This window comes from Astyanax mexicanus, chromosome 11 (genome assembly GCF_023375975.1).
Source record: "Astyanax mexicanus isolate ESR-SI-001 chromosome 11, AstMex3_surface, whole genome shotgun sequence".
Classification (NCBI taxonomy): Eukaryota; Metazoa; Chordata; class Actinopteri; order Characiformes; family Acestrorhamphidae; genus Astyanax; species Astyanax mexicanus.
This window is the reverse complement of record NC_064418.1, coordinates 29626314-29762165: the sequence shown is the minus strand read 5'-3', so window position 1 is coordinate 29762165 and position 135852 is coordinate 29626314. Positions and strand designations below refer to the sequence as shown.

General features: G+C 37.1%; 2 protein-coding genes across 5 annotated transcripts; one reads left to right on the top strand and one right to left on the bottom strand.

The window, feature by feature from the left end:
* Nucleotides 1-21200: 21200 nt before the first annotated feature.
* rprma (reprimo, TP53 dependent G2 arrest mediator candidate a) lies at nt 21201-22325 on the bottom strand. Its single transcript, XM_007253488.3, has one exon. The coding sequence runs from the start codon at nt 21967-21969 to the stop codon at nt 21655-21657; it is 315 nt and encodes a 104-aa protein (XP_007253550.2). The 5' UTR covers nt 21970-22325; the 3' UTR covers nt 21201-21654.
* Nucleotides 22326-31811: 9486 nt separating this feature from the next.
* galnt13 (UDP-N-acetyl-alpha-D-galactosamine:polypeptide N-acetylgalactosaminyltransferase 13) lies at nt 31812-115111 on the top strand. Of its 4 annotated transcripts, XM_022680375.2 has the most exons (14): nt 31812-32446; nt 47567-47817; nt 58737-58905; nt 66691-66857; nt 67091-67298; nt 71560-71730; nt 82157-82274; nt 82568-82748; nt 91301-91440; nt 95237-95335; nt 95457-95591; nt 95861-95890; nt 100990-101198; nt 111862-111977. In XM_022680375.2, exons 2-13 carry the CDS (start codon nt 47676-47678, stop codon nt 101173-101175), a joined length of 1746 nt encoding a protein of 581 aa, XP_022536096.1. In that variant the 5' UTR covers nt 31812-32446; nt 47567-47675; the 3' UTR covers nt 101176-101198; nt 111862-111977. The 4 variants fall into 4 exon arrangements, with proteins under 4 accessions (XP_022536096.1, XP_049340975.1, XP_049340976.1 ...); XM_049485018.1 differs by lacking the exon at nt 95861-95890; XM_049485019.1 differs by lacking the exon at nt 100990-101198 and having other exon boundaries at nt 31813-32446; nt 111862-115111.
* The last annotated feature ends 20741 nt before the right edge of the window (nt 115112-135852 follow it).

Here is a 135852-nt window from a genome sequence, read left to right as displayed (position 1 = left end):
TTTTGAGTGCATTTCCAGGCTTAGTCATGAACTTATATGCATCATGTTTGGGCAATGTAACCTTGATAACTAAAAGTTAGATTTAAAAAAATAAGTTTTTTTTGGCTCCTTTTACCATCTGGTTACAAACTGGGTGTCTTTCACTGCTCACTTACCATTACTGTGTAGTCATTCCCTCTCAGGATACCTTCATCTACAGTGCCCTCCTAAAGTATTTAAACAGTGTGGTTAAGCCTTTTTTTCTGCTGTAGACTGAAAACATTTGAATTTAACATTAAAAGATAAAAATATCTGCTAATATTTTCAGGTGTTATATATATGCATATCTGATACACAGTTCAGAATATAGCACCTCCTGTCTGTTTAATTTTTTTTGTACATTATTTTGTATATTATTTGTATATCTTGTCTCATATTTATCTTTTAATGTCCAACCCAAATCAGTCTAAATTGTCATTAACTTGCATTGCCTCAACGGTAAAGGTGGCTTACTGAGTTTATGTTGGCTGAATGGTAAAAGTGACCAATATATACAGTATATAAATATATCCACGTGTTTCTCCATTATATTTCCTTTAATGCCCTCATTCTTGTGTGCAGAGAAAACCTGAACGATGAGAACATTTTGGAGGAGTCAAGTAAAGTTCAGTAGGTCTGTTATTAATCCTTTATGTGGCCAGTCAGTGCAGGTCATTTCTACCTCAGCACTGGTGCCACTTTGATGGTTCAGCTTGACATCTTGTCATCAAGAAAAAAAGTAGCACTTTTTTTATGACTCGGATGGGCCACTGGCTCAGCAGGTAAAAGGATACTGGCCTTAATCGGCATCAGAGAAGAGAGGGATGAGGACGGAACAATATGGGAACAGGCGCTGACCCTGTCTGCCCTCTTATCACTGTTGCTGTACCACAGAAAAACACATTTATGCCCCGGCGCCTGTACTGCAGCAACACGGTCAGACAAGCTTCCGTCCGTGAGTAAACATACGTTTGAGAGGCTGTGCCGAATGTTTTAGAAGAAACATTACACAGCGTCTAAAGTCAGAACCAGTAAATGGTTTTAGGTAGCATGTAGAGGAGCAGGGTAACCCGTGAGAACCTCTATTACGCTGTCTGAGAGAAAAGAAAGCGCGAGAGCGAGAGGAGGGGAAGGAGAGATTGCTTCAGGCAAACTGACAGGAAAGACAGAACCTTTAAAACGGTTTAATAAAAAATGCATGTCTGTTTCTCTTGAGTGGAAGAGCCAGCTTACACTGCAAAAAAAAAATCACTGGCAAAAACTAGATAAAATATATGTAAATCTATATATTTTGTGTTTATTTTGAGTTTAGATTACTTAAAATAAGGTAAGTCTAAGTAATACCAAGGCAAGGCAAGTTTATTTTCTTTGCTCCTTTCATACACAATGGTCATTTAAAGTGCTTTACAAATTAGAAAATACAGAGAGAGTCACAAACATGTAAGAAAATAACAGTAAAAATGGAAATAAAAAAAAAGAATGAAGCATGAATAAAACATAATTCAAACATGATTAAAACAATATATTTAAAAGAAAGAAATATAATTAGAAAGAAATAATAAGTAGCATACAATTAATAGAATGTAATTAAGATCCTTATTCCTAAAATAAGCAAAACAATCTTTCACTTACAATGCGTAGTAAGACAAAAAATCTCATCAGAAAAAATATATATTTATTAGTCTGAAATTATAGAGTAGAGTTTGAACTGAAATTGAGCTTTAGAAAAAGGATTGGAAAATGTTTGTCTCAAACCAGCAGTTAAAAGAGAAATCGTCCTCCCTGACTGGGTAAAAATATTGCTTTAATTCCACCTTCTGGGAAACACAGGCGAATAAGGCTGGGGAAATGTCTTTATCTGTTATGACAACACACTCAGGCTCACTCTGGAGACATAAGATACAATTCGGCTTCTCCCCAAGTATGAGATAATAAAATGAGAGCAATCTGTTTCTTTTCGCTCCAGCTCGACTCCGTAGGAAAGATTGGCCTATAAACGCCACGAGGTGATGTAGTGTCAGCAACTAGCGGCGTGAACCTTGTTGACCTGAGCTTTGCACGTTGTTGCTGGCGTATTTTTGGCCGTGTTTTGGGACACGTCTCTGAAATGGGTTAATAGGATCCCCGGGGACTAGTTAAACTCTCGACTCTCGAGTGCTATCAGCACCCTTTCACAACTGCAGTTTCCGGATCATGGAAATATCAATTATCCTTTTCTTGGCAGCTATTTAGGGTAAAGAACAAGGAAATACAAGGAAATATGATAATAATTAGAATAATCACTGTTATTATATTTATAGATGAAAAATTTGTGCAGTGCAGGGCATTGAGTTGATGTTGGGTTTCCATAAATAAAATATTTGCTGATATGGCACAGATTAACTCCATTTAGCTTTTAAACGTGAATGCAGAGTGTTTTTTTTAACCCAAATGGGTTTTTTTTCAATACTTTAAGGTACAGTCTGGCATGGCCATGCCTGCAACTAATTTCATTAGCCACTTACAGTTTTGGGATTTTGAGTGCAATTCCAGGTTTAGTGGTGAATTTATGTGCATTTTGTTTGTGCAATGAAACCTTAATAACTTAAACTGACACCTTTTACATTGGCTACTGGCACCACCTATTTGCCAACTACCATTACTGTGTAGTCATTCCCTCCCAGGCTACCTTCATTTTCCCTCCCAGGCCACCTTTGTCTACAGCTCTGGAAAAAAAGATCACTTCAGTTCTCTGATTTAACTATGTGTAGGTATATGTTTGTGTAAAATGAACATTGTTGTTTTATTCTATAAACAGTGGACTACATTTCTCCCAAATTACAAATAAAAATATTGTCATTTAGAGCATGTATTTGCAGTAAATGAGAAATAAAACAAAAAAGGTGCAGAGATTTCAGACCTCAAATAATGCAATGAAAACAAGTTCATATTCATAAAGTTTTAAGTTTTTAAGAAGTCAGAAATCAATATTTGGTGGAATAACTCTGGTTTTTAGTCACAGTTTTCATGCATCTTGGCATGTTTTCCTCCACCAGTCTTACACACTGCTTTTGTATAACTTCATGCCACTCCCGGTGCAAAAATTCAAGCAGTTCATTTTGGTTTGATGGCTTGTGATCATACATCTTTCTCTTGATTATATTCCAGAAGTTTTCAATTTGGTAACATCAAAGAAACCCATCATTTTTTAGTGGTGTCTTATTTTTTTCCAGAGCTGTTTTTTTCATGTTTGCTTTGAATCTAAATTGTAATAAAGTTGAATGATTTAAATGGTAAAAGAATGTATAGTATGTTGGACCAATGCTACAGTGACCAATGTATAAAGTATATAAAGTAGTATGGCCAGAGAGAGCCTAATTTATCTAAAGTTACTTTAAGGTAGTTTTGTTGGTTTAGGTGAACATTTCTAATTTAGCTGTGTATTTGTCACACAGTGGTTTTGTGTATTTCCTTTATGTTTCAGTTGTGTGGAACCACTTTCCATAATTAAATTAAGCTTATTTAAAGAATATTTAAGAATATTTATTTAAAAATGCTTTCATTTAATAAAATATTATGGGTATTGATGAAATAGACTTAGACCATTACATAGATTAAATAAAAATAAGGGTTTTAAAGTTTGTAGATGATGTTTTTTTTTACTTATCGTAAATAAACGACTATGTAAAAAGCTGTCGTATTAATATTCAGTCTATGTTTTTTTTACTGGCAGTAAATGAAAGCCTTCATGCTGATACATTATAGAGACCACTGTATGTTTTGCCAAACCTGAAACTGATGGTTTCTCAAAACCTCTGAGGATTACTGTTGAATATCAGTCATCAGACACCCAAAATCGGCAGGCCTGCAGTTATTGGCGATCAGTGCCTGGTTCATTTTTACCAGTACCATGGTTGCTGAGTTGCCATGACGATGCATCAGGTCACTTACCGAGCACACACCTTCCCGTGTGTACTTCATAGTGCAGACTCTCTTGAGAATACCTTTAATCTCCGAAGCCATCAGCTGTGTCAGTCCCCATAGGCCCAGGTGCGACACATTCAGCAGGGCTATTATGTCTGAACTAGGCCTCCCAGCCAGCAAAGGTGCTGTGCTACAAAGGTGCGGTGAAAAATAGATGAACTAGAGCATAAACAGGCCACAGACAAAGGCCACGTACACCGAGACAAGCAATGACTAAATAATGCAAACTTCAGTTAAACACCTTAGTGTATGATGAAGCCTCTTCTCAGATATATCATACATAATTCAAGTCGTGACTACTGAGAAAGCGAATATCTCCACAACAGATAACAGATTTTAGTGTTTTATCAGGCATTTTCTTTCAATAAAGCTGCCTATATACAATATTTTACACAGATAAAATGAATAAAAAAATAATAATACAGCTCTATAGTAAAAATGTTCAGTATAAGATTAGATGACCAGCATTGCAATATCTCTGCCTTCAAAGGCACATCCAAAATCCTCTTCCGAACTCTAATCTAAAGTCTAGCAGTGAACCCGTCCCTTCATAAAATAGTGGCAGCATTTCTTTTCCCTTTCAAGAGGACTCAAGACAGGACTCTGAAAGTATGAGTCCAATATGAGATATACTTTATTTGCAAAGAAAAAAGTTACAGGCAAAGCAATGCTATTGTCCGCTGCATCTGTGAAGATCATGCACCAGCATCCCTATAACCTTATTACACAAAAGTTGTGACAAAATGAAAAATCTACTTCATTTCATTTGTTAATATACATCTACTGTTTCAACACAAGAAAAAGACGAAACTGTAAAACAATTACCCCTTTGTAATATCACCATTCCATTCTCATAACACCTAAAAACAGGATTTGGCACAGAGAATATCAAGTGATGAAGTGTTTCAAGTGTTATTTTGTTCAATTCTTCCTGTGAGCACATTTTTGCTTCAAAATTCTCTTTCACACACTCTCTATTGGGGACCGGTCAGGACTGCACACAGTGCCAGGCTGTAGTGTGTGCAGCATGTGCTCAGACCCGTTGCAACAGGAAAGGCAAACCAAGCAATTGCCTGGGACCCTGAACTGGCCTGGGACCCCCAGACGATGACTGGTTTTGAATTGAACACAATGCCAAATTGTAAGGCGTTTAAATTCTGTGACGGTTAATTCAGGAAAGAACAACACAGTTATCAGAATCCACTTTAAGGGGTTCCCTCCCACTGGTTGTTGACAGTAGCATATAACCAGACTGGAACATGTTCAGCAGTATCCATGTTCACTGTCTTTAACACTGGAACGGATAAACCTATCCTTTATATTTGACAATATTTGTCTGTCTGACTGAACTGAATTTTAAATGGTTATATTTGTAGCTGCGCTCTGTCTGAACTGTGAAAGAGACGAGGCTCAGCGCATTTTGCCTCAATCTTGGTCAAACAACAATATAACACTCCAGTAAAGATGGTGGTTATAGTGTGTTTTATAGCCTACCAAGACAAAAGTTCAATGCCACACTCTCCGCCGTGCTCACACCTCTCCAGCAGTGAGCAACATTTTAGAGCACTGGCCAAAACTAGTAATGAATTAATATATTTTACATTCTCAAAATGTTACCTGGTGATGCAAAATGAATGCTAACATATAGCTTTACAGATCAGTGTATTTTACTGCTGCTTTCAGCAGGAAGTTGTATTAGAGGACTGACAGGCAGCACAGCCAGAGAAAAGGCACGAGAGCTAGAGCTTAGATTCTCTGCCTGAACCCAACCCACCCCGAGGCCCAACCTGAACTCGGGCCTGGTCAGTCCGAGATTTCTTTTCTCTCGGGCCGGGTTGGGTCGGACTCAAGAAAATAGTCTGTTTTGAGATGATATTTTCATTTTATATAAAGCTATGGTATGATGATTACAATACAGAAAAATAACAAATGAAACTGTTTTTTAAATAAAAGTTGCACAAGATAGAATTTTATAATCACGCAGCTCTGGGGTGCACTCGTAAGCTCCTCCACTTGTCCGCATTAAGCACTTGACTTGCAGCGCTGTGTGTAGCTGTTCTAAATAAATATATATTTTTAAATAATAGGTCTATGCTTCTTTAGTGTTACAATGTTAATTAACATAATTCTGAACAGATTTCCCTCATTCAAATAGCCTGAAAATGTTTTAAAAAAATGTTTCCTAGAATTTCCCTCTGGGCTTAATAAAGTATCTATCTATCTATCTATCTATCTATCTATCTATCTATCTATCTATCTATCTATCTATCTATCTATCTATCTATCTATCTGTCTGTCTGTCTGTCTGTCTAAAAAGCTCAGTTTTAACTTGGTATTTATTAAAAAAATGTGGGGTTTATTCAGGCTCGGGCTCATAATGACAGTATATGGGTGGGGTTGGGTCGCGCTCGGGCAGGACGTGCATAGGCTCGGGCTGGGTCGGGTCAGATTTTTTGGGCCCGATCTAAACCCTAACGAGAGCATGGTGGCATTGTGCTTTGGTGTTTTTCAATAGAACAATTATAAAAGTGAATTACAGTTAAATAATAGTGAAGTGAAATTTAAAACAATATTGTGTTCAGTCGAAGTGCTTTTATCTTTTATCATTTTTGTGAGAATGAGCATCAGATGCATCTGTTGAATATTTCGCAAACAGGTATGTGGTGGGGTCCATTTTGCCCCAAAATACTCTGAAACTGCTCTACATGTGGTTTTGTAGTGTCTCGTTGAAAAATGCATGGAATTTCCTGTTGAAAAGATATGGGTATGAAAGCCGCACAAGTTGCTCTAAAAAAATCAATATAATTTTCTGCATTAATGCTTCATCACAGAAGTGTATTGACCACATAGCTCCATACCATGGCAGACCACGGCTTTTGGACTGATTGTTAATAACAGACTGAATGGTCTTTATTTTGGTCTGGAGAACATAGTGTCCATTTCCTCCACAAAAGATCTTGGATAGTGATTCGTCTGACCCTAATACATGTTTCCATTGTGTGATTGTCCATCCCAGATAACTTGAAGAATTCAACACAGCTTCTGGACATGGTTAACATAAGGCTCCTCTTTAGCACTGTGAAGCTTTAGGTGTAAGCATTTCTGAATGTTAATCAGTATTGTAGTGTGTGTAGTGTAATGTAGTGTAGGCTTGTCAAAGTAATACCTCACCCATGTGGTTGTATCAGCTATTATTAAATGATGTTTCTTGATGCAGTGCTGTCTGAGGGATCAGAGATCACCGGTGTTCAGCTTGCTCTTTATGCACTGATATTTCTTCTGTTTCTATAAACTGTTTAATTAACAATACACTATAGAGGAAGAACTATTTAATTACCTTCTCATCTTTTATTAAGCATTATTATTTTTTTTTTTACTATTTTTTATCATTTTCTCATGCATTTGTTGACAAACCATATTTAATCCTTAAAGCCTCAAAGACTGTATGGACAATGCTTTTTTTCACCAAATTATGATTACACTCACCTGTTGACATTTCCTGTTTTTCATCATTATAAAGTTTTTTATCCTCATTACTACATACCTGTCAAGTCTCCCGTTTTGGCCGGGAAACTACCGTATTTACTCCTTTTTCCCGCCGTCCTCCCGTATTATTATTTTCCCGTAAATGTCCCGTATTATATTAAAATAAAAAAAAACATATATTATTGAGGAGACAGGGCACTGACCGCGCTGTGTCTCTTAACCAATCGTGGAGCCGGTTCAAGGAGAAAGTCCCGCCTTTCAGGAGAAACAGCCAATCAGCTTGCAAAGGAGGGCCAGTGTAGGTAAGCCCCCCGTCGCTGTGAGTTCAGGCAGCTAGTCGGAGCAGCTGATGTTAAAACATATCTGGATATACAGCGATTTGTCTAAAAGAAATGTAACGGTAGGCTAATGGAAACTATGATGAGATTTTTCTGATAGCTGCTTAAAAATACTCGGCTCCGAAATAAAACACACAGATTAAACCTTTTAAAATAAAAAAATAATAAAGTTTGTGACTCAGTTTAACTAGAAATGTGTAGAGGACCGAAATGAACTGAACTGATCAGGAGTGATCAAAAGAAGGAAGTATTAATTAAAAATTATTAATTTAGTAGGCCCATTAGGACTAATTTTTACTGATAGAATATATCTGGTCCATGTCCTTTTAGTAAAAGCTCATGATACTATTTTTAGGTCACCAACAGTCATTTTGCAGAATTTGTGCACCTTTTGTTCAATTTTAAATCCATTAAATAAAAAAATATATATCATATAAAAGAGTGCATTATGCCAAAAAAGACATGAAATCTTAACCTTTTTTTAAATATCTAGAAAAGGGGTTTTAATTTGGCTGTATTAAAAGAATGACATATGTAGGAATGTCCACAGCATTTCAGATTCTGATAATCTAATTGTAGTCTGTAAGTGGTTCACATGTGGTTATTTTAGATTTTTTTTAAACCTGTCTTAAAATGTAAGGGATACTGAACCTTCGTTGGGCTGGTGGGAGTGGACAGAGGAAAATGTCCCTTATTTTTAAATCTAAAACTTGACAGGTATGCATTACTAGCTTATGCAGATAACATATATTAACAAATAAAATGAAATTGATCAGACAAACCATGAAATAACTCATGCTGTAAAAGTAACACTGTATATATTTTATTAGCATTTTCTGTACTGTCCCAAAGTTTGCATTTGAGGTTGTGTATTATACAGTGGCGTGCAGTGAATATAGTGGGTACCCCTTCTTCAACCACCCTCTCATTTGCAGTCGCAATTCCATGATAGTTCGCTAACTATTGAACTAATCCAGCATGAGCGCTGTTTATGACTAAGCAACGCGTACCCCTTCAACACGGCGCTGAGAAGGGGTTAGACAGCCATGGCCCCACCCCTGGAGTAAAAAACATGATCCTGATTGGTTAGATTGTCCTGCGACTTTGCTAATAGACTCATTACTACACCCTTCTCAAAATCAGGAGAAGGGGCATGCAGACACGTGAGCAGAAGCCATTTCAAAAAGTTTTGATTGGTTAAAACCGCTGTCAGTCAGATAAGAGTCCCATAGCAACTAAAAAACACAGACTAATGCTTTAAATTATTTGTTGTTTTTTATTTTAGTTAATTTATAAAATAAAATAAAATTCTTACACTTACAATAGCTATGATATATATTTCCTTATTAAAAATTATGTAATTATTTACATGCATTTATTGTCACCCCTTCTCTGAAGGGTTAGATGGGCCTCACTGCACACCACTGGTATTATAACTGCATATAATAAGCAGAGCTTTTGGCAGAGTCTATTCAGTCTTGATTAAAATCAACATAACAAGAAAGGTGTTTCTCCTCATTTACACTATATTCTCAGGAAATTCCCAAGAAATGCTAAAAGGAGGTTCAGTTTTGATGAAAGATTTTCAGTTCAAAATGGAAATATATCTGCAGAATTAGGGTTAAAATGATATGAAGCAACTGTGCAACACTGTTCAGTCAGTCAGCCAAACTCTCTCCATATTCTTCCCACCAGACTGAAATAGATTTCATGATCAATACTGCAGTGCTGCTTCCATTTCTGCACGATTAATCAGGACAACATCAGCAAAGCCGTTGTTCTGAAAACACTCTGCAAGATGAATGAACTTTAACTGATGTATTGACAGTAATGAAAGTGAAAACAAATGAAGAGGGAACTTTCAAGAATCACTCTGTAATTAGGGAACCACTCGACATTTGTCTCAGATGAACCAAACTTGCAAAGCGCTGTTCCTATTGATTGAGTATCATCAAACATGCACAGTGTTTTCATTAGCCCTTTAATATATGGATTCTTTCACGTACAGATATTTATTATCCGTAACTAATCATCCAACATCAGTTTCTGACCGCACATTCGCTCATGTGACTGGAAATATTTAAAGTAATCAAACTTTTGTATCAACGTGCTCTTAATAATCTAATCATTACATTTATGCAGTTATCTGATAATTCAAGCGGTCTTCTTAACAGCATATTGTGATTTCTTGGATTGGATTAAGGACCTAATTAAGAAATTTGATTAAGAAATCTGCTGAATAGAGCTGGATTTTAGATAAGTAATCAGATTTCTCGGCACATGTACAGTATATGCTTACACTGATTTCTTTCAGCTTTCTTACTGTGCATGCAAATATACCATGTTAAGAAAGATACTCATTTAAAAAAATAAGCTTATTTTTGCCTTTGCAGTAACATGGAGAAAACTGTTAAGAAGGGCTGCACTGGGAATTATTAGAAAAATTAAGATCTAGTTTTGTAATAAGTTAATTTACATCACATGCATCTGTGAGATTATTGGCTGATTGCAAAGTAGAATTATTCCGATTATTGCCTGTAAACGAATGTTAACCAAGAGTTTTCCCATTATCTATAAGCATATAAATGAGTTGAACAGATAACAGAAAAAATCTGATTTTCTGAGGATGAATTGCATATAAGTACATTTAAATGTTTCAACATTTAGAGTAAAGCTTCCTCAGGGTTCCCGCGGGTCCTTAAAAAGTCTTAAAATGTCTTTAATTAAAATCCGGATAATTAAGGTCTTATATTGTCTTAAATTTACTGTAAATTTGCTGTAGGTACTAAATTTTCAGACCGTGCATTTAATGCCAGTCAGAAGGCACAGTGACCCCATGTAAACATCTAATCCAGGAAGAAACTAAGGTCAGCAGAGAGCTAACTAACATTAGCATCAAGCTAGCTAACATACTAATGTTAGCAGAAAGTTAGCTAATGTTTCCAGGGAGAGAACTAAGTTTAACAGAGAGCCAGCTAACATTAGCAGCAAGCTAGCTAACCTACTAAAGTTAGCGGCAAGTTAGCTAATGTTTTCAGGGAAATAACTAAGTTTAACAGAGAGCTAGCTAACATTAGCAGCAAGCTAGCTAGCCTACTAAAGTTAGCGGCGAGTTAGCTAATATTCCGGCTAACTGGAAGGTCAAAATAAGCCTTGACTAAGACTATAATAATTAAATAATTTTAGGCTGCATTTTATAAATGTGGTTCTCAAATTTTTCAGTCGGAGAACCTTTTTGTGCATTCCTGGGGTGAAAACCAAAATCTGCATGCTTTACAAAAGATTAAGTTTTGGTTTCCAATACAATAAATTATTTTCTACCAAATAAATTATGACTACATTTCTTTATATTTATTGAGGTCTTAAAAAGGTCTAAAAAAGCATTAAATTAGATTTTTAAAATTGTGCAAGAACCCTGTTCCTAGAAGAGCAGAGGATGTTAATGCTGTTATAGATGAACAAATTCCCTAATAACATCCTTATTATTAATACTTAACATTTCAAAGGACTTCTGGATTAGCAGGCATTTAAAGTCTGTATGCAGAGTATTTTTCTAATAAAATAAAAAAAGAAACAGAAGAATGTTGTGCATCTCCAAAACTCCAGCCCAAAGCCAGGCAGACATTAAATAGAACTGACACTGGTGAGGGATTAGAGTCTTGGTATCTACATTGACAGAAAATGACCAGCAGCCAATATGTCTGGGAGAAAATTCCTGTTTTTCAATCTCAGGCGCCGAAGAACATGAAACCGAGAAGTGTGGAGATGATCGGCTCTATCATGATGCAATCTGGAGCTGTCAGTCATTTTCCCACTCATTGACCACCACCGCTGAGCTGCCAAGCTATTCGGCCAATCATGCATGAGATGGGCCTGAGCCCAGGGGGTCTTTTCAGCCACATCCAACACCCATGGGAACAGCCTCTGCTGTCCTGGATATAAGCACCTCATCCTGTGCAGTAACGACCACAGACTCATATATATCATTTATAATACAACTGCATTAATAGATTTCTATTAGGACTGATGTATTACTGTCTTAATTTAGTCCCTTTTATAATGATGTGTAGTTCATCTAAAGGGTTCATCTCAAACCACTAATCTAATTCTATATCCCAAAATGCTTAGTTTTACTTTTACTTTTGGTTTACTGTCGGTATTATGGTAGGTTTAGGCTCAGTATTAGTTAAGGTTGAAACCAAGTTTAGGTTTAGGTTTATATATTATTTATGCAATATGTATATATTGTAATCTACTGTATTACTCTTCGTAGGCCTGTCACAAAAAAAAAGGTTTTGATTTATCGTTCAATATATGGACATGGCATCAACTTTTGCTGACATCAGTGTCATTAATTGTGTCTCCATTGTGTTTAAATTTACATAAGAATTAACTTTACAAAACTGTAGCCTGTTACACAATGGTCAATGCATTCTTAAGTGTTTCTTAAAAAAATTGTCAGGCAGTAAATATTTTTGTTGATTTTATGTACATTCCTCTTTTTAAGGATGTAATTTTCTTTTTTTTTTTTTACATTGCTTAAATAAAAATATTCTGTTTACATTCCAAAGCCACTATATTGCACATTAAACCACAAATAGTATTTTAATTGTTGGTATGTTGTTATGCGTCGCTGCTTGTTTATAGTATTAGAACTTTCTTTACTACCGTCGTTTGTATCTAGGTTAGTGGATTCTAAGTATTTGTAAATATAATTTTCTCTGTTGTTAAATTCATTTAATTTAAGTTGATGGAAAGTGGCTATGTAAGTTATGTAAGTTATGTTAATTTTGAAGAAAGGGGTGGGTTTAAATAAGTTGTCTTCTTCCCACTCCTTTTTGAGTAGCTGTATTGTATATCTTCTGCTCAAAATAATTAATTTGTAGCTCCGCCCCCTTGTTACCTGTCCACAGGTGTTTCCTGTTTCCTGTTAGTCCTTGTGTTTAAATAGTCTTCCTGTTCCTGTCTTCCTCGTCCAGTGTTGTATGTTTATCGTCTGTTAAGGTTGCGTGTGTTTTTCTATGTACTCTGTGTTCTTTTGTTTATTTAGTTCTTTGTTTGTTTATTTTTGTATTTTGTTATTTATTATAATAAATACTTCACATTTGCGTCCGCTCTCCGTGTCCTCTCCTTGCTTCTGCATTCCTGACAACAACAGAATGAACAATTAAACAACAAGAACAAGAACAGTTTGGAGAGATTGAAAAAAACACACATTAACATTATCTATATAGTTACATGTATACATACACCTATGCACATATACACACATGTACACGTATCCACCTGTCTGCACACAATGTAACTGCATTTAACATTATAACACTATCACTATATACATAAAATGGTCTAAGATATACAAGATCACACTACGAAATTGCAAAATCTTTTTTTCTGGTAAAATAGTGTTCTTGGATTCTCCTTTAGCAACTTTCCTCAGATTACTAATTCACTAAGCAGATAACTGTATTAATAAAAAAACAAATAAAAAAACAACAAAACTCATCTTCCACCGTTTACTTATTTTTATCACAGTGCCTGAAAGGAGTTAATGTACTGGAGACTCTCAAAAAAAGTGTGACCCAAGATAATCATACTTGGCAGCTATTTATAGCACAAGACAGGCTCTAATACTATAGTAATCAAAAAAGTACTATTATCTTGTCCAGGCAATTTAATCACAGCATAAGATGAGATGTATGATAGGGCTCTTCTCTTGTTGTAAAAATAAGTCAGAGGTCAGAACTATTACCCCATTTCAAGTGGTTATAATAATACTTAACCCTACCACTGGCTGTAATTCAAAAAGCCCACACACAACTAGAACAAATTTAGCCCAGCATAACATAAAAGACTCAGACACTGTATTTAGAACATCTGTAGAAATGCAAAGAGTTTGTCCTAAAATCTAACAATCTACTGGAAAATATACACTAGTGGGTTTTCTGACCTGCTGAGCTACAGAATTTAAGAAAACTCTGGCACTGAGTAGGGATGCACAATGATTTTTGAATTATATCGGAATCAGCTGATAATTGTTTTTTTTTGTAATCGGGCATCTGATGATTTGACAGATGTTTTAAACGAACCAATTTTTTCTGACATATTTATTGTATGCTGGAAAAGGACCAAAAATCGACGGCTCTGCTACTACAATTGGCCGACACTGGCTGCACTACTTTTTAATTTGTTGATTGAAGTTATTAGTTTCAATAGATCTACTGTTTTATCTAACCTGTCCATTAAAAAGTGTGTTTAAAGCTGTGCATTTCCTACTGCTAGTTAGCTTAATAAATGTGAAACAAAAAAAACTAACAAGCAAACAAAAAAATAATTTAAATGTTTGAATGAAGCTTGTTAAAAACTAAACTGTAAGGCAAATAAATGTTACATTTGTTTTTGAACTGGGGTGTGTAGTCTCTCTTTTAGTTATAAATGTCACAGACAGAAGTGAGATGCTTGCAGTAAAAATTAGGAGTAGCTTTAATCATCTGAGCTAAACCAACAAACTTGATCTGAGTACAAGCAGCAGTGCACACCAGAAACAAGACTGACCAAAACATTAGATCCAAATCTCAGTCTAAAAGGGATGAACAACAGACGATAAATAAGGGTCAAAAACAGATCAAAAGTCAAAAAATTGGTCATACACAGAAATCGATAAACAAAGAAACAATGCTTGTTATGCAGCTGAAAAACAGGGACAATACATGGAAAATATATACATGGAAAAACATCAGAAAATAATCAGAACACAGGTGAGGCTGATCTAACAATCAGGTGCTGATTGACTGGCTGACACACATGACTGAGAGGTGCATTTTGAGTTGGTGAGTGTGAAGGTGTACAAGTATGTAGAGGCACTGGAAGGTGTGACAATTGGTGGATGTGTACATATGTGTGTAATGTCATGTGTAACAGCATTGGCCCAGAATTCCCACATCGGTGCATCAGTAATGTTTTTTTCTTTTCTTTACATTATACACTAGAAATATGCTTGAAAATGCTACTGCTAAAGGATTTTTTGACTTTGTCAATAGTGTCAATACTGATTTTTTTTTTGTGTGTGTTTTTAAACCATTTTTTAAAAAGGTTGTATGAGAACATATACAAAAGTTTCCTTTAACCAAGCAAAAAATTATTTGTTGTGATTCTCTATATACCTACTTCCTTCACTAATAAACCCTTAAAATACCCTTTTCATGCAAGCAATTTCCCTGTTAGGAGAACTTTTTTTCTGACATGACATTTTAACTTCTCCACTTCTTTTCATTTACTATGCCGAGGCACAAGCATAATCAGCTAATGTTTCTTGTAAACAAATTCAGACAGTAATGCATCAAGCGACTGTAGGGTACATGGACTTTCTGATTACAGCTGACAGGTCTCCCTCTCCCTCTCGCTCGCTCAAGGTAAGGTTCAGCCTAATCTGGATCTGTAGCCTGCATTAGCTCTTTAAATATGAATAGAGGCTGCATTAAGCATGGGTAAGAACAGCCCATTTGAGGTTCTGAAAGCCTTTTACTGTGTTAAATAAAGTGGCCCCACACTCGGCTGCGTGAGCCATTTCTAAACAGTCTGTCAACACTGGGGCTGTGAATAGCCCACCTAAGGTCCTTAATGTGATGTGTTTTTCAGTTTGAACTGTACTGGAAGTAGCACTTTATAGCTAAATGTGCAAACAAATTCTAAATCAGTGTTTGTGTACAGGGAATTTAAATTTCCAAAACAGCCTGTACTGCAGCAGAGCCTCGGGAGTCACATAATGCACATAATGAATGGGGATATTTGTTTAATTACATCTGTATAGACACAACGTACTGTATTTTGTTGGATCATTTCAGAGTCAGGATAATGCACAGTGCATGCAGAACACTATGTGTTCAGGTTATATCTATATTTCACCTCATATGTCCAAAATAATTACTTTATAGAAAAAAAGGAAAATATAATTCTATGTAATTTGGACAATTTCTCTTGGTCCATCCATCATTAATGTTTCACGATGAAAAGTACATATATCTAAGGTTTGTATAGCTTTCAATCTGACAGCAAAGATGCATTTAACTTTAGATTTTTTTTGTTTTGTTGGGAATGGTTCAACCCTTTACAAACACTGAAACGTGCTTTCCTCAGAAACATTAATAAAACATAAATACAGTTATGATTACTACATCTACTCAGCCGAACTTTTCCTGTTGTGTGTGTACCATTGTTGCAGAGTTACTCTCAACTTAAAATAGACCTGATGTCACTTCGCCACAGCTAGATCTATATAAATGTGCCTGGACCGTAATTATTCACTGTGAAGTTAACAAGCTCACAGCTCTCTCACACTCTTATAAATAGGTCTGCCTCACAACTGGCATGCCTCTTTAATCACTGCCATTCTGCCAAGTCTCGTAAACACATTCCAAAAAGATTTGCACGCATTTGTGTTTAGTTTGGAAATTATTATCAAATGATTTATATAGTCTAGTTTTAAAATACACTTCAATGACCACAAGTAAGGAGGTGTCTGTTAATTAGTCTGCAGAACACATACATCTGATGTCTTACTCAACAGACTTTTTATTTTTTCCCCATTTTCTCCCCAATTTACACAGCCAATTACCCAACCCACTCATTAGGACTCCCCCTATCACTAGTGATGCCCCCACTTCTTTTCGAACTGCTGCTGATGTAGCATTGCCGAGTAGCATCACAGCACTAATGCTCGGAGGAAAGCTTGGTTCTGATACATCAGCTCACAGACGCCTTGTGCTGAGCGACATCACCATTTGGAGTGATATGAGAGGAGAGCGCCATGTACCCACCCAAAGAAAGCAAAGCCAATTGTGCTCTCTCAGGGCTCCGGCAGCTGATGGCAAAAGTATCAGCTGTTTTAAACCCTATCCAGATCAGAATCTTTACTATAACCAGTATTTAGCATATGCCATCTTCTATGTGCTTTTAACATACATTACTGACCAGCCACGGGGGCTCTGGGTGGTCCAGCGGACTAAGGCGTTGCCACTATATGATCAGAAGATCGCTGGTTTGAATCCTGATCATGCAGCTTGCCATTAACTTCCAGAGCCCTGAGAGAACACAATTGGCCTTGTTCTCTCTGGGTAGGAAGATATCACTTTCTCCTCACATCACTCCAAAGGGTGATGTCAATCAGCACAAAGCATCTGTGAGCTGATGTATCAGAACTGAGTCGCTGCATCTTCCTCCGAGTGTGCTGTGATGCTACTTGGTAATGCTACATCAGCAGCAGTTTGAAAAGGGCCGGTGATTGTCTTCACATGTGTCCTAGGAGGCGTATGCTAGTCTTAACCCTCCTTGTTTTACGGCATTACTCCTGATGGGGGACATACATCTGGTTAGCAGCTGGTTGGGTGAAACAATTAGCCGGATAAATTGGGAGAAAAATAGGAGGAAATTAGAAAAAAAAAGTTATTGCCCAGCCAGCAGCACCAAGAAGAGTTTAAGCAAAGTTGGTGTAATATCTGAATCTACTTATGTAAAACTATTGTGAAAACACTCTGTTTTACCGGCAGAAGAACCAACTATAGAACACTATAGAAACCCGATTCATAATGCATTCAGCTCACATAAAAAAATTATTTTACATCAGTTGTCAACAAACTACAACAGATATTAGCTCAGAGTGTTTACCACTACACACACATACACATAGGTTTAGTTTTGGCATATCTACATTGTATCCAGATTGGACAGAGACAAAAACCACATTAACCATATTGGATCTGATTTTGCAGATCACCACCAACATTTGAATGTGGTTTGAAATGTGATTGCGATTCAATTTGCACAGATGCGTCTCAGTCACTGTGTGTAAATCAGATTTCAGCATGTCTTTTGTCTTATTCACAATGCGATAAATATCTACCATATCAAAGTAAGGGAAGTAAGGGTCTAAGATGAGTGCCAAAGGTTAACCTAATAACCACAGCAATCCAGCCAGGTACGTTTTTGTAATATCTGTACACACAAATCCAATTTGATCACTTTCAATTCCAATTTGAACAGTGTGGAGAGATCAGATTTTGGAAATAATATTTGATTTGCCTGTAATCTGAACACAACAAAAGACACCTGTCTGCAGGGTTTTAAGGGAACAGGAAGCTAAATGGTCAGAGCGGAGGGTAAGACTGGATTATAACATATTAAGCACACTATAAAACAGTAATGTTTATATGAAAAAAATCACTTCTAAATAAATCAATCCAGAATGTTGCATTGTATAAGGTCGCTATCTGATTATAAACAAGTTTCTCCAAAACAACAACTTTAAAGGTGAGAGATAAAATCTTCCTAACTTTCAATGGAAGACAATGTAAAACAGGTTAATTCATTTTAATTAGCAGAATTTCTTTTGGTCCATTCCAGAAATCTTGACACAGTATAAGGAACAGCTTGATTGTAGTCTGTTATGTTGTTATGTTGTCTTCGCTATAATGAACTAAACTGAACAAAATGATCAAACTAAATGGAGCTAGTTTACACCTGGACTGGTCCTATGACTTATTCATAGTAATCCAATCATGCGGATCAGGAAAACAAAAAGGTTTACTCAAGCATGTGTGGCACCTCTCTAGAATGCCAGGTTTCATTAGTGGAAAGGCTGTGTAGATTAACAAAGTCGTCAGTTTTATTTTTCATTAAAAAATTGATCAGAACACTAATGGTGTTGCTTTACATTCCTGGACACGCTGTGAACGTGCAACATGATGATACACACAGTGTCCCAGGGCTGATGATTCCCACAGGTACCACTACATTTGTTGGAAAGCTTTTTCATGGAATGCCACTACAGGAAAACAGCAATATGTTCTAGAAATCTCTAATAACATTTGTAAACTGTATTGGTACTGCAGTGGGTAATGACAAAGGCAAAAGATCAGGTGATGTAAAAATATTTTCAGGATGTAAATATTCTAAATAGCGCATGTTAACACTTAGGGTTGGTTTCCCAAACAGGGAATAATCTTAGCCGTTATATTTTGCTTTAAATTAAACATCTACATTTAAAATGCTGTGCAGTCCAAGGCTAGGACTAATCCTTGAGTGGGAATTTGGAAAACAGCCCTTAAACGTCTCCACAGAGCTCAGATAGAAGAGAGTGATCTACACACTGATATAATGGCTAGTGTATGCCTGTAAAGACGCTAATAAGAAATAGCTATGAAAGAGAGACATAGAGAGGCAATTTAGATATAACCTGTATGTAAGGAGCTTATTATGCCAATTCATCATTTTGAGGGACCATCATTTGTCTATTATTATTACCATAATTTCTAAATTCTGAATTTCTGGGGGCCAGAGCATTTTGTTACAGTCACACAAAAACCACACATATACAAAAATGCAACTCCACAACCTTCAAAGGAATTCAATGTAAAAAATATTTTATTCCAAGAGATTTTGGAGCATTTCTATAGGTGAAATTGCCAGATTCACATTAAGACACAAAGTAAAAATGAATATACAAGTTTTTTGTCAGACATTTTGAAATAAACTTTTAAAAAATGAACAATTAGTTTTGCTAAAATACCACAGCAACTGCTATTACTCAGTAAAATTAATTTCAACACATGCATACTGTGGTGGTAAAGACTACTACTATCTTTCCACTATCATGGCACAAACAAATACAACGGAAAAACATTTTCTTACATCCAATACTCAGTTTATTACAGCAAACATGATACAATATAGATGTGAAACAAAACATCCTGTCCGACCAGCAGGTGTGATTTCACACACAGTCCAGCAATCGAGAGTCCAGAGCTGAAACACATGGAGAACATTCACAGCGTCCACCACAGTTTCATTCAGCTTCATTTCAATTTGTTAAGAGAACATTCAGTACATGATTGACTTCTGCAGCTTTACACTACATCAGTCCCGTGATTGGTTTTATAAAACCTCTTAAGTTTCCCTTAAGAAAGGCATTAAGAGATTGGAAGTGGAGTGAGGAGTAAACAGATCCATTAAGCTCCCCTTGAGCATCGTTTCCTTCAGCTCCTCTCACAGCTTAGCCTGAGAGCCATACACTCCCTCAAGTCTAGTATCAAACAATCTGTACTCGGGTATCTGTACTCTTTCCAGTGTACAGAGACAGATAGATAGATAGAGCTGTGAGGAAGAACTGTAAACCTCACACTAATCAAATAAAAAAAATCTAAATTATTGCACACAAACTGTTTTTTTAAATATATATAAGGCATGCACAATTGTGTTGTTTCAGTATCGCCATTGCAAAATGTGCATGTGTAATAGCATATATTGTGTGAGGCAAATTTAATTGCTGTTTAGTACAAAAGAAGAGTTTGCACAGTTCTCACTTAAACCATGACATATTTATCCATTATTTATATTTATTTTACTCAGTTTTTGGATACCAATATATTATTTTGTTTTATTAATATAATGGCAGGTTGGCTTATTGAAATCTGTTGAAAAGGTCTGTATTCTAAAATACTGCAATACAAATTGCAGACAAACATTTTGGACTATCTTTTAAAGTATTCTTATTGGTCTATATAGAACATGAAATTCTGATATAATGTGTAGAACAATAGGCAGATTTACAATGTGACAAAAAGCAATGTATAATTTGTTAATAAAAAACATTTAGGAAATAAACTTGCACAGCCAAATTTATACCAAAAAGAATCTCAACTAATATTATTCAGTTAAATCAGTTATACCAATGGAATAATGTATACTTTATATTTAATATATATTTAGAATATACTTATATATTGTATATTTTAGCTATAACTAAAAATAATCTCTTCATACTGGATTTTTTTCCCCAAATATTGTTTTTTTAGCTTGCATTTTGTTAGCTAAGCTAGCTAGTTAACCATTTTAGCATAAAAGCCGTTGGCTAACTAGTTAGTTAGTAGGTTTATCTTTAGGTGTGGTTGGTAACAAAAGGTTTGGTATATAAATAGCCTATACTGTTGTTACTAGCATATACTGCAATACAAATTGCAGACAAAATATTGAAAAAAACTGTTAAAATATTTAATTTTGTATTTCTTTTGGTCCATTTAAACCATGATATTTAGATATAATGTGTGTAGAACAATAGGCAGATTTACAATGTGACAAAAAAGCAACCGTATAAGTTGCTAATAAAAAAGGTTTTAGGAAATAAAATTGCACAACCAAATTTGTACAAACAAATCTCAGAAATACTGGATTTTTTCCCCCCCGATATTGTATTTTCGTTAGCTAAACTAGCTAGTTAACCATTTTAGCATAAAATCCGTTGGCTAGCAAGTTAGTTAGCAGGTTTATCATTTAACTTCATGTTAACAAAATAAGGTTTGGTGTATATATATATATATATATATATATATATATATATATATATATATATATAGCCTATAAACTGTTGATAAGAGAAACAGAACTACTGAAATACCTTTTTAAAAAGTTTCCCTCTAGTGGGAAAACGACCTATTTGTGAAATATTTATTAGGCTTCATTAGCTAAAAGTTAATTTAGCTAACCTCCATAGGGGAAGTGTTGCTGGCTAACCCGTAAGGGGCTTTTATTGTTCAGCCGGGAGGACGCTGTACCAGAGGGGCTGTGGACAGTCCGCTTCGCGTCCGATGGAGGCAAACATTAAGAAACAGCAGCGCGTTCAGTTCCCCTCCACTTCATCTGTACAGACAGACGGCGAACCCCGGACCTCCCTCCTCTTCACACGGACGAACGGACGGACGGGCGGGCGGAGCGTGGGGGCGAGCCGCGGGGCAGAACCAAGTGTTCCCTGCCCTCGTGCCCGTGCGTAACGGCCCCATGCTGCAGAGCACCCATGGTGCTAATAGGCGCCCACTATAACCGCCTCCACTTCTTTAGACGGCCTGCGGTCCGTCACCAGAAAGTTGATCATGCCCTCTGACTTGATGAGCAGATTACAGCCGAGGAAGAAGATGCCGAAGACCACGGTGAGGGACAGCACGCACATGACGGCGATCTGCACCACGCGCATGATGAACAGAGTCCGCTCGTCCGGCACCGTGGCGGAGAAGCCCTCGTCCGTCACCACCGAGGAGAAATTACAGCAGGCGAACACATCCGCGCTCCGGTTCTGGAAAGCCCCGCCGTCCGTCTGGTTCAGCGCCGAGGCGTTCATGATGATGAAGAAGAAGTCCCCAGCACCAGCTTCTCAAACCGCGCAGATCACCACTGCTTCAGCCTCAGCTTCACAGCGCTCCTCTGGAGTTCCTCACCGGGTGAGAAAAGCTTGGAAAGTGGAGTAAAGTGCGGTAAGATCAGCAGCAGCGCGCGCTGGAGTGGTTCTTTTGCGCACAGCTCTCCATGACGCGCGGAGACAGGTGTCAGTAATAAAGCCAGCAGCACTGGGATATTATACGAGCTGGATTTTCCGCACCTGTTTCTTTCCCAAGCTCCGCCCACTCGGGTCTGATTGGCTGCGCTTAGATTGGTTGTGTGAACTACCTGCCAATCTGTGTGCAGAAGAGGTGGAGTTTGACCCACTACTGATGTAAGAAAAAGTGTGTCCTTTTATAACTGAAGATCTTTCACAATGTACGATTTGTCGATTTATCCAGATATTACATATCTACATTTGACATAAAATGCATTTATTAAGTACTTTCAGTAGCTTTTTGTTAATTATTATGAATTAATATGAGCAATTTGTTTTGGTGAAAATAGCTCAGATATGTTTTTAGGTGCCCGTTAAAAAACACAGTATTTTGCCTCAGTGGAAGAGCACCAGCATTCCAATGCCTAAGCTGCAGTTGACATAGAAGATACTTATCCAGAGGTTGTGGCTAGATCTGATCCAACTGATCCTCCAATGTGTTTTCATCGGTCTGAAGCAGATCAGACAGTAACCCTATTCCTTACCCTTGTACTTATGGGAGGAGTTGGATTATATCCAGCCCCAACCGCTGCACGTGTGGTTCTACCAGGAAGACCCCAGAGGCAAGGGTGCAATAATAACAGCTTTAATTGCGATAGTTTTATTAACAATGTATTAGATAATGAAACAGCATCTAGACCCTAGCAGATCCTGCTGTATGTAGGAGACCGGGGCGGAGCCAACCACCGGGCAGCTGGCAGGACCAAACTGGAGACGGTGGGGAGAGAGGTAGGGAAAATGAAACAGCACCTGGAAGCAGAGAAGGGCGTGTAAAGGGAGGTCTTATAAAGACAGGTGGAAGCTGGTGATTGGTTGAGGTACGAGGGACGAGCCCAGGAGTTTCCTGCTCGAACTAGTGCTGAAGCTTATAGTTTTGCAGCAAGTGGTTTGTGGGCCTGGCTAGGACTTTGGACCTGTTAAGGCCATTTATCAGTATATGCGTCCAATTTTCCTGACTGGCGCCATCTTCCACTGCCTAGATTGCATTTTAATAGTCTAGAACGTATGTACCAAGAACCAGATACGCATCGTTTTGTGATTCACAGAGAAAAAAGCATAACGCCCAGCATTCTTTGTGAATTCAACACTGACACAAAGGCAAAAGACTTTGTTCAGATACATATTTATTAGTTTTACATACTTTAAATAAACAGTATACCTAATTCTGCTTTCACAGATGAAGATAGAAATGGATACTAAAGACGTCAAATCAAATTTTATTTGATACAATCAATGAAAGTTTAAACTGTTATGTCGTGAGGCTTGAAAAAGTTGAACTAATGGAATGTAGGTAGTGTTAGTTTGAAAAATAGTGCCTTATTCACTTAAAAGGTGGATTTTACCATTACAGTCAACAGTGCTATCATTTAATATAGCTAATAAATTCACAAGTACATTGCATCTCTAGGTTTATAGGTCCTCAATGCTTGTGTTCTTGTGAGGTCGCTCTTGCAAGACAAATTTGTCACGAATGTTCTTGATAAACACCTGAATACTCTTTTTTTATCATTACTCACAGCGAATTGTACATATTCTGAGAACTGTGGGTAACCGAGGGCCAGATAAAGATCATCATTAGTTGTGTCCCTGAACTCGTACCTAACATTGGCTCTGTTTCTCAGTTGTATATAAAATGTCCTTCACTTTGGAAAAGGCTGGGATACTTCTACTGATTATTCCTTTATGTCGAGCACAATCTGCTTTTACTGGATAGTTAATTACACTGTAACCCCTTACAGGAAACACACAGCCCACTGAAATTCTGTAGCTATTTTGTACTGTGCCATGTTTTTATGCCTATATTCTCTATTCCAGGTCTAACCATGGTTTTCTGTACTAGAAATAAATGATGTTCTAGAAAAAAAAAATCTTTATCACATTCTGGTGTAAATAAGTATGTTCAGAACCCTATATGTTTTGTTCTGTATGCATTGTTTCCCTGTATATTACAGGGTCCTTTATAATTGTAATAGAGATCATAGCAGAGTCGTCATAATACTGATATAGCTACATGTAAGCTAATGCTAGTGGGCATCAGTTACACCAAATTAAAGCAGGTTGTAGCAGTCGGCCATCCCTCCCGAAAAAGATATTCCAGCCAGCTTAACTTGTTCAATTTGTTAATCAGAAATGGATTATAAGAAGTGTCAGTCTGGTCAGGTTGAGCAATGAAGCCTTAGTGCGGGTCAACTTGTAATGCTAGTCGAAGCAAGCTAAGAGGGTAATACTCACTATCAAGTTTCAGTGAGTATTAAATGAGACAGATAACTGCTCTTTAACTAAGATCACTTATAATCCCAAGCACAGCATATGATTTTATTTGAGGTTAATGGTTTATCTTGTCTATCTTGTCAGTATGGCCAAGGTGGTTGACCAATTTGGTTATCTGGACATATGGATAAACTAGTGTGCTTCTCAGACTTAAATTTATTAACTAATCCCACTTGACTACACTGGTGAAGTTAGGTGGTTTGTGTGGTTGTTGAAGATGCATTGCTGCATTGCTATAAAATCAATTCTATGTGCATCGGCACTATCATATATGTAGCAATTTTTAAAATTTGACTTTTAAAACTCACAATTCAGAGGATCCAGTTATGTATAAGAGAAACCTATACACAGGCCAATCTGTATAATGTTCTGAACATGCTTATTTATTCAGAAGGCATTATATAAAGGCATTTTCCTGTAGAAAAACATTTTTTCTGCTATAGGAAATTGAAAACTACAGAATGACCCAGAGTCTTACCTGATGCTGTGCCCTCTGTTCTTCTAGCTCAGTAACTGCCATCTTCTCTGGCTGGTGATTTCTGGCTCACTGAAATGAGCTGCTTGTCTGCAGAGACTGGCACAAGCAAAGCTGCAGTCATGCCAGTTAGTAGAGTCTGAAGCGATGTGCATGTGGGGAAATATAGACAGTAAACTGATGCAAACTGTCTGCAAGTAATAAAAACATATCCTCACATCCCAAATGGACTGGTGCCCTTTTTGTGTTGCATGGTTTTCATAGTAACCTTTATATGTAAACATTGAGGATGCAAATAATATTAAACAAAACCTGTACAAAAAAAATGTATATAGTTTTTTCTTTTAAACAGGCCTGTATTGTCACAAAAAAAATAACAAAAAAGCCACAAAAAACAATGGCAAGTTAAATACAGTTTTTTTTCTTTCTAAAGGGCAACTTCAAGCCGAAACATAAGCCATAGCCAAATTGTGCCACCTAGACAGAAATAGCATGCCTGTGCAGTAAAAAAAAAACGAATTCATTTCGTCAATCAGATTTGTTTGTTTTAAACATTTTTAACCTGAAGTTGTTGCAAAGTAGTTTCACTGACTTCTACTAATAAAACAAAATATCAGTACACATACAACATACATTTTTTTTATTTTTTTTTTTATTCTTTAGAGTTTCAGGTTAATACAAGAAACAACGATAGAAGACAGCATTAAAAAAAAATACAAACTAGACAAGGGAAAATAGGAAGAAAGAAAAAATATATATATATATGTGTTAACCAGAGGCAAGTGAGAGTTCATCACAAATTATTACAGTTCTTTTACATTTCTCGTTTTTAGCTATTCTAACTGATTTCAAAAATAAGGTAAAGTCCAGCAAAAAAACATCAAATTTTGGTATTGAGGACAAGCATTTGCATCGGTGAATGTAGTGTTTACTTAACAAAATGAACATATTAATGATATACTCTATATCTAGCTCGACGTGTGAAAAAAAACAAATTATATCTCCAAGGTTAAGTTTCATAGATATGTTGGCTTTCTTCAAAAAGAAAGAAGCAAAGTCTCGCCAGAACTTAGAAACGATGGAACAATAGAAGAAAAGATGTGATACTGATTCACAATCCGAATGACAGAATGAACATTCAACATCTATAGCTTTAAATTTTGCAATTCTCTCATTCGTAGGATATATATTGTGAAGTATTTTCAAATGTACTTCTCTAGCTTTATTGGGGATACAAAATTTATAAGGTAAAAGCCATGCTTTTTTCCAATTTATATCTGGGATCATAGTATTCCAAAAAAATTTCCCTCTAGGTGTAATATATTTCCTTGAATGAAATATACTCCTTATTGATTTATTAGTGCATTTTAGGTCAAAAATACAGACATTGCCTACTAAAAACTGATGTTCCTCTTTCCTGACCTTTTCATATGAGATGTGACTTTTCATAAGATGAACAAGACCGTTTGGGATCGCTTTTATAACCGAATTGAATTCTTTATAAACTACAGGGAAACAGTATTTATCCATAAAATTACAGTAAGTATAAAGGTTCCCCTTTTCATCAAATAAATCGAGCAAATACTCAATTCCTTTTCTGTGCCAGTTCTCAAGGTAAAGTGATTTACATCTTGTCAGGATTGATTCATTATTCCATAACTTTGCTTTGTGAGGGGAGAAATTGTGTACAAAGCAAAGCTTCCATGTTAAAAGAGCCTGCTCATGAAACTTTGAGAGTTTTACAGGAATTTTGGTGGGAGAGAAATTGCAAGAAAGAAGCAATTCTAAACCCCCTACATTTTTAAATATATTGCGAGGGATAAAAAACCATATTGAATCAGGTGACTCAATACATCTTTTAACCCAGTTGACTTTAAAGGTATTATTCACATCAAGAAAATCTAGCATGTCCAATCCTCCACTAGCTTTCCCTGCGCATACTACAGCCTTTTTTAAGTGATGATGCCCATTTTTCCAAAAAAAATTAAAAATTAATTTGTTTATCTGTTTACAGGTGGAATCCTGTATAAACAATGACAATGCTGGGTAAACAAAACGAGACAAGCCTTCTGCTTTTGCTAAAAGGACTCTTCCTAGAAATGAGAGGTCTCTCTGAAGCCAGTTATTAAGCATTAAATTTGTGTTCTTTAGTCTGTTTGCAAAATTCTTTTCCTGTCTGACCTGAATCGCTTTGGATATGTAGATTCCTAAATATTTAACTTCATCTTTGACAGGAACATTCTCAAATGATTTTTCAGCGTTATCATACAAGCAGAGAATTTCACACTTGGGTATACTTAACTTTAACCCTGATGCCTTTGAAAACAAATCAATAATCTTCAAGGCATTGGCAATATAATCTTTACTATGCAAAAAAATTGTTGTATCATCTGCAAGTTGAGATGCGTAACTCCTTTCCAAATATTGATAATCCTTTAAGTTCCAGACTGTTTTTAATAGCTAGGGAAAGTAGTTCAACTACTGTCAGGAAAAGAAAGGGCGATATTCCACAACCTTGTCGAACCCCTCGATTAATATTAAATCTAGGGGAAGTATTGGGTACTAAAATAATTGAACTATTAATATCCGTATAAAACATTTTAACAATATTAATAATTTTTTCCCCGAAACCAAATTGTTTTAAGGTTGAAAATAAAAAATCATGTTCGATAGTGTCAAACGCTTTGTAGAAATCTAAAAACAGAATGATAGCCTCTGAATCAATCAAGTGTGCATAGTCTATAAGATCCAAAACAAGTCTTATACACATACAACATACATCCTTCAGGTAAGCAAATCAAAGGTGACAATAGCAATAAAAAAACTCCATCAAAGCTGCAGGAAGAAAACCCAAGGGGACCCATCCTCCTGTAATCAAAACATTATTGATTAAAATACTCTGTATACTAGAGATCCATCAAAATGCCACTTTTTACCACTAAATAAATTAAATAACCTAAATGTATCTTTAATTTTAATGTTTTTTTAATGAAAACAAAATAAAAATCTAAAATTTAAAATATTTATTAAACACTTAACCATTTTAATATCCAAGCATACAAAACAACAAATGATTATACCCATTTACTTCAGCAGTACATGTTTAGTCAAATATTTGCCTCAGTAGTGCTCTCCTAATCATGTATTTGTTTCAGTCATAAATTTACTTCAGCAGTGCAATCTGACATAAAATAATTTTTTTTGCTGTAAATTAATCAGATTTCAGACATATTTGTTCAAATACCAAAAGCGCTTTTTTATTTATTTTCTTTTCTTGTGCAATTATGTTTTTCTAATCATTTCTACAATTAGAAAGGCGTTTTGAATTAGCAGTTACCCAATTTATCACTTGAGACTTAGGCTCAAAGATATAATTAGGCTTCACACATTCTTACAAAATGGCAGTTTAATTACACAACTCACACATCTGTTCACACATAGCAAAAACTTTTTCTTTGTTCATTTTCAAAGACTGTAAAAAGTTATGTCCTATTTTTCTGACCTGAAATACAAACTAATCAAACTCATGAATATGTGTCTTCAGTTAATTTTAAGTTCTACTTATTTACAGAAACTCAGTAAAAAGGAATGAGCTGGGACCAGCAGGGGGCAGTGTTGTTAAAAGATGAATGAATAAATTTCAACAGCAGATGGCACTATGTGGCCACATTACTAGACTATGAACTTAGGATATAGACCTCAAACCCTCCACAGTTTCTACTTTCCAATAAGTTTAAAATCTAAACCTACACTATATGGACAAAAGTATTGGGACACCTGCTCATTCATTGCTTCACTGGTCTGAAGGATATTTAAATTATATAAAGGTTTATCTTGCTTTTGGTGTTTTTGGTTTGTTTTTTACTGTCCAGACATGGTCGTCTTAAGCCCATTAAGATCAAGAAATACCATCCAGAACTGGCATAAATGTGACTAACACTACACAGTATAAAGAAAAGTAAATGACTGAATGTCAGTATTTTAGTGAAGCTTGTTTAATTCCTTGATTTTAGACAAATATCAAGAAAATATGAATAGTGAAGTTGAAATTTACAGTATTTTCCCTGTGTGGCATATTCAGAAAAAAAATCTTCTTCAGTCTTCTTTAAAATGGGTCCACTGAGACTCATGAAGTTGCTTAAATAAACACCAAGACTGCTAAGCTGTATTTACATAGATACAAAAGGGCATAGAATGAATTATCACAATACGTTTGGTTTGTTTAAAACTTTTTAATCACTACATTAAATTGTGCAATTATTTCCTAGCTTTGTCATCTTAATTTATTTATATATGTATATATGAATAATAATTCTGCTTTAGGGATGCACTGAAGTAGGAATTCTGGGCCAATGCAGCTATCCAATAATACACAAGTATATATATCAGCCAATGGTGGTAATGATTTACACATTTATAATTTACAGAGAGATCAGACACCTTGATTATAACTTTAGAAATAAATGTAACATTTATATACCTTACATTTTAGCTTTTAACCTACTGTATGCAAACAATAAAATTAAATGTTTATATTGGGAAACTTAATTCACTTTTTTGTTTTAGGTGTGTTTAGCTAACTGGTTCTTACATAGACTATTCACTGCTTAAACCCTTTTTTTAATTAACATAAAATAATAAATCTACTGAAACTATTAAAAACAATTAAAATCAATTAATTGTAAAGTAGTACTGCCACCCTGTTGTAGTAGCACAGCCAGCGTTGCTTGGTCTTTTTCAGGCATACTATAAATGTCAGCAAATATTGGTTTGAAATATTTAGACATTGGCCGATGCCAATGATACTGAAAAAAGCAATTATCGGCCAATACAGATATAATTCCAAAATCATTGTGCATCCAGAAAGTGTACAAATATCTGTAAGGAAATATAAAACTATAGAAGTCATGCTCTTTTTATCTTCAGCTTTTTACAGATGTTGTGATATTTGCATCTAGAATTTACTGGAACATAATTAAATCAGTTCTTGGGGTTTACACAATATTACCTCTGTCATTGTATGATATATTCAGAACCATATACATTTTGTTCTGTAAACATTTTAGTTGTTTGAATTTCTGCATCCACTGAATCAATTCATTTGAATAACAGTGTTTAAACACAGTGCTTTAAAGTCCATGGCTGTTTCTCAGTCTGTGTTATTGTCTGTATGTTTTTTTCTTTTTGTGGACTTGGGAAACGTCATCATTCGCAGCTCAAGTACTGTTCCATTTAAAAGTTCGTTGTTAGTTCACAGTTACTATATGAAAATGTGCTTCTTCAATTTCTGAGAAGGGTAGCCCCATTAACAGGAAACAAGAGGGTGATGTCATGAAGTATGCAGCTGTTTCAGTTACAGAATAACCGAACAGCATCCTCCCGTTCTCAGGAGTATGCACTTGAGTCGAACTTACCAAGTCCACAATTATGTACTCCGTGAAATGGCCCATATCAAAATGAAAAAACAAACAAACAAGTGACTGTTCTAGAACAGATTTTATTACATGACATTTTTTAACAGGTTTAGAATATTTTTGATTGTTTTGGCTGTCTTGGTCACGTGACATCGTATTCAGGAGCTCCTCCATTTTCACTGCTGTTGTGTTTACGTTGATCTCTGTAGAAACACGTGCTCAAAGTGTAACTATGGTGCATAGCAGTGGACAAATAGCTATTTTATCTAACGCGAGGTGACGAAAAGATGTGACTCCGGACGGTAATAAAAGAACCGGAGGACCACAGAGTTCAGTGAAAAACAGTAGGAAATTCAGCCAGCAACAACCACCAGAGGGCAGGATTAAGGTGTCACAATCTACTTTTTTCAGAAGACTTCATGAACAAAAGGACTGAGGCTTTCCCAGATAAATCCACTATTAGTGAAGTGAATAGGAAAACCAGGCTGGAATTTACCAAGAAGTACAGAGACCAGCCTGTGGACTGATTATGGACTGATGAGGCTAAAGTTTAGAAAAAGAAAGGATCCGCTCATGATTCCAAATACAAGCTCATCCGTGAAACAGAGTGAAAGTAGTGTCATAATTTGGGCTTGCATGGCTTCTTCTGAGATGGGAATCTTCATTGATGTACAACCCAGATGTCTACAACCTTACTGTTTCAATACTTTTTGATAGGACTGTATATTACCCATAATATGGTTAATTAAAATGCTATTGTCTATAAAAGGATATAAATGCTTTGTTGTTATGCTATTATATTATCGTTATATTATCATTACCATTAAATATTGATTTTTAAAAATCAAAAAACTTTTAAAACTTTATAAATATGAACTTGTTTTCTTTGCATTATTTAAGCTCTGACAAGCTCTGCATCTTTTTCTTATTTCAGCCATTTTCTGCAAATAAATGCTCTAAATGACAATATTTTTATTTGGAATTTGGGAGAAATGTTGTCCGACGTTATAGAATAAGATTTTAAGTTTACTCAAACATATACCTATAAATAGCAAAATCAGATAAACTGATTCAGGAAACTGAAGTGGTCTCTTAAAATAAAATTTTCTCCAGAGCTGTTTATATACGACAATAGTATCATTTATCACAATAATTTCTGGTACGATATATTGATCACAATTATTATTATTTTTAATCGTTACAGGCCTACCAGAAATATAGTGAAATATATAATCTAATTTTGCCATATCACCCCTAATTGTGGCATATTTAGCTAGTCTCCGCTCACTCCAGTCCACCCAGTGCTGTCTGTGTACATGTGGATAATCAGGTCTAAAACAAGCTGCCAGCGTCTGGCGTGCTCTGGCGCCCGCCTGACGTCATGACGGGCGCACCTATTGGCCAATGGGAGAGCGGGGCCGGTGCGCGAGCCAGTTTGTAAGCGTTTCTCCTCCGTCTCCATCCATTAGGGTTAGCTGCTCCTCCTGCGCCGCTTTACTGGCCCGGAACAGGAGCGTGTCCTGCGGGTCGGTGCTGCATATCAGCCCTGGGGGAGACGGGGGTCTGCGCGGCTGCTCTGCGACCCCTCACCGCAGGAAGGTGCTCGGCTGGGAGGAGGAGGAGGAGTCGCCGCGCTTTCAGAGCTGCAGGGGAAGCATGTAGCTCAGCAGCTCGAGCATCCGCGAGCCCGGCCACGGTAGCGCTGTATTAGCAGCAGCCAGTTAGATGAAGCTGGTTCTCTGCGCTAGCGAGACATTTTAGCTTCAGAGACAGAGGGGTTATCAGCACGCGACCTGCCTGCCTGCTGCAGCCTGCATGTGATGCATGTGCTGCTGCTATGTGTGGTAGTGGCTCTGGAAGCTGTGGAAGCTACGTGACCTGCGCTTCTGAGCTATGCTTTCCTCCTCTGGGATTATCGCGATGATAGCAGGGCATCCACAACCATCACAGAGCGATTTCTAATTAGGAGAAGCCAACCAGATGCAACACGTTGCTGCTGCTGCTGGCTGACGAGCAGGACCACCAGAACCTCGGGGTGTCTTTCAGCCGCAGACTTTATTCAGTAAGTGTGTGGTGATGGTGATGATGGTTGTTTGACTAATTGCTGGCTATTCTAAAGCTGGGCTGTCTGTTTTGTCTGCCTGTCTGCAGTAATAGCTAAAAAACATGGACATGCACACAGTATATACACATATATGAAAAACTGGGATGTCAGTGTAGTGGTATTAGAAATAGCTGGGTATTTAATGATGATGTCATGCATAAAAACCTGCATTTCAGAGAGGGGTATAAGAGCTATGAGGACCACTTGACTGGTGCTTGATTACCCATGGACTGAGACTGGTACTGACCTTACACTGACTGAGAATGAAGAAGATGCCCTGTTCTCTCCTCAGATGCCCCCCTGTTCTCTCCTCAGAAAGCACTCTGCCTGATTGTAGCTGTGTAATCTATAGACATATGATTGTGGACCTGTACTGTCTCATATACAGAGTGGTCAGATATGCAGTGTTTATTATTATGCTCAAAAATCAGTTCAAGCATGTTCTGTGTTTACTAGCTATATTCTTTAGAATTAAACACACAGCAATTGTTTTTTGTTGAGAAATATTTAAACGTAAGGAAAAATAAATGTTATATGGGTTAAAGTAGGATTGGGCAATATGACTAAAAACTATAAAATAGAAGAGGAATCAGATTCACTTCTTTTATTTACCAAGTATGTTATACATCCCCACAATTTGTCTTGACGTGTAAGCACTGTTAATTGTGACCCTAATTGTAAGTGTGAAGTGTTACCAAAGAGATTACAAACAATCAATTATCTTGTAATACCTAAAATGGTAAGATGGTATATACACATAGTATATTTTAAAGACTAGGTATCAGTGTAGTGGTTTTAGAAATGACTGGGTATTTAATGATTATGTCATGCATAAAAACCTGCATTTCATACAGTTATAAGAAAGCTATGAGGGCCACTTGACTTGTGCTTGATTGCCCATGGACTGAGACTGCGACTGAGACTGGTACTGAGCTTATACTGACTGAGAATGATGAAGATGCCCTGTTCTCTCCTCAGCAAGCACACTGCCAGGAGTGCTTTATTACACACACACACACACACACAGACATCAAAGATTTTAGCTGTATAATCTGTAGGCATGTGGACCTACACAAGCACACTGTATGATGGTACTGTACTGTCTCATATACAGAGTGGTCAGACATGCAGTGCCTATTATTATTATGGTCACATAATATCAGCTCAAGCATGTTCTGTGTTTACTAGCTATGTCCTTTGGGATTGAACATAGGGCACCTGTTTTTGTGGAGAAACATTTAAACAAGTAGGAAACAAGTAGGAAAAATCAGACAGATGCTATTTGGGTGAAAGTAGGGCTGGGTAATGTGACTAAAAACTATAAAATAGAAGAGAAATCAGCTTCACTTTTATTCACCAAGAATGTTATACATGCACAGAATTTGTCTTGATGTGTCATGGCCATTTAGTAATGCTTGTTACTGCCATGAGTACTGTTAACTGTGACCCTTATTATACCAAGTATTACCAAAGAGTACAATCAATCAACAATCAATTCTCTTGTAATAGCTGAATGCAGATGGGATATGTATGCAGTATTTATAAAGACTGGGTGTCAGCGTAGTGGTTTTAGAAATTACTGGGTATTTAAAAATGATGTCTTGCATAAAAAACTGCATTTCATACAGGTATATGAGAGCTATTGGGGCCACTTGATTTGTGCTTGATTACCTATGGACTGAGAATGAGACTGAGAATGACCTTATACTGACTGAGAATGATGAAGATGCCCTGTTCTCTCCTCAGCAAGCACACTGCTAAGTGTACTATTCACACACATATCAAATCAATGATCAATGATTTTAGATGCATAATCCATTGGCATATGATTAAGGACAAGCACACTGTATGATGTTTCTGTACTGTCAGATAACCTGAGTTGTCAGTCATGCAGTGCTTTGTCTTGATGTCTCATGGCCATTTATTAATGTTCATTTCTCTCATAAGTACTGTTAATTGTGACCCTTATAGTAAAGTGTTACCAAAGAGTATTACCATAATTTACTTGTAATTACTAGAATCAGACATGATATACATGCAGTATTTCTAAAAGGCATTTTAGACAGGTGTTTGAGAGCTATGAGGTGCTACGAGGGACTTGTACTCGGTTGTCCACGGACATAGACTAGGACTGACCTTAAACTGACTGAGAATGAAGAAAGCACACTCCCCAGAAAGCCCAATGCCAAGTGTGCTTCACACACACACACACACACACACACACACACACACACACACACACACATCAAATATGATTGTAGCTGCATAATCTGAAGAAATGTGCTTGTGGACCTACACTTCAGTGTATGATGGTTCTGTACTGTCTCATATACAGAGTGTTCAGACATGCTTGGCCTGATCTTATGAGCATAATAATAAGCACTGCATGTCTGATAGGGGTGTCACGATTCTCTAAATCCTCGATTCGATTCTCGATTTTCTTTTTTCTTTTTTTTACAGCAGAGAGGCCTATGTCAGTTTTAGAGTAGTCTATGGTCAGTCATTGGTTTGATTTATCAAATTTACAATATCTAATTTCAAAAGGTGGGCTTGATATAAGTGATGCAAAGTGATACAAGTGATCTGTAATACACCACATTAGGTAGCTTAGAGGGAGGGATCGTCAATCCTCTTTTTGACTTCGAGGCTTGAGACCATGACATTATTTTGATCGATTTCGATGAGATATCGAAATTGTGACACCCCTAATGTCTGACCACTCCTTATATGAGACAGTACAGTACTATTAAATACTGAAGTGTAGGTCCAAAAGCACATGCTTGTAGATTATGTGTGCTTTCTGAGGAGAGAACAAGGCATCTTCATCCTCAGTCTGTATGTTCATTACTGTTGTAAGTACTGTTAATTGTGACCCGAATTGTAAAGTGTTACCAAAGAGTTTAACAATCAATTGACTTGTAATAGATAACAACAGATAGGATATGCATGCAGTATGTATAAAAACAGGGATGTTAGTATTATTAATTTTGAAATTACTGGATATTTAATGATTGTTGAGTAAAAAAACTGCATTTCAGACAGGTGTATTAAAGCTATGAAGGCCACTTGATTTGTGCTTGACTTGAACCGTTCATGGACTGAGGCAGAGACCATGACTGAGACTGGTACTGACCTTCTAATGACTGAGAATGAAGATGTCCTGTTCTCTCTTTAGAAAGCACACTGTCACGTGTGTTTAACAGCTGTGTTCTTTAGGGTTTAACATGCAGAACTTGATGTGTTTGGGGAGAAATATTTAAACAAGTAAAGAAAAAGTAGACAGAAATGCCACGTGGGTTAATGTAGGGCTGGGCAATATGACTAAAACTATAAAAAATAGAAGAATAGAAAGAATTACGCTGCCTGGCCAAACAAATCACCTGGATCTATATAAGGAAATGATCTGGAGTTGTTGCAGTGGGTGGATGGATGGATGGATGGATCCCTTTGGAAGGTTTCCCTCAGGGACCTCAGGGTTTCCAGCAGCATCATAACAGGGTACAAGAAATACACACAAGTAACAGAGGGAAATAAATAAATAAAATACAATATGCTAGTAAAAATACAATATACAAGTATCCAACTCTAGTCCAGCAGAGGAGTTAGCACAATATTATTGCACAAATGCTAGTCCTATTTCTGTTTTAATCAGTTTTTTATAAATTGTTGAACATAGTCTGGTTTATGTTTGAGTCTCTGTCCTCCTGTGACCCCTCTTCCCCTGTTGAGAGGAGTTGTACAGTCTGATGGCATGAAGGACAAAGGAGTTTTTAAACCTGTTGGTTCTGCAGTTGGGAAGATGGCAATGCCAGGATTCATGGGGCTGGAATTTTGAAAGAGTGATTCAGGAAGCATGAGATCATCATTTTCACACATGGATTGTTCACCACAGAGTCCAGACCTTAACCCCATTGAGAATCTTTGAGATGTGCTGGAGAAGGCTTTGTGCAGTTGTCAGACTCTACCATCATCAATGCTATAAGATCTTGGTGAAAAATTAATGAAAACCTGGATTTAAATAAATCTCTTGACATTGCAGAAGCTTATCGAAACAATGCCACAAACAGTGCTGCAATCAAAGCTAAAGGCGGACCTTTTTTTGGTCTGACAGTGTATTTGTCTTGATGTCTCATGGCCTGATATGTAACACGTATGTATGTAACAAGAGACCAGGCACATAATTATTAAAGTATTAAACTGAGAGAGAGAGAGAGAGATAAAAATATATAATATAATGAATGGAAGAATTTAGTAATATATGACCTGAGAATATAGTCTGCTAAAGTCTGTGTTTGCACTGTAGCCCAAAATAGTACAGGCTGATCAATAATGAATAGTTATTGAGCATTTATAGAGAAATAAATAATATTAAAATTTGATAAGAAACATTATTTACAGTATGCCCTCGGATAAAGTGAAGATTGTAACATTGACAGCAGTGCATTGCTTCTAGGGATACACTGTAACAGTAAGGATACTGTTCAGTTTATTCAAAGTGAGAGGTGGCCACTGTGGATGAGTGGTGCATTATGCTGCTGCTTTAATTGTGATGTTTTAGTGATATATTAATATGCGCAAGACTCTTTTGAGTGCCATCCTTTCAAAAAGCAATGTTTTTTTTTACACAGATAACTAATATAAATTATTTTTTGGAATTAAATCACACATAGGTGGTGACCTTTGTTGCAAGTGTGATATTTTGGGATGGTCATTTTTTTTGTGTAAACAGTATTCAGAAGGTTTTTCAAATCATGTCAATAGAAGACCCATGTTTTAATTCCATTAAAAGCAATTTTATAGTAGAGAAGTAATCCGAAGAACCTTTTAAATTGGTAAAGGCCTTACTCAAAGAAGCTGATCTAGTAAACGCTAACCACATGTCCCACACAGGGGGGCATCAAGTTAGAACATGAACCCGGATCTTCTCCAATTAACATTTATTTAATCCAGCCTAAAGACCTAAGGAAGTCTAGACAAGTCTAGCCTTTGCCCTAAAGCACCATTGCGCTGCCATATTGTGCTTTTTCTTGCTTGTCAAGCAAAAACTGTCAGCTCATTATGAGATTCAACCAGGTATGATAGAACTAGCACCAAAGTTTAAAAGCTTTTATTGTTTTTTGTTGTTGTTGTTGTTGTTGTGTACATGCAGTCAACCATCTTCCTAATATGGAAGGACAGATTGTGAAATTCTTAATTGCTAAACGAAATTGTGTGTCACAGTATATTACTAAAAGAGCAGCTCATTGCGGAGTTGCATTGCTTGCAAATTAAAAAGGTCTTGTTGACTCCTCAGCAGTGAATCGTGCACACGCCGGACTCCAGTGTTCACTGGAGTGCCCTCTTAATTAATATGCAGTCAATGCAGTTTTCAGGTTTTGAGTTACCAATGATAAGGGCTTCAGGGTCTCAGAAACAAGGTAACGGTACACCAACAGTATGTAAATGAAGTGATTCCCATTTAAGATTAGAAGGATAAGGCCTTTGGGCTAGTTTGCACCTTAATGAAACTCTGAGGTCTAAAAAAAACACACTAGTGGATTATTACAACGGAAACTGATTAGAATAGAAAAAAATGAACAGAATACAATTTTTTCCCTCTGTTTTCAAGTTCATAGGCATAATTGGTTTTCCATCTGCTGGTGGCTGTGCTGACTGCATAACAGCGTCGGGCTGAAACCAAACAAAAGGGGGACTGTTGCGAGCATAATGTTGGAAAATCAAGAAGTATGTTAATTGCCACTCTTGGGTACTCATCCTGCTCCACCAAAGCCCACAGTGATATACATATTGGTTCCAAACCTGTGTTTACAGTTCCTGATAGTATTAATTAGGTCGGCTTTTTTGTTAAGGTGGAGAGCTCATTAGTGGAATTTTGCGGGGTTGAAACAAATTCATGTAGACAGTGCTCTCTTCAGTCCAGGGCAGGTATTAATGCCAGGTTCTCATCACACAATTTAAGCTGTGATTTTCAAGTTGCCGACTGTTTTTGGAGAACGCCGACAAAAGCCTCAGGTCAGAGGCAATTCGGCATGTGCTCAGTGCTGGCTCAGTCACTTCGTGTGAAAGGCTGGGATGCATCAAAATGGAAAAGATTTGGCAGAGGATGAAACGAAATTAAACTTTTGGCTAAATTCTGAATACCAAACATGGCTTCTTTGCGCAGGTTTTTTTTTTTCTTCACATTCTGGATGAGTTCAATGTATTTTTGTTATGCTTTTCAAAACCTTGGTATGTATGAATTATTTGGTTCAGTTTTCATCAAACTTGTAGCATTTTCGTACAAATATTTCTGGTTGTCAAATATTTAAAGGTCTCTTTCTGCAAAAATTCCAGTTTTTCTTGCTCTTTGTGAAATACAATAGGTCTTTCTGAGTTATATATGCATGCTGCACATCAAACTCTTCCTCAGCCTCCATTGACTTCAGTAGCTAGTAAAAGAAAATACTCACAAAAACAAGTTATATACATGTCTTTTACATTTTCTCATTTATAACAGTTTCTGTTTCTTCTGTGTGTTCATTGTAAATTAGCACACAAACCGCCTATGTTTTGTGTTTCTTACCTATATTCATTTTATCCGAAAAAATGTCTTGTGCGTGAAATGACCTCAGTTCTTTTGTGTGTTTTCTGTAATCCTGCATGCCTGTACAGTGTGTAGCATTTTCTTGTTCTAAAACACTAGACCAACAGTATGCTGACATATAGAATGGCTACTGTGGTTCAGATACAAAACACTGCTGAGTAGCTTATGCAGGTTTCTAGGTTAAAGACTCTGAACCTACACAAATAAACGCATAACAAGTACAAAACCATTTGTAACTGCAACATATAATCAAAATTACCTACCTATTTAGCTAGATTGGCATCTGTCTTGTAGTCCGTCTGGTCTTTAAGCTGTCTCCATCTATAAAGTACATTGTTTTACTTCATATCTGGTCATGGAACATTTTAGAAGGATAACTAGGCTGCAGAACGCTACGCTTGCCAGTTATTAGTTTCATACCTGGCAGCCGGGGGTGTGGAAATAGGACTAGGAAATAGGCAGTAGGTGCTGGAAAAATATGCTAATTTTCGCTCTGTATCAGACTATTTATAGAAGAACATAATGTTTCAAACTCTGCTGTCAAGAGATGCCAGTGCTTTGCTTGATCTATGCATGTAATGTCTAATATCTTAATATCGAATATCTGATTACACGTCATTTTATAATTTTATGAATTAGTACAGAAAATATAATGCATGGTGACCTACAAAGGCTAATGACGTGGATGTAAAATATGTGTTAGAAACTGCTAACTGTGTGGCCCAAAAGGACTGCAGTTTGACACACACATGCTCTGGATCATAGGCGTAGGAACCGGGGGGGGGGGATGGGTGGGACATGTCCCACCCAATATTAGAAACAGGTGGATTTGTCCCCCCCAAAAATGATATCAGTTCGCTCAGGTCAGCTGTACTATTAATGAGGAGACAGACCGGACCAATCACGGAGCCGGTTCAGGTATTAAGTCACGCCTCTCAGTAGAAACAGCCAATCAGCTTGCTGGTTTTGCGGCGCACGGAGCAGAGGCAGTTTGCTGTTGGGGAAGCCCCGCCCCCTCGCTGTGAGATTTAGCAGCGGGATCGGGCTGTAGCAGCTTCAGCTGATTTTAAAACAGATCTGGATATACGGAGATTTTTCTAAAAGAAAGGTAACGATAGGCTAACCACTTCAACTGTGATGATATGTTTCTGATAGCTGGTTAAAAATACACGTCTCTGAATCAGCACACAGTTTAAACCCACTGTGATTAATAAACTGCAGCTGTGTTAGTGTGTAAGCTTATCTTTGGAATTAGCTAGATTGGGAGTCAGGGTTAAAGGAAAAAATAAAATATACCGGTATATGTAATGTTTCCCTGTACCTGATCAGCTAATCACTTTAATTTTCAAACTGTTTATTCATTTAGGATTACATGACTTACTGTGAGCTATAATGAACGAGAATTGATTTAACTAACTAGTTATAGAAGCTGGATGTAGATGATCGCCAGAATTTCGTACAGTACTTTAAGTTGGTAGTTTAAAGCAGTTACTTAACCCCGATCACTGCCCTAAACTAGTGTTTTCCACCTGATCAGCTAATAAACATTTACTGTCATTTACTGAGTTTACCTGTTAAAATCCTTTAGCCCCCTATGGAGCCTAAATTAATCATGTATATCCACCAGAGGAAGCTCTAGAATATGCAGAACAGTTTTAATATGCAGTAGAATATATAAGAACTGGGTTGAGAAACACTGCTGTAACGTGACTTCTGTTCATTTGTAGTTCACAGTAAGACCACATATCCTGACGTTTATAAAAGTCTCTATGAAACGTAAAGTTACATTCTTTTACATAAAAGGACACCATCTTAAGAAGAGCGCTCAGTAGAAAAAAATAAAAGTGCAGGAGAAAATGTAAATATACAACAGAATTGACATGCCAATACATAATAATAATAATAATAATAATAATAATAATAATAATAATAATAATAATAATAATAATAATAATAACAATAATAATAATCTGTTATATTATTTTAAATATTAGGTGATAACTCAGACATTGCATGCATAATTTTTCTAACAACAGTAGCTGTAATGTGGAGTAACATGTTTAGGTTGTAAAATCACCTTATAATAATAATTTACTTTTAATTAAAAGTAATTTCCACAAATGTTGTTCTAGGAAACTATTGGGTGGGCTTGGGTTCATATTGGCAAATGTGTCCCCCCCAATATCAAGCCCGCTCCTACGCCCTTGCTCTGGATAATCAGTTGTGTGATGTGAAGATCAAGCACACCCCCCTTGAGCTTTACAGTGCAAGTGCAGAGTAGTCAGAAAACACTTATATGTGACATTAGTGACTAAAATTATCCAGCTACTGTATATCGTATCTAAATAACCAACCTAACAATCTCTAATAGAAATGCTGAGACCTTTCAATAACGTTTGCTATTCACTATTTCTTTTTCCAATTTCACTGTCAATTAAGTACTTATACTTAGGGCTGCACGATTTGGGCAAAATATCTAATTGCGATTTTTCCACAGAATATTGCGATTGCGATTTAAATTGCGATTATTTTTAATCCATCAAAAACCTAAACCTGTATTAGTGGTTACCATACCTATCAAATAAATTTATAAACTTCTTCCACATAAAATATTCACAGGTATCTCAGATTAAATGCAGTTTTCAGTTTTATTTTTAAATTGCAAGTAACAACAAAATAAATAACAAGGTTTAACTGCAACATCAGTAACTGTAAAGTCTGAGTTTTGAGATGCATTTTTACAATATAAATTAACTTAAAAGTAAATCAGTTTTTTTGCACATTAAATGCAAAAGTAGCATCATTAATGCTTGCATGCACAAAAGGTATAACTGCAACATCAGTAACTGACTGGTCCGCTGTGGACAGTAATGCCTTAGCAGAAAAGCTAAAAAAAAAGCAAAATATCGGTTTTATCCTAAACTCTTTGAGTTTTGAGATGCATTTTTACAAATAAATGAACTTAAAAGTAAATCAGTTTTTAGCTGTTAGCTTCATACTGGTAGCTACCAGTGTTGGGCACGTTACTTTGAAAAAGTAATTAGTTATAGTTATTCATTACTTCTCCAAAAAAGTAACTGAGTTACTAACAGAGTTACTCCACTATAAAAGTAATTAGTTACCAGTAAAAGTAACTAATCGCGTTACTTTTTAATATTCGCCCATCAAAAAAGGAAATCAATTATACATTTACTATTAGAAAAATAACAAACGAAAATAAACCCAAAATGTTGACAAAAATATAATCTAACGAATTTAAAAAAAATAAAACGAAATTCTCCACACAACCAAAGAAAATTACTAAAACTTGTAATACTGAAAAAAACGGAAAAAACGGAAAAACGCGTCTGGGGATGAAATTAAACATACCAAGCCACCCTCAAAGGAAATATGTATATATAAACAAAAAAAATAATGGACAAAAACAACAATCTAATGACCGTTAAAATGGTATTAATATAACAACAGCCTTGCCAAAAGAGAATAGAGCTTAGATCAGGCCCAAAACGTGCACGTTTTGCAAGAGAGAAAGAAAGAGAGAGAGAGATTTCTGGTGTGAGTTACTACTCACAGGTAAATATTCTCACGCTGTATCTGCTGTTTCTCTTTCATCTGCCTGGCGCTCATATTGTAATCCCATAGATAGTTCTGCAGTTTCTCAGTGTTTTCTGTCGTATTTTGCGGCTAGCGCGAGCGCTTTACACAAGAACTAACGCCACGGACCAGGTGCCACGCGCTCGGCACAACACCGCCCGCTGTACAACTCCGCTGTACAACAGCGCTTTTAAATTAATTTAACACGAAAATGAGGGTATTCTATCAGTAATTTCAGTTAGTTGTAGTTAGTTTTATAAACACAAAATACAGTTCGAGATAGTTATGTTATTTTCTTTTAATTACCGTTTTTATTAGATTCAGTTAACACAAATGTTTTTCACTTTCAGTTTTCGCTATTTCGTTCGCTTTAGTGAACAATAATAATTGGTTACTTAGCAACATTATGATTAGCACACCAAAGCTTTATATAAAATAAAAATAGGAGCCCGATTTCGGGTCGGTCCTCGGGTCAGGTCAGGTTCGGGCAGAAAATCTAAGCTCTAAAAGAGAAAGCAGCAGCACCACAAACATCGGAGCAGCTAAAAAGAGCTTAACGTCCTTAATTCGGAACTTGGCTTGTCCACGGCAATCACTGAATTGATTAGAGCAGCAAATCGTCACAATTGTGCCTCACTTCACCACGCCAAACCACAGGCACAGCGGCCAGAAGCTGTTTTAACGCCGTTACTCCCAACACTGGTACAAACTGATATTTATTTATACTGTTTATATATTACTTTTATATTTTATTTAATAATCCCCAAATACTAATAAAATTACAATATAACGAATTCCAAAAGATATAAACGAAAAACGGCACGCAATAGCAGAAATAAAATAAAGAAATATTATTTCTGCCCCAAAAAGACGCGTCGTCACCCCGGCGATGTGTGCGGCGCAAACCGATTAACCCACGCGCGGAGCTTTAAACAGGCAGAGCTGCAGCTGCTGACACGCGTGCAGCACTGTGTGATTATAACAGTGTAACTTGTGGTACATCATAAAGATCATAGTGTGATTTGTTGTATTAAAACAGATCTACCTCACAGACCATTTTCTGGAGCACCATCTGACAGAGCGCAAAGGAAAGCGGAGGGAATTCTCTGCTGACCCGGCGCGAGTTCGGGCATCAAGTCAGGTTCGGGTTCGCAGACAATCTGAACTCTACAACGCATTTAAACAATTGCACAGTGTCCGCCTGGCTTTAAATTATTTTATCCAAGTCTTCCACTCATGTCCAAGCGCCACTTTAAATTTAATTCACCCTGATGTAGCTGCAATGGAGAGAGCGGCAGTGCATGCTGGCTTCGTTGCGTTGAACGCAGCCCCGCCCTCCAGTGAAAAAAATATTCAAATGAATCCAGCCCCTGCTGCATCAGGCCAATCGGAGAAGAGCAGGCGGTGTGCTCACACACACACACAAGCCTCTCAGACACAGAACAGGCGCTTTTAACCACATAAGTTGGAAACACTTGCAGGCTATTGGCTAATTCAAATCGCAGCTCCTGCGATTGAAAAATCGCGTCCATTCAAATCGCGATTTCGATTAAAAAACGATTAATCGTTCAGCCCTACTTATACTTATAGAGAATCATTTCTGCTGTGAAATACTTCAGTACATTATGAGTTAAGGATTTTATTAGCAGCCTTGTGGAAAATGTGAGACACTCATCTTTATGGTACCCTGAGCAAGCATTCATGTTCATCGGCACAGCACAGATAATCCCAAGGACGGCCGTCCATAGTCGAGCCGTTTGAAAAGCTCGGTAGATGAAATCTTTAGTGTGATTTGTGATCGCAGTGCAGGTCAGTGCTGTTGTGCGCAAGAGTGTTCAGCAGACAGTGAAAGCCCATCCGTGCAGATGGCTGCTCTAATAACCCTGCATTTTTTTCGGCAGGGACTCAGGAGTACAGCCCCAGCCTATGGCATGGCTGGTGGCACTACAGCCGTACACGGTGCTGGGCAGCCAAACAGATGGCCAGAGAAACAAGCAGGATCAGATTTGAAGTCTCAGTCAGTCAGTGTGTGTTTGTGTGTGAGAGACAGAGAGTGTACATACGTGTTTGTGTGAGAGATATAATTGTCTGAGGTGTGCTGGTTCAGTGCTGTGCTTATTTTGAAAGTTTTCAGATTGCCACAGGAGATCTGCTGCATTTAAAATGCAATTCTTCAAATAACCATGTCCATCTCTTTTAATTAGAGCAGAAGCACAGGAGGAGAGAGCTGAGGGAGCACATGGAGAGACAGCGAGACAGATAGAAGGAAATGAGATTATTAGATTTCCCTCCTGGTGGACCTGGGGGGTGGGGCTTAAAATGACCAGAGCAGACTGACCTCTCTGTTCTCTTATTACTGTTTCAGAAGTTTAGGTGTTTGTGATAACTTGGTCAATATGGCTCTGCCAAGATAAAACTGAAACCATATGAGATTTTAACCCTTCAGTTACGGCTGTGCAGTTAATCAGAAATGAATCAAAAATGACTTCAATGTAATCTTGCCCATTTAAAAATAAAAAAAGTTCATGTTCATGTTTATTTTCATAAAGTGGCAGTCTGTATTATTTAGTTTCTAAACTGAAAGCAGAAGCATTTCTGAGTGGAGAAGGAATAAAATATTGTGTTTAATGGTACCAGTGTGCTGGAATGACCATCCCTGCTAAGCCTGATGTATTCATTCTAAAAACTGGGTTCAGAGTTCTTTTGCGTCTTTACGTACTTACGTCACATGTACAGCCTCTAAAAGAGGATCCGGCTCAATTTTACTGAATGCGAGCGGCTGGTGAAACAATGGAGACTTCAGAAGGGGAAACCCAGAGCTCAGTAACTCATTTACTCATAGTAAAACCAAAGTGTGTAGTTAAAGTGAAGTTTCTGACTAAGTACGTTCCTTTCTCTCTCTCTCCTCTCTCTGACTGAACATAACCTGGAATCTGATTATTCTGCTTTATAAGGAGGCCACATCACACCCACACAGTTTAAAAAGATTATTACGCATGCTCTGTGCAATTACCCATTCTCACCAGAGAGGGCCCTAAATCCCAAAAATTAACCGAGACGTTTTCATCAAAACTAAACTTTTATTGTTCTTCTGACTTCTGAGGGAGGACTAAGGGAGTGCTATAGCTAGTGATGTGTGTTGAATTGTGCAGCCCACAGCTGAGCTAGCGCTTAGCTTTAACATAATGCTAGCAGGTCTAGCACTTGTGAGGGAAAAATGGTAAACCGTTTACATAGTACTTTTTAAACTGTAGTTGGAGATATTCTGGCAAGGGGAAGTAAAATGCTAATTATACCCGTATAAGATTGAAAAGGGAGCCAAAAAGATTTTAAGGCAAGGTTGATCTATTTTATAATTTCTGAATTGATAGGCACTTTAAAAGGCAAATTGTAAAAGTTGACAGTTTGGTGCAAATTTTTTTGTTATATAAAAATACAAACAAATCAGTACAAAAAAAAAAAAAACAAGTTCTATATTGATGAATAAAGATCACTTTATAGCTTACAGTCAGAGAGATTTGGGCCTTATTCACATACAGAATGTACAGATTTTTACTTTGGGTTATATATATTTTACATAATTTTTAATGATTGTTATAGATTTATAAGAACAGTGGAATCCATCATGATAAAAGTGTAGAACTGTTCTGTGGTTCAAAAGTACATTATAAATCTGAAGTAGTAATTTTAGATGCTTAAACACATTGTAGTGTTATTTATTTAAAAAAAGGCACTGCTTTATTTCATAAGTCATATGCGATATGTTTTTTCTTTTTGGCAATGTTGATCTATTTTATAATTTCTGTATTCATGGACACTAAAAGCTCTAAAAAAAAGTTTATCATAATATATCCTTTATAAGATGTAACGGTTTGTGCAAACATGTTTTGTTATATAAAAATGCAAACAAGGGCGCCGAGTGGTCCAGCGGTCTAAAGCGCTGCCACTATGAGCGGGAGGTCGCAGGTTCGAACACCAGCTCATGCAGCTTTGCCATCAAGCTGCCGGCGTCAGAGGGAGCAAAATTGGCCCTGCTCCCTCTGGGTGGGTAGATGGCGCTCTCTCCCCACATCACTCCTAGGGTGATGTCTGCAGCACAAGGCGTCTGTGTGCTGATGTACCGGAGCCGAACCGCTGTGCTTTCCTCCAAGCGCGCTGGCTGCTCGGTAATGCTGCATCAGCAGCAGCTCGAAAAGAAGCGGTGGCTGACTTCACATGTATCGGAAGAAGCATGTGTTAGTCTTCACCCTCCTGGTGTGTTGCGGCATCACTAGTGATAGGGGGAGTCCTAATGAGTGGGTTGGGTAATTGGCCGTGTAAATTGGGGAAAAATTAGAAAAAAAAAAAAATGCAAACAAATCAGTAAAAAGGTGCGCAAACTTTACTATTTAATCCAATGCTGTCATATGGGCAAACATCTTAACCAGCAAGAATTACCTGCTGAAAAATAACTCAGTGCTGTTTTTTTTTTTTGGTTTTCAGAAGTTCTACATACGTCTTTTGGTGGTAGTTAAATAGCTGGTCATCTAGATAAAACCATTCCCTATGCTTGTAATCTCACTGGTAAACCAGTTCTTGATCAGCACATTGTATGTTGTATTTAGTTTTGTTTTGTTCATGCTTGGTCATGCTGGTCGATCGGTGTGGAGATGCTGGTTGACCATCATGGGTTTGCTCAACTTCAGATTTTATAAATATGATGATGTTTTTTTATATAATAAGTTTTTATGATTTGTTTAAACCGCACAATATAAGGCTTTTTTTTTACAGTATTGCAATATACAGTATTGCGATATATTGAATCATAACCCCTATATCATGATACATGTTCTATTGCCAATACGCCCATGTCAGGTCTAATACCTGATCGTTGTGTTTTTCTTCTTCTTCTTCTTCTTCAGTGGGATGAGGGCCTCCTCTGTGTGCTGCTTTATCGCCCCTGCACTGCCCGTCCTCTCCTCTCTCCCCCTCTTCTCTCTGACTCTGGGCTCCTGACGCCTCTGAGGGCTCATGCGGCGCTTCGTCTACTGTAAGGTGGTGCTGACCACCTCGCTGGTCTGGGTGCTGGTGGACGTCTTCCTGCTGCTCTACTTCAGCGAATGTAACAAATGCGACGACAGGAAGGACCGCTCCCTCCTGCCTGCTCTCAGAGGTCAGTCCAACCTTACTGTGCTGGTCATTCTCTCTAAGCACTTCATATTTTAGGTTCTGTTTTTCTGGACAGCTGATGAAATTTGGGCCAAGTAAAAATAAAGCCAAGGTGCGCAAAGGGACTGAGTGAAAAGCCTTAAAATAAAGGCCCGATTTCATTCCTAAAAGAGATGTCGTCTTTAGAGAGCAGAGTGGGTCCATTAGAGCTTTGTTAAGGGATGAGGTCACCTTATTTTACATTTATTCCATTTTAAGCATTTATTAAGAGATTACTAGGCACTTTCAAGTTCTTAATTAATTTGTTACACGCATACACTAACGCAGATGGTCCTTATCATGTGTTTGTGAACAAGGTATAAATTGTATTTATCTGCTGTGTCTCCAGTAGTCATACACTGACATGCCACTTGTTATGGGACATGAACTAATATAAAAAATGATAAAGCAGGTAATAACCTAATTTTTTTATGTTTATATTTTTATATTTTGTATATAAGTTACAAATAACACTTTTTAAAATATTTTAAGCATGATTACTTGTCTGTTTCCATTTATAATTTATTTATAAAATATTTAAGAGAGTAAAAGGGCTCAAAGCAGATGTTTAAGCACCCTGCATGGTCAGTATTTTGTATTACTGGTCGCAATGAACATTCTACACATCTTTTTCCAGTCAATGCTGTTAATCCCTTACTTCCTAGATGTAGCCTTGCCTTCTTTTTTTTTCTGTGGGAAAATATGAAATATTTCAGTATAAACACATCTAACGGTTGGAAAACTAACGGTTGGAAATAGAAACTGAAGATAAAAAAGACAGTTCAAAGAAAAATGGGATGGAAATGGGCTGTTTTGGCACTGATTCATAACCTGGCCTGGTTGCCTTACTTCTGAGAAACACTGTGCTGTTGATGTTTTTATACAGTCATTGACTTACAATAATGTAAGATTTCCTTGGCTCCTAACTTCCCTATTTTATACACTTGTTCAAGGGAGATTCACTGGACCAAAAATGGCATAGCCTGTCTCACCAGTGCATGGAAATATCAAAACACAGACTTATGACAGACCTATGAAATCTCTTTTAGGTCTATATTGGGTATTTTCAGTTGGAACTCACTCTGGATCAGAGCTTCTGTTAAATACCATGAATGTATGCCTCCCTTTCTCTTGTAGTAATAGTGTATTGTATTTTATATTTACTCCATGCCCGGCAAACTGACCCACAGTATATGTTTACAGTAACACAATACGCTTCTGTTATAGTATTACTTCTACAGTATGTGCTGACCGTCCCTTAGTCTCATGGAAACTTGTTGTGAATTGTGAACCAGCCAGTGTTGCAAAGCTCTGCTTTGTTGTATAATAAATACATATTTATAGGCTGTACTCCATCTCACATTAGCAGTGTGTCCTGAAAAGTGTAGTTTGGGAATACACAGTGAGCTAGCAAGATGTTCTTTTAGACTTTTAGTAAAAAAGACATTTACAAATAGTGCCGTCAACCTCTCCTGTGTTTACTTTCAAGTTGTAAGCAAGTTCTCCTCTTCTTCCTCTCCCAACTGTTAAATCTCTTCCAGCGCTTCCCTGGCCATGTGGCTTGATGTCTTTGCTAATGCACTTTGCTGTGATGAATGACTGCCTGCCCGCCTGCTGCCATTTTCTTGCCGTATAATCCCCAACATGACTGGTTCCTTCACTTTACTTAGATGCTCTCCCTAGTAAATAGGTTTACGACTCGCGCGATAAGCAGCTTTTCGGTTTCGAGTGAGGGACAGGCACAGCTGCCGACTGGAAAGAGCCTTCAGCTCATCTAGGTCCAGGAATATTAAATGTCCGTTCTGTTCTCTCTCCTAATTACTTGATGATAGTTCGCTGTCCGCAGAATGAAGTTGTCAGAAAGGGATGTTTGTGTATGTCTGCTTCAGGATTTCAAATGATTAGAAAAGCTATTAGGGAATTAAGTAGGCAAATGAGGTCTGAGCAGCCATTGTGCCAAGAAAAGCAGGGCTTAGAGCTGTGACAGTCTGTTACCCATTCACTGTTTTCCTTTGTTAAACTTTGTGCCAGGTGGAAGATTCTCTGCTATTTAGGTCATGACTTCGGTTACAGTCAGTGAGTTGACAAAGATAGAAAAGCGAAGCTCATGCTTTACACATTAAATAGACAAAAATGTAGGGACATATTTTTATTATTTCTTTCTTAAGGGCATTTTTTTCCTATGCAACATGGATAATATGGACGGAATCATGGAATTAAAGGGAATACAATCAGAGTTCAGATATAAACACAATACACACAGAAATACACAAAATAAGAAAATAAATAATTGTTTCATTTGTTTCACTTTCATTTGATTTTGCTATTAAACTACATCAGTTTCACTATAAACTATGTTGGCATTTGCTCAATTGTTTTTTAAATTGCATTTATTTTCTTTAAAACATAAAAATTAAACAGAATTTGCCAAAATATAAAGGAGTTTTTCCTGCATTTGTGGGGTAACTGTTTCTCTTGCCCAGTAGAGTCTTTGTACTACCTTTCAAATCTTTGTTGTGATAAACTGTTTGATGATCTCTGCCTCAACTCATCACATTCCTAACTTCCCTAGCAATGGGTGCAGCCTGGGACATTTCCTTACATTTGTCCCAAATACATCAGTACAAACCATGGGTCGAGTAAGCAATGTTGACTGGCACTTTTATGTTCTCATTTTTGCAAAATAAAAATGCTTTTCATTTTGTTTCTTGGATATGACCACTTACACTTGAGCCATGGCATTTTGCATTGTTGGACATCATTGGCCACACTCAGTTAATGCAAACCAAAGTACACGGACACATCATCCTTGCCTATAGCACAGTTGAACCTGCGAGTGTGCTGCAGAGGCGGAAATTACCACAGTAAAATAGAAAATGTTTATAAAGAATTTTAAGCAGGGCTGGTTTGTTTTACTAATTCAAAGGGACAAATTTCAGTTATTAATGTACAAAATATGGTTGAAGTGCCTCTTTAAGGTAGATCAGTGCTTTCATTAGAAGGGGTGTCCACAGACAGTTGGAAATAATGTATTAAAATACCCAGCATAATTTATCATATCAGATTTTTTTTATAAGCTATTAGCACATAATAACATGGTTTGTATGTGATCATGAAATAGTATAGAACTAGTAACCATCTAGTAACCGCTAGTGTCACACTAGAGTTATAAAATATATCCCAGCTTTTCTGGTATCGGCTGATACCGAGTACTGATACCGATACCAACTGTCTTATCCTGAATAAGATATAATAATCTGATTGGCAGTTTCCACCTGTTTTTGAAAGATCTGTTAAGGTGATTGGCTGCAGTAGATAACGATTGACAAGGAGCTCCTGCAGGCATCTTCACAGGCATCTTCACACATTGGCTATAATAGGAAAAACAAACTAAAGTTATTAGTAGTCAGTCCACAGGACATGTAGCTTATCTCAGTTAAACAGTTTTGTTCCCTCACTTTCTCACAAAATCAGGAGCCTATGGTCATGGCAGCTTATGCCTCATGCAGGTTCATTTTTGATGTCAGGCCATGCACAGCTCTTCATTCAAGGTCGATTTAAGAGGAAAAAAAGAATTGCTCAGGGAAAAATATATTTTACTCCAGAAATCAATAACACACAAGCAGTTTCAAGAGTGTTGATCTATACCAGTGACTGTATACACATTCTTTGGTTCCATTCACTTCACATTTATAGAAATGAAGCTGAGGCAGAGACCAAAGGCAGAGCTTGATGTGCCTACTCTGGCTATTTTAGCAAATGATCAAGAAGATCAAAGAGTTTATTGACATTTGAAAGGAAACAAGTCATTTTTTTTTTTGTTCCTCACCAAGGATTAAAGATTAAAAAAGATTAAAAGAAAAATAGAATACATCAATATATAATAAACTAAGTAAGTCTAAAAAATACACTACTGAAATGCTGTAAAATTTACAGCAAGATCACTTTAAAATGTACAAAATTACAGTACTATATGATATGGATATAAGAACAAAACTGATCTACCGCAAAAAAATAGGGAAAAAATGCAAAACGTATTTAAGTACTGTTAAAAACAGGCTTTAAGGACGGCAAATAACTCATTTCTAAAGAGAGTTAGTTATTTGTGACCAACAGAACAAAACCAAAGATTTAATAATGATACGATTAACTAAGTAGGTGCCTGATATGTGGATTGTTTTATTATTGTTAGTAAAGCGTATGGGCATAGATGGAACAACACGTTATACTGCAACCAGCCAGCAGGGGCACTAGAGCAATGTTTGGTTCACGTTTGAAACATTGCTCTGTTCATGCTTTCTGCAATCATTGGTCTAAACTGTTATTTTTTTCTGTCTACCATTTTACTGTAAGTAGTATAAAATATGGTCCCTTTTTTTTTTAAATAAATAAGTAGGCATGCATTGAAATACATTGTTTTGGCCAAAAGCCAAAGCAAAAGTGTAAAGATCAAATACTAGGGTTATTGTATTGTACTTCATTTCATGACCATTCAAATTATACGTTTTCTTGATTTTCAAAGAAGAAAAATTAATTTTAAAGCTATAACTCCAAAATATTTTAAACATTTTAACATCCGAGTGGTTAACCCCACACTTTTCACACAGATTTTTACAGCATAGCGTGAGCTGTAAATTCTAATTCTGACTAAATGGAGAAATTTTATAAAACAAGCTTACATTTGCCCTCAGTTATAAATCATGTATAGGTTAAACCTGATTAATGAGACAGGCTCCCTTGTGTTGACCTCTTACTCAATTGTATGATCTATGAATTTGTCCACTTCATAGTTGGGTTGTCATGATTCTAGAATTTTGACTTTGGTACCAACTGTAATATCACGATTCTCGATACCAAACCGATACTTGGAAGAAGAATAAAACAGCAATAAAATTGTAATTTCTGCCAGGCATGTCATCATTTCTGTCTACCTGCTGTATCAGATTTCTGAACTTTGGTTTTCTCAACCATATATACATGCAGATGTATTGAGCTAGAGATTTATCATATTTTCTGTGTCTGTGTAGCACAGATGTAATGGTAGTCTGACTGTATGAACTTAAAGGGGAGGCAGAAGTTAAGTTAAGAATAAGGAAAATAAAGAGCGAGAAGAACATTTAGTAATGTAATGTTATTTTTAACACTCATTGCTCATTTTTATTCATCAATATTTCACAGTTTTAAATAAGCCCACGCTCAATGTAACGATAAAGCAATGTAACGATAAAGTGCCTGACATCCAGTTTGCGATGGAAACGCACAAACGTCGACATCTCAAGTTCACACAGCAAGACGGTTGTCTAGCTTATCCCTGAGACTTGAACAGTTGGATTAGCATTCGCTAGTAAATCTAAGTCAAGCTACAGAGTGTATCTTTACTAACTCCACTAACCTCTCCACTTCTCAGCTCTTTTCAGAGATGCTTAGTCAAGTTGCTTGTTTTTGCTCCTTTGCTCTGGAAAGATTTGTAACATCGTTTGTAATCTGGGTTTGTGTTGTTGGTTGGGTTCCCGTCTTCATAAGCGATATAAGAGAAATATGCCCACACTTCACTCCACTAGCCCGTTTTGTCCACAAGTCGCAGATAAGAGAGGACACGTTTTATCTTAGCCGTTGCAATTCTACACTCACTGCGGCTCTCTCGCTGCTGCTGGCTTGCATGTGCGTGTGTCGCTCAACTGAGTCAAATTAGTAAATGCAAGTTGAACCAATTGTTCAGAATAATAGATTTACCTTAAACCTGCCACACTGGCCGCGATGTGAATCGGTTTTCTTATGAAGTGAATCAAATTGCGCTAATTTGACTCTTTTGAAGCTAGTAACTGGACTATACAGCTACAGTATTAAAAGCATCAAACATTAATGAACCGAATCATTTGTGATGACGTAGTATTGAAAAAGCATTGAACATTCGTTGCATAGTGCAACTCTACTTTATATTAAATGAACATGAATTTGTGGCATGTTTTCTTGGTCCCGGTCAGAATGCCGCTCGCTGAAGTTTTAGATTTCATGAGGTCTGTTGAGATGCAGCGTGTGTCTGAATGATACATGAATATCATATCAAATGTCTGAAACCTCATCGACTTGTTTTCTACCAGAGCCAGGGCTTATCTATGAGTCATTTTTGCAGATGCACCACCCCAACTTCCATTCAAGAGAAACACATTCTCAGAGTAGCTTCAGCTAATGGTCTTATGTTTATTTTTGCATGATTGAATCCTGACATACTTGTAGTCTGGAAAGAAGCTAACGCTGCCTACGATTTTCATAAAAAATAAAGATTATATTTACATCCCTGCTTCTTAATCAGCTAACACATTTCTGTCTCCTTTGACATTGTGACTCATCCATACACTCATGATGATGGAAAGTTTGTTGTTTGAAGCTTATCTTATGTCTTGCTTATAGTTTTCTAAAGTAAAGTGAGTGGGCTGCATTACAGAGAGTTTCCAGAGAGTTTGGCTAATAATAAACGTGAGCTGTATTATAACATAATATAAACTGGGCGCCCTCTTTGTTCTCAAATATGTTCTATTTTTGGATGTGGCTGCTACACAAGATGACAGCAGTGTGTACAGTATGTGTGTGTGGTGGGATATCAGATCTCTCTGCATCCCACATTGAAATGATTTGACACTTGGTTAGCCTCAAAAGAGAAATAAAGGGCATCAGTTAGTGAAGCACAGCATGCAGAAGTTTTTTAGTTTTTTAGTTTTGTTTTGTTTTTTTCCTAAAATATCAATTTTATTTGATTTTAATCCCGTCTGGAACGACCATGTATGTGTTTTTCTCAGACATTCCCTGAATTCCGTGGTTTTAAGAAAAATATAAACCCATTTGGAATCAAATCTTTGAGTTTAGTCACCTCATGTTTAATAAAATTGCTATTTGTCAGCTGCCACGCACCGTAATTACACTTTAGGCACGTGTTTCCATGGAGATCCACGTAAACACAACAGCGAGTGGAAATGAAGATGCTACTGAACGTGAATGATGTCAGGTGACAGAGAAAGCCAAAAAAACTCACTGGTCCTCCTGTTTTTTTCAATTGCAATCCGGACGCAAGATTTTTATCACCGAGTAGAAGTGTGAAATATTTTACACAGACGTCCCCCTGAAAAACTAATTCTGTCCAGATAGGGCTAAAGAGCCTATTAAACAGCAGGATTCATTATGAATCACTACAAAAACTTTACTTTAACAGTACCTGGATAGAAGAAAAGATGCATCATGATTCATCTATAATTGTTTAATTATTATTGCATGGCAGACCTCTGAATCGTAATCAAATTGAATCAAATCGTAAGGTGGCTAGAGAGTCCCACTCCTATAGTACTGTATGCCTTTCTTATTGATCATACAGACATACAATATTTTCTCTTGAAATTTCTGCCATATACTATGAAGATCAGAGTATAGATACCGAGCCACCCGAGCCCGTGTTTGTTCTGCGGTTTGTGGAGTACCGTAATCCTATCCAACTTTACCCTGATCACCAGCAGATTCATCTCACCCCTCTTAACAGAGGAGGCCATCAAATCAGCCGAGCCCTCAGTCAGAACGTGCTGCTCATTTATCCTGCCTTCCTGCTGAATCCTCTTAACAGACCTGCTGCAGATGAGCCTGGTGGTCCCTGCAGACCTGAAGCCTTCCAGTGAAAGGTTATTAAAAAGATGGAGTGATAAACCTATAGGATGATGTTGTCTCTAGCCTTGAGGGTTCTTTTAATGACGCAGGTTCATTAATGAAAATCGAAGGAATTTAACACTGGTAGATGATTTTTTTTAAAGGTTCATGCCATTATTCTGCCTCTAGATATTGGCACTGTATTATCAGGAGCAGTGAGTTGCATTGTTACATTGTTTTCATGTCATTTATACTAGAAGTAGAAACCTAGCACCTTACCTAGCACTTAGCACTATATCTTTATAACTAAGGCTGTATCTCTAAAAACATTTTGTTGTTTGAGTTTTAGAGCTGTAAAATTGACTGTGGGGGGAGGCTGGTAGGCGTTCTCTGCTGCAGTGCTGTTAGCCAATCAGAGGTGATATATTTGCTTGTATGAATATTCATGAACAAGAGCCAAAACCTGTCTTTCTTCAGGGATCACTAATTCAGTGATCTAAAGCAGGGCTAAATAGAAACACCAAAGCACTTTTTCCTACTAAAAACAGCTCACATGGCATTCTTTATACTAGAGACCATAATTAGACATTTTAAAATGAATGAAAAAACAATGGTATGAGACCTTTAACCAACATGCATTGACCAAGGTGCTGTACATGGAAGATAAGAGCAAATAAAACATGAAAAACATAAATAAAATGATACAAGATAAAACAAAAAGGGTTCATACGGGTGCTTGAAATCCTGGAAAATGCTTGAATTTTAACGTTCTGTTTTCAAGGCCTGGAAAGTGCTGGGATTTTGAAAGTGCTTGAAAATGCTTAAAATTCTAACTACATTTACTTTACAATAAATAATTATCTGACTAAATAAATTCACTTTAAGAAAAAAGTGCAGAGTGTAAAATAAAAAAGGCTTTAATTTAATCTGACACAAATTAATCCATAATCCCTGTTTATTATTTTTGAATTTACCTTGTAAAAGGTGTATAAACCCTGAACAAAATAAAACCAATAAGCTCAATAGCAAGAAATAAAAAACATACATTAAAAACATCTAATACTACCACAGTCTACCGCTATTTAAATGCCAGTTTGTACAAGTACGTTTTTAGACCTGATTCAAAAAACGAGATTGAAGTGGCTTGGCGAGTTTTGGCGTTTTCATATTCTTGGGGCATAAACCGCAAACGTACAATGAGCTTTAAGTTTAATTCAAGCTAATTCTGGGATGATGATCTTAGAGAACGCTCCAAGGCTGAGAGTGTAATCTGACTGGAAAAGTAGAAGCAGGATAGACCATTCAGTGTTTAAACACAAATCAAAAATAAAATCACTTTGAACAGCATCTTATACTGGACTAGTAGCCAGTGTAGAGAAGTGGGCTCTGGTGTAATGTGCTCTTTTTCTTTGTACTAGTCAAGATCCTGGCAGCAGCATTCTGGACCATCTGCAATTGTTGCACAAGAGACCGGTTAATACCAATGTAAAACAAATTACACAAGTAATTTCTTAAAGACATTTATGCGTGAATGACTTTCTCCAGGTTAGAAAAACAGAGAAATGGCTTAAGCTTTGCTGTGTTTCTGAGCTGCAACAGGCTAAGTCTTACCATAAAGTTGATTTAATCAAATATGAGGTCTAAGCTGTTTTAAGCACATTGAGGCACATGCAGATTCATCAAGGTTCGGTTGACTAAGGAAACGCTTGTTAAACTTACCAGCACCATGGGCTGGAATGAACACATTATAGGAAATAATAAATGCTTTGGAATGTGTGTCATGTATAATGTACTTATAGGGCTCTATCTTACACCCTGCACAAAGTGTGTTGCGTGGCTCGTTGCTCACTTACACATCGCCAACAATCTATTTTCACACCTTGTGCTCGCGCTGTCAAAATGGTGTCCGAGTTTAGGAATATATCTACACTGACTGGTGTGGTGGTCTGGAAGTAAGGTGTGTTCAGGTAAATTTCTGCTGTGTTTGGCAGCGGAAAAAAACATGTGCATCACTGACTGATTAAAACCCTGACAACAGTCCATAGTTACTCGTCATTACCTACTTAGCTACACAAGTGCACACGTGCACTTATATGGACATGCTGCAGTGTGCAAATCCAGTTTGATTTGCATGAAGGCGCAGGTTAGTATCCAGTAGAGAGAGGGCGATCGATCGGCAGTGTATCGGTATCGGCTGATTTTCAGCCAAAACACGGTATCGGCGATCTGCCGATATTCCTCTGATTTTAGCTGATCTGATTTAGGAGTTTAGGGTTAAGCAGTTAATCAGAGCTGTGTGTGGATGGCTGGTGAAACTGCTTACTTACAAGAAGCTGCAGTTCCTCATCCAACCACTAGTAAGAGATAAGCCCGCTCTCTTCACTCAGTCAGTGCTACAGCCCAGCCACGGGGTACAGAGGCAGCTCGGCCAGTCTGAAGCGTTTTTCAGTTTTCTTAAGTTCATCTGTGTAGGATCAATCCCCTAGAATTATAACTACGCGGTTTAGATCGGTATCGGCAATCGGCCCATCGAGATGAAAGGCGATCAGCGATCGAAATCGGCCCCAAAAAACACTGATAGGTCCATCTCTAGTATCCAGTATTCTTGCTGAGACACGCAAAGTGCTGCACTGTTAAGATACAAACACACAAAAGTCAGAGTGCACCCCGTTACGCCCAAAACACACCCATGATTAATTAAGAGAATTAGTACATGCCTTTTGCACATTTTGAGCTGCACAAGGCGTGCTTTTTGCATCCTCACGATACCAAAGACACACAGACTCGCCCTAAATGCTGCTGCGCGATGTGTGGTTGATGGCTCGCCTATAGATCGCTAAAATAGGGCCCAGAGTGTCTAAACTTGATAACAAATAGTGATAACAGTGATTTTGCTCATAACCATACCATACCGCACCCTGCCAGTGTATGAAGTATTTGGAGAGGATTGCAGTGTAATGCTGCTGTATAGCCAAGTAGTAAGTTATAGTCCAAGGACAGCCTGACACTCTCTATAACATGGATCAGTGAGTCAGAAAACTGGTCACCACTCACACTCTTCTGCCAAAGCATAGTGCATTCTGTGTGCTGCAGTACACTCCATTTCTGCGCCTCAGTGATTCTAGTCTACAGTATCGAGGCTTGTTTCATTAGATGATTATGATGATAGTAATAAGCTGCTTCTTTGTTTAGTTAATGAAGTCGACGAAAAAATGTTGTTAGAATTATTTAAACATTTGTATTTTTGTCCTCCAGCGGTGATGTCACGTACTCATGAGGGACCAGGAGAGATGGGGAAAGCTGTGATCATCCCTAAAGACGACCAGGAGAAGATGAAGGAACTCTTTAAAATCAACCAGTTCAACCTGATGGCTAGTGACATGATTGCACTCAACCGGAGTCTGCCTGATGTTCGATTGGACGGGTAAGAATTTCAGAAGGCTGAACCAGCTGCCATTTAACATTTACAGCAGTTCAAAGGTTTAGAATTACTTGTCAGATTAGTAAATAAATAAAAAACATAACAAACATTGTAGATTAACTAGGCCTGTCACAATAATTGCAATATCGATTTATCATACAACAAATAAACATAACTTCAATAATTATTGAGAATCGTGATATCATCTATTGTGTTTATTTGTATGTTTGTGAACAGTATTTTAGCCTATAATGCTTTAATAACTGTGACTCCATAAACACAGTGTGGACTAAAGTAAGTGAAGAAATAAGTATATAATTCCCTAAGTAATTATATTAAATGATGAATTCAATTTTCGCTATCTTTAATAGATTTTTTTATGCTATTCTATTACCATTATATCAGTGGCATTTAATAGTTTTAAAATGACAAAATATCGTGTATCGCAATAATTTCTGTGACAATAATTTGTCCACAAAAAATTCTTATCGTGACAGGCCTAAGATTAACATATGAACAAATAGATACAAATATTTATTAAAAGAAATTATTAGAAAATGAGAAAGAGCAAGTGAAATCACTACAGCAGTCCTATTTTAAAACACCTGAGTCTGTTCGCCCACCCCTCCACAGATCTCACCCAAAGCTCACTCAGGTTGCCAAGCTGAGGAAACTGTACCTGCAAGAACAAGTGCAGGACAAGTTTAATAACTTCTATCAAAGCTCCATCTGTCAAACTCACTGCCAATATTTACTCTTCTTATTTTATTCTGTCTTTGGTCATCAAGCTTTTACAACAAATGACAAGGCTTTTTACGATGTGTAGCAGCTAAGGTTTGCTTGCTAGCTTTCTTGGCAACCTCGGGGGTGGAATTAAGGGGTGGTATTAAGGAAAGAGCAGCAGGCAGAGTCAGCTGCCAACACCAAAACAGATGTCCTTGACCTACCATACAGGTTCTAGTAAGAAAATACTGTTTTTTATTTTAACATTCATATGTTTAATGTTGAAGTTCTTTGAGAACAAAAATGAGAATTGGTCAAAATAATGCAGAGAAAACAAGTCCTTTAGAAACAACAATAATTATGTTTTAATTGTTCAGAAATCAACCCTAATTTTTTCATCACAGCTTATCATGTGGTTCAGGTCTAAACAACCGAGTGTGGTCTCTGGTTTCCAAGTGAAGATGGACAGATTTTTGTTTCTGGGGCCAATTTTAGAATGTTCGGTTGATCAATGATACAGATACAGGGAGACGCTGAATTCCACATTGAACATTGTAATGTATCATCATGCAGTTCTTCCGTCTGTTCAACATACTTTTTGAAATCAGCCTCAACGCTGTGGAGCACCAGATGCCAGAATCTGTGATCTCAGAATGAAAAAAAAAAAACAACCAAAAGGTTTTGCTTATATAGCACTAAAAACTCCATCACTTTGGACATTACCCCTTTAGTTTTCCGTGCTCCTGTACTTTTGGCTGTTAAATTTGGTCTGCATCATTGGCTGTTTGTGTGGTTACTAGCCTTTTGTGAGCTAACTGTGCTGAGCTGAGTAAGGTACTCTGAAGAGGTCTACCGGTTAGTGGTGTTAAAGGCTTTTACTCTGCATCTCCTTTGAGATATTTTAGTTTTACAAGTACAATCATTTTTTAGTTGGATTCAGAAACAATTAAGGGGACGAGTGTCTGCAGTCGTTTGCAATGTTTGCAGCATACTGTGACAGAGCTGCCTCACTGCTGTAGTCTTTAACTTGCAGAAATGATCTGATTGTCTTTTAAAATTAACTAATAGGAGAAATATACTTTGATCTTCTATTTTTTTTTATATTTTTTCTGTCTCTAATAAAAAAAGTCCAAACTATTGTAAAACTTTGTTTTTTTTTTAAATAAGAGGAATATAGAGTTATTTTAGAAAGTAAAATACACTACAAACATTGTCTGCTTATTTTAAGTGTTATTCTTTTTTTAATTCACTTTTTTTTTCAATTCAACTATATAATATAGTTTTGCTTTACATTTGATGGACAACTAATTTAATCTACAACAAAAGAAAAAAACTAAGATATTTATATACGTAAAGAAGAGCTGCTGCCCTCTTCTTAAAACTGACAAACTGTGAGTGTTTTCTCTCCTGCCAGTGACAGCTAGATGAGAAAGGTTTTTGTTTGCTGAATCCCAAGGCCCATTTGTGGAGCATAATGAAATCCCGCAGAGCTGTTAGGGCGAAACATTACTGCATTCATCTTGGATTGCTGATTTACTCGGCTGCTCGCCTCACTGAGAGAGGCATCGCTCTTATTCATGCTGATGCTCTCTCTTGCAGGCATTTGTTAACATCTGTTTCTCTGCTAATGTTCTTTTTCCCCCCCTAGTTTCCCAATGAGATGGGTACTTTTTTCCCCCTCAATTTCTTTCAGTTTCACTGGGCATAATATTTCATTTCTGGAACCCGGTGAGAAACCTGGAGCTAGCGTTAGAATTAAATGCTTTAGAAGTAAAAGAAATAAGCAACTGAACGTGGTTTGCATTACAGTACATTTGTGCTGTTCAGCAAATGTATTCAATCAATTGACTGTTTTATTGTAATTCTCTTTATAAAATAGATTGTATTTTTTCATATAGCACCTTTCCAGCCTGAAACACTAAATAGATTTGTGCTTGTTTCATAACCTTTAAAAAAATTAAATGTGTATTCTACGAACATTTCTCCCAAATTCCAAATAAAAATATTCTCATTTAGAGCATTTATTTGCAGAAAATGAGAAATGGCTGAAATAACAAAAAATGCAAGAGGTGACAGACCTTAAATAATGCAAAAAAAAACAAATTCATATTCATAAAGTTTTAAGAGTTCAGAAATCAATATTTGGTGGAATAACCCTGGTTTATAATCACAGTTTTAATGCCTCTTGGCATGTTCTCCTCCACCAGTCTTATACACTGCTTTTGCGAGCTGCGGGTGAGCGTGCCTTGGTTGGGTGCTAGCCTGTGCTAAGCTAATGCTGCTGCTGGGGTTGGTGGAGGCGATCATACAAAAAAGTCTTATGTGTATATGGCGTTACTTGGCAACGTGTCCGCTGAGTGATTCAGATTTAGTGTAAAAACATTTCTTAACCAATCAAACTGTGAGGTCGGAATTAACTATTGTATAAATTGTATTTTAAAAATTATTTAGTATTGTCCCATGAAAAGATATAATGAGTACACTCATATTCTTGTAAATATTTTAAGTTTGTCAATACATAATTTTTTTCAATGATGCCCAGCTTTACAGAAAATATAAAAAAACACATACAAAGTGCAAAAGTAAGTAAAGAGAAAGTTGTAATATAAAAAATTGGAAAACTCACTTCAGTGAGAGGTGGTGTCAGGGTCTCTCTGTAATAATAAAGCAGCGTGACTGCGATGTTTGCCACTCAAATCAATAATACACCAAACAGAGATCATTGGGAATACATGAGGGTGTTACATGCTAGCTTTTAACAAACCACAGGCTCTCACAGTGGGCGGCCGCATGCAGTTTAACGCCATCCTGTGCCCTCTTACCCTCATTCTGTCATGCTGTTGAAAGAAGAGAGAGGAGGATCCCCCGCTTTCCTTCCTCCTCATGTCCCCTCTTTTTCACTCTGCACTCATCCTCCGTCACTCTCCCTCCATTATTGAGCCGCCTCCACCTCTAATGCAGCCTCATGCCTTATTTAAGATCAGAAAGGGACACATCGCCTGATTCGCCTCCCCAGCCCGTCCCCCACTCCACCAGATCCTGTGTCTGTGCAGACCGAGGTGTCCCATGGAGCCGAGGAGACTGTGTCCTTGCTGTCAGCGGTTTGGGTTTGGGGAGGGAAGGACGCACTTCTTAGCCTGAGTTAGTGAGCACTGTCCTTTTTTGAAGTTTTTAATAGGTGCCCTGTAGAAGGGCAATGTATGCGTTTTATTCAAGTTTTGGTTTCATGCCCTTATTAATGCGCATGATTCAGCTAATCACTGTCCTAAAGGGGTTCACGTCTGCAGAAGCAGGTCTGTTATATATTACATAGAAAAAAAGAAAGAAAAACGATGCTTAGCTTCTCTGTGAGGGGCTTTGCTCAGTCAGCTGGGCTGCAAGGCTGATAAGAGGTTGTGCATCTTCAGCATTAAACTTTAATCTACTTAATTTGGATATCCTACTCTTATTACTTTAATGTTGAATCACATTACGATGAATAGGAATGTGAGTTAATAATAATAGTAATAATAATAATAATAATAAGTTCAACTTATATAGTGTCCAAACCTAAGGATGCTTTACAAAAACAGGGAGAGGGAAAAAACAGCATAGAAGGAAAAAGCTACTGGTCGGAAAATATGGAATGTCTTTACCATTGATTTAAAGGAAGTTAAAGTTGAGCAACTGCAAAAAGGTGGAGTAGGAAGAGAGTTTCAGAGTTTAGAGACACCCAAGGTAGAACGTTTGGTTGAGGGGACAGTAAGAAGACCAAAGAGCAAAGACAGTGGGAATTACAATACAGAGAAATGAGTTCAGACAGATATGAAGAACACAGACCATGGAGAGCTTTGAAGGTGAAGAGAAGGATTTTATATTTAATCCTAAACTCAACAGGAAGCCAGAGCAGCTGCTGGAGAACAGGAGTAATGTGTCCTGTACGCTTCCTAGCTGCAGAATTCTGGATGTATTGGAGACGATTTAGTAGTTTAACTGGGAGACTATATAACAATAAGTTGCAGGAATCAATGCGTGAAAGAATAATTAAGGCGTTTACTAACATTTTAGCATCGTCATCACTAAGCATGGGATGTAATTAAGCAATACTGCATAAATAATAAAGCTTTCATGCTAGCTTTCATGACTAGCTTAATATAAGAGTCAAAGGTGAGAACAGAGTTAAGGATTAGGCAGCCAAGGTTCTTAACAGAGCGGGCACGTCTGATATCAACACCATCAATATTGACCTAAAAATTTGATAAACAGGAAATCAATGTCTTTGTTCCAACCAGCAAAACTTCCAGCAAAATGTCTGAATTTGATTTAAGGAAGTTTTGCTGCAACCAGGTGTTTAACTCCGCAATGCATGCACTTAAAGAGTTGAGGTCCATTGACACCCCAGTAACTAATATACAATATATGCAAAAAATTATTAGATTTTATCTATGGTTAGTGGTCAGAATCTGTGAGAATTTATTTTTTATTTTTTGTAAAACAGGCAAGCGAAACAGGCAGAAACAGGCAGACTGACAGACTGACTGTCAGTCTGCCTGTTTCGCTACAGTGTTCCCACTCACCAAGCTACTGATTGCTCACACCTGTTTTCCCCTGTATACATACCCCTCATTTCCTTCCTGTCCTTGCTGAGTATTACACCTAGTTTACTAGCTTTCATACAAAGTGTTTCTTGTTTTGTTTATCGTTACCAATCTGTTTTGATTTTGGCCATCCCTTCCCCTTGCCTATGTTCTATTTATTGCCTTGTTATCGACCCATTTTGTTTATCACCTCGCCTTTTTTCCTTAACTCTTATATTGGATTTTCTGTGTATAACCCTGGACTGCCTCACTATCCTTTTTGGTATGTTGTTTATTTATGCTGCTCTTTTGTTATTGACCCTACCTGTCCATCTAAATAGCTTAGCCCCATTCAAAGCTTAACCTTAGCCCCATTAATAAATATCAAATTATAAAAGGTGGCCCCGAAGCCAATGAAACAGCAGTGCTTTATAAATCTAGTTGAAGACTGTATAATTTTTCATATTGATGCCACTGTAAACTAATTTGAAATTACTCTTTTTATTAGATGTAGCTCATTGAAACAAGCGTTAAAGGTCTCACTTAATAATTTTTCATATTAACAGAAAGCATAAGAAGGACATATTCTTAAGGCTAAATATATAATCTATTAAGAGATTAAAAAGAATTACATACTGGTGTAATTAATTACATAGTTGAGAATGGAATGACAACTTCTATTCCTTCCACCAACACCTTGTCCTAACAGCAAATGGCACTAGAGAGTGTGTGTGAGAGAATCATAATGTTTTGTCAGTTAGATTTAATGAAGCTGTACATAAAGCCATTAGTGACAGAGCAGGATGTCGTGCGGTGCTATACACCATATGTGACAAATCCTCTTTCTGACATATGTCACAATTCTATTTTTAACACTCGGTGTTGCATCATACTGATGTTCCTTCAACAAACACTGGGTTAAACCAGCTGTCTTTAGATCTTTAGATAATGTAGATAACAGGAATATGCGATTGATTCTCTATGGGTTTCTATCTAATGTTTAAAATTTATATTAACTAATTTGTGGATAAAATTGTTGAATTAGTAATAAAGGTTTATGTGTGGCAGTGATGAGATATATATTTGTTTATTTTAACCGTGGTACTGTGGTATGCAACAGAAAGTGCTAAGATAATGTTGAGAAACTTAAGACATTTTAGAGTAAAAAAAATCAACTTAAGCTGTCCATAAAATTCCATTATTTTTTCAAAAGAATTTTGCATATTTATTGTTAGTTTTTTTTCTATTTTGCAAATAATAAATATTTGATATATACTTTAGTATGTAAGTATATGTATTGTAGTAAGCCATTGTTTACCTGTAAAATATGCTTACTCTTTATAATGGGCTAAAAGCCAATTTAATAATCAGTTTTCAAAGTCTGTTTTAAAAATTGTTAAACTCATGAATGTATTCTGTGCAACAGAGGTAACTCTTGTTTGTTCTTTTCTGGGATGGTCCTGCTGAGAGCCAGTTTCATTATAACTTTTTTCATGGTCTTTGCAACTACACGTCAGTATTTTCAAAGTGACCCTGATTTATGTTCTTTTCTTTACTTAGTTGGGTAGTTCTTGACATAATATGGATTAAAACATTACTCAAATAGAATTTACTTAAGAAATTCGAGTAATTAACTCTTGACCAGGCACAGCTGTTAACTGAAAGCCATTACAGGTGATTAACTCAAAGCTGACTAAATTATAAGGGGTGCAACACTTTTTTTTCTTGTTTACTAAATAATTCAATATGTTTTTGTTCATAGTTCGAATGACTTGAGTATTAATCTACAATGCAGTACATCCTAAAACAATAAAATAGCACGGAAGTTAAGGTGTGTCCAATCTTTTGTCTGGTACTGTATGTTAAAAAGTAAAATAAGACGAAAACTTCTAAATACCCTGCCTAAATACAAAAATAAATTAATACTATGATATACTACTAAATTTTAAATACCCTGATATAAAGGCTCTGGAAAAAATAAGAGACCACTTAAAAATGATTGAGTTTCTTTGATTTTATCAAATTGAAAACCTCTGGAATATAATCAAGAGGAAGATGGATGATCACAAGCCATCAATCCAAGCTGAACTGCTTGAATTTTTGCACCAGGAGTGGCATAAAGTTATCCAAAAGCAGTGTGTAAGACTGGTGGAGGAGAACATGACAAGATGCATGAAAATGAACTCTAAAACGTTATAAATATGAACTTGTTTTCTTTGCATTATTTGAGGTCTAAAAGCTCTGCATCTTTTTCGTTTTTTCAGACATTTCTCATTTTCTCCAAATACATTTGGAAGAAATTTATTTGGAGAAAATGAGAAATTTGGGAGAAATGTTGTCCATAGTTTATAGTATAAAACAGCAATGTTCATTTTATTTAAACATATACCTATAAACTGATTTAGAGGTCTCTTAATGTATTTTCAGAGCTGTAGATTTCGTCATGCTGCCCTGCTTCTCCTGCTGCTGTGTAAAAGGCTAAAAATCTTACTTTTATTTTTTCTTCTAGCTGTAAGACGAAGGTGTACCCGGACGACCTTCCCAATACTAGCATTGTGATAGTTTTCCACAATGAGGCGTGGAGCACTCTGCTGCGCACTGTGCACAGTGTCATCAATCGCTCTCCAAGACATCTGCTGGTGGAGATTCTACTGGTGGACGATGCCAGTGAGAGAGGTAGGGCTCTCTGAAATAATAAGCTGAGCTTAACTGTGTATTTATTTCTGCAAGAGGAACTGTATGAAACATAAATACTCAGAGGCCATCCCAGCTCTTTCCCAGCTTTCTCACATTGCTGTGGTTTTGAGGTGAAAGCACAGAGAGTAGAAGTGAAAGCTTGGTTTTGAGGTGAAAGTACAGAGAGTAGAAGTGAAAGCTTGGCTTACCACACATTCTCTTCTCTTTGGCAGATTTCCTGAAGAAGAAGCTGGAGGATTATGTGAAGACCTTGGAGGTGCCGGTGCGGATCTTGCGGATGGAGCAGCGCTCCGGTCTGATCCGGGCCAGGCTAAGAGGTGCTGCTGCTACAAGAGGCCAGGTCATCACCTTCCTGGACGCGCACTGCGAGTGCACGGTGGGCTGGCTGGAACCTCTGCTGTCACGGATCAAAGAAGACAGGTGGGTTTGTCCGCTTCGGCCAAAAGAGAGCTTAGAAAGACTACAGTAGTAATGCCAGTAGAGTGTTCAGTGCTTTTACTGAATGATCAGTAGCAAATTATAGTTGTTTTTATTGTTGTTTTTGGAAGTGCTGGGCCTTTCCACTGCTGTGTAAAACAATGAATATAAATAGAGAAATCAAACAGAGAAGAGCTTTGTGTTTGTGCTCTGTTTAGTCGCACACAGCGAGATGAATGCATTATTAATAGATGCTCAGATGGCCAGTGTCGCTGCTGTTGACAGGGTGAATGTCTGATTTATTTATTCTTTTAGTTTCTGTTGTCATGTAGTAATTCAAAGTGTATAATTTATAGCTTTAGGCCTTTCTCATGCTCCTGAATCTAAGTAGAACATGACTACTCTGTACGCTGGTTCAGTTTGGCATGGCACATCATCACAGATGATCCTAACGTCTGAGGGAGTGTCTGGACCAGAGGTTCAGTGAAGCAAGGCTCATGTGTTTGTTAACCTGTATTTAGTCTATTTAGTTTTATTTTCACACTCCAGTTTAGTGAGTGCACTAAAGAACTTTGCTACATTCTGTCATTTTCGCCTACATGAGCTACAACTCTCTATACTTCATACACTAAAACACTAGGGATGCACAATGATATCAGAATTATAGCAGTATTATATCCGTTTTTTTTTTTTTAAGAATAATCGGTGTCGGCTATGGCCACTATTTTAGTGGTACGGTACGGTATGTAAAAAATTGTATAAGATGAAAACGTCTAGATGTCCCAGTCTAAAATGAATAAATGAATACTATGATATACTATTAAACCTTAAATACCCTGATATACAGCTCAGGAAAAAATAAGTGACCACTTAAAAATTATGAGTTTCTTTGATTTTACTAAAATGAAAACCTCTGGAATATAATCAAGAAGAAGACGATAGATCACAAGCCATCAAACCAAACTGAACTGCTTGAATTTTTGCACCAGGAGTGGCATAAAGTTATCCAAAAGCAGTGTGTAAGACTGCGTTAATCTAACACTCCAGCTAGAGCTTAGATTGGGCAAAAATCTTCAAACTGTAATTAAGAGCGCGGACCTGATTTAAACGCCATATTTTTATAGTAAGTAAAGTTACAGCAATAAAACAGAGATATAAAAGTTTCACCGCAGCAAGGGACGAGGACGTGAATCACTTATCTAACCAGCCTTTACTGATTTCTGCTCCAATAACCCTTTCAATAACCTCCAATAGCCTTTAATAGTCTTCAGTAGCCTTCAACAGTCTAACCTTGCAGCCGTGGTGTGTCCACTAAACTCCGTAGTTATAAACATCCTGAGGTTAGCAGCGCGCTAACTGACCTGTTTATAATGTAATCCCAGCAGTGACTCCGTGACGCCCAACCAGCTCCATGTCTCACTGGTTGGGCTGAAAGATGAACTGTAGAGAGCTGTATTATCCAGTTAGTTGGGTTAAAACCTTTATTTCATACACAAATGAACTGCAGAAACTGTAAAAACGCTCCAGACTGGCTGAGCTGAGCCCTGTAGCCCGTGGCTGGGCTGTAGCTCTGACTGGGTAAAGACAGCGGGGCTTGTTTTGCTGCTGCTGCAGCTCCTGCTAGTGGTTGGATGAGGAACTGCAGCTTCCTGTAAGCGAGCCCTTTCACCGCCCATCCACAAACAGCACTGCTTAACTGCTTAACCCTAAACTCCGGATCATCTAAAATCAAAGGAACATTGGCCGATCGCCGAGACCGTATTTTGGCTGAAAAATTGGCCGATACCGATACACTGCCGATTGATCGTCCCATCTCTAACCTCAATCATTTTTGCTGATCCCAGTATTTTCAGTTATGTTTATCTTAGCAAGAAGAGTCAATTAATGTGTTTTAAAAACAGGATTTTTAGTTTACTTAGGTTTGATTTATTTGGGATTTAAAAAAATGTTTTTATTCCAAAGTTAAAATTATAATGATATAAGAGTTCACTGTTTTTTAAGGAGTATTTGCATTACTGTGCTATTTATTTTAATACTTTATAATTGGCATAATAGTGTCCTAACATAACAATATTATTGTTTATCACAATTTTTTTGGGACAGAATATAATCCGAACAAATATAGTTATTGTGACAAGCAGAATCTACAGTCACAGTAGATACAGGGGTAGTTAAGGGGAATCGTTTGTGGCTGTACTGCTATGTGATTTTCATTTCATTTCACATTTTTTCTTCTGGTGCTGAATGGTTGATAACAGCCTGTTCCAACTTCCTATAATTAGCTCAGAAAGTCTGACCTGTCTGGAAAAGAGTTTTAACACCTCAGACATACCATAGAAAACACCATGCTTCCACCTCTACTGTTTTTTCTTATTCAGAACTAATGTTGGTCTTTTAAAAGCTCATTTAGACTGCCTATTTAACAGTTTAGTTTTTTTTTTTTAAAGAGTACTATGCCTCTTTTGGTCTCTGAATGCTTTACCATTTTAGTGCCTCTGAATTCTCTTCTCTGGCTTTCTCTGGTTTAGTCTGCTTCTCCATTAGAAGATGTGATTCACTCTCTTTATATAAGTGCTGTGCGTCTGTCTGACCTCCCTCTATATTCCATTTACATCTCACTGAGGAGAAGCTTAAGGTGCTGTGGAATTACATTTAGCGTGAATATCGTGTTACACACACCCACAAGCTTTTACATGGGTCCTTTATGGGTTATTTAAGTCAGCACTTAGATAGACATATTAGAAACTCTTTAGACACTTGTTATACAGAAGAAATCACGACTGAAAAAGCATACTGGGGCTCTTTAATGTCTGCTTGGTATAACTGTGTCGTTATATAGTTTAAATTTTTATATTCTGATCCTTACTTTTTGGCATTGGCCCGAGTGTCACAAACACGGATTCTCAGCTGCTGCAGAGGCAAACTATTCAAGAAACATGCATAAATGTATGTAACACAGGCTCTGTGATTCTTGGGCATCTGTAAACTGTTTGTCTAGTTTCTACTGTATTTGTCCAAAACCCCTCAATTCGGTTGTAAAAAAAATAAGGGACCTCTTAAAAATGATCGGTTTCTTTAATTTTACCAAATTGAAAATCTCTGGAGTATAATCAAGAGGAAGATGGATGATCACAAGCCATCAAACCAAACTGAACTGCTTGAATTTTTGCACCTGGAGTAGCATAAAGTTATCCAAAAGCAGTGTGTAAGCCTGGTGGAGGAGGACATGCCAAGATGCATGAAAACTGTGATTAAAAACCAGGGTTATTCCACCAAATATTGATTTCTGAAATCTTAAAACTTTATGAATATCAACTTGTTTCCTTTGCGTTATTTGAGGTCTGAAAGCTTTTCATCTTTTTGTTATTTCTGCCATTTCTCATTGTCTGCAAATGAATGCTTTATGACAATATTTTATTTGAAATTTGAGAGAAATCTTGTCCGTAGTTTATGGAATAAAACAACAATGTTGATTTTACTCAAACATATACATATAAATAGCAAAATCAGAGAAACTGATTCAGAAACTGAAGTGGTCTCTTATTTTTTTCCAGAGCTGTATACATTATAGTGAACACTATTCCAGACATTAGTGCAATGACAATTTTTACAGCACTAGTCTTGAGTTATAAAAGAGAATTCCAAGCGTTAACCAAGTCTTGTTTGTTCTTTAGATTAATTAGCTCAGAAAGTATTACCTACTTTCTTAAAAATGAGAAATTGATGATTTATGTTTATCTGCACCTGTTCTACTGAGATTTGGAGTTTGTACAAGTTTTTTACAAGTTTTTACAAGCTCAACTCTTTTTGCTGAGATAAATGGTTGTGAATAATGTGCTTAGGTGCCCAAAATGCCTCCTGGATCTTGTTAGAACTTAATAATAAATCAGTTTTGGGCCAAAGGTATGACAAGGACTCTGCACTGTGAGAACTTTCCTTAAGAACAAAATTAAGTCCAATTCTAGAGCTACATTCATATGAAACATTTATTCTGGGGAAGATATGACTAAGTGCATGAGTTCCTGCCAAGAAAGCAGTTTTTTTCCCAACCACCTGAAATTTGGAATGCTCTTTATGAGCTTTTACGCAGCTTGATGGTGGGTAGAGTAAGGTCAGCTGAGTCATTTGTATAAAGCGTTTCAAACTGAAATTGCTTATTACCATCTCAGTTAGACCAATTTCTGTGGCTTCAGTGACCCCATCTGTTTTTAAGGGATTTGATTAAAATTCTGTTTGTAATGTAAGTTTTTTGTTGCTGTTCTAGGAAAGCTGTGGTCTGCCCAATCATTGACGTCATCAGTGACGAGACTTTTGAGTACATGGCGGGCTCAGACATGACTTATGGAGGATTCAACTGGAAGCTGAACTTCCGATGGTATCCAGTTCCTCAGCGAGAGATGGACAGGCGCAAAGGAGATCGCACCTTACCTGTCAGGTGAGAACTGATAACTTTGAGTGATCATCTTCACAAGAATCACAGGTGCTATCGAGGAGTTTCATTGGCTGACAGATAGGATTATCACTGAGAATGCATTTAGACTCACTGTAAAAAATGTTTTTTGGCAGTGGCCACTTCTTTGGCTTTTGTGTTTTTCAGCTCAGACCCGGTCAGAGAGCTTTATTTCTTTCTCTCTCTCTCTCTCTCTCTCTCTCTCTCTCTCTCTCTCTTTCTTTCTTTCTCTCTCTCTCTCTCTTTCTCTCTTTTTCTCGCTCTCTATCTCTCTATCTCTATCTCTCCCTCTCTCTACCATCATGCATTCTTTATTCCAGCACCCTACATTGATCTACCCTCAAACATTCAAATATATACTATTATTTTAATTGACACCACTAATATACATATAATTGCATTTTACATTTCCTACATTAATTTCCCACATTTTATTTACATTTAAATATCCACTTTAAAAATTAGCGTCTGAAGAAAAACAAATGCGATTAATCGCAGTTAATCACAGAATTTTGTTGTTTAATCGATTGACACCACTACTTTTCATATGTTTTTTTTATGCTACTGTAGCCAGGTTTAGCCATTTCTTTAGAAACACAAAGCAATTGCAATATGTGTTTGTCTGATTCCAACCACTGAAAACCTCCCTTACTGCTGTTGTCCATTTTTATCTTTTCCTTTACTTAAAAATCACATGAATTCTGATCTGGCTGTTCAGATGGAGTCACATTTCTGCAGATATCAATACGACAAATGAAATCGGGCCAAATCTTAACTGAACTCTCACATTTAGTGTGTTTTATGCTGTTCACATATCCATAGTAATAGTAATAACACATCAGTGACATATCTGACGGATTTCGACCCTTTTTGCCTGCTGTATGAACAGAGTCTAAGTGTATTATTGTATTATTAGTAATATTAGAATAAACACAAATAACAGTAATTATATGACTTGTGAAGTGTTCAGCTGGAGATCACACCTTCACTGTCAGCTGAGAAATAATGATTTTTTGTTTAATCATATAATAAAATTGGAATGGAAATGGTTTTCCTCTTGACATATGCAATGATAAGTAGGTAAAGTCAAGCAACCTTTCCCACAGGTCAGGGTCACATGACGTGGCCCGAAGGTCTTACACATTAGGTTAAGCCCATTATAGACACCGTAAGAAGAAACCTCTGACTGTGAGGTTTTCCTGTTACACTGACACACTCAGCTTAATTTAGAAGCTCTATCTCTTCCCGGCTCGGCTTTTTCAGGTAATTTACACGTTTCAGACTGACTCTTTAATGATGGTGGAGCACAGCTGGGAGGAAGTAGTGAGTCATTGATGATTTTCTATCAGAGCTGTCCGGTGCTGCAGGAGATTTCAGTTGCATTTTTTTTGTATGCTTATCTCTTTTAAACCCACTGTGCAAGTCCTGTGTTTATGTCTGTTTACAATACCATCAAACTCTGGGTTATTTTTAATGCAAAGTCCAGTTTGATTACAGACAAAGGGAACACTGCACACACTGTTTAAGTCAGTCATACAGTAAATAATTAACCATCAGTCTGACGAAAAATAATAATGTTTAGCAGATCTAGTCAGAAGGCTTCACCTTGCTAGCCTGATTGCTAACATTCGGTTCATCACAGATAACACTCTGAGGCTATTCAGTTTATTTGCATCTGTTAAATATATGGTTTGAGAGTCTATCACAATGTCAGATTTTAAAAATATATTTATTTATATATAATACAGGAATATATACAAATACAGGACATTTCTGACAAACATAAATTACCCAACATGATTATCTTGATGATGCTCCTATTGTATTTTTGACTGGAGTAAAATATATTGTAAAAGTAATCTGGCACTGAGGCATATACATATTATTATACTCATACATATATGATTCACTTAAACATTATAGTAAAAAATATATATTGGGCTGATATAAGAAAAAAAATAAGAACATTTCAGCTGAATTTTCTATAAAATTTTGCTGAATTTCAAGGAGCAAAAATGTTGTAACATTTTTATTTCATTTGCCTTATTATATTTCACCTCCTGTAATGCTGAAACCATAGATTGTACAGTTTACTTCTATTTTAATGGCATAAAATACCAATATTCAGATTTTTTTAAATATCTGGGTATGTGTGGATTGATCTTAGACTTATCTAATAATAAATTGCTAACATAATCAAATACAACGTAAATTTTACCAAGCTTAAAATGTAACTGCAAATGCAAATTTAATCAACAATGTATGTGTGTTCTAAGTACCTTAGTAACTTGCATCAGAACCCAATGCCAAGTTCACAATTGTCAACATATTAAAATATATTATATGTCTTTACAAAGTATGTGAATCATTTTTTTTCTTGTATCTTACAGTTCTGTACAGAACACTTCTGGTAAAAGATCTAGTGATACATAATTGAGAAACAATAACGGAGCTCATGCAATCATGGAAGCAATTTGTGTTGATCTGCAACTGATTCCAGAACAAGGCAGCTAATTGAATTTGATGTAATTAGGTTTGTTAACAGTGACTCCAGCTCTCTGTCTCATATGTCTAGACTGAAGTACTGTTTCTTTTGTCTGATAGTTTTTCTAACCAAGGCTAAGTGTATCAAATACATAATATCTTTGATTTATTCACAATGGATTTTTTTTGTCATCTTTTATGGAGAAACTAAATTAGGCATATTGTGAATATTGATGAGATTTTAATGCACCTCTTTATGCAGCACTGTTTGCTGAAAATTGTCACGGTCATACATAGTGAATAACACCTTTGCCCATGTGGGAGAGTAGTGCTCATTTCATTGTTCAAGCTGAATATATATACAATTAAACTCTTGATGCTGCATTTGCCTATAATGTCAAGTTGTTATAGATATGAACACTAAGCACAGTCTCTGACTCAAACAGCACAACAGAAGAATACAATTAGTGTTGTAGTTAGCATTTTCTTGCATAATCTTAGTGGTAACAAGTTTACCTCGAGGTCTCAGTGATTTAGTGACTTAAATAAAAACAGTTTGCCACAAATGATGGGTTAAAATATTCTGTATGTGGTTAATCTGTCACGTCCTTTCCTTGTTCCCTGTCTGTTTCTGTGTCTATGTGCTCTTTTTGTGTTTATTTGTAGCTCCGCCCCAGTCTCGTGTTCCTCCACATGCTCCTGTCTGTGTGCTTACCTGTTCATTTGTAGCTCCGCCCCCCTCGTTACCTGCCTTCAGGTGTTTCTTTTTCCTGTCCCCTTCTGTGTGTTTAAATATAGTTCCCTTTGTTTCTGTCTCACTTGTCCATGGTTGTACATTCTCACGTCAGTGAGGTTATATGTTCCGTTGTTTTTTCTTGTCTCCATATATTCAGTGTTTATTTGTTTCTTGAGTTATTTGTTTATTTTGTGTTTTTCAATAAATTCTCGCACTTGCGTCTCGTTCCTGCTCCCTATCTGACATTATCAAAAAAAGGATAAACAAAAATAATAAAATCATATACACCTAGCTGTACTTCTAACAAGTTTGGTATTTCTGTTGCTTAGTGCAAAAAAAAAAAAGTAGAGATTCTGAGTGGTCCAGCAGTCTAAAGCGCTGCTACTATGAAGATCGCCAGTTCGAATCAGGTTCATGTAGCTTGCTATCAGCCACCGAAGCCCTGAGAAAGCACAGTTGGACTTGCTCTCTCTGGGTGGGTAGATGCGTTCTCTCTTCCCACATCACTTCAAAGGGTGATGTCGATCAGCACAGGCGTCTGTGAGCTGATGAATCAAAACCGAGTTGCTGCGCTTTCCTCCCAGTGCGCTGTGATGCTACTCAGCAATTCTACATCTGCAGCAGTTAGAAAAGAGAGGCGGTGGCTGACTTTACATGTATTGGAGGAAGCATGTGCTAGTCTTCACCCTCCTTGTGTTGGGGCACCGCTAGTGATAGGGGGAGTCCTAATAAGTAGGTTGGGTAATTGACAGTTTAAATTGGGAACCACACATGAGTGGAAGTACTAAAGTATTTAATATTTTTGTACTAAAATATTTCAAGTTGTCTTTTCTAAAATTAAAAGTGAAGTACTGAAAGTAAAAGTACAGTAGTGTATTGTGTAGTTATTACAGAAAGCAGTGGAAAGTTCTCAGCAATAAAGGCAGAATGAGAGCAGTAACGTATTCTTATAGGATCAGCTCGATCAATTGATTCACTGAATCATGGGGAATTTCATCAAACCCGGTGACAGTGCAGAGAATCTACCACTCTGACTTTAGTGATAAAAGTGATAAAATGATTCCTAACATAAAAGTATTAAACTTATCCAACATATGTAGTGAAGTAAAAGTGGAAGGAGGAGAATTAGAAAATAATACTCCGGTAGACACAGATACAGTATTTTAGTACCTACATACAGTAGTGAAGTACTTCTACTTTACTAAACATTTCTGTTAAAAACACATACAGATAAAGATCGCATGGCATTAGGTTTGTAACGATAATTACACAATAATCCTATAGTTATGATATCGCCCATTGTGTGTATTTATGTGTTTGTTTTTGTAAGAATGAGCACAATGACTAATGTATCAATAATGGCACCCTGCATTTACACAGAGTGGACTGCGATGGACAGTGCTATTCTAGATTTTTTACAGGCAGTACAAATGTCCCAAAATATAATTTTGCCAAACTATAATTAATAGTTAAAAGTAAAAAAAATCATTATTTTTCTATTATTGTACCAGCGGCATAAAAAAAGTCATAACATAATAAATAATAAAATAATATTTTTTTACTAAAATTACTTGTGCATCATTATATAATCCAAATAAACATATTTGTTGGGACAGACAAAATGTTTTCCTCTCAAATACAAATATGAACCTCAGACTCTGCTCTCTGGAACTCCCTGCTGAAGATTTAAGATTGGTTAGTTAGTTCATAGTATGAGCAGTTAAAACCTCTAGCAGAGGAAGTCTGTTACTGTGAGGTTCTACTGTTACGTGGTAATATACTCAGCCTAATTCAGTACCTCAAGCGCTCAGTGTGAGCTCACTCTTCAGGTAATTTGCATGTCTCAGAGTGAGTCTTTTTGAAAATGCAGGAGAGCTGGGAGGAAGTCGTGAGTCATTGTCTTCAGGAAGGCTGAGAGTGTATCACTGCTGTTGGAGCTACTGGAGCTGTCCAGTGCTGCTGGAACTTTGAGCTCTTGAGCTTCTGACAGAGCACTAAGGTTCTCATTCTAACATGCTATTTATTTAGCTATAAATGCTATAAATTGTTTTTTTTTTCTGCTTTTTAATCCCTAAAAAGCATATTATAGATCTAAATAAGTTGATAAAAAGGAATTTCACCTCTTAAAATGTATGGTATTGCTTTTAAACATTGGTGTGGAATTACTTGTGTCTTATATTTATGCTGTAATAGGAGTATTAATTACTTTCACTTTTTTACAGATGTTAGCCTGAAGCTGTGGCACCATGCTATTAATATACCGTATTTTTCACTCTATAAGGCGCACTGTATTATAAGGCACACCATCAGTGAATGTCTATTTTTTTTGGTCTATTTTTATACATAATGCGCACTGGATTATAAGGCACATTTTAAGAGACACTATAAGGTACTTCTAACTCAGCAGGTCTCACCGCTGTGATGGGGGGATAGCTTACTAAGTTAAGTAAAGCGAAGCTAAGTAAACAAATCTGTATTAAAAAAGTCTTTCTTTCGAAGTCAAACGAGTGCTGCATGTTAATCTACACAGATTTCTCTCCTGAAAACTGTTTATTTGGGTGAGTAAAGTGCTTTTGTTTATTTACAGTTACAAGCTTAGATTCTCAAATTTCTCCAGCACCAAGGCTGGAGTAGCATTAGCATTAGCGGCTAACCGCTCCAGCAGTGCTTACCGGGGTATAGGAGCAGGCTACAGGCTGATAATAGTCCACTCTTAATGTGGAAACAGCGTTTAGCAGCTAATGCTAATGCTACTCCTCCTAGATGCTGGAGAACTAAACTGAAATTTCTGTATTACTCTGTACTTCAGTGGAGTGGATTTACTGCTCGCACTGGATGGAGGCACACTGTTGATTTTTGGGAAAATTAAAGGATTTTAAGTGCGCCTTATAAATACGGTAAAAAATACGGTATATGGTACACTTAGGGTATTTTCACACCTATCTTCTTTGGTACTTTTCTAGATTATTCAGAATTGCAGATCAATCAGGAAGTTGAGCCAGTCTTTAAACAGAGAAACAGTAGAAAAAAGAATTTGTGGTTTGTCGAAATCCGACTTTTTTTGTCATTCAGTATCATTTTTCAGCCGGTATAGACATGAACGCTTAGACTGTGATTAACCCTTATTTATAAACAGAAATGAAAGTAATCCAGGGATAATCTTTACACTCGCTCTGCTGTGGGGCCGCATGTATGTGAGGCGAGCCAGATTCTGACAGAGAGCTAGAGTTTCTACAAACCAATTAATATAAAGTAGAGAGACGCATAGTGTAGCTGATGACAACAGCATGAAATTACATTTTTTAGTCCGCTCACTAAACTGTTGTATAAAACCAAAACTTACCAGACTTAATTAATACAATGTAACAAAGGCTAAGTTCACATTACTAGGCTGAAGTGACTCAAATCAGATTTTTTTTTGCCCAATGTGGCTCAGATCTGATTTTTTTTTATAGGTGTGTGAACGTGACAAAATCGATTTTTTTCAAATCAGATTTAAGTCACTTTCATATGTGGTCCTAAATCGGATATCTCTTAGTACAGCGGTGCAGCTATGGCTGCAAAAACAGCAAAAGCAAGCCGCCTGATCTTTTTTCACCTCCTCGACCTGAGCAAGTACTTCAAACCACTCCATCAAAAGATGCTCCACATATGAGCTGCTAAATCATCCATTTTTTTTTCTTTATAGAGCTATGAGTCATCCCTTAAATATGACGTTTTTTTGTTGGTGGTGAAAAAGGCGACGTTTATACACGTATCAATGTGTGCATGTGAGGTGTTTCAGGGACAGATTTATTTACATCATACACAGATACAGATCATTTACATCTGTGAATGTAAATCGTCAAGATGGCCCAACCTGATCTGAGCAAAAAATCTGATTTAAGCAATCTGAACTTTTTACCACACCTCCCCAGGTAAGACTAATGCCATTCAAATATTATGCTTAAGAAACAAAGTCAGAAATCAAAATAGAATGGAGAATAATGTAAAAGTGAAGAAGTGTTCCCCCAGTTCTGTATACTTTTTAGAGCTACATAGTTAATTACACTAATAGCAGTAAAATAAAATGCCACATCCATTTAAAACACTCTCAAATCATTAAACAGATTAGATGCGTTTTCAGAGCTGCACCCTTATCCATTTAGTTTAGCTGTTTAGCAGAAGGTGAGATCAACAGCACGTCATTATGATTTAGCCCTTTAGATCTTCATGCTTTTTAGCTCTTATCCAGTCTGGCACCTGAGGGAGCTGCTCTCTCTTGGCAGCCATCTGTAATCACTGCCAACCATCTCCAGCTCGGATGAAGCACCTGCACCCCGAAAATGGAGAGAAAATGCAGTGCTGAACCTGAGGGAGAGGTTCTCCTCTGAGAAATTACTCATACCACACTGATGGGTTTTAAATGGGACGAGTTAGAAAAGCCAGGCATGATCAGTGAGCTGTCTGCAGTGGAATTAGCATCTTCTATCTGTCAGAGAGACAGCGGGTTAAGATGCTGAAAATAGTAGTGGTAGAATTTAAAGTACACGCATTTATATCTTTTGCAATGTGTGATCATTGCTAATCAGTAGACTTTTTAGGTTTGTATTTTATTATATACACAGTTCTGAAAAAAATTAAGAGACCAGATTTTGCTATTTATAGGTATAGTGCCCTCCATAATTATTGGCACCCCTGGTTAAGATGTGTTCTTTAGCTTCTCATAAATTGAGTTTTGTTCAAAATAATATAGGACCACGATGGGAAAAAAAAGTAAAGTCCAACCTTTAACTCAAGTAAATTTTAAGGGGGAAATAAAATCCCTGACTAAGAAATAATTATTCTTCATAAAATCACCTGTTCCACAATTATTGGCACCCCTAACAATTCTTAGGAAATAAATTTAATAAAAGTATTTCTGTCACTTCTACAGTAGTTTACGAAGTTGATCAGAGTATGTAGGAACATTTAATTAGTAATTCACAATTTCCTGTTTCCCTGGGGTATAAATATGACGTGACAGAGGCCATTTATCTTCAACATGGGAAAGACAAAGGAACATACCATTCAAGTGAGGCAGATGTGTGTTGACCTTCACAAGTCAGGCAATGGCTACAAGAAAATCGCTACTCGCCTACACCTGTCCATATCTACTGTCAGAGGAATTATTAAGAAGTTTAAAACAACTGGAACAGTGGTAAACAAGCCTGGACGAGGATGCAAGTTTATTTTGCCACCACGCACAGTGAGGAGGATGATAAGAGAAATAAAAAGTTCTCCAAAGCTCACTGTTACAGAATTGCAACAAATGGTAGCTTCTTGGGGTCACAAAGTCTGCAAAACAACCATCAGGCGCTATCTACATGCCAACAAGCTGTTTGGGAGGCATGCACGGAAGAAACCATTTCTCACTCACAATCATAAACGCAAACGTTTGGAGTTTGCTAAGCGGTACTGGGACTTCAACTGGGACCGTGTGCTTTGGTCAGAGGAAACAAAGATAGAGCTTTTTGGCAACAAATGCTCTAAGTGGGTCTGGCGTAACACAAGAGCTGAGTATGCAGAAAAGCACCTCATGCCCACTGTGAAATACGGCGGGGGATCAGTGATGCTGTGGGCCTGTTTCTCTTCTAAAGGCCCTGGGAACCTTGTTAGGGTGCATGGCATCAGGAATGCTCTAAAATACCAGGACATTTTAAAACAAAATCTGGTGGCTTCTGCCCGAAAGCTGAAGATGGGTCGTCACTGGGTCTTTCAGCAAGATAATGACCCTAAACATGTGGCCAAATCTACACAGAAATGGTTCACCGCACACAGAATCAAGCTCCTCCCATGGCCATCTCAGTCCCCAGACCTCAACCCCATTGAAAACCTGTGGGGTGAGCTGAAGAGGAGAGTGCAGAGGAGAGGACCCAGGTCGTTGGATGATTTAGAGAGAATGTGCAAAGAGGAATGGTCAAAGATCCCTCTTTCTGCATTCTCCCATCTTGTGAAACATTACAGGAGAAGATTAGGTGCTGTTTTGTTGGCAAAAGGGGGTTGTACAAAGTATTAACATCAGGGGTGCTAATAATTGTGGCACACATGATTTGATGTTAAATAATTATTTCTTAATGTGGGATTTTTTTCCTACTGAATAAATTCACTTGAGTTAAAGGTTGTATTTTACTCTTTTTTTTTTCATCGTGGTCCTATATTATTTTGAACAAAACTCAATTTATGAGAAGCTAAAGAACACATCTTAACCAGGGGTGCCAATAATTATGGAGGGCACTGTATATGTTATAGGTATAAGTAAAATGAGCATTGTTGTTTTATTCTATAATTTACTCTTAATAAAGAATATTGTCAGTTAGAGCATTTATTAGCGGACAATGAAAAATGGCTGAAATAACGAAAATTATGCATCTTGGCATGTCCTCCCCCACCAGTCTTAAACAGCTGATTACACACTACACATAACTTTATGCCACTCCTGGTGCATGAAATCAAGCAGTTCAGCTTGGTTTGATGGCTTGTGATCATCCATCTTCCTCTTGATTATATTCCAGAGGTTTTCAATTTGGTAAACTCAAAGAAACTAATCATTTTAAGTGGTCTCTTGTTTTTTTCAGTGTTGTACATACAGGCCCAAATCCAATGTTTTTTTAGCTTTATGTGACATGTTTTCTGTATGGCAGTGCAAACAACAAAATACACACTGTTTTGTGGGAAATAGTGTGTGGGAAGGACATGTGGAGGTGAAATAATTATAATTAAATAGAATTAAATAGAATTATTCACCTTAAATAAACATATGAATAGAGTGTCCTCTCAGCTGCTTGTCCACATAGACCTGTTTTTGTTACATTGAGATTAAGGCTATATGCAATTCGTTAAGTTTCTTATCAAGATTTCCTAGATTTCTGCTAGGTTTGACAATTGCTGTTGCAAGGCGGCTGCCCAAACCCCTCCCCATCCCCTGGTAACAAACAAAAACGGTAAATCACCATCATTGGAAAACCCTGGCAGTATGTTAATTAATAGTGAAGTGTGAAGTGATCTGTTGTTAAAGCGCTGCCTTATGCATTTCCCACAAGTTTAATGCAAGGTTCTTCAGCTTTCAGTGAACATGGCAAAAGTACACACAAGACTAGCTCCTGTTCCATGACATGTAGCATTTGATCAGCTTTCTCCGATTTGTTAAATCTGTGTACACTTTTGCTGCAGAACTCCCACCATGGCCGGCGGCCTGTTTTCTATCGACCGGAGCTATTTTGAGGAGATTGGCACCTACGATCCTGGAATGGACATATGGGGAGGAGAGAACTTGGAAATGTCTTTCAGGGTAAGTTCACGACTTGATATGCGATGGCAGCCAACAATGAAATTACTGCTAATAGTGACCGTGATTGGCAGCTCATGATGGTGAAATTGACTGGAACAGCCAAACCCAATTAAACTGCCACGGCACTGATGAAGCCGCACGTTTGCTGCATCGCTTGTCGGCTATAATTCACAACAAGTTGGGTTGAACGTGAATTTGAGTTATTTTGATAGTGGGGCTTTAAAATGATGATGGTAATTACCAGGAGCTGTGGTATAAATCTGATAAATATATTTGGAGCGCTTTGTGTCTAGATTTGGCAGTGCGGCGGCTCTCTGGAGATCGTCACGTGTTCTCACGTGGGCCACGTGTTCCGGAAAGCGACACCGTACAGCTTCCCTGGTGGAACGGGTCAGGTGATCAACAAGAACAACAGGCGATTGGCTGAGGTCTGGATGGATGAATTCAAAGACTTCTTCTACATCATATCACCAGGTAACACTTTATTTTTCTGTTGTGTTCTAAAATATATGAATAAAGCATAACAATATGGTCCGCCTCCTTGTTTGTACAGCTTTTATATTTTTGTAACTCCACTAGTGCTGGGCGGTATGACCAAAAATGTATATCATGTTATGTTTCAATATTCTGATTGTTTCACACTATATCACTGTATTTTTTAGTTGACTGGGCTTTAATATAGGGTTAATATAGGGTTGTGACTGTACTATTAGAAGTGCATATGATATAAAACAACTATATACAAAAAAAGCTTTAAATGAAGGCTTTGGTTACTATAGGGTTTACTTTGTACCAGATAATTTTACAATATATGAAGAAATCAGACTTCGTTATCAGAAAAACAGCTGAAGCATTTAAACAATTGACCTTTAAAAGAGATACAACAGCAAATAAATATTTTAAATAGTTCCATAAACACTATACATGGTCCTAAAATACTCAAAATGTAAGTATTCAAAGAAATATTTCTCAAAAGCTCAAGTAAAACATAAGTGTAATATCAATTTGTTATTAATAAAGCCATTAGAGGCATTACAGTATTAAAACCAACCGCAATTCCCTTCTTTTTCCAGCTAACATATCAATTCAATTCAGTGTGCATTAATACTGTATTATCCTTTAAGCTACAATATCAATATATTTAAAAGGACTATAGTTACTTCTCTTGAAGTTTATTTGCACCTCATATCCAGAGTTTTAGGGATTTTTTTTTTATTTATGCTGAATAAATGATTCTGTATCCAGGATCGATTCTGGGCTTGTCTCGGGAAAGAGAGGAACTTTTTTCTAGGCTGTGAATCGGTTGCGCAGTTCTATTCATCTCTTTTCTGAGTGAATGAACGCTGTTTGCTCTTGTTTTTCTATGGTACTTGGCTAAAAATACTGATACATTGAGGAACAACAGCAGGAGTTCCTCAGATAAAGTTCTCTTCTCATTTTTCTTCAGGAAGGACAGAGTGTTTGACTCCACAGAGCTGAGCTACCAATACTATATATATACTACTGTATTAGCTTGTTTTGCTAATTGGCTAGCATTAGCTAGCAAGCTGTATCTGCTTCTTTATTGGTGCTGTTCTATTCATCTTAAGTTCCTATATGATCAGTGGAGCTGAATAAATGGATAATGGGTGTAGAAACAAGGAGGATGTTCATAATGCTATTCTTGATCGGTGTATTTTTGAATGCAAAAGTCATTTCTGTAGTTCAGAGTCCAGTTTTACATTCAAAAGTCTACAAAAGTGCTTCACTTTTCTATTGCAGTTTCTGAAATATTACTTGGACATGAGCTGATTTACTCAGCGTGAACCTGCACATGACTAAGACCTGTTGCTTCTCGTTCGTGAGCCTTGCTCTCGGAGTAATTACGTGTCTCTTGCCGTCTGCTTGATTATATTCGAGCAATGCCTTGTGTTGTCTATAAATAGCATGGCTGGATGATTTGCATCCATGGCAGTGCTCTTGCGGAAGAGAGTAATTATGTTAGTGCTTAAACTCCTGGACCAGTGCTGAGCTCCCTGCATGCGACTCCACTCAGAAAACACACTGCGTGGTACTACAGATAAAAAGAGCCTCAGAATTACTCTATAGTAGCTTGACTATTACAGATGGTTATTTTTGACTGTCATTAGATCTGCTCTAGGAAAAAATATTTTCTGTGTTTTAAATGTCAGTGTGAAGGGCATCTGGTTGCTTGGTTTAGGTTTTAAGATGGATATCCCCCCCAAAAAAGATTGATGTCTGTGCCTGTCTCACATTTAAACTCCCAACTCTGTATTAAACCTAAATAGTACGTTTGTGCATCAGAAACCAGATTTGATTACATCTGATACTTTATCACACCTATTAATCTGGTTGTGGAATTAGAAACCACAATTTTAAATTCCAGAAAAAAAAGATTTATGAGATTGTGATGCGATGTTGAGCACTGCAGTCAAATCCATAAGCCCTCTGTTATTAGCTTTATCAAATTTTATATTATATCCCCCCATTCTTTGGAAACAAATACACTACCCATAATCCTAAATTGAGGTCCACCAGTCAGAGATGTTTGTCTTTAAATGTTTCACATTTTAACTGTTATTTCACTGGTAGTTGTGTTGTATGTGTGTCTTGGAGAACAAAAACTAATCTAATATGATGACTAATTGACTTGGTCAGATAAAATACAACTTAATATTTGATTAGATAGTTGACTATAAACTGTAAATTCATTGTCAAAGTGTAACCATGGCAGTGTGGAATACAGTTTTACTTTTGCTGTAACATTTTACAGTAATAATCTGCTTGAATTTTTTGCACAAGGAGTGGCATAAAGTTGTCCAAAAGCAATGTGTAAGACTGGTGGAGGAGAATACCTCCATATACCTATAAATAGCAAAATCAGAGAAACTGATTCAGAAACTGAAGTGGTGTTTTAGTGTGAGGTGTGGGAGTCTCAAATGGAAATGAGTGCAGTGTAATAAAAAAAAAATAGTCCACTCAACCGTTACATTACAAGCCATGTCAAAATATGCCATAAATGTAGCAGAAACACAAGCTATTTTATAGTAAATGCTAAAAATGACTCCTTCACAATTTGTCTCTTTATTTTTTCCTTCTAATTCATAAAATTGTGGGAAAATTAGTTTTGTTATATTTTATACCTGCAACTGGGGTGGACGATATGGTCCTAAAATAATAGGACAACATTTCAGGATATTTTTGTGATAACAATATTCTTGGGGATATGACGAAACATTGAATTAATAAAACAAGTATTAGGAGATTAAACTACTACAACAAAATGAATGAACATAACAATTTATTTGGTAATATGATTGCATTGCACACCACTAATAAAAAAAATGATTTACAGTAACAGTAAAAAATTAATGATCCAGCATGTCATGATACTAATTATGCATTCCATATATGCAGGATTTAATTAAAATATGAAACGCAAAAATGTACCCTGATGGCCCATATGCCTCTAAAATAATGATATTTCAGGGGTTATTTTCCAAAATTTTAGCAACCTCTACCTGCCACTTTGCATTCTTGGTGTTACATTTCGACAGGAAAATATATTGGAATTTATTTATCTTCTATATGTGGGGGGTTGTCATTTAAACTGTGGATAATTTAGTAAGGCACTTTATCTTTATAGTCTTTTTGCTAGATAGCAAATGAAGTTTCTAAGCTTTGTTACTTTTGATTAGTTGATAAAATGAATAATTGATTATATATTTTAGTAATCCACAGATTATTCAACATAAAACCCTAAAAAGACATGATGGCAAAATATATATTTTTTCATATACTACATATTGTCTCTGTCCAATGAACAGCAAGTATCTCCAAAACAGCAACTTTACAGGAGGAAGTCAATGTAAAAAGTGTTTTACAGGTCATTTTGAAGAGTTTCTATTGGTCCATTCATCAATAAAGTTTGACACAGTTTGTGTGTTTAAATTATGTAGTAAAGAGATAAGAGAGTTACTTGTTTTTTATTGGACAGTGACAATATATAGTCTCATAGAATTATTTTCAAAGCTGAAAATGTTGATCACTAAAAACATATTACAAAAAGCATAGACCTATTCAAGTTCTACTCTCTGAATTATAATTCAGTACATACGCTTAATAAAAAAAAAAGTCAAATTAATTGCAACATATGTTTCATTTAGACTTCTAGACGCTGTGTGCCTCTTGCTTCATTATCCAGAAGCAATAGCTTTTATTTTCACAGCAGTTAAAACTGTCACTGACTGACGTGTGCTGTTGTCTGTTGCGTTTGTATTCAGCTCGGATGTTAATTCTGAGCGCGCTCAGTCAGCTCAGACCTCCCACAGTGTCACTCACTGGAGTTTCTCTGTTACTCAGCATGTTACTGTAGCACATCAGCCTAAACATTTTCACTTAAATATCACACCCATCAATCTCGCTCTTTTCTGCTGAAGTCGGCCTTTCACACACGTCTGCACACAGTCCAGATTTCTCCGTGTTCAGCAGGGATCAGCGGGACCTGTGTCTCACTCTGCTGCTGAATCTGCCATCTTTTATTCATGCCTGGCTTTGTACTAAGTGTCATTCAACATGCAGTGAATCACTCAGTTCAGCTCTGCTGCTCTCGTATTCATGAGCCGCTCACTTCCTGCTCCCACAGGAGATGTGGGTAACGTAGTTCAGCTGTAGCGCGGTCCTGCAGCGGGGTGAGAACTCTGCAGCATCTCTGTACCAGCGAGTGATATGATTTATTCCTGATTGCTGCTGCTTCTGCTGCAGGTATCTGCAGTCGGCTGGAAATGATCTCGGGTGCTGCCGGTGGTATAAGAGGAGTAGTTGACTGGAGTGTGGAGGTGGGGGACCAGAGGTGGAGGGATTCCTGGAGAGCTGTCCCAGTGGAGGGAGGGCTCTGTGCACATGATAAATGATCTTGTAATGGGGGTACAGAAAGCAGCAGGATAACCCTGGGTGGTCTGGGCATTTTGGGGCTGCATCTGTTGCAGAGAAATGGCTAGACAGAAAGTAGTGTGCTTTGAATTTAGTCCTAATGTTTGAAGAGAACCATTACATGCCATATATGTATAGTTATGTATGGATATAAAAATGTAGGCTGAAATTGACTCTTTATAGTTAATCTGCAAAATAGCATCTAAGCCAGAACATCCGGACCAAAAAGGCAGAAAGGACAGAAAAAGAAAAAATTGTATAGAGAAAGAGAAAGAGAGAGAGAGAGAGAGAGAAAGCGGGAGGGAGGAAGAAATTGATACTTAATGGAGACAGATAAATGGATATAGGCCTGAATGAAAGGACAAGATGAAAGGCAGTATGGAAGGACAGAGACAGCATACAGTCTGTTATACGCAGAAAGAAAGCTTCAGCTGAGGTTTTCTACCAGAACGTGAAACGTGCTAATCATCCTTCTTATTTTTAAATATATTAAACTTGCTTTACTTCATGATATTCCATGGTGTTTATGAAGTAAATATAAAATATTAGAAAATCATCTAAAAAGTTAATTTATTTACATTTAGATGTCCGCTTTTACTCTTTCTACCAAATCTTTACCATCATTACCTGCACATCTATAAATACACCAATCACAGTTGATAAACTTAATAAAGAAGATAATAAAGATAATAAAAGCAATACAAAATGGTCAAGCTTTAGAATTAGGGCTAAATTTTGATTGCAAGACCGTTTGTAATCACCTGTAAGCTGGCAACAGGATCATGAGCACCTAAGGGTTTTTGATGTGTTCCATGAAAACCCATGCCTTAAATGCTATGTCTGGCCTGATGTGAGAGCACAAGGGGGACTTATCCAATATTATGGAGGTGGTATTAATGCTGTGGGTGTTTGGTGTTTTTTTTTTTTTTTTTAAGCCAAGAATAAATAAAACTAGTGAAGATCATTTTTCCAAAATTGTTCCTGTCTGTTCCATGATTCCCATAAAGAGTGAGAGAGTTTGAGCTATTGAGCCTGTTCATTTTCTATGAATGCTCCAGTATTGTGGATTAATTTCTTTTTTTTTTTATCTCATTAGGTCCATAATTATGATGAAATTCTGGTTAAAGATTTTTTTTCTCTTAATGTTTTTTTTTATAAACGTAGCTTCATATTTTACACTTTGTTTTATTTTTTTTATTGCACTGTACTACCTGTTGTTGAACAGCTGTTATTTATTTGCTTATTTATTTATTTATGTATTTATATGCTTCATTAATAAATTGAACATAACATCAAATATTTGGAAACTGCTGATGAACATAGCGAATTATGATTGATGACATTTGAGTTACTTTTCTGTTCATCCCATATTTTCTCTTGTGTTAATTTATCATATTGGCTTTTTGTGTAGGTAGAAGTATTTTCTGTATGGTTTTAGACCATGTATGTATATTGTATTCTTTATTTTAAGAATGTGACTCAGGACTACTTGTATTTTATATTACAAAATGGAAAAACAGTTATATTTGGTATGTAATGATTCAGCCTCTTTAAAGGAACCTTTAAAATTACCGTAATGCACTTTTTAAACTCAGTTGGGACAGTGAAGAGGAAGTATGATATGGAAGCCCCCTCTAGTGTTCAAGACTGAGTCATGCATTGTGGTTCACTTTCACTGTGGAGTCTAATTAGCTGTGCCTATTTTCAGCAAGTATCTCAAAGATTTATATCAGACGTTTTTTGTCTATATTGTTATGTTTATTACGATGTAAAGGCAAACACTAATAACTCTGATTGCAGGTCAGCTGACTTACTCTTCCAGAAATAGACCATTGATTTAGAAGCTCCACTGAATCACAGCCAGCAGAGTGTGTGCAGTTCATCCAGGGGACACGGGCTCTACACTGGGAATGTTGTGGTCCAACTGCTGCCAGGCTCTATTAGCTTTTAGTGACCAGTTTAATTATTGAATTGTGAGGGGACATTGTTATCCCCAAATCACAAAACTCATACTTCCCCTAATGTTGGCGAACACACACTGTACAGACAAAAGTATTGGAGCACCTGCTCATTTGCTGTTTCTTCCTAAATCATAATGAATAGTATTAAAAAGGTTGAAGAGTTTATTTTGCTTTAATTGCAGTAACAAAATTCTCCAGTGTTCAGGGTAGGTGTGGGTATCATCACTGATTTACCAGTTTAGATTTTGATTCACAAGGTCCTAATTTGATTCAAAATCGATTAATTTAGAAAATTATAAGTCATTAAGTTATAATAAAAAATGCAGTTTTAATATATGTATGTAATTTTACAAGGAACATTCAAACTTCCATTATTAAAATATTAGTGTTCATATTTTATAGACTTAACAGAACAATTATATTAGTTTTTTAATATCAATTAATTTAGCTTAGTTAATTGTGACCTCGTGCTTCACATCTTTATACATGTTTGGAATGGCCACTTTACTCAAATGTTTACGTGTGGGTAAAACATAACGTGCTTCCAGAACATTAATGAGGCTTCGGACATTGCATGCTTCATAAACGTATTTATTTGCAAATAAAAGTGTGAAATGTACTCATACCCACAAGTTCAGATGTGATACTGGGGGTAGTTTAGCGCGCCAGTAGTGCTTGGAAAACCGGCTAAAGGGGGATTAGCTTAACCAGTGATTTGGCTAAACCGCTAGCTAACAGTGGATTCAGCCGGTCAGGTCTTACCTTAAATAAAGCACAGAGAAAACAACACTGGACAACAACCTAAAATGTTTTAAATGTACTAGTTTGATAAACACAGGCAGCAGTGAGTGGAAATACAGGAGAAAATTACTTACATTTTACAGAAACTCCCCGCACTCCTGGGCACCGTCCCTCGTGCTCCAGCTCACCCCAGGCAGAGGGCGGTGCTCGCGAGTTAAAACGCGAGACATTAAAATTGTACCCGAATACGTATTCTGGCCTAATTCTAAAGACTGATTCGGGTTTATATGAACCGATATTGGCGTATTCAAACGAAGATCTATTTAAATCTAAGAAACTAATCTTTTTTAAACACACTCCTAGTTCTGGGAAATCTTTATAATGAACTTTAATGCATTATAGTGAGTATCTCCAACTTCCCAAACATCCCAAAAGTACAGGAGAGATCACAATCATTCCAGTAAGAACACAGTTCTAATGCTCCACAGCTTTATACTTTATATATTTGAGGGCTTTATACTCTCTAGTTCATGCCTTACACATGCCTGCCTTTTCATGCATACACACTCCTGTGCATTATTCCAACAGGAGTGTTGTGCTTTTCCACAAACTGCTTCCATCTCAAGCGCTTAATTCAAAAGAAAAAATTCCAAACACTGGATAGACTTTTGTACCCCACCCTCACCTCTCTAGATGCGATGTTTACACAGATTGCCAGACAAGTCTTACTCTGTACTGTAGCTGATCAATGAATATAATCATTTGCAATGTCCAAAATGCCCATCTCTACTACACTAGTTGTGGTGGTAAATTATGAAGCTATTGTTAGCAACCGTAATAAAGCTCAGTGTTTACTTGTTATGAAAATTAGCCAGTTCTCCCTTTTCATGGTTGTAGCATACTTTTTGTATCCTGTAGAGTCCTATACCTGACAACCAAGTGTGTGGAAATGAGACTGGGGGAATGTCTGTTGGTGTTTTAACATGCTTTATCTCTTAGCATGTTTTCTTAATATTTAATGATACGTCCTGATCATGTTATGAATTACTACAGAAAATATGCTCTTTAATGGTCCTTTAAAAGTGCAGATGCTGTGCCATGGCAAGCAGCTTTGCTGTGCAGATGTATCCCTGATTGAAATTGTGTGAGAAATTGTGTGATATAGTTCTTTATGTGTAGCTCAATATATATTGCACACATCTTCTTTGCGAATAGCATTGCAGACTGAAAGACCATTTATTTTTTGATGGTAGGTGTATGTACAGAGAAAAAGACACATCTATATCCTACATAGATCCTTACACACACACACACACACACTGCATGCTATAATGTATGTTGAATTGATTTGTATGCTGTCCACAGTGAAGAATGTGTTGTGTATTTATGCAGGTGTGGTGCGAGTGGACTACGGAGACGTGTCTGCCCGCAAGGCTCTGAGAGAAGCTCTGCAGTGTAAGCCTTTCTCCTGGTACCTAGAGAACATCTACCCCGACTCTCAGATTCCACGCAGATATTTCTCACTCGGAGAGGTACGCTCAGTCTGTTTTATTCCCTGATCGTTTAAAGAAACGATTCTCGTTCAGTGAGGCATAGCAGATCAGTGGTTAAGAAACAATAATTGATGCGACACTGTTATTCATGCCTATTCATGTGTTCCTTGTTAAATTTAATTGCATTCTAGGGTGAAGTGTTTTTTTGCACTTGGACGTTTTATTAATGTTCTCATTTAGAGAAGAGCTCATTTCTTTGAAAAGCAAAGTTGGAAATTTCTCTGTTAAAGATTCATACTAACTTATTTTTTATGAGACTTGAGACTTTTTTCACATGTACACTGTACCATTCAGAGGTTGAAGGCCCCTTTAGCAAATAATGTGGCCTCTTAAAAGAACACACAGTACAGTGCATGTTTTTTTTCCCGTTTCATCACCTGCTCCCCTGATTTAAAGTCATTAAGCACTGATTTACCAAGCCAGGTGTTGGATGATGAATATACATAACTCTAGACTCCTTGAGGAGACCTATGGAATGTTTAATTAATTAAGTGATAATTGTAAAACTTGGTATTAATTATTATTATATTAATTGTAATGTTATTATTTTACTAATAAACTATTAACTAATAAACACTCTTTTAACAGGAGTGTTTTTAAATCAGTTTTTCTCAAGACATTTGCAAAGGACTGTATATACACTATCCAGGCAAGAGTATTCGGTCACCCATCCAAATCAAATTCCAATCATTTTTATGGCCACACGTGTATAAAACGAAACACCTAGGCAAGCAGACTGTTTCTACAACCAGAATTGGTGAAAGAATAGATCGCTTTCGGGAGCTCAGTGAATAAATCATTTACATGTTTACTGGACAGACACACAAAAAAACAAATAGAAAATTTTAAACAATTTACACACTGTTGCCTTTTAAACAATTAAATGTTCCATCCATCTGGCACCCACTACCAGGTTTCTCTCGAACTTTGATCATTTATGTCACCTTGCCATGAGCATGCTGACCAGTGTTCAACTTCACTCACTAGATAACACCTTACATCTTATACAGGTGTTGGTGTTCCCAACCCATTGCCTGATGTAAATGTCATCATTTCACATACTGCTGTCCCATAATTTTTGGCACATCTGTTTTTGTTTTGTGCATGTTTTAGAGCACAGTTCCAATAAGATATTCTGAGTTTAACATATAAAAGAAAACATTATTTAATGTGCCATTAGTTTTGCAATGTTTCTGGAAGCATTAATTTAGCAAATAAACAGTAGAGGAACTTATTTACACTTAGAAGTTTAGCGACTCATGTATATGACAACGGTGTGCATTTTTTCCCTATGACTGTGTCATGAATATAATAATAATAATAATAATAATAATAATAAAATAATTAAGCAATGATACACAAGAGAGAGTGCAATAATGAGTGCAATAAAGCATGAACCAAGAGTGCATTATTGCAATTTTACCACAGTTCCATTATCACTGTTTATTGAAAGATTTTGATGAGAAAATATGATCTGTTTGCTTACAAAAACGCCATGAGTTAAAATAGTTCCATTGCTGCTCTGTTTGTAGCTGCGCTGTTTGGCTTGTAAGCGCTGCATCATTGCTAGGTTACCTGTATGTGGCGCAGTAATTCATGGAGAGCTTCGGTTACAGTGCATTACTGGCTGATAATGGCACTTATAGAACGCCTCTCAGCCAATCACATTGCGGGGTCGGGACTAACTGTCGTATAATATAATATATAAAGAAAAGAGCATTACTATATAGAATGCCATTTGTTTGTGCAATTTCATGCTCTGTTGATAGAGCTTAATATTACAAATACATATTTGCTACATAACGTAATGCATATTACATATTGTGATAACTTATTAACCTGGCAACTTTTCAATGTTTTAGTACTCCTCAGCTCAAACAGAGGCAGTGAGGGAGTCTGTCTGTGGGCTGGCCATTCAGCTTGGCTAAGCTAATAAAATCACTGCCAATCCACAGTGTATAATGGACTAGCGGATCGCTGCCAACAGGGGCTGATGGCCTTGATTAATAATTGTCTGCTGAGCCGGTGTGAGAGGTGCCTGAGTGTTTGTAGAGCGAGAGAGACAGACTTATATTTTATAACTCTGCGGTAAACCTCGTCTGTGTGTCTACAGCTGCTGCAGGATTGACAGTGCTGTCTGCCCTCTCTCTGCTTTCCACGGCTTCCCACCACACAACACTGCACCACACCACACCGCACCCGTTTCACTACAGACTCCATTAGGTTTTATGTTATTTCATTATAAACCTCACTGATGAGTTTAAGTAATAAGTGGGACATTAAATATAGATTGTGTCCATATCAACTCAGCTGACTGATTTTATATATATATATATATATATAGCGGTCAGTGAGGAGAAAATTGAGGAGAGCTTCAAACAATCCATGATGTTCAATTTGGGCTACCCAGCCAGGGTCCTAATTAATGAGCTGGAATGACTTGTTTCACTGTTGCTCTAATAATGTTGCAACACACGAGTAGGCTAATCAAGGCCTTGTATTATTAATTACATGGAGGAAAGTGATTGCCTCAGACCTAAGCCACCTGGAGAGTGAGTGACTTCATCGCATGCAGTGATAATATAGCCATTGAGGTTCCCAGCTTCTGCAGAGAGCCTGTGGGCTTATTTGGAGTGACATTCAAGTTCTTTCTCAGTTTATATGTTCTGTGTAAAGGGGCAGTTACCCATAGGATTACTTGTTTTTTGTTTTTTTACAACTTTATTGTCTCGTAATATTATGACTTTAATATTGTTATATTACACCTTTATTCTCAAAGAGAACTCTTCTTATTATAAAACAGTCAATTCCAGTCTGTTCACAGTAAGCATTTAATGTGGAATGGAAATCTGAATAATATGCTGGTGAAAAATCTTAATCAAGTTCAGACTCTAATACCTTTTTTCCCCCTATTTTTGTTTGGTCATCAAATGAAAAACAGAAAATACAAGTTGTTATTTATTTATGGTTTGAATCCCGGTCATGCAGCTTGCCATCAAATGCCGGAACCCTGAGAGAGCACAGTTGGCCTTGCTCTCTCTGAATGGGTAGATGGAACTCTTTTCCCTCATCACTCCTGGGGTGATGTCGATCAGATATGATTTATCTGAAACAAATTGCATAGTGATCTTAGATTCCTAAACGACTGCTTCAGTGCATCCTGCTCTGTTGGCACTGCTTTCATGGTGGTGATCAAAAATGTGTTTGAAATTGGTGGTGGGCAATATGGCCCTAAAATAATATTGCAATATTTTAGGGTATTTTTCTAATAAAATATTATTTTTGGCAGTATGACAAAAAAAATAGAATTTCCAGAATATACTACTGCAACAAAATAAATATAAATATTTTTTTGAGTAAATATTGCAGTTCAAAACATTAAATTGAAACCAAAGAACTTTAAACTTTTGTCAATTTCATAAACAAGTAACTAACCCAGAATTTTCAATTAACATTTTGTAATAAATAATAATAATGTAACAAAATAAATAATTTAATCCAAAAATTTAGACACAGTAAAAAAACTCCCTATTGTGATGTTTGCGATATTCGAGTTAGTTCCCAGCAAAATGTATTATACTTAGACAAAGAATCTACAAAGTGACGTAACTGTACAATGGATGTGTTTGTTTTATTGTTTTAACAAATTATAATGATATTAATGTATATGATATGGCACAATAAACATTAATTAGACGAAATGTCTTCAAAAACATTTTAATGATCAGATTTATAGCATGATCAATAACTGCTTTTCGCTGTGTCTCATTCACAGATCAGAAATGTGGAGACCAACCAGTGTGTGGACAACATGGGAAGAAAAGAGAATGAGAAAGTTGGCTTCTTTAACTGTCACGGCATGGGTGGGAACCAGGTGAGAAGATACTGAGACCAACCTGGACAACCTTCTGAGCGAATCTCCAGAATCTGTGTGGACCTCCTTTATAAAGAGCGGGTTTCAGAAGCATAAGTTTGTTTGTTTGTGTGTTGTGCAGGTGTTTTCATACACAGCAGATAAGGAGATCAGGACTGATGACCTGTGTCTGGACGTGTCTCGCCTGAATGGACCCGTGGTCATGCTCAAGTGCCACCACATGAAGGGCAACCAGATGTTTGAATATGATGCTGAGGTATGTATGGTGTTAAAAATGAGACTCTAAGATTTTTGATCTATAATATTACTATCATAAGATGTGGTGAACATGGATATGAATGGGTATTATTATCTAGTTTAAAGCTGTCCTGTTTTAAGAGGTGTTAAGAGAACAGTTTTAACCACCAGGTGGAGCTGTAACCATTGATTTCACTCAGCATGTGGACTGGATTACTGTGTGTTCTAATCTCTGAAGCCTCATTAGAGATGCTCTAAAATGAAATGTCCTTTTTTCCCCTTGCTTAGTATGTTGGCAAGTGGGAATATGATTTTAAGGTAAGATGAGTGTTGTGTTAGTTTTATTGAGAATTTACAATATTCCCATCCACTTTATTAGAAACATCTACTTTCTACTTCTACTCATTTACCACAATGAGGTTCACTTAACAATCTGCTTTACTATACTGTATTGTACATAATAATTCATCCTTCTTTTACATTTTGTGATAATTAGATATTATATAGACAGTGAAATCTTTACACAGCAGTAGCCCTGGCATGGTAGTGGAGAAGGTATAGCTAATGTAGGTTATGTTATATATATTTAGATATTGCGATAAAGACGACACAAAGCATTTTTTTAAACAAATAATTTTATAGAAGCACTGTCAGTGTTGAAAAATCAGTATTATATGCAATAATAAATAAATCTGTAAAATTAATCTTTATGCACTCAAAACAGAGGAATCAAAAGACAGAATCTAAATAGTGCATTATAGCTATCTAGCAGTCAGAGTTAAACATAAAATAGGCAAAATATTCAAAATTGCATTATGGACTTTTTTTACATTAAAGAATATAGTATAAAATTATTTTGCTGACCTCAATAATACATGTCAACATGAAGACCCAGAGTGTTAACTGTTTTTTTTATTCACGTTTTAATTATTATGAACATTTCAACAAATCTGTATATCGTATTTCTTGCATTATAAGGCGCACTATCAATAACTGTCTATTTTCTGCTCTATTTTTATACATAAAGCACACCAGATTAAAAGACGCATATGGCAACACTAGTAATGAACAGGACTGTTGCTGTGTTTCCTTCTAATTCAGCAGCCAGCGGCGAGACCTGTAAAACTAAGCTAAGTTAAATAAACAAAACTATACTTCTTAAAATATATATATTTTAAGTCAACCGAGCGCTGGATGTTAATCTACACAGATTTTTCTCCTGAAAACGGTTTATTTGGGTGAGTAAAGCGCTTCTGTTTATTTATAGCAAGCTTAGATTTGCAGATTTCCACTAAGGCTAGCCGCGGTTAGCCGCTAATGCTGCCCGACAGCTCTGCACTGAGAAACCCTGAGTGTTTCAGTAAGCCAGGGTGATTTAAGCTAGCGGTTTGTCCTACATATCAGGTTTTAACACTGTAAACACGCAGGCTATAGGCTATAAAACTTACCTCTGAACAGAAAAAGACCTAGCACTGTTAGCGGCTAATGCTAATACTGCTCCAGTCTCGAGTCTCGATGCTGGAGAACTAAACTGAATCTCCTGTATAAAGCTGTACTTCAGCAGAAAGGCTTTACTGCTCTTTACAACTCGACTGGTAAAATTCATACGTAAGGTACACTGGATTATAAGGCACACTGACAAATTTTGAAAAAATAAAAGGATTTTAAGTGCGCCTTATAGTGCAAGAAATACGGTATTCAAATTCCAATGTGTACATCTTTTAATAATTAAAAGTACATTGCTCATTAAATATTAATATGTAATTGCTAATGCAACGGTATATTTATGTCATATTTTCATTGGCTTAAAATTGTTTATCCAAAAATGTATAAAAATCATTTTATATTTCACTTGTAGTATCCAGATGATGCGTATGAGTATTTCTAATGAAGTGGCTGGTTATGGTACAGTGGCGTGAAAAAGGATCTGCCCCCTACAGATTCATTTCATTTTTGCTTTTTTGTCATACTAATATTTTTCAGATTATTAAACAAACTAATATCAGACATATTATCTGTAATACATGAGGTCATATAAAAAACACTTTTAAAATGATAATTTTATTTATAAAAGGAAAAAATGATTAAACCAATCTAGCCTTGTGTGAAAACTTTAGTTGGGGGCATACAGTAGTATAAAACTGGGCTTATAATCACTGTGCTCATATTGTCATAGCTGTGATAGCTTTATATGTGGCTGACATAGCACTTTTATTAGCCTAAACACCCTGTAAATAGCTTATGTCAACACAAATTAAAAGTTTGTGTTAATAGTCTATCAGTATCACTAACGATTCCATCCACCTTCCTACAGTATATTTCACTTTTAATATGATCATTTTAGTTATAAAATGAAAAATGCCCCTTACCGGCAGTGACTCTTTCACATCTCTGTGGAGGAATTTTGGTCCACTCTTCTGCAGAACTGTTTTAATTCAGACATATTGGAGTGTTTTTGAGCATAACCGTTCTGTTTAAGATCATACCACAGCATCTCAATCAGACTTTGACTGGGCCACTCAAAAACCTGATAACATGATAATCTGATAATCTGAAAAATGTAAGTATGACAAAAATGCAAAATCTGAATCTAAAGAAATCTGTAAGGGGGCATATACTTTTTCATGGCAGTGTATCTTCAGTGTGTCTATATTTCTGGTGTTGTGGTGTGTATTAGCAGTGTATTTAGCAGAATAGACGTTGCTCTGTGTTCTGGAATTCCTTGTGTGTTAGCGTTTTACAGCTGAACGGCTAGCTGTTAAATATATGACAGACTAGACACACCTCATAGATCAGAATGTGTCCTGGTGCCCTAAGCTACGCAGGATCTGTTTACTGTGGAACTACTGCAGTCTTCTGGCATTTCCCAATCTTGTTCCACATTGATTTTCTGCTACTGTCCCATAACTTATACCCATGTTCCGTGAAGATGGCTTGATGTCTTCGTTGTCCTCTTTTTAAGCGCTCCTAGCCCTGGGCTACAGAGAAAAAACCCTGGAAAATAGATCAAAGCTGTAGAGCCAGAGTTCCTCCCATATCAATAATGTCTCAATATGAGTGTGATAACCCCGTTCATCGGGTGGCCTAGTTGGGAATATATTTTTGGACTGATTGGCCGTGGGATATGAACAGGGACATCACCATCAGAGACTTTTGAGAGAAAGTTGAGAAAAGAAGGCTTATTTTAGACACAGACCTCCACGCCTGTTGAGGATTTGGTCGTGCCATTGGGACCCATCCTTGTGTGAAAACTGTGTTTTCACCTCCAAATGATTGAGTCCTCTTGTGGCAGGTCACTGAAAGCCCCTGCGGACTAGTTTATTTATACTTTGGCCGAGAGAACACAAATTTCAGACCTTTTTAATTAGTAATTTATTCTGCATTAAATATTAACCGGTTTGGGTTTTCAGAAATGTCACAGGCTGTGAACACTATCAGTCTTTAAACTATTTATAAAAGCTTCTATATAACACTGTCGCTGACTCCAGGACTTCTTCCCATTAAATTTTTATTGCTTTCTTGTGAAACATCTCACAGTCAATAAACCAGCTCTTTGCTTATGCCACATGACAACCAAGGGAGCTGATGGAAAGTTAAAAAATAGCTGTAGATATTCACATCTTTCGCATGAATGTTCGAATGCCGGCACCGCTGCCAACATCTCTTCTAATTTTAGAACAAATGGTAGACGCTTCAGCAGAGATACAGAAGCTGGACTAGCCCAGGCCTCCTCTTCAGTCTGTTCCCTGCTGCCATTCATGTACCGCCCCGTCATCCCATCACTCATCACGTTTAGTGCATCCATCTTGCTTCTGTCACTTTTAACAGCATCATCTGTTCATTCATACCAATCAGAATGAAATGTCAGGAACTGCTACTGTCAAACTCTTTTAAGATAAAAATATAATACAGTTAATTATGCAGCCCATAATCATCACAATATGAGTTCCCACAATAAACTCAACAAGTTGACATTAGTGTTTGGTTATTTCTTTCTAGTTTTATAATAATTAATGGATCTTTTGTATTGGCCAGCATTTTAGACCTATGCACTTTGTATTGTGCAACCATAAATTAAATAAATTATAATAGAAGTGTCTTAGCTGGCCTGTATTTTTGTGCATGCTTAAAAAAAATAATCCATACTTTTAAGGCTCATTTATACCTTTTACATACAAAAAGTAAATATGTCAGTTTCAAACAATGTAGCTGTCACTGCCTATTTAATATTTTTATGCCTCATTAACATTGGCCTGAATGTTAAGCAGTATATCCATTAGAGATTTTGGAAGTGGGACTTATGGTACATTCACACTGCAGCAACGCAACAATAAAGGAAATCGTCTCTTCTGATGTATCACTAATGATTCCTTCCACTATTCTTTATGCTGCATTTTTAAAAATGCGGGAAAAAAGCGTAAAAGACAGAACGACAATTGCATCACATCACTGCAGTGTGAATGTACCATTAGACTGGCTATGCAGACACAAGACACTAACGCTATGGCCCAGTCCATTGAACTTGCAATCGACTACTTGGCGCCATTGTTGTACATTTTTCACTAAACAGTGTTTAAGAGGTTTGCCGGTTCACATCTTGATCATGTTGTTTGCCATTAGCACGCAGAGGCTCAGAGAGCACAATTGGCAATGCGTTGGCAATATCAGCAGTGCTTACAAAGTCTGCTTTAAATTTTTTTTTTTTCTGACAGAGAGTCTTCTTTCCAAAATGTAAACCCCATCATAGGTGGGCTGCGTTTCTCAGCAGCCATGTCATTGAAGGTACTCCAAAGTAAAGGATCCTTCATATAGAGCCAGGAAATACAACCATGGTTTATAGAAAGGGCGCAGCTGATGTATCCTTCAACAACACCATGGAAATTGGGCAAAAATGTTTTGAAATAAAGTTTCTGGTTTGCTTGATTACCTCGACTGCAGCCTAAACGTTTATGTTTCCCTTGAACTCTTGGCTGCACTGCCCCTATAATTTTCAGTGGTACTGCTTCATTGTGTTCGTATCCTTAAGGAAGAATGTGCACTTATATGGGTAAAATGAGTGCAGAGTACAGACAGAAGACTTCATCTGTATCCATATCTGTATTTAACAATAAGCATAAATGAGCCTTTATTTGGTTTTTATTTGTGCTCTGAGCAAAAAACTAATTAAAGTGTGTCACTAAGCGTTTTTTCCGGAGCTGATTTAATAATATTTAACTGGATTAAATCTAAAAAATGGTCTACAAGGAGCCCAAACATCACTTAAACTCCAAGTCCAGGTGGTTTTCCAGTAGCGTTCCTGTAGTAATGTGATTCCTATGTTCTAGAGTAGACGAGTTTGTTGTGTGGTGTGTCCACAATGTTCAACTATGTCATCTTCATCTATCTTTATCCATGCTTTGTCTCATGGTGACCATCAGAAGGGCACGTTCATGCACATTATCACCCAGTCATGCCTTACCATCAGTCGGCTGGAGGATGGAACTTACGGGCCCACGGTGGAGTACTGTGATGACAGTCCACTTCAGACGTGGGTGCTCAGGAACTACACCAGGCTGGAGGTCTTTAGGAGGCTCTACTACAGCCCCACCGATTATTTCCTGTAGCGCCTGAGCTCAGGGATCAGCAGGTTAGTGCTGGAGAGGTTAGTGGTCCCGTGCAGAATCAACCAATTTTCTGTTCTCAATCTCTTTTGAGGTTTTCCACTGAATGGTACCTACACTACTTAACTTCACTTAAATCTACTGGCTTTTTGATTCCTGGTACCTGGTAGGTTTTTCACTACCATAGTACCCTACTGATCTGAAGCCTGGTGCTGTTGCAAAACACTGTTGCCATATCATCTTTTGTGATGACAAAGCAATAATGAAGGCTCCTGAAAGGACTGTGTTAGTGTTGAAGTCAGGACAGCAAGAGAGCAAGACTCTTAGTAGTTGATTCCAAATCAAGATGTAGCCGAAACTGAGATAAAACCAAAACCAGATTAAGTTCAAGTAAAAGAAGAAAAAATGTCTATATATTTTATATTAACTGTACAATTATTAAACATTCTTTATATAAATCATATTACATTTTATATAGATATAACTGTATTGCTCCACCAGATTGATAAACCCTGTCAATCGACTACAAGTCTTACTCTGTAGCTGATCAGTGAATATATATGTTTCAATTTCCAGAATGCCCGTCTTTGCTATCCAAGTGGTGGTGGAAATATACCTAGCTATGATTAGCTACCTTACTGAAGCTAAGTGATTACATGTTCAGCAAAAAAAATAGCCAGCTCGCCTGTTTCCATGGCTGCAGCAAGCTGTTTTTTTGTGCCGTTGTCTATACCTGGTAACCCTGAGTGTGGAAATGGGACAAGGGGAACGGTGGTGGGTAGATTCAGAGGCCATAACTCACACAGATTACTGTGATGTACTACACACAGTTTTACTAAGAAAGTACTGGCTTGTTTGCTTTACTCAGCATGTTTCCTTAATATCTGCTGATACACCCTGTTTATGTTATGAGTTACTACAGAAAATCCTTTTAAGTAGAATAAAGATAAATGAAAAAATACAGCATGAGTAGTATATAATATATATAGTATAAAAGTAAAAGTATAGTATAAAATATGAGTAGTATATTAGCATATTTACATAGGCACAGACAATTTTGTATGAGGTAGTTTAAACAGAATTACAGTTTAAAGTGCTGTGTTATATTGCACAGTGTGTAATTACAAAATGTGAGTATCCTGTGTATTTAAAAAAATGACAAAAATGTATCTAAATTAATAATAAAAGGTTAGCTAAGTAAATAAAAAAATAAAACGTTACAGTCATACTGTTAATGTTATAGCAACAGTTACAGAGTTCACTCCACCCTGAAACCAAGACTCAAGGATTTAAAATCAAGGACTGTTCCGAATGAACATGAGACAGAGACTAGGTAGAGAAAGCTTATTTATGTTTTTAAGTATTACTATTACAAAAATGTGATGTTCCAGATTGTGGCTTTTTGCATCGCACCAGGTTTTTAGGTATCAGGCACCAAGTTTGCCTGTTGGAAAATAAAAAAAAGCAGTATAGAGTTAAAAAGTTGTAGTGTAGTGTAGTGTGGGTACCATACAGTGGAAAAGCACCATTTATTGAAGCACAAGATTCTTACTTATTTCAGATTCTAACCATATACCTCATCTTTTTGTGCAGTTTTGTCAGTCTGATGCTGAGCGTAGAGCATATGTTTTAAATTCTGTGGTTATTTTGGAAATTATAATGTGTTTGCAGTAATTATCTTTTGTAAGATTGACCTTTAGTGGGTAAAGGTGATTGGATAATGAGATAATAAATACGGAAAATTATGAAAAGATACTAATTTGGCTAATCAAGGTCCTGTGGAGTAGTGGGACCGAGTCTATTACTCCGGATTTAATCAGGCTCCCTAAAAAAAGCTAAACTGCCTAAAATGCAGTTCTTTAATTAAAGGGATGCATGTTCCTTTACGTAAAACCACACCATTTGAAATATAGAGGTACACAGGAGAAGGACTAAGGGGCTGTTTGAGGACTGGGACCATTCACTGAGATCATTAAATAGTTACAGTAGATCAGTTTGATATTGGTATGAGTTCTTATAGGACGTGTTTGGATGTGGTTAGTAGTTTTAGTGAGTGTTTTTTTGTGCCATGTTTTTTTTTTGGGAACTGTTGTTTCTGAACCTCTTAAGTTGTGACTTTCTCAGAGTCTGCACTGTCTGGAATGGATTGTTCACCAATTATTTATGATGGCCAAGAGGGGCTGGAAGCAAACACAAAAAGAGCATTGCTGTATACATACCACTGTTTCAAGAACCTTTCCATCACCTCTGCACCAAATTAAATCTCATTTGACATCTATGCTCCTTACATAAATATTTCATTTTGATATGAAAATTTGGTAGCCGCTGGTCAGCCCCACACATGCCAGCTCTCATTGAGCGTGAGCAGAGGAGGCGGCTTTATTCCGAGCTGATTATCTATGCGCAGAGCACTGAAATGGGTTTGTCTTTGTTTACGAGCTCTTTTGAAGTGATCTCTCATTGTGAAAGGCCTCTTTCATGGCTGTGGCCTCTCTGAGAGCATGGCTGCGTCTGAACACTCTCTCACACCGCCACGCAACATCTGTGCTCCCCACAAACAGGGGGATTTATTTATTTATTTATTTATATTGTCAGAACCCTGAATTTTAATGGCCTCACTGCTTTTTTTATTTTTACCGGTTCAGGCTTTTGCTGGAAATGCTGTGTTGCATTTCAGACTATTAGTCATCTGCAGGCTTTATTATTCTGCTTTCCAGAGTTTGGCCCCGCGTTCATTCTCATCACTCAGTCTCGTACTGTTAGTCCCTCTTCACTTTGAACACGCTCTAGATGGAGACGCTTAATGAGATGTTCCACCTGAAGAAGCTGCTTGTGACAATTCACTCCTGGTAGCCACTTGGGCCTGATGCAAAAATGTAGCTTTTTCAAGTCAATAATTTAATTTCACAGCACAGCATTATGTTGATATGCAGTGAGCGTGATTTACAAAGCTGGAAATTCAGCAATTCTTATAGAGTTTCCGTCAAAGCCTTCTGCTGTGGAAAATACAAGAAATGTCATTGCATCAAAATCGCACTACATCATTACTCTGATTTAAAGGAACATAAATAATTGTTTAGAAGAAACTGTTTGTGAATATCTTTTCCATATTTAGCATCATGCTGTTGAGTGGTGCTAAACTTGGGAAAGGAAAGAAATGTTAATAAAAATAGAAACATCAAAGAGTAGAAACTAGGAACCTCTGGCTATGCTCATTGTCAATGACTGGTCCAAAGAATGTGTTGGAGCCAACCTGTCCGTATGAACGCACAGAAAGAAGTTCACTGGCCAACCAAAAAAGATGCTTAATAAGTGGTAACTCGTCCAGAATGCTGCAACCAGGGTGTTAACAGCAACAAAAAAATAGATCTCACCTGTATCAAAGACTGTACAGACATCTCTGTAAGATCAAGCACCGCATGCCTGCCTTAAAGTACCAAAAGTCATTAAGAAGAGAAGTCGGGAAGCAGCTTTTTGTTTTTGTGCACCAAAAAAAATGGAACAGCTTACCAATTGAGATCAGACGAGCATCATCAATAATTGAATAGTATTATCATATTATTATTATTATTATTTTTTTTTTTACTTTTCCTAGTTTTACTTCTTTAATTATTAATTCCACTTTGTTATTCTATTGCTACAACCGGTTGTAATTTTACCATATTTATTATTTACTTTTATATTGCAATTCTATATTATGTTTTTATTTATTTATTTATTTATTTATTTTTTTCCTCCTTTGTACCTTATTTTAAATCTTAATTTTACGGGTTATGTTTTTTTTTATGTTTTGTTTTTTTTTCGGGCTTGGCTGATGAAGACAAAAATAAGACACTGCACTTTATTATGGGCTTGGTACCGGATCTGTTGGGTACCGAGTCACAGTGAGTTAAGACGTAAGAGTGATATAAAAAAAGATTTGAATATTGTCTTATAGCTCTCATTTTACTTTGTACAGTTCAGCAGTGCAACATGCTGTTATGCGTCTTGATATAATTAAGCAATAATACACGAGAGGGAGTGCTATAACGTGTTGTATTGGCACTGCACTGTAGATCAGCACAGCAGGCCCAATATTACACGTTACAGCACAAACATTGAGTGTATTATTGCGACTATACCACAGTTAGATTATCACTGTTTATAAAAAGATTTTGAGTTATAGAGGACGAGAAAATATGATCTGTTAGGTTATAAACACTTTTCGAGTAAAAATAGTTCTATTGCTGCTCTGTTTGTAGCTGCGCTGTTTGGCTTTTTAAGCGCTGCATCGTTGCTAGGTTACCTGTATGTGGCGGAGTAATACATGGAGAGCTTCGGTTACAGTGCATTACCGGCTGATAACGGCACTCACAGAACACCTCTCAGCCAATCACATTGCAGAGTCAGAACTAACTGTGGTATCATTTTTTTTAACTCTGTTTTGCTTTAACTGACACAATAGGTTTGTTCTGTTTGTATAACATTTAATAATTCTAATTAGAAACAAAACATAAATTGCAACGGACTGTACAAAGGTAACAGCTGAATAAAAGCAAATAATAATTTATGTTGCAAAAAACAGCTGAATTTAAATTGAACAATATTGGCCCAATATTAAAATACATGTATATTAATATTACCACAATATTCAGTACATATTATAAAATCTCATCCCAAGGCTACTCTTTAGTACATAGACACACATTATGATGTATTCAGATTTGCTGTGCTCTACTAAATTAAAATAAGTAAAATAATATTACAGCATGATACTTGCATAAAATGCATAAGAATATTTCAAAGTGCAGTTTATGTAGCTTTTATTTCTTGGTTGTCAAATCTATAAATGGTCAAAGCACAGTGTACACAGATGTTTGCAGATATTAAGTGTTTCACACATGCTGCTGCCAGTGATTACACATGCCCCATGTCTTACTGCCCACTCCCACTTTACTAGAGTGTTATACTCAGTGACATACTGCAGCACTGGCCATTACACATCTGGGCTTCAGATACATTCTTCTGGCAGAATGAGGTTTGAGAAGGCATGTGTGGTGCATGTAGCGTTCCCCGGGGTGGTGTAAGCATGGGTATGATTGTTGTTGATTTTGTGGTGTGTAAGGGCCGGTGTGGCCCAAAGCACTTAGTCATTAGGGGAGCAGGAAATGTGTGTGTTGAAATTCCCTGTGCTCTGCTGCTGTGACAAAAACCAATGTGTGTTCTTCACCCAGGACCAGACCATTACAGACTATTCTGATTCAATTACCCCGTCTCAAAGCCGTGCGCGGAAACACACGCTGCCTGCGCTACAGTGACCTTCTACTCCGCTCTCTGTGAATATAAGGCTTAATTGCTGCTTTATTGGTCCCACACATGTAGCGCTTTTCTTTAATGAGAACTGATTTCGCTCTGCCTTATTTTGACACTGACACTAATCTAAACAGTTGTGCTTTGCCTGTGACCTGTGTGCATGAGCAGATGCCCCAGTTCATTATCTCATTAAAACACTGTGGTATGGCATACATCATTATTAGAGCTTAGCCTTTTTCCCAGTTTATGTTTGTATTAACTGGGCTTGTTTTAATAATGAGGAATAAATGAGAATTTATTGTTTGTGGTCACAACAACATTGCAAGACCTTCATTTACACTCATCATCAAAAAAAATAAAAACAGGGTATCTAGAAGGAATCAAGCAACAGAAATGACAGTGTGTGTGTGAAGTCATAATGACACAGTGTAATAGTTTGTGTTCAAATTTAGTTGCAAACAAAAAATCAAGAGAAATTGTTTATTGGTGGACAGCGATGATATTCAGTTCAAGCATTACATGTGAAGTCAATCTCCGCTTCTTTTTTCGAACTGCTTCAGATGCAGCATTGCAGAGTAGCATCACAGCGCACTCTGAGGAAAGTGCAGCGACTCGATTCTGATACATCAGCTCACAGACACCTTGTGCTGATCATCAACACCCTTTATAGTGTTGAGGGGAAAAAGCGCCATCTACCCACCCAGAGAGAGCAAGGCCAATTGTGCTCTCCTGGGGCTCTGGCAGCTGATGGCGAGCTTCATGGATTCGAACCAGCGATCTCCTGATCATAGTGGCAGCTAGGGCTGCAACAATTAGTCGATATAACCGACATAGTTGATTTTAAATATTTTTGTCAACTCCAAATGTTTATTGTTGACTAATCATTAACCCTCTGGGGTGTACTAACTCGCCAACATGTCAAATTATGTATCCTGATGTTTATGATAATATCTTTGCAATGATGCAGCACAGAGAATTAATCTTCTACCTCTCACCTTATCTAACTGCTGAAATTCAATTCAATTCAATTTTATTTATATAGCGCTTTTTACAACAAAGGTTGTCACAAAGCCGCTTTACAGGAAAAACAGGTCCACGCCTCTTATGAGCAGCACCACAAAGATGCCAATTTTATGAATATAAGAATGTGATGGGCACAAATTATAGAGCTATGGCTAATACAGAAACAGATACTGAGTGTGTTAATGTTAATCAGTGCAGGGTTGCAGAGCCGGAGAACAAAACAGCGGGCAGTGGAGAGCCAGGCTGGGAACATCAGGAACAGGGCATCTCCATACATGTAAAAGAGATAGATAGAGAAAACAGAAAGGAAAGGAAGAGAAACAAAAAGCAGAAGTTAGAAGGGCTGTGTAATAATTCTGATGAGTAGAAGGACAGGGCTGATTCCTGAAAGCTGGAACCACAGACGGACACATCCAGGAAGACCGGCCGGACAGGCATCTCAGCACATGTGAGAAAGATAGAGAGAGAGAACAGAGAGGGGAGGGAAGAAAAAGGGGTTAGAATGGTTTTATAAAACTCTGCTGGAGTGGGATGGGCACTGGTAGCAGCAGCTCGGGACATGGGGAGAGAAAGAGAAAGCAGATGATTAGGACAGGGTTTATATTTGCTGGATAAGCTGTAAAAGGAAGAAAATTGTAATGAGACATTACTCAAAAGCTTGAGCAAATAGAAATGTTTTGAGTCTAGATTTAAAGATTGAGAGTGTGTCAGAGTCCGGGAGCTTTATAAAAGAACGCTCTTCCTCCTGCATAGTTTTTCCTAATACGCGGGACTAATAACAGGCCATCGTCTTGGGAGCGGAGTGAACGCGGCGGATTGTAAGGAGTAAGGAGTTCCTGTAGATAATGCGGGGCCAGACCATTGAGGGATTTATACGTCAGGAGAAGTATTTTATAATCTATACGAAATTTAACAGCTAGCCAGTGTAGGGATGAAAGAATAGGTGTAATGTGATCGGGTACTTGTTTGAGATTTCTGTTGTGCGGTCCAGAAATTTCTGTTATTTCTGGACCCTATCACTCCTCTCCACTCCACTTAAACAAAGCTGTGCTCTGCATTTTCACATGCTCCCTTTGTTCCTCCATTAGCTAGCAGCTGTTTGATAGGACAGTGTTTAATTATGAAGCCCACTGAGCTGTTTGTGATTAGCGCTGAACCTGAAACCAGAGGCCAGTCGCACTCATTAGTTTCGCGTGCTGCTGCTTGAACAGTGCAAATAGAGCCGAACCCCGAGTCCAACACATTCCCCGTTCTTCTTCTCGTGCACAGACACTGACTGATGGCACTCGTTCAGGCCGGGTGTTTGGAGGCTGGGGTTTTGGAAGGGTGCCCTCCCTCAGTGCGGCTGGCTTTTTTCCCCCTCTACGCTTTGGGTTTGCTGTGGATGATGAATGGTTTAGACTGGTTTAGAGAATGCCATGGCAAGTAGTGTGTGGAGAATATGCTCTTTAAATTTATAATTAAACTAACCTTCCCTACCTCACACCCTAAAATATGTCTCTATTTATCACACTTGGTTCTGATAATGATCTCAGAATTTGATCTTTTGATATTGATTAATTTAGTCTCAAACAGCTAAAGGTTTGTGGGAAAAAGAGCAGCACAAAAAGAAATTTGTGTTTGGTAGATTATTTCTTTATCTTAACAGTGCTTCTTGGCAATGAATCTTATATCATTGGAAAGTCTGGAAATTTCCCTTGGAGCCACATTTGTAAGGAGCATGCGTCAGTAGGGCTTAGCAAAACAACAGTAATTGGCCCTTTAATCAGGCATTTATATGGCTTTTTAAAAGGAAAATAAGAGCATGTTTCTGTGATTAAAAGTGTGAATTCAGCTGTAACTGGAAATATCTGCACAAAACTGCTGGACTGAGGTGCACAACTTGCGACACATGCATTCGTTTGCAAGCACATGCCCAACTATGTGGAATGGAGGCAATGCAGTTACCTCTTGTTGCCCCCCCTCATCCTCACGCTTCTCAGGCAGCAGCAGCCTGTCACTCACACAGACACAGAGACACATAGTGCTGTGAACCTACTGCTTGTGTCAAGAATCAAAACATTGCAAAATTGACGTGTTTGATTTAATTCCCTTAAGTGACAACTCACGTCCTGTGATGTGACTATTGCGCAGGTGCACATCACGATGACTATGTTTAAACAATATCGTCCAGCCCTTACCAGAATCTCCAAATTGAAGGCCAAGTTCCCTAGCCCACATACTCAGCGCTGCTGCTCATTCTGCAAATGCATGTTCCTTACAAATGTGGCTCCATTTAAAAAAGTTAATTAATAGACTTTCCAGCAGTAAAAGATTTATTGCAAAGATGCATTCTTACAATAAAGAAATAATCTACCAAACACAAATTGTCTTACTTTTTGGGCTATTTTTAGTTTTCAAAAAATTCTGTAAGACTAATGCCAGATTCACTTTATTTGATTTTTAGAGTCATCAGATCATTCTACTCGTCACACTACACAACCTGTTGTAATGAGGAATCTTTTAGTGGTTGTGGTTTACACATTGTCAACTAATCAGTAACACAGGGCTACAAATTAATAGATCTTTCACCAGGAGGAACCCACAACAAATCTGCCTACACTCCAAAAACACATTTTGTCACAAATGTGCCATGCACAAGTTTTTTTTTCTTCCAAAATGGATGTCTGCAAGAAAAAAATGATACAGATTATATACTGCACTGATTTACAGCGAAACACAGAAGAAAAAGAAGCTTTCTCCTCTTGCGCTCTCATTGGCTGTAGCTAGTCACAACACTTTTTACACTACTGGATTTAGAGTTGCTGACAGGTCCGGATGTGAAACCTGCTAGATATTTGTTGGAGGATTGCAAGGCATCAGCAGTCATTCAGTCAGCAAGTTTCAAAGTGCATTTTTCAGCAACTCACACGTGGTAACCAAGCTACCGCTATGATTTGCCTACAAACAAGGTTTTTGTTGACAAGCTCTGACAAATTATGTAGTGTAAACCTGGCAGGAAAAAAATGGTTTGCTTCTAGTAATTTAGGCTGCACTGTAAAGTCTGAGAATGGTTTTTCAACTGTTCTTGGCCTGGGACCCACAGTTTTTTCATGATTATTAAGTTGCGACCCACTTTTAAAGAATACAGTCCAACTTTCTGGCCGAGAGGGTCTTTACCACAGGTGGTAATATTATAGTACTGCACTAATGAGGATTTATTGTGTCTTTCTTTATTTTGCTTTGGAGCATAAGCTGAGTAAAATTGAGTGAATTTTACGTTCTATTTTGGAAAGTTGTTTGAAGATTTAGTTTTAAAAAGAATTTATTGTATATGATTTGGAACTGACCAAAGAATTTAGTTTTCTGTTTAATTTGTTATTCTGTAACATGTAACATCTTTAAATATACAGGATTTTAACGTTTTATTTTAACTAAAATCTTTGATAACTCCCTTATTCTCTCACTTATGAGTAAAAACAAAACCTTGAAGTGTGAAAGAAAGTGATTTAAATCTGATGATACATAACAATATCGACTGATATGGAAAACTAGATCTTGATAAGATTTTTTTTTCCATATCGTCCAGCCCTATGTTGAACAATTTTGGCTTGATCTCTGTAAAACAAAAAAGGGAATGTAACCATCATGTCCATGCTTTCTACAGTCATTGGTTTTTGATCACTGCATATTGACTAAACTGCTTTCAAAGAGTCAAGCTGTTGAGGAAAAACCTGCATTACAGCAGTTCTTTTCCAGGAAGGGAAGGAAAATAACATACTCTGGCCCAAACTCCACTCCCGCTATTGGATTTTTCACGGCAGACTGTTCTCAAGAAGTGTTTGATATGTGCTGAAGGCTGAGCGAGGCAGATGCAGGACAGCTGAAGTGCATCGACTCTCACAAAGTGGCCATGAGTGCTTACTCAAAAGCTCTAAGACTCTCTGACTCTTTCTTTCTCTCTGTATCTCTCTCTCTCTCTCTTTTTATTTCTTACTTTCTCACTTTCTCTCTCTAAATGCACTTTTTTGGCTGATTGGCTGTTTCTACGTTTTAAACTGGTTGAAGTGAACAGTCCATACTGCTATACTGAATTTGAATTCTCTAAAGATTATAAACCTTTCAGTGGCTGGAGGTTTTGAGCATTAAATAACAGCAGGGAAAATTCACTGTTTTTGAATTGCTGGGTGTCCCTGTCTAATTTATATGGATCACACTGCCCCCACAGCCAGCCCACTTTCCAAACAGAATCTCATTTAAATGCCTGTGATAAGCACATGCTCTCTCTGTAACCTTGTTGACATGCCAGGCTGTGCTCCTGGACCTCTTTGCTGTTTCTGTTGTTGCCGTTCTCATTGTTATTTTTTATTATGTTCTTATTATTGTCCTCTCCAGCGCCTGACCTTGCTTCACGTGAACAGTAACCAGTGTTTGGACATGCCCTCGGAGGAAGACAAGATGGTTCCCACTCTGAGAGACTGCAACGGCAGCCGATCGCAACAGTGGCTCCTGAGAAACATGACCTTAAGTATCTGAACCGGGTCTGCTCTGACCCGGGCTGAGGGCACGGTGGGAATTCGCTCCAGTGTAATAATCTGGAGTGTGGGTTGCTTCAGAACTCAGAAGTCTGCTTTGACCTGACCCATTAAGAGCATGTGTCCCAGAACTCAGTCCAATACAGATTTAGATGCAGAGTGTTTGAAAGTCAGTCTGCTCAATCTCTGGTCATTTTCTCTGGCTGTCTTTCGTCTTGCATTTCCCCTCAGCTCTCAACTCTCAAATGCTGCTGGAACTCTTGCTTCGGGAACAGGCCACTCTACCAGTGACTGGAGCCCTACCCTACTTTCCACTCGTCCCTAGCGTAGCCTGGGGTTTGTTTTAAAAGAGCTAAAGCCAGAAGCCATAATACAGTAGCATCTGTTCTGGTCACTTTGGCTACACTCAAAGTGGCCTCCATCTGGAGCTACTCGGAAGACTGATCATCATTCTGCAGCTCAGATGCTTGCTGGGCCTGAAAGCTCTGTTAACTCGTTGCTATCAACTCTGTACTACACTACCCACAATCCTTTGAACTTCCGCAAGACAGAACTTTGCAGTTGATTCACAAATATTTGTGCCACTGTTTTCAGTTCACTTCCTGACATTGTGTTCCACACTGTACAGTTCCTACAGGTCAAGGTGTCTGATTTGCCCAGTCCATATCATTGATTATTAAATATCTAAAGCAGTATTTGCACCTGCAAACACCTGACATTCTAGGTGTTGGCTAAAATGCAGAAGTGAAATAAGGGATATCTCTAATCTTTAAGAATCTGTACAGGTAAACTAGTTTTTATCAGACCATACAGATGTTTTATCATATATCATATATTATGTATCATCCTGTAAAATGCGCTGTACGTCCAACATTCTGAAACAAAGCCACCCATTTCAACACGTAGATGTCTTGGTGAGAGACTGTGTTATGCTGATATGCCTTAAGGTAAGCTAAATGGAAGCATTGATGACTTTAGGAGAAGTATATAAGAGCACATTGAAATTGAGCTCAAATTGCAATGCATATAAAGAAGTAGGGAAAAAAATATCACTAGCCAATATTTTTCCCCAGATTTAGACGAGAATGCTGCAATTTAGCTATTTGTCTAACTGGGCCTGGAGTGTTTGACTTGCAAAAAACTAATATAATAGGGATGTCCCTATCTGATCCAGTCACTCGAGATCATAGCACTAATGCACTGGGTATTGGCTATTTTAATCACAATCTAGTTCAGAGTCTTTGTTTTTGACCATTGTGTTTAGAACGTCATTTTATATCCTCACAGAACCATTAACTAATATTCCTTCCCATCTGGCAACTAAGGAGAATTCTTAGAAGGTATTTAGAGCAATTTAGATAGGCCCGTTCTGGCCAATTTAGAGCAGCCAATTTACCTGATATCCGTGTGTTTGGGCTGTCAGAAGAAACACTAATAATAGCCCAAATAAAAGTAGCTTCACCTTAATATTAACCTTTTCAGACCCTGCATCCATTACAATGGCCATCATCTATTTACTTTTTATGTTTTGTCCATCAGAATAGAACATGAACCATGAATGGCCAATGAAGTTTATAAACCAATGAAACAGTAACGTGGCCACACCCACTCCACTGCTAGAACCATTGAGGCAAAGTTAGAGCTAATTTTTACTAATTTAATGTGATTTAGAACACGTTTTAATCATGGTTTGTTTTTTTTTACTGTTTAGTATTGGTTTATGAAATAAAAAGGTCAATATGAAATATAAAAAATTACTTCCCAATGCAATTAAATAAAAAAAACTTTATTTTAGTTAATTGGACTTATTTGCTATATAGATTTATAGTAGGATATTAGAGTTTTCTTTTCTGTGCATTACAAACAGAAAACAGCATTCTTACATTTCTTTTCATGACTAAAAATAATTCAGGTCTAAAAGGGTTAAACAGTATTTTTTTTATTTGTGAATTAGTCCTAAAGGTTACTAAGAATTTACCTAAACTGTGCGGCTGCATTATTTAAACAAAGATCAGATTGAATCAGAAGAGACTCGGATCAGATTGGGGGAATCCCTATTATAAAGTAACGTTGAATAACTGCAATTGATGGATCATAGAGTTTAGATTGTTGTGTGAAATGTGGAAAGGTTAAAAGCTAGGTTTAGCTTACATGTTTAAAATATTGCTCTGATTATGACAGATTTAATAGGAAGTTTCCATTTTGTCACGTTTTTGCTGGTTATTTGTCTATTTTGTCCAATTTTAGGTAGGACGCTTCAATTCGTCATACAAATGTTCTACCTTGTCACATCAGTATTACTGTATTGCCTGTTCATTTAAATATTTGACCCTTTTGTTGTAACTAACCCACTGTTCTCACTCTTCATGTAATGGAGCAGCTTTCCGGTTGTAAATAATACTGTATTACTTCAGTCTTTTTGAGCATTGTTGTATATATGAAATCAATTATTTTTTTAAGGCAACACTTGAAGCCCTATTGAACTCTATGAAGTAGAAATCCATATCAAAGTGCATTGACGTTTTTGTGTTTTATTGTTCCTGGACATGCTAGATGTAGATAGTGTCTCTAAGCAGAAACGTATTGGCTGTTCTCAGTCCAAGACCTCTTTACTACTTTACTGACACTTCTAAATCAATATCTGCTACAGTTCACTGGTTTACTACATTCAGATCTGTACTGAAGAACTGAAATGTGTTGAAGCACTAAATATCAATGAGATTCAGTTCAGTGTGTTAAATAGAATTCATTATAGATGAGATTTCGTAAATGCTTATGCTTAAACATCACTGAATGAAATTCATAATTTCACATTATGAACCCAGAACCAAGAATCATGTTCCTCCCACTCATGTACTGTTTTCTTAAAAAGCTGAATATCCCAGTGGGCTTTTTTAAGATCATCAAGTGCATGGTAGAAATACAATGTAGATTGCCTTTTAACTTGAACAGCTCTAAAACGTGTAACTTTGTATTGCTCTTGAGTGAAAATGTTTGTTCATTTTTTGTAAGTAAACAAATATTGACAGAACCTGAATTTACCATGCATATTTAATAGATGAATATCAAACAGAAACTGTGAACCATAATAAAACCACTATTGTTGAAAATGGCTGCTCAATTTTCTTATTGTTACAATGATGAAACTGACTGTAATAATTTTCTTATATTCAGAATCCAGACCATACCTGTCTATTCACCCTTTTTGGCTGGGAAACCATATTTTACCACACTTTCCCGCCGTCCTCCCGTATTAGTATTTTCCCGTAAATTTCCCGTATTATTATATATATAAAAAAAAAAAAAAAAAACGTATTAATGAGAGATTATTAAATCTTTTAATGCCAATCATGGTGCCAGTTCAAGGAGAAAGCCCTGCCTTTCAGGAGAAACAGCCAATTAGCTTGCTGGTTTTGCGGAGCGCAGAGGAGGGTCAGTGTGGGGAAATCGTTATTTAAATCCAGCAGTGTATTAGACACATCATACCACCGTAAGTACTACCGAGCTGTTTTTGTTACCTGCTAAAGGAATATTAAATAAAGATTATTAATTGTGTAGGCCCCTTAGAACTGATATTTATGGATATTTATTTTAATAATTTGTTCCTTTGTGTTATAAAAGGTAAAAGAACAAATCAGAAACAAGTGAATTGTTTACGTTATATGAAATCCATTGCTGATGTACTGTTTTGCATACTTTATTGAGGAATGGATTCACTGATGGAATATATCTGGTCCATGTCCTTAAATAAAAGCTAATTTTGCAGAATTTGTGCACCCTTTGTTAAATTTTAAATCCATTAAATAAAAAAATGTAACATAAGAGAGTGCATTCCTGACAAAAAAGTGAAGACTTCATGTAAATATCTAGAAAAGTGTTTTCATTTAAGCTGTTTTATAAGAATTACATATGGTATGATCCAGACTTGTAAGTATACTGTACTTTTTGATTGTGCTCATTTTTATAGGTATACCAACTTCTTTGCTACAACTTTTATGGATCAGTTGAAGAGTGCACAGGTTACGATTGTGGTGGTTGTGGTTGTTTCTAATTTTCCTCCAGAGCCTGCATAATGATAATGATATTAATGCATCTCACAACCCCCCCCCCTCCCCCCCCAGGTCTGAGTAAAGGATTCAAGCAGGGCTTGACTAAGTCTCAGTCTCACCCAAGTCTTTTGTTTCTTTGATGTTTCTGATGTATTCAGCCTAGCTGAGAATTGTGCTGCTGTCAGTAAGATGTATAACAAAAATGTTGTACTAGAAACCTCAAAGATTGGATTACAGTTAGTTTGCTTATGCATACACCTCAAATGAAAATCACTGTTTAAATGATCTTTAACTAAAACGTACCCGAAATTAATAAAAAAATTGCACAAAGATACGTTAATTTACAGACTATAAGGTGCAATTTATGTGACATTAGGAACTAGTAGTAGGAACAGAGTAGTTACAATGTTTTCCTTCTAAATTCAACAGGTCTCGAGACTTTTAAAGCTAAGCTAAGTAAACAAAAGTGTAACTAAAAAAAAACATTTCAGACAAGTCAAACAAGCACTGAATGTAAATCTACACAGATTTTTCTCCTGAAAAATGAGGGCCAAACTGTAGTGGTTAGATTACTAAAACAGAACATATCTATAACATTGTGTCTTAAGGGCTGTTCCTAGTATGTTCCCAGCATGCAGTGGTCATTACCTACCTATAAGTACTCAGAGGAAGGACAACCGCTGAACTGGTGACAGTGCCATGGTGTCCAAGTCTCATTATTCACATGGGGAGCGAAGGCTAGCGCATGTGGACCAGTCATATGAAATATGCCTCCACAAGAAGTCACATTCAGTGGTTTTCCAATCGCTTAAGTGGTTTCACACTAAACCTAACACTTCTGCTGGAACACACATCACACAAACACATCATTCCTATAGCCAGCCTCCCCAACCGTAAAGCTAAAACTTACTAAAGGTCACTTTAGGGGTGACGGTTTATAAGTAACACCCTAATGGCACGCTTTATCTGATGCTGCATGCACACACACACGCACACACGCACATATGCTCACACACACACTCCTGCAGCAGCTTGAGATGCTCTCTCCTCACCATGGAGACCAGCTTAACCCTCATTCTCCAACCAGACCAGCAAACAAAATATGCACTGCCAAAAATAGTGCACTGAATTTACTTAAATCAAATATGTGCAAAATTTCACATATAAATAAACCCTGTTACATTAACACATTGTTTTGACTTCTGCTATAATTCATCCTAGCACTGTGATTGTGTTGATGTAGGATTCTCCATTATTTATGTGGAAATGTAGACGAGATCAATGCACAAACTCACATTTTAGTTCAATTTAGTTCAAATCTAAACATATACCCCCCAAAAAAAAGATTCTTCAAGGATTATTTAGCAATGGAAATGATTATCTGTGTAAATATCTGATCATGATTAATGAGTTTCGATACAGGAACATGGAAGTACAATTTTGCAACAAATTAAATTCATAAAAGGTTGTTTTTGTGCATCTTGGTACAACTTACTTCTACAGCTAGAAATGTCTGGTAAATTGATGCACAAACAGATATATACAGTAACATAGATTTTACATAGATTTTTTTTACATTCATTTATGTTTTTGATATATACACTACCAGTCAAAAGTCTAAAGTTTTGGATCACCCTAAATTTTTTCGTTATTTTTGCCATTTAATCTCTTCAGTTCCAGTCAATAACCAGAAATGATACAAAATCCAGCGTATATTTCGTGGCTGAACAGAACTCAGACATGTGCCGATGCAAGAAAATTATTAGAATATTTTATTAAATAAAGCAGATGGACAAAGAGTAGTTAGAATGCACAGGGTCAACATCGGTAAACAGCAGCAAGAAGGAGTAAACATACCAAACCCGATGAACAGCCCACGAGTCACACACAGGCAAGGATATATTAAGGGGCAGGAAAAAATCGGGGTCAAAAGATACAAAAACTAGGTCGGAACGAGAGAGCTTATACAGGCAAGGGATAAATGCTTTGTAGAAGTGGAGAACAATTAATACTTAGCTAGGGATATGTGAAGTGGGGGTGTATTTATAGGAGGTCGAACAGGTGTGTTCAACATTTGGGTGATGAGCTTCTTGGTAGTGCCATTTGCAGTGTCATGTGATTGAGTGAGGGAGTGATGTCAGCGTGTGGTATTGGCTGGGCATTGTTGTCCGGAGGCTGGAGATGGCGGGTAGAGCTGATTGTGGGAGAGATAGGAGCACCTTAGATACTAGGCGTGAGAATATAAGAATATTGCATCAAACTGTCAGGGCCTTTAAGGAAAAAAATTAACTACAAACTGAAAAAATATTATATTGTTAAAGTAAACAAAAAAAAAAAACTAAATCAATCAATCAATTAATTGGTTAACAAATTACAGCTGGCAAGTAGCATAGGAAAGAAACTAATATTTGAAAATGTATTTTAAAAACTAGATTTACAGAGCCTTTGCCTGTAGTAAAGCAGTGCTGGAACAGATGGTGTTACTGCACTCTCTACACACTTACACACAGCACATTTACACTTTCATCATAATTACAAGAAAAAGACACAGAAACACAGAGAACTCTGTAACTATTAAAAGTGTAAGTCTTTTCTTTAGAGAAATTACAGATGGAGCCAGAGAGCGGTGAGTACTGTTTCCTATACATTCAAAAGACTCCTGGAAAGTGGAGAAAACTGCTACAGGAAGATGTCTGGCTGACCCACATGGCAACAACTTTAGCTTTAAATACTGCAGTGATTACATTTAAAGATTATGGATCGTTCATTCATTCATTCATTCACTTATTCATTAATTCATGAACTAACCACATGATAAATGCTTCAAATTAGTGCAATGACTAGCAATAAGAATTCAAGCGATATATTTTTCGTAAAATACACACACCATTCTGTAATAAATAAAGTTACTACTGTCCAGATCAACAGCTCTCATTGCAGGGATGATAGAAAACATGCTATACTTGACCCTATTTGAGTACATTTTTTTTTTATGTCATATCAAGTAATTTCAGCACACTCTTTAAACCTGCAGCACAGCCGGTACTATATTAATCTGAGCCAGTGCTACAGGGCTGCAGCTCTACTGATTTTAGGTCTGTTTGCTCATTACCCAGCCTATTACTAGTGCAGTGCATAATGAACAGTGGATTTTAAGAAAGTCATTTTTAGCTCTAAATTTGAACAGCCGCTAATTAGGAGCTGAAAATGGGCGCGCAGTCCTCCAGCACTGTAAAACACGCAGGCTGCTGGCGACAGTTGGACCGATCAGAGCTAAGATTAAAACAGGACGAGGGAGGAGGAAGGAAACTAGGCCTGCCAATATTGCTCCACTTGGTGGCAGCAATTAATCAGATGCTCTTCATGTTTAGACTTGATCAGTGTTTCTTTAAATATCAGCTCCAAATAACCGCTGAATAAATTTTGTCCTCCAGAGACAGAATGTGACAGAGGGACAAATAGCAGCTTGTGTGTGAGAGGTGTGTGTATGTGAAGTGTTTTAATGATTTTTTTGTCAATGTTTTGACCGTTAACATTAAAATTGGCATAATGGAATTATATTTATATTAGTGGTGTCAGTCACTTAATTGTATTAATCTTAACATTCTTCTATTATTAATCATGATTAAAATCATGATTAAAATTTAAATGTTGGAATTCCCCTGTATTTTTTGGGGGGAGACAAACATAATAGTGTAGTGTAGTGTGCCTGGCTAACCGACTAAAGCTTTTTTGTGATGCTTTTTAAATTAGAATATTTTAATTTTCTGTGTAAAACTATAATGGGGCAGCTGTGTGTGTGTGTGAGATTGAGACAGAGAGAGAGAGAGAGAGAGAGAGAGAGAGAGAGAGAGAGAGAGAGAGAGAGAGAAAGCAAGAGAGAAGGGCTACGTTTACATTACCAGGCTACAGGCTTGCTCAATGTGGCTCAGATCAGATTTTTTTCATGGCTGTGTGAACGTGCCAAATCCAAATTTTTCAAATCAGATTTGAGTCACTTTCATTTGTGGTCCTAAATCGGATATGAATCCAATCCATAGACATGCAAAAACAGCAAAAGCAAGCTGCCTGTTTCTCTCCACTCCAGCAAAAGATGCTTCACATACAAACTGCAAACGCATCCATTTCCCTTTATAAAGCTACGAGTCGTCTCTCAAATATGACATCTTTGTTGTTGGTGAAGAAGGCTGCGTTTTTACACGTATCAATTTGCACAGATTTGTTTACATTACACACAGATACAGGTCACTTACATTTGTGAATGTGAACCGACAAGACAACTAAATCTGATCTGAGCAAAATTCGGATTTGAGCAATATGGCTTCTAATGTGAACGTAACCAAACAGAGGTAGCTATGTGAGTTAGTCATGAGACTAACTGTGTACCTTCTGAGCTTAACACTAGCAATGAATCAGTGCAGCAATGTTTACATTGCTAAATAAGTCTGTTAATACGTCACCAGACTGAACATTGTGCTAGTAGTAGCCTTATGGCCTGGGGACCCCAGACAAAGAATGGTTATGAACTGAATACAACGCCAAACTGTCTGAGCACCTCTTTAAATTTTGTGACGTCAAAGAAGCAATTTAGCAATCATGAAGCAAAATAATCCATCGGAAATCCAGAAAAAGAAATGATTCTTTTGGTTTTTGACAAAGGTGGCATAGCTTCTCTGATATGCTAGCTATTCTACCATGATAATCTATCTACCAAATGCCGGTTGGGGCCTGTTTACTGTCCTTAAAACATCAATCTAGTTCTCAAACAGCAGAATGCTTAAATCTGCAAATGCCTTGAAACAGCCCTGGGTAACATGTCAGTGTTGAATGACAGCACTAATATTAAACCCTGTTCTGTCACTGGTAATAGTGCTTATTGAGAAGAAGCTTAATATATCTAGTTTTTAATGGCAAGTTTCAAAACATTTCCTGCTGCTTTTAAGGAAAACACCCTAATATTTAAGTGTGGTGTTGGAGTGTGGGTTAAACAGCTTTAGCTGAATCTGCACTATAGTGTTTCACAGACAGGCCGAAGGTTTCCATCCCTATAAAAGGCTCTGTCCCCTTCGCCTCTGTGTTCATGCCTCCATTGAGTTGGAAGAAATGCAATAATGAAAAGAAAGGTACGGATAATGAAGGCCTTGCATGTTCTCTCTCTCTTTCTCTCACTCCACCCCCTCCTCCCCCTTTCTTTCTTACCCTCTCCCCCTCTCCTCTATTCTCGGAGGAAGTCCTGTTCGTAATTGTAGAGGGGACTGGAGGTTCGATTGTCCCTGAAATGAAAAGCAGCTTTAATTAGTGCCCATTACCAGCGTGACTCTTCCTCCCGCCACCTGACTGACACACTCTGAGAAGTGGCTTTCCAACTGCAAATTGCGTTCGGCACATGCAAAACGAAGCGACAGAATGTCTTCAGACAGAAATGAGATCACAAAAATGAAAGTAGTAGTGTATCTGTCTCGGATATTGACGTTCATAGAGGAAATCACACACTTAAAAACGCAGTGACTCACTAAAAGTCATGATTAATGGATCTTCTCCAACTGTTTACTGTGTTAAGATAACAACCATTAACCAGAAACACTGGAGTAGGACAGGAGTGCCCTTCTAGTCTTACTGCATGAGCAGCCGAGGCATGGCAAGTTCATGTTTGTATACAGTTGCAAGAGAAAGAAAATGAAAGAACTTGGATTTCTGTATTGATTATTACTAATAAATTTGTGTTTTATTTATTACGTGAGTTTCAATTATAGACAGACATGTTTGAGCTAAACTAATAACACACTAACAATTGTGAAAACAGCTGTTTAAGTCTTTTATTGAACTCATTAAAGCCCTATCAGGACAGGATTAATGTCTCAGGGGGACATTTGTGAAAAATATAAAACTCTTGCGTCTGGACTACAATTGAAAAAAAAACAGAAGGACCAGTGAGTTTATTGGCTTTCTCGGTCACATGACATTACGTTCAGTAGCTCCTCCATTTCCACTCGTTGTTGTGTTTTTTATGTGGATCTCCATAGAAACGTGTGCCCAAAGTGTAAATATGGTGCGTAGCAGTGAACAAATACCTTTTTTTATTAAACGCAAGGTGAAAAAACTTTTCGATGTGTGTCTGGAAGGAAATAAACAAAATTATCGTAGAAACACAGAGTTCAGTGAAAAACAGTAGGTAATTCAGCCAGTAATTTTCTCAGAGGACGTCTAAGAAAAACACATACATGGTTGTTTCGGACGGGAATTAAATCACAGAGGACCCCTGTAAAAGAGAAAATTACCTCAGGACCCCCTGAGAAACTAATCCTGTCTGGATAGGGTTTAAGTAAACATCTAAAGTGCAGGCTAGAAAAAGTAAGTTAACCCTGCAGATCTCTCTTTAGTAATAACACCCCATTAAATGTTTCTGGAGCTACGAGGAACGTTTTTCCTGTTAATATTTTCCCTGCTATGTGTGTATTTATTTATAGTTCCCTTAAAAACACCATACTGCATGTGTAGTAATGTGACTCTACCCCATGGAAGCAGCATGGAGGTGAAAGTAACCCAACTGGGCACCTTCAAGCAGCGTCTACACAAAAATCCAATATCCATTGTATATTAAAATAATTGTTCACTTACCATAATTGTGGTAAAATGTTTAATTAATTGTGAGACTGATTTGAGATTTTCAGATTGTGGACCATTCCTCCCAGTAAATGTATTACAGTTCATCAATATTTCGGGCATGTTCTGCGAGCACAGCCCTCCTCAAGTCATGCCACAGCATTTCAATAAGGTTAAGGTCAGGACTCTGAAACCAAAAGTCCATTCCCAAACACAAAATCTTCTTCTGCAGATTCAATACACTGACCTCAAACACACAAGTATCTAAAGAATGATTGAAAAACTAAATAATACAGCAAAGCAAAGCAGCCCCGAAGCACGATGCTCCCTCCACCATGCTTCACAGTTTGGGTGTGGTCTTGGTATTGGCGTGCTATGTTCATTTTCTTTGAACATACTGTTGTGAATTTGTGATAAAAAAAAAGCTCTACATTTGTTTATCAGTCGAGTGAACATTTTTCCAGAAGCACTGAGAAATATTCAGGGGTGTTCTTGGGGCAAGCTTGAGATAGGTTGCAATAATTTTGTTTTGTTTTGGAAGCAGCAGCAACTTCCTCTGTAGTGGTCCTTCATGAACATCATTAGTATAACACATACTAGTAAAGCAGATTGTGGTTTCTGTAATTGAAACAATCAGGTCATGCTTTAATATTAATCCAATCCTGTCTAAAATTACAGGCTGAATTACCTACTGTTTTTCATTGTCCGGATGGACAAATCTGAGTTTCGTCACCTCACGTTTAATAAAATAGCTATTTGTCCATTTCTACGCACCGAAATTACACTTTGGGCGCGCATTTCCACAGAGATCCCCATAAACACAACAGCGAGTGGAAATGGAGGAGCTACTGAACATGATGTCAGGTGACTGAGAAAGCCTAAAAACTCACTGGTCCTTCTGTTTTTACTATTGAGTTTTATCACTGAGTAGAAGTGTGAAATATGACATGATACTAGTTTCTGTTGCATGACTTTTGCCATTTTATGTCTGTGTTTTAGTAAAAGCATGTTGGACGCCCCCATTTCCACTTATACCCAATCTCATTAACTACATTTTCAAATGCCAGCCATGCATCAAGGTGAGGAGAATATTACCATGACCGTTGGAATTAGATTTTTTACCCAAAGCTACAAACAAAACAACAACAAATTGACAGAACTGAAACAACTGTGGATATGGACGTATTCTGCCCGTCCAGCTGGCTGTGCAGTGATATTTGATGGATTCACTTGTCAAAGGCTGATCATTATCCTGCTCTCACTCTGTTACGTTACTGAACAGATGGGCTTTCTCCTCTGCCTTACTCACGAGGGAAAAGCGCTCGCTCTGCAGCGAGATCAAGAACATTTGAACGTGCCCAAAAAAAGTGGCTGAAAGAAGGTTTCTGTTGCATTTTTCCTCTGAAGATGAGAGATTGTCAGCTACCTCCGCAAGCCGTTATTGGTAATCAATACTCTGGTAACTAAACAATGAATCACAGCATCTGTCCAACAGCTACCCTCCAACAACCTAATCAGCTTCAGAGAGACACCAAAAAAAATGCTGTAATAGACCTTTCTTAAAGCCTACTATGAAGGCACTCGAGACCATGCAATAACTCTTATGAGAGTGATTATAGTGCACGATGGGAAATAAGAGACGATGCTCTCGACTGATTGGCTAAGTGACCCTCTGTGACATTCCTGTTGGAGGATTGGAGCTTCATGATTGCATTTCCTTTATGTCTCTCTGATTAGATTAATAAATCAATTCAAGTCTCCCTATCAGATGCCCCGGGCCATTTCTTTTTTGTGAAATAGGTTACACTCTAACACCAAAATCTCTCTCATCAGCTTCAGCGATGCTGTATCAGGTGAGGAGCAGAGTCATTTGGGAACACTGCCCATCTGCAGATGAATGGATGTGATATGATGCAGAAACTGAAAAAAGCATATAGAGCTCTCTGATTATACTATTAAATGATATTTTCTAGTAACCATTGTTTATGGTAGAACTAGAGCAGCAGTTACAACCATTATAAAGACAATTTCATAAGTATTTGGACACTCCAAATTTTGGGGGGATTTTGCCACCTTGGTGGATTTGAAATGAAGCAAACCGAATAAAGGTGTGATTGAACTGGGGCTGATAAGATATTAATCAGTTATTAACTATTTGGGAGTAACAGCCATTTCTTTACATCGTCCCTCCATTTAAAAAAAAAAAAAGATGAATCAGGAGATCATTTCAGTATTTTTGCAGTCGATGATTGCTTCCTCCTTTGAGATATCCTGTACATATGTTTCTGGAAGTTTGGGCCCAATCCCAATTCACCCCTTGGCCCTACCACATACCCCTACCCTTTCTTTTTGAGTGTAACCCTTCCTCTTGGAACAGTGTTACAAGGAAAGGGGGTAAACTCCTCCATCCTAAAAATTTGGGAAAGCCCTTCAAACACCCGATAGGTCATCAGAAGCTGTTCAGAAGTTTAGTAACCTACTGCTGGTTAACTATTTAACTTTAGGGCATTTTTGTCTTCAGAAAGGTGGGAAATGTAGCAGAAATGAATTATTATTGTCCATTCTTTTTCCTCAGTGATGGGGAGCTGAAATTAGCTTTGATTAGCCTTAAATGCTGCAGCCCCTGCCATATGTTACACCATTTAAGGTGGTACAGGAAAGTTAGCTAGCTAGCTAGATACTAAGACATACTACTAGCAATCTTTTTTATGGTTGCTATGAAGAATTCTGACATAACACATTGAAACTACACATTAAACTATGGTAATATAGTGCTAATTGTCACTTTTAACAAGAAAAAAACTTACATTTGTGGGTTTCTTTGGTCACTTGTTCCGCCATCTTACCGGTGATTCTAATACCCCTCGGTTTTATAAAGTTTGCATCTGAAAAATCTTTGTATGAAGGGCTAACAAGCTTTATTCCTTCCCCCAACCATTCCAGCATAACAAGAATCAGGACACCCCTGCCCCTTGGTGTGCACATGCAAAACAGAGAGGTGGGGGTAAGTGGTAATGTCAAGGGGTAAAATGGGATTGGGCGTGTTCTGCATTTTAGCATTTTCCTTTTAGAAAATACTCTCCTGGTTGGAGATTTATGAAAACCCTTATGTCAAAGTATATGTATGTTTCTGGCTTAATCTCAAATACCCCTATACTCCCTACATAGTGAACTACGTTAAATACACATGACATAAAACTACTACACACAAATAGCACTAGATTTTAGATTTTTTTACATATAAAAAAATGTAAATATTGTTTTACTGCAAATACATAGTGTTTAATCTCATATATCACAGTATAGCATATAATAGTCTTGAGCAGCTGCCTAATGCTGAGCATCAGCAAGTGGGGTATAAAGCCCCTCAGCTTTTAGCTGTGGTGGAGCAGTGGAACTGAGTTCTTCTATGGGTGATGGAGCACCATACTATTCCTTAGGGATGAGTTTGAGTGGTGTTTCTAATCCACAACTAATCATCCATCATCAGCACCTAACCTCACTAATACTCTTGAGACGGAATGCAATCAGATTGTCACAGCAATGTACCAACATTTGGAGAAAACTATTCCCAGAAGATTAGAGAGACTGTTACTGTTAATGCATCAGCAAGAGGGGGTTGGGGGCTGGGCCAGCGGGTGTATAGGGTGTGGGCTTTAGTACATACTGTACATTCTTTAACATTGACACACGTAATATCCAAAGCATAATAATTTCCAAACGTGTCAAAATTATTCACATTTATTACTCTGTAGGTAGAAATATAGATACTAGTGTTAAAAATACTACTTTAGAAGTTGAAGCATCATCTCAAGCGTTTTACTCAAATACTCAAATGTAAAGTGTAAAAATACTGGTTTCAAAACTAAGTATAAAAGGAAAAGTAATGTAAGGGGGAAAAATGCCATTAAGGACAGAAGTTTAGGCGGTGCCACAGAGTCCTATAGTGCACTACCACCCCCCTCCCAAAAACACATTTTAGTAAAAGCCATAATGACTATAATGTTAAATGAAATGCACTAGTCAATCTGTTTGAGCTGCATATATGCACTTCGAAAATACATGTTGTCAGGTGCGGGTGCAGGGAGGACGCGGAGGCGGACACAAATGCAAACAAAATGGGATTTATTAACGAAAACAAATACAAAATACACAGGGATTTACCGAAAACAGGACTGAGGAAACTGGGGAACACATGGAGCACTGACAGACGATAAACGTACAAGGATCGACACCGGGGAAATGGAACACGGACCTTAAATAGAGGTGCACACACACAGGGAACAGGAAACACCTGGGACGAAGGGGCGGAGCTACAAATGAACACAGGTGAGTGGAAAAACACTGGGAATGAAACACAGACCTGAGAATAACACAGACATAAGAAGCAGACAGACTAAAGACCTGACACATGTATTTTGGTACAATGTAGAGATATTAAAGAAGCTTATGGAACATTTCGCTAGAGTTCTATTAAGGCTTTGCACGGATTATCTTGTGTGACGTGATGCGTACAGGTGCGATGGATCGCTAACAAACCAATAGGGTGTCAGGATGGTATACATCTATACTTCTCATCCATCCACAATCCAATTCACTCTATCTGGATGAAGAAATTTATCTGGATAGGTTTTTTTTTTTACTTGAAATGAAATAAGAGTAATGAGGCTGTTTTTTTTAATGTAAGGAGTAGAAATGTTTGCACCGGTAGTGGCATAAAATTATCCAAAAGCAGTGTGTAAGACTGGTGGAGGAGAAAACGTGCCAAGATGCATGTAAACTGTGATTAAAAGTTACTCCACCAAATATTGATTTCTGAATTCTTAACATTTTATGAATATGAATTTGTTTTCTTTGTATTATCTGAAAGCGCAGCATTTTTGTTTTGTTGTTGTTATTTCAGCCATTTCTCATTTTTTGCAAATAAATGCTCTAAATTAAATGTTTTTTTTCTTTGGAAATGGGAGAAATGTTGTCTGTAGTTTACCAAATAAAACAAAAATATTAATTTTACTCAAACATATACTTATAAATAGCAAAATCAGAGAAACTGATTTAGAAACTGAAGTGGTCTCTTTTTTTTTTTCAGAGCTGTATTTTATATTTATATATATATATATTTTTTTTTTCCCCAAGAGGAAGCAAGTCTCACAATTAAAATCATCGTTCTGCTGGAAGACTCCCCTGTCACGGCTCTTGCCGGAGGCTGGCCATAAATAGCGAGGTGTTTTGGACCATATGCCACGGCTCAGACAGTAACTGACTCAATTTCTCTGTCCTCATGTGCTACCTGGGAGCGATGCTGAGAGGTAGGAGAGGGGAATTCCAGCACAGTTTATTCAGTAAGCTCTACACACTCCCAGTTTGATGAGAAACACTCCATTCTTGAGAAGCTGAATGAGAATTATTCACAGTAGCGGTGGTGATAGGAATCAGAAGTCTGAAGCGCTTAATGCCTTTAAAAGCTACGGTTTCCTCTCGGGGTTTGACACCACGTTCAGGAAAGGCCGGAAGCTTTTATTGGTCTTAAAGGCCCCCCGGATTAGCCACAATTAGGCAGACGTACTTAATGTCCTTTGTAGGTACAAATGGCAGGAGTGGGAATTGAACCTGTACTGTATATCATGAATAATTTGCAGTAGTATGGCAGCAGTGTGACCTCTGCCTATTATCTGCACATACAAGACATTCAATCAGGATTCAACTCTGTCTGCATGAAAAAAAAAGAAAAAAAAAAAAAGACCCAAAGGTGTCAGCATTAAGCCGTAAGGCGTGATGTATTTCAGTGTCTCGGACAATGAACCAGTATTCATTTGAAGCTATTCAGCTGAGACTGCAGCAGGCGAGAGTGTGTTGTTTAGGGCCGGTCATTAGCAGAAACTCTGAAGCAAACATCAGAGCTTCTTCTCTTCGCTAATGAGCGCAAGAGCACCAGTAAAACTGACCCTGTCTCACCCTACACTCATTAAATAACTTCTGACTGGTCCCATTGCCCAGTCTGTTGCTGTTCTTTATCTGGCAATGAGGGTTCCTCAAGACCTGGGCAGCTGATGGGAACTTTATGTCTTCCAACAGCACAGCGACAAAGATTGTTGAATTGCAATAGTTCTTAATTGGATGCTCCTGTAAAGGGTCTCGCTTACAGTGTGACTCAGCGCCGTGTTATTGGAATAAGAAGAAGAAGTAGAAGAAGAAGAAGACAGAACCGGGAACAGCTGGCTGACTGAACGCGCGTCATATATTAATTAAATGAGTATGTACTGCGAATACAGTCGCAAATGAATGTGAATAAGGTGGAATGAGATGGGTAGCAGCTTCCACTCTTCTGGGAAAGCTTCACACTAGACGTCAGAACATTGCTGTGAAGATTTGAGAGAATTTAACCACAAGAACATGAATATTTTCAGGTAGTACTGATGTCAGATGATTAATTCTGGATCAAATACGTCACTCTGATTCATCCCATAGCTACTGAACGGAGCTTCTTCATTCTAGACTCTAGAGAACACAGTTCCACTGCTCCACAGATAAGTGCTGGGGGGATTTAAATACCCGTTTAGCTGATGCAGGGTATCTCATTATTTTGAGATATTAAGTCATTATTTTAAAATACTATCCCATTATTTTGAGATACTATCTGTTTATTCTCTGCGGACCGTGGAGATAAAGCTACAGAGGAACCAGGAAAAACAAAACAGATACAGCTGAAGTGTCATCCTTCTTTGACGAACAGCTGCAAAGGTCTGCAGAAAAACACGGCTAATGTCCAACCGAACTGTATGTAAGGCTTCATTGGAGAAACAAATACTTTTTTTTCCTAAAAACACAAAATATTATCTCAAAATAATGATATAGTATCTCAAAATAATTACTTACTATCTCAAAATAATTACTTACTATCTCAAAATAATGATATAGTATCTCAAAATAATTACTTACTATCTCAAAATAATGATATAGTATCTCAAAAAAATTACTTACTATCTCAAAATAATGATATAGTATCTCAAAATAATGACTTACTATCTCAAAATAATGATATAGTATCTCAAAATAATTACTTACTATCTCAAAATAATGATATAGTATCTCAAAAAATTACTTACTATCTCAAAATAATGATATAGTATCTCAAAATAATTACTTACTATCTCAAAATAATGATATAGTATCTCAAAATAATGACTTACTATCTCAAAATAATGAGACAGTATCTCAAAATAACAACTTTCTACCTCAAAATAATGACTTAACAGCTGCAAAAATCTTGAAAACTAATAAAGTATAATGAGACAGTATTTCAAAATACCGACATACAATCACAAAATAATGAGACAGTATCTCAAAATAACAACTTACTACCTAAAAAATAATGACTTAACAGCTGCAAAAATCTTGAAAACTAATAAAGTATAATGAGACAGTATCTCAAATAATGACTTACTATCTCAAAATAATAAGACAGTATCTCAAAATAAAAACTTACAATTTCACAGTAATGAGACAGTATCTCAAAATAACGACTTACTATCTAAAAATAATGAGATTTACTTAATGATGAGAAAATAATGTGCTGGATTTTTTTTTTTTTTTAGGTGGCAGGAATGGGCTTTAATACATTGGGCATGGTGACCATAATAATTAATATAATGTTTTATACGAGGCTTCTCCACAGCTTTGGACTATCTTTACCATCTATTCCTATATCTAAGCACCTCTGTCACTTATGGGTGCATCTTTAAGTAGCTAAATTCACATATTAGAATGAGGACATACTGTACTCTGTATACACTGACATGGCAATACTCATGGGATAGCTGATCATGATTCTTTTGTGAACTCTTTTTTTCATAGAAAGGAAACATATTAATGCTGTAAAGTTTCCAGATCACATTCATTCAGTTGTTAAATTTGACACCATTAGATTTAATTAATGTGATTTCAAAGCAAACATATATTGTACATGTATGCATTACATAAAGATAGAAAACACAACGTCTGTATTAATAATATGTTTGCATTCTTTAGATCATCTTTAAATTTCATATAAAGGGATATAGCAAATGTCAACGTACATCATATTCCATGGTTCCTGTGCCATGACATTTAGCATGTCAGTATATTATACATGCAAACAGTTCTGGTGCTGATGTTAATCCAGCAGCCAATAAAAATCACAGGATTTTCCAGTCAAATTTTCCAGTGATCTGCCCAAATGTCAACAGCTGATCCATCTGCATTTTTATTGCATAAAAGCACCCAAATGCAATTTATAGTAAACCAATGTTGAAGTGGCGCTCTCTGTAGTCATGGCCTCTTGCTTTATGGCTTTCAGTGCATGCTGGAGAGCAGGTCTGTGGAGAGCAGGCAGCACCGTAATGACTGAATAGGACCTTGGGTGGCGAGTGCTCACAGCAGCAGCTGAAATGGAGAGCGCTGTAAAGCTGCCTGCTGCCTGCTGGACTCGCATTGATCTGCCCAAGGCCAGACTGAGAAAACATTTGCCAAATTGGGTGGAAAATATCTATGTCAAGCCATATTTTTATCACAAATTGTGATTTGTTTGCAGGTTGTTTCATCCAGCACATGTTGAATATTGAGAGCTAGGCTGTTTATGCATTGCAACATAAAACATGATTAACTGTATATATTATAACTGTATATTAACATAACATACTTGGTATATCTAAAAATTAATTAAACATAATAATAGATCATTGATCAAGATTTGCACCATAATAATGATTAGTTATTGCCACTGGCTTTTATGAGCTTTGCAGGATTGCAAATAAAACATATTTAACCATGAACCAAATGGTTTCACAAATCAATAAATGCCATTTGCTATGCATTAATATCTTTTACTGAGTGTGCTAGATATGCACTACAAACATAAATACCATAAATCTTCACTAGCTTGGTGAATTCCACAGCATTACTACAGTGGGTGTGCATAGAAGACTATAGAAGTATTTCACAGCTATATATGTTTTATATACAGCTCTGAAAAAAATAAGAGACCACTTAAAAATGATGAGTTTCTTTGATTTTACCAAATTTAAATAATCAAGAGGAAGATGAATGAACACAAGCCATCAAAAAGCAAATTTATCCAAAAGCAGTGTGTAAGACTGGAGAACATGCCAAGATGCATGAAAAATGTTATTAAAAAACAGGGTTATTCCACCAAATATTGATTTCTGAACTCTTAAAACTTTATGAATATGAACTTGTTTTCTTTGCATTATTTGAGGTCTGAAAGCTCTGCATCTTTTCTGCTATTTTAGCCATTTCTCATTTTCTGCAAATAAATGCTCTAAAAAACAATATTTGTATTTGAAATTTGGGAGAAATGTTGTCCATAGTTTATAGAATAAAACAACAATGCTCTTTTCACTCAAACATAAACCTATAAATAGCAAAATCAGAGAAACTGATTTAGAAACTGAAGTGGTCTCTTAATTTTCCCAGAGCTGTAAATGTGTGCACCTGATTCTTTTATGTATAGCAAGATCTAACTATAGAATAAATTCCCACTAAATATCTAAATTAATAAATCAATATTTTGCACCATGAAATACATGAAGACCATCAAATGATACAGCAAACACACTTCTACTTCTAGACAGTGTTCTGAGAGTAAGCCCTTTTGAATGTACTAAAACATCAGCATGTACAACAGCATGTACTAGTATCATGCTAGGCTATAAGCTAACACTAGCTAACTGCATACTGCACAAAGATGACTGCAATATATAAATGCAATGATCTTGCTACAGGTCTAAAAAAAAAAGCTAGGCAAGGCAATGTTAACGTAAGATAGCATGATAATATACACCAGCCAAAATAAATCTGAAAATTACATTCTGAAGCAAAATAGCAGGTTGTAAATAGGCTTGTCAAACCACATCTGTAATTTTTTCACCACAAACTAGGTACAGCATGGTGAATATTAATGCTGGTCTTCTTTGAGGAGACATACTCAAATCACAGCACAATCAATGTACTGTTAAATTATTCTAATGCTATTCATAATTATTTTGTAGTGTGAAACAAGTAAGACGTATCAGTTTTATTAGGATAAATACTGTAGCTTTAGATCTCATTATAGCAGATGCTTAGGACTGTTTGCACAAAACACATGCTACACAAGAGTATCCAGGAATAACCTGTTAATGTATACATTTTCACAGCTTTTTTATTAGATAGATAGATAGATAGATAGATACTTTATTTATCCCGAAGGAAATTTAGGCATCCAGCAGCAACAACACAATACAATAAGAAACAGATTCAAACATAAATTAAAACAGAAGAATAGAGAAAAAGAAGAAGAAAAAAAAAAAAAAAAATATATATATATATATATATATATATATATATATATATATATATATATATATATATATAAGGCTATTAGAACTGGGAAGCAGTACAATCTCCGTCTGAAAAGAGAACAGAGAAAAAGCGACAATGGAAGAGACAGAGTGACCAAGGAAGACACTGAAAAACGAGAGAAGAAAGTGCAGAAATCCGTCTTTGTCTGTCTGAGTGCTTATACACAAAGACAGCTCTCTTATTAGTTGTTCCAGTCAACAGGGGCAGGCCTCAGCATTGTCTGCAGATATCATTTCTTTTCTATTTTTCTTCAACAAGCCAAAACCTCTAATCTGTATGTAAAGGAGGGGTTTTCCATTTTGAAGATAAACTGACGTCTGTCTCAGAATCGTTTGTATAAAGGCTCTCAGGGTGAGGTATGAAACACACACACTCACACACACATTTTTATGTAGACTAAACATTATGTATGGAAAGTGCAGCAAAGTTGTAAGAGCACTGCCTCCAATAAATAAAACTTATTTACACTTGTGTTTATGCATTGGCCGGGCCAGCTCAGAAATAATCCCCTTATAGACTCCATCAATATGTTTTATTGCCTATCTGTTTGCTTTAGATAAGAGCCAGAGGGCTTATCCGTTTACAGAAAGAGTAGAGATTCTTCAAAGTGCATCTATCCTCCCAAGGCTCTTGGTAAATCAGACTGTCAACACAAATCAAATTAGGCAGGTACGGCAATATAGGTGGCTGGCCATTCTTCTCCTTTGATGAGAAAATTACATTTGACATCCACCCAGGCTATAAATAGACCATGGATGACGGAAAAAAAATTGTGTTTCCTCATAAGTTTAACAGGTTCAACATGTGTGGGTACAGCACAAAGCAAGAGATGCATCAAAAGGTCAAACCTGCTTATTGTTTCAGATTAGGTTATTTACTGATTTATGTATGAATTAGATGAATTAGTCATCTGTTTTCTGAGTGAGATTCATTCAGTAATACATTACTGAATGTAATTTAGTAATGTCTGAGACAGGTTGTTGGTCAGTTACAGCATAAACTCTCAGACCAACATTGTTTTTTGTTGCAAATTCAGTTTATTACATTTTCAGTTACCTGAATCATCCCATTTCAAACAGGACCTCCACACTGTCTCCCAGTCTTCTGCAGACATACAAACACCTGGAGTACAGTGGGGATATGCCATGCCATCTTTAGACATTTTACAGTATAGCCCCCACTAACATTCATTTTTTAACATTCACTCAAAGATTTATTTCTATTTTTTCTCCCATTTTTCTCCCCAATTTAGCTAGGCTAAATATCCCACCCATTTAGCTGCTAGTCAGCTGTATATTCCCCATCACATAGTGATGCCACAATACAAAGAAGGTCAAGGCTAGCACACCTCTTCCGACACATGTGAAGTCAGCCACCAACTGTTTTCAAACTACTGCTGATATAGCATTAATAAGTTGCATCACAGCTCGCTAAGAGGAAAGCACAGCAATACATCAGCTCACAGACGATTCAACAAGGTACTGGAAACATTACTCAGAAAGTCTGGTCCATCATATATTGATATGATAGCATCACGCAGTTGCTGCAGATTTGTCGGCTGCACATTCATGATGTAAATCTCCCGTCCACTGGATTTAGATCTGGTGACTATGGAGGCTATTTGAGCACAGTGAACTCATTGTCGTGTTCAAGAAACCAGTCTGAGATGATTCACATGAAAATCCCAGTAGATCAGAAGTTTCTGAAATACTCAGACCAGCCCGTCTGGCATCAACAATCATGCCACGTTCAAAGTCACTTATATGCTGCCATGTGATTGACTGATTCGACATATGCGTTAATAAGCTGTTGGACCGGTGTACCTAATAAAGTGTATGCAGAGCTCTCAAGTTTTGAAGTTTGGTGGGGGGGGGGGGGGGGGGTGGGCAGGGTGCGAGCAGTTCTTCTTCAGTTGTGTTTCAGAATTTTTGAATCGGACAGTTCTTTGCGCCTGACACTCTGGCTGAAACTCCACCCTCTTTGACTAGGTCTGCCTAACAACAGAGCAATCTATATTCTAATTGGCTCAACGAGGGTACATTACAATATACAGCCGATGGATTGGCAAGCGTGAGAAATACCATGTGTAGCGTGTGAACTCGCTGAGGTGCGTGTGTCACACGCTCAAAGCGTGAGATTTGAGAACACTGGTGTATATTTTAAGTTATCCTCTTGTTCGTGCATTATACCCAAACTAAGATGTTTGGGTGTTGTTACTACCTTTTTGCATTTGCATATTTATAAAAAAATGCTCAATTTTTGGTAGATGAAAAATCTACTATTGATGGGGTGTGACAAGTATAGCCATCCAACCCAGTCAGAGAAAAATAGAACTAGAGCGGCCAATTACATCGTCTTAGACTCGCAGTCTACGATGGAGGCATCCTGACCTTTTGAGACACAGCTTCTGATATGCCAGGCTCAGACTACACATTTTTTTTCTTTCACAATGTTCACTATGTCACACAATGACATGTATTGTGCCATAAATGAATGCCATGGTTTGAGCAGGAGACTGGCAACACTACATGTTTGACACCAATCATGCCCTTGTATGAGCACATAGCTCCTCGGGGGGGAGGGTCAAGGAACTGTCAATCAAAGTTACAGAAGCACTGAGTGTTGCTGATGGTTTTTATTTTTTCACAAATAACAAATATAGATTCAAGTCTGTGCATTTTAAGAGAATAGCATGGGCAGTCCATCCTTCCAAGAACTTAAACAAAAGCCCTCATGAAAGAAAAATATACTGAAAAACTTGTTGGTGGGTTTGTCTTTTTACAATAAAAGGTATTACTCCC

Coding starts and splice junctions, on each gene's coding strand:
- galnt13 (XM_022680375.2), top strand. CDS start 47,676: ATGCGGCGCTTCGTCTACTGTAAGGTGGTGCTGACCACCTCGCTGGTC. Junction 82,275..82,567: donor ACTTGGAAATGTCTTTCAGG/GTAAGTTCACGA, acceptor CTTTGTGTCTAG/ATTTGGCAGTGCGGCGGCTC. Junction 95,891..100,989: donor AGTGGGAATATGATTTTAAG/GTAAGATGAGTG, acceptor GGTGACCATCAG/AAGGGCACGTTCATGCACAT.
- rprma (XM_007253488.3), bottom strand. CDS start 21,969: ATGAACGCCTCGGCGCTGAACCAGACGGACGGCGGGGCTTTCCAGAAC.